Source organism: Heterodontus francisci, chromosome 13 (genome assembly GCF_036365525.1).
Source record: "Heterodontus francisci isolate sHetFra1 chromosome 13, sHetFra1.hap1, whole genome shotgun sequence".
Classification (NCBI taxonomy): Eukaryota; Metazoa; Chordata; class Chondrichthyes; order Heterodontiformes; family Heterodontidae; genus Heterodontus; species Heterodontus francisci.
This window is the reverse complement of record NC_090383.1, coordinates 84,287,943-84,432,121: the sequence shown is the minus strand read 5'-3', so window position 1 is coordinate 84,432,121 and position 144,179 is coordinate 84,287,943. Positions and strand designations below refer to the sequence as shown.

Genomic DNA, 144,179 nt, shown 5'->3' with positions numbered 1-144,179 from the left:
TTCATCAATGACCTTCCCTCCAACATAAGGTCAGAAGTGGGAATGTTCGCTGATGATTGCACAGAGTTCAGTTTCATTTGCAAATCCTCAGATACTGAAGCAGCCCATGTCTATTTGCAGCAAGACCTGGACAACATCCAGGCTTGGGCTGATAAGTGGCAAGTAGCATTCGCACCACACAAGTGCCAGGCAATGACCATCTCAAGCAAGAGAGAATTTAACTATCGCCCCTTGATGTTCAATGGCATTACCATCAACATCCTGACGATCACCATTGACCAGAAACTGAACTGGGCCAGCTGCAAGAACAGGTCAGAGGCTGGGAATTCTGTGGCAAGTTCTGTGGGATCCAGGGTGAGCTAGCCAATTGGATACAAAATTGGCTTGGTGATAGGAGGCAGAGGGTGGTAGTGGAGGGTTGTTTTTCAGATTGGAGGCCAGTGACCAGTGGTGTGCCGCAGGGATCGGGTGCTGGGCCCTCTGTTGTTTGTCATATATATTAATGACTTGGACGTGAATGTAGGGGGCATGATTAGTAAGTTTGCAGATGACACCAAAATTGGTGGTATAGTGGACAGTGAAGAAGGTTGTCTAAGGTTACAACAGGATATCGATCAACTGGGAAAGTGGGCAAGAGATTGGCAAATAGAATTTAATGCAGACAAATGTGAAGTGATGCATTTTGGGAAGTTAAACCAGGGCAGGACATATACAGTGAATGGCAGGGCCCTGGGGAGGGTTGTTGAGCAGAGAGACCTTGGGGTGCAAGTACATAGTTCCCTGAAAGTGGCAACACAGGTAGACAGGGTGGTGAAGAAGGTGTATGGCATGCTTGCCTTCATTGGCCAAGGCATTGAGTACAAGAGTTGGGACATCATGTTAAAGTTGTACATAACATTGGTTAGGCCGCACTTGGAGTACTGTGTGCAGTTCTGGTCGCCGCACTACAGGAAAGATGTGATTAAGCTAGAGAAGGTGCAGAAAAGATTCACAAGGATGTTGCCTGGTTTGGAGGGCTTGAGTTATAAAGAGAGATTGGATAGGCTGGGTCTGTTTTCCCTGGAGCAAAGGAGGCTGAGAGGGGACATGATAGAGGTATATAAAATTATGAGAGGCATAGATAGGGTAGATAACCAGAGTCTGTTTCCCTTGGTAGGGGTGACTAAAACTAGAGGGCATAGATTTAAGGTGAGAGGGAGGAAGTTTAAAGGGGATCAAAGGGGTAAATTTTTCACACAAAGAATAGTGGGTATCTGGAATGAGCTGCCAGAGGAGGTGGTGGAGGCAGGAACAGGAGCAACATTTAAGAGGCATCTGGACAGGTACTTGAATGAGAAAGGCATAGAGGGATATGGAATTAATGTAGGCAGGTGGGATTAGTATAGGCAGGGATTATGGTCAGCATGGACGCGGTAGGCCAAAGGGCCTGTTTCAATGCTGTACGACTCTATGACTCGATGAGTTACTCACCTCCTGCCTCCCCAATGTCTGTCCACCATCTACGAGGCACAAGTCAGGAGTGTTATGGAATACTCTCCACTTGCCTGGATGACTGCAGCTCCAAGAAGCTCAAAAAACGCAAGAAGCTAACAGCATCCAGGACAAAGCAGCCTGCTTGATTGTGACCCCCTCCACCACCTTAAACATTCACTCCCTCCACCACCAACACACAGTGGCAGCAGTGTGTACCATCTACAAGATGCGCTACAGCAACTCACCAAGGTTCCTTAGACAGCACCTTCCAAACCCGTGACCTCTACCAACTAGAAGGATAAGGGCAGCAGATACATTGGAACACCACCACCTGCAAATTCCCCTCCAAGTCATACACCACCCTGATTTGGAACTATATTGCCATTCTTTCACTGTCACTAGGTCAAAATCCTGGAACTCCCTTCCTAACAGCACTGTTGGTGTACCTACACCCCAAGGAATGCAGCAGTTCAAGAATGCAGCTCACCACCACCTTCTCAAGGGTAATTAGGGATGGGCAATAAATGCTGGCCTAGCCAGTGCCGCTCACATCCTCCGAACGAATAAACAAAAAAAAAAATCGGTCCCGACTAGAATACTTTGAATAAGCTGCTAGCACTCAAACGAACACTGACAACTTGCTAATTGGGGCAGGACAGGAACTCCTGCAAGTAAACAGAAAATGCTAGAAATACTCAGCAGGTCAGGCAGCATCAATGGAGCGAGAAACAGTGTTAATGGCTGAATTTTACTGGAATTGTGAAAGTCCCGACGTCACAGTCTAAATCAGGTCCCATGGCTTCACGGGCAGGTGATGGGACAGGAAACCAGATTTTGCCGTCAGTGTAAAATTAATGGCTGGCAGTCACGGGAGCCAGCCAATAACAGATGGCAAGTGAGAGGAAATCCCAGCAGCTGAAACACAGACACCAGCACTAGGATCAAAGGCATCACAGAGGCAGCTGGAAGGGAGGCTAAACAAAGGAATAAGGAATCGCTGCATTTAGAGGAAGGGTGGTTCCCAGATTTTGTGATGCCTCCCAGGCTGCAAGGGCAAGTAGAGAGGTGATCTTCCCAGTCGATGGGAAGAGGAGGCCAGCAAGTCTCACCAAGAAGGCAAGGCTGAAGGTCGCAGAGGAAGTCAGCATTCTGGGGGTGGTTGCACAAGTTTGGGTGCAGTGCCGCAAGCCATTCAATGATCTGTTGTGGTCTGGCAAGGTGAGTAGCATTCATAATACCAAGTTTGCAGGTGCTGGAGCAGCAGCGTGAAGAGTGTGGACATCTGTCAGAGTTTCCAGAGGCTGCTCGCATCCATGGGCGGACAATGAAGGAGTCCATCCATGCTATGAGTGGTGCCATGGCTCTGGTCTATAAGCACTTGTCCTTCTCCATTGAGAGGGTAGTGATCCTCATGGAGAGCCATATGCAGTATACCACCCAGTGGATGTAGGAGGTTCGCGCTGACTTGCATACCATCACCTCATCCATGAGCTCAGTGGAGCGAAGGACAGGCGGGATAGGCCTGAGACGCCTGGACCACTTGCCAGATGCTCAAGCACTTCAGGTGAACAGGGAAGGATAGGTGAGCCTTGAAATTGTGGAGGAACAGCTGCTTGAAGCCCCTGGGGGCTCTTCTCAGGGAGCTCCTGGCCTGGACAGTGGTCCCTCAGCCCCTTTGAAGGTGACACAAACGTTTCAAGAGGCCATGATGACACAGGCGGCTCCCACCCTGAACCCCCACCCGTGCAGGGAATCTCTGAGCCTCCGGCACCCAGACATCGTCTAATGCACCAGAGCAGAATGGCAAACAGCCTACCTCCACTTCAACTGGATGCACCGGGACAGCACAACATAAGAGCATGCACAAGTGTTTGCGTAAATCCTCCGAGTTGCACTTGGGACTCACTGGGTGAGAATGTCTAAGGATTGTGTTACAACCAGCTGAGAAAAGTGGCTAGGGGTTCCTTTCAGCCTTCACCTGGTCTTACTGTAACAGGGTTTAATTTTTAAACACACCATGTTTTGAGCTCCCCCTTGGTGAATCCTTATTCACCACTTTCCAATTATAAGGTAAAGAAATGAGCACAAACAGGCTTTCTTAGGTTTAAAGAAGAAAAGAGAAATTTATTAAAACTTAAACTCTAATTCAGTTAATGCCTATGGATACACGACGCATCCATATGCGATACACACATGCAGATAGGGACAGAAAAGAGCAGAAGAAAAATAAAGAGGTTTGAGGCAATATCTGAAGAGTTTCTTGTTAATGTGCTTTGAGCTCACTGTAGTGTCCTTTTATAGGTAGTTCTTGCTTGTAGGTAATTCTTGTTTTTCATTGGGGCCCAGTATTCTTCTAAAACCTTGTTCACTGTAGGAAACTTTTCTCTCTTGGGGTTCATGTCTCTTCAATGGACTTCAAAGCTGGTGAGAAAGAGAGGAGAGCAGACAGGAGAGAGATGTTCTCAACCCAGGAGCCAGGAGTTTTCTGAGTTTAAACTCTCAGTTCAAAAATCTGCAACAGCCAGTTAGTCATGTGACTAAACTGCTCTGACCACGTCTCTTCTGTGTATTGTATGGAAGCAGGGACTGGTTCCTTTGTTCCAACACTGTCTGCTAGTATGCAAAAATGTCTCTCCAGCTAGGAGCCTGGCAATTCCTTGTAATAGGCCCTCTTTTCTGCCCAGCAACAATTTGAAGTTTAATGTCCATGTGGCAAAATTAATGTGCCTCATTCTTGGCAGATGGTGGCCTGCATGACAATTGGCTCAATGTGTCAAAAGAAAGGTCAATGTTTGCTTCCGATAACATTTCAAATGCTCATTTATGCAGTATTCAACTATCATCAGCTGGTGAGCTCTTGAGAGGGAGGTCATGGAAAGATCTGCAATGCATGAGGGCAATGTCATGACGGGACAACTGAGATAGCAACAGCATTCAAGGAGTGGCCACCAAGACTATATGAGGGAGAACACTGAATCGTTTACATGGAGTTTAAGGGACCCTCAGGAGAAACATGTCCATATGAGTGATTTACATGTCTCCCCGGCACGCGTGTCAATGCCCGTTGACAGTGGCCCCTTGGGTGCATTGCCATTGCCTGCCTGGTTGCAAACCCCCTCCAGATCTACCCTGGAGGAGGAGTCAGCGTGCTGAAGGAAGTCCTAATTCTCCAAAGTTACTCACCTCTGGAGCTCCACTTTGTGCAGAGTACAGCATACCACAATGATACATGAGACCCTTGATGAGGTGTACTGCAGGACTCCATCAAATCTATCCAGGCATCAGAACGTCATTTTCAGAAGGCCTATGGCCTATTAAATGTTTGCCCTTGTAGTCGCGTGGCAGCTGTTGTAAGTGTCCTCTGCCTCTCGGGATTCTGCAGAGGTGTAAGGAGCCATGTTTTCAGCACATAGCCCTAGTCACCCAGTATCCATCCAGGAAGGCATTCGGGAGGGCTGAAAAGTTTAAGCACCTGGGATTGTCTCAGGATGAATAAGTCATGACAGCTATTTGGAACCTTGCACTTACCAGCAGGATCCTTTTGTGGTGGTCACATATTAGTTGTATAGTTAGCAAGTGGAAACCCTTCCTGTTGATAAAGGCTCCTGACTGCTCTGGCGGAGCCTTGATAGCTACTTGTGTGCAGTTGATTATCCACTGCACCTGGGGGAATCCAACGATGGCCCCTAATCTAACTACCCTCTCTGTCTGACTGGCCTGATCTTTGCAAAAGCATATGTATTGGTTTGCTTTCCTGCACAAGGCATTCGTGACCAGATTGTTGTCACGATGGGCAGCTGACTGGGAAAACACACAGATGTCTCCAAGTACCCCTCGAATGATTCGCTATAGAAAAGTCAAATAAGAATAAAACTGGACGAACCACCCAGCATCAATCTAGGCACGGGGAACGACAAAGGCCCGTACCCTGACTAGTTAATCCTTCAAAGTTCTAACATTTGGAAACTTTTGCCAAAATTGGGAGAGCTGTCCTACAGAATAGTCAAGCAACAGCCTGACATATCATACTCACCAAATCACACCTTACAACCAATGTCCCAGTCTCCTGCATTACCATTCCTGGGTATGTTCTGTCTCACCAGCAGGACAGACCCAACAGATGTGGCAGCACAATGGTATACGGTTGGGAGGGAGTGGCCCTAGGAACCCTCAACATTGACTCTGGATCCAATGAAGTTTGATGACATCACATCAAATATGGACAAACAAATCTCCTACTGATTATCACCTACTGCCCTCCCTCAGCTGATGAATTCGTGTTTCTCCATGTTAAACACCATTGGAACAAGCACTGAGGGTAGCAAGGGCACAGAATGGGGGACTTCAATGTCCATCAATGTGCTACCGAGCCATCTGAGTCCTGAAAGATATATGTGCCAGGCTGGGCCTGTGGCAGGTGTTGAGAGAACCAACAAGAGGGAAAAACCTACTTAATCTTGCCCTCACAAATGTAGCTGTCGCAGATGCATCTGTCCATGGCAGTAATGATAGGAATGACCACTGCACCGTCCTCATGTAGAAAAAGTCTTGACCTCACACTGAGGACACACTCCATCGTGTTGTGTGGCATTACCACCGTGCTAAATAGGATAGAATCAGAACAGTTCTAGCAGCTCAAAGCTGGGCATCCATGAGATGCTGTGGGCCATCATCAGCAGCAGAATGGTATTCAACCACAATCTGTTACCTTACGGCCCGGCATATCCCTCACTCTACCATTACCATCAAGCAAAGAGACCAACCCTGGTTCAATGTAGGAGAGCATGCAGGAGCAACACAAAGCACACCTAAAAATGAGGTATCAACCTGGCGAAGCTATAACATAGGACTATATGCATGCTAAACAACGGAAGCGGTATGCTATAGACAGAGCTAAGCAATCCTATAACCAACGGAAGCAATCTAAGCTCTGCAGCCCTGTCACATCCATTCATGAATGCTGGTGGACAATTAAACAACTAACCGGAGGAGGAGCCTCCAAAAATATCCTCATCCTCAATGATGGGACGGCCTAACATGTTAGTGCAAAAGACAAGGCTGAAACATTTGGAACCATCTTAAGACAGAAGTGTCGAGTGAATGATCCATCTTGACCTCCCCCTGAGGTCTCCACCATCACAGATGCCAGTCTTCAAACAATTTGATTTAATCCACATAATATCAAGAAATGGCTGAAAGCACTGGATACTGCAAAGGCTATAGGCACGGGTTGCCTTTGTCGGTGGGAGAGGTCATCGCATCTCACTGGACAGCTACCGCCCGCCTCAAACTGGGCAGCCCCCGGTCAGTAAGATTCTGTCCCGCCACAGTCCACCTGCTTCAATGGGTGCTTGGAGCTCAGGGTCATTGCCCGACAAGTGGACTGTAACACTGCACCAAACAGCATTACCAAAAAAGGAAAGAAGGTACCAGCCCTTCGTTTTGCAAGCTGGAAAGTCAGAACTATGTGGCCTGGCCTGTCGGAAGACTTTACACAAATCAACGATTCTCGGAAGAACCCATCATCAACAACGAGCTCAGTAGACTCAATGTGGACATTGCAGCACTTCAGGAGACATGCCTCCCTGCGAGCGGATCTCTAAGAGAGCAAGACTACACCTTCTTCTGGCAGGGCAGGGATCCTGAAGAACCAAGACAGCACGGAGTGGGCTTCGCCATCAGAAACTGTTTGCTCAGCATGAGAGAGCCACCCTCAAATGGCTCGGAACGCATACTGTCCATCCGACTGTTCACCGCCTCTGGTCCAGTACACCTACTCAGCATCTATGCTCCAACACTCTGCTCCCCACCTGAAGTTAAAGACCAGTTCTATGAGGAACTCCATAATATCATTAGTAGCATCCCCAACACCGAACACCTATTCCAGGTGGGGGACTTTAATGCCAGGGTTGCAGCCGACCATGACTCATGGCCTTCCTGCCTTGGGCGCTATGGCATTGGAAGGATGAATGAGAATGTACAGAGACTGCTTGAGTTGTGTACCTATCATAATCTCTGCATCACCAACTCATTCTTTCACACTAAATCCTGTCACCAGGTTTCTTGGAGGCACCCAAGATCACGTCGTTGGCACCAGCTGGACCTTATCGTCACAAGGCGAGCCTCTTTAAACAGTGTTCAAATTACACGCAGTGCGGACTGCGACACCGACCACTCCCTGGTATGCAGCAAGGTTAGCCTCAAACCAAAGAAGCTGCAACACTCCAAGCAGAAGGGCCACCCGCGCATCAACACTAGCAGAATTTCTCATCCGCAGCTGTAACGCAAGTTTCTAAATTCACTTGAAATAGCCCTCCAAAACACTCCCACAGGGGATGCAGGGACCAAGTGGGCCCACATCAGAGACGCCATCTATGACTCAGCAATGACCACCTATGGCAATTGTGTGAAGCGGAATGCAGACTGGTTTCAATCTCACATTGAAGAGCTGGAACCTGTCATAGCCGCTAAGCGCATTGCACTGCTGAACTACAAGAAAGCCCCCAGCGAGTTAACATCCATAGCACTTAAAGCTGCCAGAAGCGCTGCACAAAGAACAGCCAGGCGCTGCGCAAATGACTACTGGCAACACCTATGCAGTCATATTCAGCTGGCCTCTGACACAGGAAATATCAGAGGGATGTATGATGGCATTAAGAGAGCTTTTGGGCCAACCATCAAGAAGATTGCCCCCCTCAAATCTAAATCAGGGGACACAATCACTGACCAATGCAAGCAAATGGACCACTGGGTGGAACACTACCTAGAACTGTACTCCAGGGAGAATGTTGTCACTGAGACCGCCCTCAATGCAACCCTGTCTCTGCCAGTCATGGATGAGCTGGACGTACAGCCAACAAAATCGTAACTCAGTGATGCCATTGATTTTCTAGCCAGCGGAAAAGCCCCTGGGAAGGACGGCATTACCCCTGAAATCATCAAGAGTGCCACGCCTGCTATACTTTCAGCTCTGCACGAACTGCTTTGCCTGTGCTGGGATGAGGGAGCAGTACCACAGGACATGCGCCAATATCATCACCCTCTATAAGAACAAGGGTGACCGTGGTGACTGCAACAACTACTGTGGAATCTCCCTGCTCAGCATAGTGGGGAAGGTCTTCACTCAAGTCGCTTTAAACAGGCTCCAGAAGCTGGCTGAGCATGTCTACCCTGAGGCACAGTGTGGCTTTCGAGCAGAGAGATCCACCATTGACATGCTGTTCTCCCTTTGCCAGCTACAGGAGAAATGCCGTGAACAACAGATGCCCCTCTACGTTGCTTTCATTGATCTCACCAAAGCCTTTGACCTCGTCAGCAGAAGTGGTCTCCTCAGACTACTAGAAAAGATTGGATGCCCACCAAAGCTACTAAGTATCATCAAATCATTCCATGACAATATGAAAGGCACAATTCAGCATAGCGGCACCTCATCAGACCCCTTTCCAATCCTGAGTGGCGTGAAACAGGGCTGTGTTCTTGCACCTACACTGTTTGGGATCTTCTTCTCCCTGCTGCTCTCATATGCATTCAAGTTCTCAGAAGAAGGAATTTTCCTCCACACAAGATCAGGTGGCAGGTTGTTCAACCTTGCCCGTCTAAAAGCAAAGACCAAAGTACGGAAAGTCCTCATCAGGGAACTCCTCTTTGCTGACGATGCTGCATTAACATCTCACACTGAAGAGTGTCTGCAGACTCATCGACAGGTTTGGGGCTGCCTGCAATGAATTTGGCCTAACCATCAGCCTCAAGAAAACGAACATCATGGGACAGGATGTCAGAAATGCCCCATCTATCAATATCGGTGACCACACTCTGGAAGTGGTTCAAGAGTTCACCTACCTAGGCTCAACTATCACCAGTAACCTGTCTCTCGATGCAGAATTAAACAAGCACATGGGAAAGGCTTCCTCTGCTATGTCCAGACTGGCCAAGAGAGTGTGGGAAAATGGCGCACTGACACAGAACACAGAAGTCCAAGTGTATCAAGCCTGTGTCCTCAGTACCTTGCTCTATGGCAGCGAGGCCTGGACAACGTACGTCAGCCAAGAGCGACGTCCCAATTCATTCCATCTTCGCTGTCTCCGGAGAATACTTGGCATCAGGTGACAGGACCGTATCTCCAACACAGAAGTCCTCGAGGTGGCCAACATCCCCAGCATATACACCCTACTAAGCCAGCGGCGCCTGAGATGGCTTGGCCATGTGAGCCGCATGGAAGATGGCAAGATCCCCAAGGACACATTGTACAGCGAGCTCGTCACTGTTAACAGACCCACCGGCCGTCCATGGCTCCGCTTTAAAGACGTTTGCAAACGCGACATGAAGTCCTGTGACATTGATCACAAGTCATGGGAGTCAGTTGCCAGTGATCGCCAGAGCTGGTGGGCAACCATAAAGGCGGGGCTAAAGCGTGGCGAGTCGAAGAGACTTAGCAGTTGGCAGGAAAAAAGACAGAAGGGCAAGGAGAGAGCCAACTGTGTAACAGCCCCGACAACCAATTTTATCTGCAGCACCTGTGGAAGAGTCTGTCACTCTAGAATTGGCCTTTATAGCCAGTCCAGGCGCTGCTGCACAAACCACTGACCACCTCCAGGCGCTTACCCATTGTCTCTCGAGACAAGGAGGCCAAAGAAAGAAAGATAGGCCTGACAACATTCTAGTTGTAGTACTGAAAGCTTGTGATCCAGAACTAGCTGTACCCTTAGCCAAGCTGTTCCAGTACAGCTGCAACACTGGCATTTACCCGGCAATGTGGAAAATTGCCCAAGTATATCCTCTTCACAAAAAGCAGGACAAATGTAACACAGCCAATTACTGCCCCAACAGTCTACTCTAAATGATCAGCAAAGTGATGGAAGGTGTGCCAACAGTACTATCAAGCAGCATTTACTCAGCAACAACTTGCTCACCAATGCTCAGTTTGGCTTCCACCAGGGTCGCTCAGCTCCAGACCTCATTAGTCTTGGTTCAAACATGGACAAAAGAGCTGAATTCCAGAGGTGAGGTGAGAGTGACTACCCTTGACACCAAAGCATCATTTGTCTGAGTATGGCATCAAGGAGCCCGAGCAAAATTGAAGTCAACGGGAATTTGTGAGAAAACTCTCCACTGTTTGGAGTCATACCTAGCTCAAAGGAAGATGGTTGTGGTTGTTGTCAATCATCTCAAACCCAGGACATCACTGCAAGAGTTCCTCAGGGTATTGTCCTAGGTTCAAACATCTTCAGCTGCTTCATCAATGACCTTCCCTGTAACATAAGGTCAGAAATGGAGATGTTCGCTGATGATTGCACAGCATTCAGTACCATTTGCAACTCCTCAGATACTGAAGCAGTCCATGCCTGCATGCAGCAAGACCTGGACAATATTCAGGCTTGGGCTGATAAATGGCAAGTAAGATTCTTGCCGCACAAGTGCCAGACAATGACCATCTCCAACAGGACGAACCTAACCATCCCCCCTTGACAGTCAATGGCATTACTATCAACATTCTGGAGGTTACCACTGACCAGAAACTTAATTGGAACAGTCATATAAATATTGTGACCACAAGAACAGGTCCGAGGCTGGCAATTCTGTGGCAAGTAACTCACCTCCTGAATCCCCAAAGATTTTCCACGATCTACAAGGCACAAGTCAGGAGTGTGATGGAATACTTTTCATTTGCCCAGATGAGTACAGCTCCAACAACACTAAAGAAACTCGACACCATCCAAGACAAAGCAGCCCACTTGTTCAGCACTCTGACATTCACTCCCTCCACCACCAGACGACAGTAGCAGCAGTGTGTACCATATACAAGATGCACTGCAGCAACTCACCAAAGATCCTTCAACAACACCTTTCAAGCCTGCGACCTCTACCATCTAGAAGGACAAGGGCAGCTGATGCATGGGAAGACCACCACCTATAGTTCCCCTCCAAGCCGCACACCATCCTCATTTGGAACTATATTGCCATTCATTCATAGGTGCTTGATCAAACTCCCTCCCTAACAGCACTGTGGGTGTATCTACATCACATGGACTACAGAGGTTTGAGAAAGCGGCTTACCACAACCTTCTCAAGGGTAATTAGGTATGGGCAATAAATGCTGGTGCTACATCCTAAGAATGAAATTTTAAAAATCCTGAGACATAAAACATAAGAGCCACAATGAGCTTTACCACCACAGGCAATGGGTGGCCACCACATCCTATTGGCCTCAAATCCTTCTCCAGCATTGCGTACAGCTCTGACACACCTGCCTAGACAGACACAGGGCTGGATTTTGTAGTCCTGCTAGCGGGATCAGCGGTGGGCGTAAAACCTGGCGGCCGGCATGCACGGCTGTGCGCCACCACGCTGCCACGATCTTGAGCCCGGTGACTCCTTATCATACGCAGGGCGGCCACCCCTCTCCCCGCTTGCGCAATCACGTGGCGGGGGCGGCCTCGGTGACGCCATGAATGACATCAATTGTTTGTGCAGAGCCAGGGCTGCCAGCCCTGTGAAGAAACTACAGAGTTGCCCCCCCCCCCACAACTACACCAAAAGTACATATTTGCCCCGTCTAACCCCCTAAACTACCAGTGCAGAGTTGACCCCTTCTCCCCACAACTGCACTAAGTGTAGAGTTCATCCCTTCCCCCCCAACCCCCCCACTACACTACAAATGCAGAGTTGCCTCCTTCCCCACCTTAGTGGCGCCAGCTTTCCCTGAATGGGAAAGTACAGGCGCATGAGTGCTGCCTGTTGCACTGAAGAACCAGAACCGCAGGTAAGATTGCTGCAAATTAGATTTTAATTAATGCAAACAGCTCATTTAAATATGCTAATATTGGTCCCATTGCGGAGCGGCTGAGGGCCCACCATGGAACTTCCCTGCCACCGGGAAGATCAGGCCCGGCAATCCCAGTGTCGTGTTCCGTGGTGGGCCACTGTTGATCTGATCTTCCAGCATCCCCCACATTTTTGTTGAAGCTTTCTTCTTTCCTATATTATGGGCTTTGGCCATTCACCTTGGCTCATCAATCTTAAAAGTTACTTTTAATTTATCAAATTATATAATTCAGTAGCTAGGAAACAAATTGCACAGTATTTATTAACATAGAACATAGAACAGTACAGCACAGTACAGGCCCTTCGGCCCACGATGTTGTGCCGACCCTTTAACCTACTCTAAGATCAAACTACCTACATACCCTTCATTCTACTATCATCCATGTATCATCCAGTTAGCTGGAGTTGCCTGTGGGTTTCTACAGCTGAGGCATTTCGCACGGGTTTTGCGACCTCAGTACATTTTCGCAGAGCCACAGGACAGCTGGGCGGAAAGGAACGGAAGAAAGTAGTACAGTTACTCGCAACTGAACTCTGCAGGTTTTACCCAACCAGCCTGATCTTACATGTGCTGTGGGTGTGAGGCTACATTCTCCATCCTCGACCATGAACGATACGCAAAGCTCTGGTGTTCTGCAAAACCTGCGAGGAGCTTCACTGCCCTCTTTAGCCAGTCTGTGAGATACTAAGAAACATGATTATCCCCTCAGCACGGAATAGTTTATTCTGGAACATTATTCGATGGAAACCACCTCCCAGATAAATGATGCATTCAGTAAGGCTCCGGCATGTATCCGTAGTTTTACGACATACCTACACGATATATAGAAACTGCATAAGTGACTGTTCATCATTGTATCTCAATCCAAACATTCTACGTAGCAGTATTTTAACACAGTTTGAATTCTGATTGTGATTTTTCCATAGAATTTGCTGCACGTAAACAGGCCATTTGATTACATATTATATAGAAAGAAAAAATAGAACTTGCATTTATATTGTGATTTTCGTGACCTTAGGACATCCTAAATCACTTCACAGCCAATTAAGTACATTCGAGGTGCAGTTATGCGGCAGCCAATTTGCACTGACCAAGACCCCTCAAACAGCAATGAGATAAATGATGAAATAATCTGTTTTTAGTAATGTTGGTTGGGGATAAACATTTGCCGGATACTTAATGCTCATTAAATTTATCATTATGTTTTTTTACTTTTTATCTCTGTACTTATTTGTAATCATTAGTTCATTCAAACCATGAACAAAATTTTAATTGAGATATATTTATGGAAGCTATGATTCTAACTAGTCTTTTGTGCCATGTTTCTACAAGATTCTTTGTGCCAATGTGCCATCTGCTGGCTGCTGGAAATGATAGGAAAAGAGAGAAATGTCAGATGTTGACGGGTCAGGAACATTAAATAACGCCATCTAGCTCATTTCAGCTAGAATGCACTTAATGTACATTCTTCTGAAGCACAAAACACAGTTAAGTGCGTGCGCTGCTATTTTTTTATATAGTTGCCTATATACTCGGGCTCAGAGTTTTTGAGGAAAGCAAAGATATTATTTAAAGCATATTTATGGCCTATATAACTTGATATTATTCACATTTCTGCCATTGTATTGGTTTGAGCCAACTGGTTTGAATGTTTGAACTTGCACCTCTGGGAAGCCTTCAAGGAGATAGTTCTAGAGCTCCTGGATGACTAAAGAAATTGAGATTAAAATGAAACAGAAAATGGAAGCTTATGATAAATGTCAGGTTCATAATATAGAGGAGAATCAAGAAGAATACAGTAAGTCCGGGGAGAACAGAAAAAGGAAATAAGAGAGGCAAAGAGTGTATGAGAAAATATTAGCAGGTAACAGAAAAGGGAGCACTAAAGTCTTTTGTAAACTTATAAAGAGTAAACGGATAGTCAAACGAAGGGTGGGGCCAATGAAAGACCAAAAAGGAAATCTTTTTGATGCAGAGGGCATGCCTGAGATATTACATGAGTATTTGCATCTGTCTTCAAAAAAGAGAGTGCTGCTAATGACACAGTAAAGGAGAAGGGGTAGAAAAATTGGACAGGATAAAAGTAAATAAAAAAGAGGTACTCGAATGGTTGACGGAGCCCATAGTAAAAAGCCACTCAGTCTGAATGGGATGCATCCCAGGTTGCTCAGGAAAGTAAGTGTGGAAATAACAGAGGTTTTAGCCACAATTTTTCAATTCTCCTTGGATATGAGAGTGGTGCTAGTGAACTGCATGATTGCAAATATTACATCCCTGTTCAAAAAGGGGGAGAGGGATAAACTGTAGGCCAGTCAACCTAACTTTGATGGTGGGGAAACTTCTCGAGACCATAATCCAGAACAAAATTAATTGTCACTTGGAAGAACTTTGGTTAAGCGAAAGCCAATATGGATTTATTAAAGACAAATTGTGTCTGGGACTGATGAAGTAATGCTGTGGTGTTGTGCATATGGACTTTCAAAAGGTGTTTGATAAAATGCCACATAATACACTTTTTAGAAAAATTGAAGCCCATGACATTAAAGGGACAATGGCATCATGGACGGAAGAGAGAGAATAGTGGTGAACAGTTGTTTTTCAGCCTTGAAAGAACCATACTGTGGTCTCCCTCAGGAGTTAGTGTCAGGACCACTGCTCTTTTTGATATATATTAATCACCTGCGTATGGGTATAAGGGACAAAATTTCAAAGTACGCAGATGACACAAAACTGGAATTGTAGTAAGCAGAGAAGAGGATAGTAGAAGACCTCAGAAGGATAGACAGACAGTTGAAATGGGCAGACACATGGTAGATGAAATTTAACATAGAAAAGTGTGAAGTGATACATTTTGGAAAGAAGAATGAGGAAAGGCAATATAAACTGAATGGTGCAATTTTAAAGTGGATGCAGGAACAGAGTGACCTGGGGGTTTATATGCACAAATCTTTGAGGGTGGCAGAAGAAGTTGATAAGGCTGTTAAGAAAAAGCATATGACACCTTTGGCTTCATAAATAGATGCATAGGGCGGAATTTTAATATAACAGACTTGCTCACAGCAGGGGACGGCAGTGGGTTGGTAAACCATTTGTCAGAGAAGTGGGTTTTTCTGTGGCTGTTTAATTAGGCATGGCACTAGCATCCTGCTTCCAAACTTCCTGACCAATCAGAGACCGGGCGTGATGATGAACCACATCTGCCAAAGAAAGGATTTCTAGTTAAAGGGACCACAGTAGGGGTCAGAATGGTTTAATTCTACATTGCTCCCTGAAGCTTCAACAACGACAGGAAAGGAAAGGGAAGATGGGAAGACTGCCCCCACACCCCCACCCGCAACCACCCCCCCCCCCCCCCCCCCCCACTCCCACCAATGTCACTGACTCTTCCCTAGTGGTCCTGCTACAGGATCTGAGGAACTGGTGAAGTGCTGTTTCCCATGGACGGGAGGAAGAGACGAGCCTCGTCTCTCAAACCAAGCAGGCAAGGATGGGAGTGGCCGAGGAAGTGAGCAGCAGGACTATGGTCCCTCAAACTTGGAGACTGTGCCCCAAGCAGTTCAAGGATGTCAGGAACAGGAATCGTGAGTGACATCCCACTTTCAGGTGTCACAGTCTCTGACAGCTGCTCAGGTGTGTGTGTGGTGCTCTCACCAGGTTGTGACCCTGAATCTACTCGCAAATACACACCCACTGACGTGAATATGTTTATGCTGGTGGAGGGTGTGAGGTAATGATTTGACCCTGCGTCCTCTGAGGTCCCCTCCTGCTGCTCAGAGGTGGATGACTGTCCCCTGGAGATGGCAACTCCATGTTCCTGTGGTGGACCTGTGTGAGAGAACAAAAGATGAAAGGGTTTTGCCCTTCCAAACTCAAGCCTCCAGAATCAGCTGCTGTTCAGATTGATGTATGTACAGTGGAGGGCGCAGGAATGCCATCCCTCCTGCTTGCCTAAGGCTCTCTCGTGCCCAGTCATGAGGCTACTTGCTTTGAGGCCACACTCCTGCCTCACCATCCACAGTGCAGTGACTGCCATGCTGCCCTGCCAGTTCAAGAGCCTCCTGTTCCATTGGCATTAGAATGGCTAGAAATGGGATCCTGCCGTTGGTCTGGGCCCTTTCTTTGGTGTTGTGGGCGGGCCTTCATCTGGCATCCAAACCAGTGCATGTTCCAGCCCAGATAACTGTTCTCCTGCGGGAATAAGGAAAAAGAATGTCAGTTGCCCCGCATGAACAGGCACAAGCTGACTGAAGCAGGTCTTCATTGGATGGCTGAAGTAGGTCTGAAGGAGGCCATCATCCAGTGCTGGCAGCCCTTTAAAGGTGGCACCAACACATCCATCGGCATCAACTGATGACCCAGCCACCGCCTCCAACTGCTGAATGGTCAGCACCAACCACCCCCACCCACCACCTCCCCCCCCACCCCATCTGCCAACTGTTAATTGGCTGGCTGGTGCAAGATTTCAGTGATATCGGGGATCAGAGTGGGTGCGTCAACGCCACCCGCTTCTGGCTCTGCCTTCCCCTCCTTGCTGATTCACGTAAAATCCTGGCCTATATCTGTAAAAGGAGAAATTTACAGGGCTATGGAGAAAGAACTGAGGAGTGGGACTGATTGGATAGCTCTTTCAAAGAGCCATCAAGACACAATGAGTGGTGTTCTGCAGGCCCCCATTTGCCAAGTATGAGGCACATTAATTTCGCCACATGGATATTAAATTTCAAATTGTTTCTGGGAAGAAGAAAAGGCATGTGAGAAGGGGTTGCCAGGCCCCTGGCTGGAAAGACATTTTTGCAAATTAACAGGCAGTGTTTGGAACATAGGAGCTATCCCCTGCTCCAATACAATCCACAAACAGACATGGTCAAACCAGTTAGTCACATGACTAACCTGCTTGGCAGTCTGGGTTTTTTTCTGAATTGTACAGTTCTGAACTGAGAGCCTGCAGAAAGCAGAATGCTCCTGGACTGAAGCAGACCTCCTCTCCTGTCTGCCTGTTCCCATCTCTTTCTCACGGAACTCCAAAGCCCACTGAAGACACATGAACCCCAAGAGAGAAAAGTCTCCTACAGCGAACAAGGTTTAAGAAGAACCTTGGATCCCGATGAGAAGCAAGATCTACCTACAATCAAGGACTCTACAGTGAGCTCAAAGAACCATAACAACAACTCTTTAGATATTGCCTCAAACTTTTCCGCTTTATTTTTCTTCTGCTCTTTTCTGTCTCTATTTGCATGTGTGTATCATGTATGCATACTAGTGTGGGTGCATCGTATATCCATAGGCGTCAACCGAATTAGAGTTTAAGTTTAAGTTTAATGGAAAGCGGTGAACAAGGATTCACCAAGGGGGAGGTAAAAACACGGTGTGTTTAAAAATTAAACCCTGTTACAGTAAGACCAGGTGAAGGCTGAAAGGGAACCCTAGGCCTCTTTCTCACCTGGTCGCAACAGTGGCATGAACCAATGACTCAATCTGGCAAATGAGGCCTGAATTCAAATTTGGTTCAAACTTCACACCAGCAGTTGGAGTGGCCACTATGCTAACTTTGAGACCCACTTGGGCGGATAATGAATTTCTCAGCAGTGTTCCCAAAACTATGGATATTGCCAGAAAATTGAACGGGAATTAGGCCTTCAAGTTTTGTGTTTCTTGCACTTAATTTGCTACTCCACTGTTTGTCCTTGATGAAAATGTGGGATTTGTGTTGTCTACTTCGCAATCTTGCACTCCAAATGCCACTTCAATGGAAGTTAGGTAATGGATTTCTGCTCCTCAATGGCCTCCTTCTGTGCTGCATGACTATGATTTAGTGCTATGTGGAAATTCTTCCAAAACACTTTGCATTTCAATAAAGCTCTCTGGTACAGATTGGCGCGATATTAAAATTTGTTTAAGAATTCCTCCCATTTCCTAATTTCACATTGCCAGCAAGCAGCTTTGCCCCATTAGGGCACTTATCAGAAATTTGGACTTGAAAGATTTACCAGAATGATACCTGGACTCCAAGGGTTAAATTACAAGGAGAGATTACACAAACTAGGGTTGTATTCCTGTGAATTTAGAGATTAATGGGTGATTTGATCACAGTTTTCAAGATATTAAGAGAAACAGATAGAGTAGATAGAGAGAAACTATTTCCACTGCTAAAAATTAGAGCCAGACCTTTCAAGAGTGAAATTAGGAAACACTTTTATACACAAACTATGATAGAAGTTTGGAACTCTGGTCCGCAAATAGCAATTGATGCTAGATTAATTGTTAATTTTAAATCTGAGATTGATAGATTTTTGTTAACCAAAGGTATTAATGGATATGGGGCAAAGGCTCATGGAGTTAGGTTGCAGATTGGCCTTGATCTCATTGAATGATGGAACAGGCTCGAAGGGCTAAATGGCCTACTGCTGTTCCTACGTTTTTATGTTCCTATGAGAGTGCGCTACACATAATTTTATATCCAAATATTTAAAAGACAGTGAATCACACACTGAATTTTAAAGCACCACAAACTTGAAGAATTAGCCCTCAAGTATTCTGCTAAAGAGAAACCCTCTCCTTCAATTTTGGTCAGTTACTCTAGGTCTTTCTTCCTCTGCTTTTTTAAGTCTCCCCATACCACACACAATAACTGACAGAGCAAACGGATGATCTCCCTCCAGGTATCTGCCCATAATATCTATAAGAAACCACTAGGAGGTGTTTGGGAGCAATAGATGATGATTCATACTTTGATTTTCCCTTCCATCTTATTCAGAGGATGTACATCCCATTGATGACGTGGGAGATTTAAAATTCAAATCAGGAATCACCTGAGTAAAACCTTGGACAATATATACATTAGTACTCTGAACTGTTCAACGCAAATTCTAAATGCCAATTAAAACAGCAGACAATGGATTTCAGATCCATTTTAATGAGCAGAATGAGTCTCATTGACAATTTCCACCAGCCAATCAGTAACTATTACTAGAATATGGTAACCAGAACTCATATCTAAGGGTGAATTTCCAAGTGCAGAGCTTCACAAACTGGGACCACAAGGTCTAGTTTAGAGATACAGCACTGAAACAGGCCCTTCGGCCCACCGAGTCTGTGCCGACCATCAACCACCCATTTATACTAATCCTGCACTAATTCCATATTCCTACCACATCCCCACCTGTCCCTATATTTCCCTACCACCTACCTATACTAGGGGCAATTGCTAATGGCCATTTTACCTTTCAACCTGCAAGTCTTTTGGCATGTGGGAGGAAACCGGAGCACCCGGAGGAAACCCAAGCAGACACAGGGAGAACTTGCAAACTCCACACAGGCAGTACCCAGAATTGAACCCGGGTCACTGGAGCTGTGAGGCTGCGGTGCTAACCACTGTGCCGTCTCTGTGACCTTGTCCTATCAACACCTTCACTTTGGTTATCTCTTGCCCCACTTGCTTAAAACCCATTACATTTCTAATACCTGCCAGTTCTGATGAAGGGTCACTGACCTGAAATGTTAACTCTGCTTCTCTCTCCACAGATGCTGCCAGCCCTGCTGAGTATTTCCAGCATTTCTTGTTTTTATTTCAGGTTTCCAGCACCTGCAGTATTTTGCTTTTATTATACCACATATTGATAGTTCAAGCATGGAGGTCAGCAAGTCTCACAGGCATGCTATATCTGTTGGGCACTGTCCTTGTCTCGAGGTTGTCTTTATGTGATGTCTCAACATGTTGAAGCTGGCCAAGACAGCATCTTTATGGTTTATTTGTGGAATTTTGACTTATGAAAAATGACTGTCATGTTAATGTCACAGTACTTCATAGCAGTTCAATACAAAGTGCTTGAGAAACAATTGTATAAATTCAAGTCCTTTTACAATTTTTTAAAACTTAGAATAAAAATGGAACTTTACAGTGTTGTGCCATTGAGTAGCAGATGTGAGCCTGTAGCCATGATTCTCCCTTCTGCATCAACCTAATTAAAGGCCCGCCATGGAACTTGATGCCAGGAGGGCCCGGCCCGATCCTCCCGGTGGCAGTGAGGCTCCTCGGCGGCCCCCCGCCACTGGGCGACTGGACCTGCATTTCAATATGTAAGTCAATAAAATGAATACATTAAATACACTCACCTCCAATCTCCTGGGCCCACCGCGATCTTCAGTGCAGCGGCCAGCACTCCCGTGCCTTTACTTGCCATAATCTTCCAATCTTCCCTGGATGTGGGGGAGGTGCCAGAGGATTAGAGAAGGGCAAATGTGACATCCTTATTCAAGAAAAGGTGTAAGGACAGTCCGAGCAAGTACAGGCCAGTTAGTTTAACATCAGTGGGAGTGAGGTTTTAGAAACTATAATCAGGGAAATTATCAATCAACACTTAAAGAGGTGAGTTAATTAAGGATAGCCAGCATGGGTTTGTAAAAGGCGGATCATGCTCGACAAATCTAATTTAATTTTTTTGATCAAGTAACAGAGACAGTTGATGAAGGGAATGTGGTAGATGTTGTTTATATGGATTTTAAGAAAGCATTTGATAAGGTACCACATAAAAGGCTGGTTAAGAAAATTGAAGCTCATGGAACAGGAGGGTCAGTGTCCAATTGGATAAAAAAAAATTGGCTTATGGACAGAAAACAGTGAGTCATAATAAATGGTTGCTTTTCAGACTGGAAGATGGTAGACAGTGGTGTTCCCCAAGGGTCAGTGCTGGGACCACTGCTTTTTTGGTATATATAAATGACTTGGATCTTGGAATACAGAGTAGAATCTCAAAATTTGCTGATGACAATAAAACTTGGAGGTGCAGCGAACAGTGAGAATAATATGAACCACCTGCAACAGGACATATATAGGCGAGCAGAATGGGCAGAGACGTGGCTGATGGAATTTAATACTGACAAATGTGCGGTGATGCATTTTGGCAGAAGGAATAGGGAAAGGCAATGTATACTTAATGGTACAGTTCTAAAGAGTGTGCAGGAACAGAGGGACCTGAGGGTGCGTATGCATCGATCTTTGAAGGTGGCAGGACATATTGAGTGGTTAGTAAAGCATATGGAATCTTGGACTTCATAAATAGAGGCATTGAGTACAAAAGCAGGGAAGTTATGCGGAACCTTTTATAAAGCTCTGGATAGGCCCCAACTGGAGTATTACGTCCAGTTCTGGTCACCACACTTCAGGAAGGATATGAGGGCCCTTGAGAGGGTGCAGAGGAGATTTACCAGAATGGTTCCAAGCATGGATAATTTTAGTTACAAGGTTAGATTGGAAAAGCTGGGTTTGTTCCCCTTAGAACGAAGGAGATTGAGGGGAGATTTAATAGAAGTGTATAAAGGAAGAAATAATGGGTACTTGTCAGAAAGGTATGGCAATATCATGGGGGATTTTAATCTACATATAGACGGGAAAAATCAGATGGGCAAAGGTAGCCTAGATGAGGAGCTCATAGAACGTTTTCGGGATAGTTTCTTAGAACAGCACATTTTGGAGCCAACCAGAGAGCAGGCTATACTTGACTTGGCATTGTGCAACAAGGTAGGATTAATTGATGACCTCAGAGTGAAGGCGCCCCTAGGTAGCAGCAATCATAATATGATTGAATTTTGCATTCAGTTTGAGGGAGAGAAGAATGGGTCCAAGACTAGTATTTTAAACCTAAATAAGGGCAATTACGAGGGCATGAAAGCAGAGCCAGTTAAGGTGAACTGACAAATTAGGTTAAGGGATAGATCAATAGAGATGCAGTGGCAGATATTTAAGGGGATAGTTCAGAATACATACAATAGATTTATTTCAACGAGAAAGAAAAGTTCCTAGGGGAGGACCTACCATCCGTGGTTAACTAAAAAAGTTAAAGATAGGATCAAATTTAAAGAAAAAGCATATAATTGCGCAAAGATGGGTAGCAGGTCAGAAGATTGAACAGAATATAAAGAACAGCAAAGAATGACTAAAAGATTGATCAGGAGGGAAAAATTAGAGTACAAGAGAAAGCTAGCTAGAAATGTAAAAACAGATAGTAAGAGTTTCTATAGATATTTTAAAAAGAAAAGAATTAACAAAGTGAGTGTTGATCCTATAGAAAGTGAGTCTGGGGAATTAATAGGGAAAAATAAAGAGATGGCAGATGAATTGAATAGGTATTTTGCATCAGTCTTCACAAGTAATGCCCCAGAAATAGCTGTAAATCAGGAAATGGAAGGGAGGGAGGGACTCAAGAAAATTACAATCACCAGGGAAGTGGTACTGAGCAAATTGTTGGAGCTGTGGGCTGACAAGTCCTCAGGTCCTAATGAACTTCATCCTAGGGTCCTAAAACAAGTGGCTAGTGAGATAGTTGATATGTTTGTTTTAATTTTCCAAAATTCGCTAGATTCGGGGAAGGTTCCATTAGATTGGAAAATAGCGAATGCAACTCCTTTATTCAAAAAGGGAGAGAGACAGAAAGCAGGAAACTACAGGCCTGTTAGCTTAACCTCTGTCATAGGGAAAATGTTAGAAGCTATTATTAAAGATATTATAGCAGGGCATTTAGAAAAATTCAAGGTATTCAGGCAGAGACAACATGGTTTGGAGAAAGGGAAATCATGTTTAACCAATTTATTGGAGTCCTTTGAAGAAGCAATATGTGCTGTGGTTAGAGGGGAACTGGTGGATGTACTGTACTTAGATTTCCAGAAGGCATTTGATAAGGTGCGACATCAAAGTTTATTGCGGAAAATAAAAGCTTATGGTGTAGGGGGTAACAGTGGTATGGATAGAAGATTGGCTAGTTAACAGGAAACAGACAGTAGACATAAATGGGTCATTTCTGGTTGGCAAGATGTAACAAATGGTGTGCCACAGGGATCAGTGCTGCTGATCAACTTTTAACAATTTATATACATGACTTGAATGAAAGGACCGAAGGTATGGTTGCTAAATTTGCTGATGACACAAAGATAGGTTGGTAAGTAAGTTGTGGAGAGGACATAAGGAGGCAACAAAGGAATATAGATAGGTTAAGTGAGTGAGCTAAGATCTGGCAAATCGAGTATAATGTGGGAAAATGTGAAATTGTCCATTTTGGCAGGAAGAATAAAAAATAAGCATTTTATCTAAATGGTGAGAGATTGCAGAGCTCTGAGCTGCAGAGGGATCTGAGTGTCCGAGTCCATGAATCGCCAAAGGTTAGTGTGCAGGTTCAGCAAATTAGGAAAGCTAATAGAATATTATTGTTAATTGCGAGGGGAATTGAATACAAAAGTAAGGAGGTCATGCTTCAATTGTACAGGGCATTGGTGAGACCACATCTGGAATACTGTGTACAGTACTGGTCTCCTTATTTAAGGAAGAATATAAATGTGTTGGAAGCAGTTCAAAGAAGGTTTACGAGACTAATACCTGGAATGGTTGAGTTGTCTTATGAGGAAAGATTGGACAGGCTAATCTTGAATCCGCTGGAGATTAGGAGAGTAAGAGGTGACTTGATTGAAATGTATAAGATCCTGAGGGGTCTTGACAGAGTTAATATGGAAAGAATATTTTATCTTGTGGGAGAATCTAGAACTAGGGGTCACTCTTTAAAAATAAGGGGTCACTCATTTAAGACAGGCATAAGGAAAAAAAATTTCTCTTAGAGGGTTGTGAGTCTTTGGAACTCTCTTCCTCAAAAGGCAGTGGAAGCAGAGTCTTTGAACATTTTTAAGGCTGAGGTAGATAGATTCTTGATGAGCCGGGGGTGAAAGGTTATTGGGAGTAGGTGGGAATGTGGAGTTGAGGTTACAATCAGATCAGCCATGATCTTGTTGAATGGTGGAGCAGGCTCGAGAGGCCGAATGGCCTACTCTTGCTCCTAATTTGTATGTTCAATCATATTCATTGTTTAACTATATTTTTGTTCCTGATGACTAGCACTCTTACTCCATCCTCCCCTTCAAATGCAGTCATAGCAGTTTCCATGGAACATCAAACAGTTTCCATGGAATGACAAAGTGCTGCAATGGAACCTTAGGCAGCTGCCATAGTGGCTTTGGGCTCCTTGTTTGAAAGGGGTTTTCAGAGTGCCTCAGCTGCCCAGAGACCTGTCCTACAGTGGATCACTGAGCTGGTTGAACAGCTGCCCCAAGAGGGTGGTGTGGGAATCATGGAGCAGGAATCTTGTGATCTCTTTCCAGATGGCAGCGTAGTCTACTCCCTCCACCATTGCCCTTGCAGCTGCCTGTCAGCCATGGTGACCCAGACTGCTCAAGCCCATGCTGTAATGACGCATCTGAGGTGGGGCCATCATGGCCCAAAGCCTCTCAAGAGCGTTGCATGGGGGCATCTGAACTACTCTTTTCAGGTTCTCAGCAGCCATCGCATGCTACTGCTGCTCAGGTTGAACTTTGTAGGAGCACCAGAGTAAATAAGAGCACTTATAGAATAGTTGCTAAGGATAAACACTAGGGTGACTAGTTTAATATTTGTCATTTCTTTTTTGCTCTGGATGAAGACTGGTTATGCTAATTGGGTAATGTAATTGGTGCTCTTTTTTATTGTGTTCTTGATGGGGAATGGGTTTAAAGAGTGCTGAAGTCTTGACAAGGTGTCCTAGAACATTTCCTAATGTGTATCAAAAGTCCCCTTCAAACACAGCAAGTATTCTGTCGAAGCTGAGCATGGCTTTAATTAGCATTCACAATCCTTGCCAATGACTTCTTCAGTGTTAAGAGATGTCATTAATTGCAACACTCACATGCAAAATGGTTTACAGATTCTCAATGAGCATTAGAAGCCAATTTAATTAGTCATCAGAGCCTTAACAATCATTGGGGTGCCTGTTCCTAACACTCGCTTCAACTCCTTTACCAAGATGCCATACTGTGCTGAAGGCAGGTTAACCAGGCATAGCAGCTCAACATCTCATCTTGGCCACCTCAGAGACTCTTTAGTGTCTAACATATCCAGGAAAAATAGACCCCAGCACATCATAATGGAGCTTCTAGGTTTTTGTCCAACAGTTGCAAGCAGGACCTTGACTTTGTCAGAGTGATAGCAGAGAATGTTGACTCATACAATGGGATGCACCAGAACCAGAGCCACTGCTGTTCTCTGCGTAGAATGTGGACAGATGGTGCTTGTCCTTTGCTATGATGTGTTCTCTTGGAGATGCTATTTGTTGTTTCGGTTTGTTTTCTTCTGCTGGCCTGGAGTTGAGCTGACCAAAGCTCCTCTCTCAATATAATGTTTTTGGTGTTTCCTCAGTGTTGACGTTTGGTGTTTTCACTTGTGATGTAAACCATTTTAAGCAGATAACCAATACGCAATAACAAAGAAAGTAAAGTAAACAATCACAAAATGCTTACACACTCAGCATTTCATCTTACCATTTTATCAACAAAACCTACTAAAACATTAAAATACACATGCATGTACCATGCAAATATGTATATTGAGATAATACGCCCAATGATGGTGTTCTTTTCTCATTTTTTAGTGAGTAGTCACAAATGAAATACAGTACATCCAGATTCCCAATTAGCCATATGTGGCTAGTGACTAATGTACAATACTGTTTTAGCAGACCAAAGGAAACTATAAACGAATATTGACAAGATATGAAAATGGGCTAAATGGAAGCACACAGTAGATGTAAGTGTGAGCTGGTGCATTTTGGTATGAAATAAGCAACAAATATACTTTGAATTGAAGTGGCTTGGTGCTGTTGAAGAGCAGTAGAATTTGGGGGTATAGGTTCAGAGGACAATAAGGGTAGCACTTCAGGATAATTTGGCCATTAAAAAAAGCTAATAGGTTTCATCAAAAGACATATAGAATATAAAAGCTAAGAGGAATTAATGTATCTATATAAAACCTTAGTATGACCTTGGTTCGAGTACTATATGCAGTATTGGGCTCACACTATAAAAAGAATATTGAGACTATAGAGAGGGTACAACACAAATTCACTAGAATTATGCCTATTCTGGGGAAACACAAATATGAAAAAAATTGGAAAAGTTGGGTCTTTTTTTGTTAGAACGATGCAGATTACAGGATGGTCTGATAGACATGCTTAACGTTATGAAATAATGGGATCTGGGAGATAGAAGCAGATGTATTCCATTGGTTGAAGGGTCTAGATGAATGAGAAGCCATAGCTATAAGATTTAACAGAGAGCAGAAGAGATTTCTTCACAGAGATGTTTGGGAGGCTGTGGAATTCGCTTCCCAGCTTAGTGGTTGAGGCAAAAACTATGTCAATTTTCAAGATTAGATTGGATTGAAGAAAAAGAAATCTGGGAACAGGGTGGGTAACTGTGATTAGGGCTTATTTACTCACATGGAGGGTAAATGCTAACAAGAACTGGTTGGGACAAATAGCCTGTTCCTGTTTTGTAACACTATATATAATATATATAGATATAAGTTATAGAAATACATAGAAATCACAACATTGATGTATTTTTAAGTTATTTCTGACTGTGCTCAATTCTCCAACTCCATTGAGTAAGGCTCCACTACAGGATTGGAACTGTGAAGATTTTAGGAGCAGAAATTAGTTTATTTGGGTGCAAAGCATACCAATTTAACAGTGGGACAGCCTGCAAGAGGATTCTTCAGGAGCCCCTTCAGGAGTGTTCTCCCGATGCCACAGTCCTAACAAAGACCCATTCTGCCTTCCCCCGTCCCAAACCATGACCTGTTGCCTGATCTAACCCTCTCCTGAAACATACCTGAGGCTGCCAGCAGTCCTAAATTCACTTTTATCATTTGGTGAGCTGTCAGTGGAAGAATGACAGGCATCATCAGCTCACCCAGAAGACTTAGTTGAGACCAGAGGTCCAATTTCAGGATGCTCTTAGGCCTATTTGCTCATGCAGCATCACATCTAGGCCACAAAATAGGCCCAGACTAATTTTTACTCCATACTGTTTGCTCTCCAGCTTCACTGGTGAAGAATGGCTTGTTGGGCAAGGTATTGGAGGAGTGCTATACCTGTGGGATTGGTATTGCAACATGAATCTTCAGGACAGAAAGGACAAGGAAAACATAAATGCTGAAAGTAATTTATTTCTCAGCTGGCACTCTAAAGGAGGTGTCAGGTACCTAGAGTCTGGTTTATGTCTGTTTGCAGTCTATTGATAAGCATTTGTCAGTTTTTTACAGCAATCTTTTGGGAAATGTGATATTTACCTGTCTGGAGTGTCTGTTTCCAGTAAGCCCATGGAATTAAATAGGGGAAGGGGCCCGGTCTTTGATATTTTAATAGGAAAGTTTGCAACTTAAAGCTCAGGTGGTGCTGACAGGCAAATAAGACTCCTGTGTCTGCAGCAGGTCTCTAGTGATATAAAGTTTAGTCTGCATCTGTTTTCTCTAGGTATATAGTGGCAGAGAGGTGTCTATTTATTCCTAAGCGGTTTAAAGTGTCTCAATGATATCAAATCTTTTGATTTTTGTGTCTGGTTTTCCTAATACTCAAAATATCAATCACCAACTATGAATTTGAAGCAGAATTACAACTTTTCATCATCAATGGAAGCACACAGTATTTTTGGAACAAGTCATATAAAATTCTTGTTGTCATTATATAATTAATAGTATGGTTCACTAAAAATCAGTGGATAAAGTCAGGACATGCTCTGGATCTTAAAGAGGCAAAACAGGAAAATAAAATCAGAACAAGCTGACAGAATGATGAGGATAATTATGATAGCAAACTTTTGTTTAGCATTTGAGTTTTGAAAGACATAAATTTTCATTAGCAAACAATGTTACAACAGAGAATATGAAGGGATAAATTTGTTTTGGAGGGTATCACAAAATGGGTGCTAATGAATCGGCAGGCTGTTTTCACTCTGCCTGATTTTCTTTTTCCTAGAGGTCAGTGGAAAAAGAAATAGGGTAGAGTTCAAAATGGGCCACTGATTTGCTGTTACCCTTTCTGTGCCACCCCAAAACAAATTTATACCCCATGATACTCTAGAATAGAGTATTAGATTACAATTATAAAATTTTATAAAAAAGATATTCACTTAAAGATGCATTACTCCATTAGCTACATGAAGTACTAATTCTGCATTCATGAACAAATGATATCAAGATAATATTATGCAGCAGTTTTCTTGTGATGGTGAAGTGGGCAACTGTTCTTGCTTGATTCAGCGAGGTCAGCTCACTTAAATAATTTAAATGTGCTCCATGCATATTGCTGACATGTGCAGGGAGTTTCTCTTGCTAATTTATCTCATTGTTCTGTCTGAGTGCAGCAAATAAAATGGAGTGCAGTCAAAGCCCTTTTTTACGAACAGATGTTGGACGTGTTGGTGGAGGAGGTGCGGCAGGAAAAGAATTCCACTTTTGGACAGAGGGGAACCTTGCTTTCTGAATCAATATACAGCAAGCATGGCAGGAGGTTTACCACCGTGAATTCAGTCTCCATTTCTATACATCAGTGAAGTAGGAGGGGAAGTAGGAGAAGTTCTCTTGACCGTGGAAGAGTGCCATGGTAATATTGTTTATAGTTTTCCATCTCAATTGGCATTAATAACTGTTCCATGCATGTAACAAATACTGGACGTACAACATGATGCAGCATTAGCATTACAGTATTGAAAGTATTGGTCCTATCCCTCATCCTTTGATCACATTGATCACAAGTCGTGGGAGTCAGTTGCCAGCATTCGCCAGAGCTGGCGGGCAGCCATAAAGACAGGGCTAAATTGTGGCGAGTCGAAGAGACTTAGTAGTTGGCAGGAAAAAAGACAGAGGCGCAAGGGGAGAGCCAACTGTGCAACAGCCCCGACAAACAAATTTCTCTGCAGCACCTGTGGAAGAGCCTGTCACTCTAGAATTGGCCTTTATAGCCACTCCAGGCGCTGCTTCACAAACCACTGACCACCTCCAGGCGCGTATCCATTGTCTCTCGAGATAAGGAGGCCCAAAAGAAAGAAAGGTCCTATCCCTCATCCTTCACACTATGTACCCAAAGTTGTAAAGCTAAAGCTGGAAATTGGTCTCAAATAACTAATGCATCTTTCATTGCCAGTTCCCAATGGAACCTCAAACTATTTGCATGCCATGTGGTCATCCCAATACACAAAGTAGAATGTAGCGGGGTACAGGGATGCATTTCTTGTTGCAATTAAATACTGAAAAATTATGTTTGGTCAATTTTTAAAGGCAAAAGCTGGCCACAACCACTAAGAAACAACCTGGATTGGTGCAGCCCTGCCAATATGTGCATCTTCACTTAGCATGAAAAGATAGTGTAACAAATTGTTGGAGTAGAGCTCACTGAGAGAATGAGTAAGGGAAAGTCTTCTGTGCTATCCCAATGAGACGTGTTCTATTTAACTGCCTCTTGCTTATCCTTCAAATTAATTTACCTCTGCCCAGCAGCAGCCTGAAGGAAAGAAAGAAAGACTTGCATTTATAAAGTGCATTTCATGACGACAGGACATCCCATAGCGCTTTACAGTGAATGAGGTACTTTGTGAAGTGTAGTCAATGATGTAATTTGGGAAACTCGGCAGCCAATTTGTGTACAGCATCTCTCACAAAGGCCAATATGATAACGATCAGATAATCTGTTTTTTTGTGACCATAGAATCATAGAATAGAAAGAGCCAATTCAGCCCATCATGTCTGTGCCAGCTCTCTACAAGATCTACTCACCTAGTCCCACTGTCTGGCCTTTTCCCCATAGCCCTGCAAATTTCTTCTCTTCAGATAATGTCCAATTCTGTTTTGAAGGCCTCGATTGCATCTGCCTTCACCAAACTTTCAAGCAGAGCATTCCAGATCCTAACCTCTTTTGCCAATCACCTTAATCCAGTGTCCTCTGGTTCTAGATCCTTTGGCAAATGGGAACAGTATCTCCCTAACTACTCTGTTCAGACCCCTCATGATTTTGAGCACCTCCATCAAATCTCCTCCTAAACTTCTCTTCTCCAAGGAGAACAGTCCCAGCTTCTCCAACTTAACCACATAACTGAGGTTCCTTGTCCCTGGAACCATTCTCGGGTATCTTTTCTGCACCCTTTCTTATGCCTTCACGTTCTTCCTAAAGTGTGGTGCCCAGAATTGGGCACAATATTCCAGTTGAGGCCGAACCAGTGTTTTATACAGGTTTATCATAACTTCCCTGTTCTTGTGCTCTATGCTCCTATTATTAAATCCCAGGATCCCATATGTTTTATTAACAGCTTTCTCAATCTGCCCTGCAACCTTCAATGATTTGTGTATATGTACCTCCAGGTGTCTCTGCGCCAGCACCCCCTTTAGAACTGTGCCTTTTAATTTATATTGACTCTCCTCGTTCTTCCTACCAAAATAAATCACTTTACGCTTTTCTGCATTAAATTTCACAGACTAGTTGTACATTGAGGGAATGGAAGCCCTTTCTGTTGATGAAGGCCGCTGGCTGGTGTGCAGGAGCCTTGATGGCCATATGCATGCAGTTGATGACACCCTACGCCTGGGGGAATCCAGCGATGGCCCCAAACCCGATGGACCTCTCAGCTTGAGATTTGGGATCCATGCGGAAATGCACATAGTCACCGACCTCCTGAAAAGGGCATTGGTGACCTTGATGGACTACTGACTGTGAGATTCCACACATTTCCCCAGTGGATCCCTGAAAAGAGCCAGAGGCATAGAAGTTCAGTGCCATGGTGACCTTCAGTGCCACTGGCATTGGATTTTTACCAAGTCTCCTGCGGCACAGCTCATCCTGCATCATGGTGCATAGGTCAGTGACGGCCTCCCTGGAGAGGTGAAGTCTTCGTTGGCACTAACTCTCGGACATCTGCAGGTAGTTGAGCCTCGACCTGTTATACCTCTCTGGAGGGTAGCTTCTTCTGCACGGAGGAGGCTGCTGGCTTCCCCTCTGTGCCCTTCTCCACCATCTGGAGGCCGATGCTGACCCTGCATTACAGATTGTGTGGTGTTTTTAGTTTTTTAGTTTTAGAGATACAGCACTGAAACAGGCCCTTCGGCCAACCGAGTATGTGCCGACCATCAACCACCCATTTATACTAATCCTACACTAATTCCATATTCCTACCACATCCCCACCTGTCCCTATATTTCCCTACCACCTACCTATACTAGGGGCAATTTATAATGGCCAATTAACCTATCAACCAGCAAGTCTTTGGCATGTGGGAGGAAACCAGAGCACCCGGAGGAAACCCACGCAGACACAGGGAGAACTTGCAAACTCCACACAGGCAGTACCCAGAATTGAACCCGGGTCGCTGGAGCTGTGTTGCTGCTGGTGCCTGGACCTCCCTCCCACTCTGCTGCACCTCTTCTTCAATGGGGTCCCCAAATCCTAGATGAATGAGCTCCATGATAAGTGACCTCTCCCTGAGTTCCAGGCCTTCACTGCCAATGCCCCCCACCTCCTTCCCCCTATGTCACTATTGATGAGGCAGCCCTTGCCCATTGCCCCCCTGGTATGGCATCCATGCAGTGCTGGCACCTTTGGCACCACTCCTCAGATGATGCCCGTGCCCTCCCTTCTCCACTCTTCCTGGTGGTCGTTGCTGTCTTTCCCAATGGCCTCCCTTTTGCAGCCAGCAATGAGCTCCCGCCTCCATGTCGCCTCCCTTAACCAGGCGAGGCTCTGAAGCCCCTTGATTTCCAAGTGCATTAATAAAATTTAAAAATTAAAAATAACATCACTGTCAATATACCTCTTTATTACCTTAATTGCCTGCCCACTGTGTGATGTCTGCTCTCTACCCTCCATGTTTGCCGCTATCCATAAAATTGGGCAGGGACATCACGACATTGGACTTCCAGTCCGACATCTCCAGTCCCAATTTAATGCTCCCCCCCAATCTCCGTTCCTGTTACCAAGGTCAGCATAAAATCCTGTCCATAGTGTCAGACCTCAGAAATAGAATATGTAGGTGAATGTGAGATTCTTTGGCAGCTTCTCTGATGCCTTAATTTTGTGCCAATCATTGATTCACAGAACTTTACATAAAATCTGCATGTGACCCTAGATGAACAGTCTTCTTTTTTTTTTAGTAACATGCAGACCCCATGAACAAAACGGTTTGTCTAATCATCTCTTTTTCCACTATCTTTCTTGCCTGTACTGCTTGTACCATTAATATATCCTTTCTGACTATATGTCTGTACAATACATTCCAATCAAGGTGCTGCTAGTTTTGTTTCCCAATTCAATTTACTTGCCTGTGCTTCAAAGGTCACTTTACCAGTGCTTGCCCTTGGTGACATTAAAAATGTGTCATTTTTGCCTAATCTGTGCTCCTTCTAAGTGTTACCTTAGTGGGAACAGTAAGTCTGATGCTAGCCTCCTGCTCCTCAATGAGAGAGGTTCCTGACAAAGCTGTAGTGATGTACCTCTTTGTGCTGGGTCATGAACTAGCCCTGCAACTACTGTTAGCACTTTGGCCCCTGCAGTGGGAAGAGAAGAAAGTGCTATGGCAAAATGAAGTGTTCATGTCAGTTATTAAAAAATGTGAAAGAAGGGGTTTAAAAAAATCCTCAGAAGCCTATAAGCACTAAGTGAAGCTGATGTCCTGTTAAGTTTTGGTTTTGTTTTGGTCTCCTTACCTAAGGAAGGGCCTTGGAGAGGGTGCAACTAAGGTTAACTAGACTGATTCTTGGGATGAGTGACTTGTCCTAAGAGGATAGATTGGGTAGACTGGGACTGTATTCCCTCGAAATTAGAATAAAAGGTGATCTTATTGAAACATTTAAAATTCTTAAACTGTTTGACAGGTTAGATGCTGGAAGGATGTTTCTCCGGGTTGGGAAATTTAGAACTAGTGGTCACAGTCTTTGAATAAGGGGTCGGCCAATCAGAAATTTCTTCACTCAAAGGGTTGTGAATCTCTGGAATTTTCTACCCCATAGAGCTGTGAATGTTCAGTGTATGCTTGAGTATGTTTGAAACAGATGTCGGTGGATTTTTGGATTCTCAGGAAATTAAGGAATATGGGGATCATACAGGAAGGTAGAATTAAGGTAGATCAGCTATGATACTATCAAATGGTGCCACAGGCTCGAAGGACTGACTCCCATTCCTATTTCTTATGTTATGTTCAGCTCACCAACTCCTCAGTTACAGTTTTAGACTGTAATATTTTGGGTGTAACATTACACTGATTGCAGGAGCAGTGCAATTCCAAGAATCTTTCATATACTTAAACAGTGCAACTATGCAAAAGAGTCGTGAGGGGCTTTGAAGTGCATAACAGTTGCACTGTTAAAATGATTGTGGAACTTGTGTTTTGCACAATTATAGTGTAAATGTGTCAAAATGCAAATTTTCTCAATGTCCTCAGTCAATAACTGTATAACTATGGTATAAGTGCTGAAGACAATGAGGAAATTTAGGGCCTGCCTTTTCTAACTTTGATACTCAAATATATTATTTCGACCATCTACTGACCAGTCGCAGTAATACACCTTGTGGCAAGAATTCCTTTACCTAGTGACAATAACTTTGACAGGAACTTGGCAAGCAATTTTAAGAGCAAACTTTTAATTACTTGACAGAAGCCAGATTTACTTATTCATTATAAATGGAATGTCCAGCTATAAATACTTGTGGTAAGACAATCCAGAAAAGAATGAGATCACTCCCAGATCAATGCCTGGAAACTCCTTTCATGTTGTCCGGCCTTAGTTCATAGTTCAAGAGAGTACAAGGGTCACTTATCTATCAACATAGTTCTGGTCACAGTGAGAACCAGCTGTTAGCTATGAGAGAGCTTATGTCCTCACTGTGCTGTGTTGGAGGACCAATGGTTCTTAGCATTAACAATTGCAAGTTTTCAAGAGCTAATCAAGATTATTGCAAAACCATATTTAAAATGCTGCTGGGTATTTTTAGAGCATATTTTCTGCCCCAATACAAAATCAGTAGTCCACCATTAAGGTTACCTCAAGGCCAGAGGTGAGAACTGCCTGTAAACTGGAGCCCCAGGCCTATAAAGCCCCAATCACAACATTGGCAAGCAAAACAACTTACCAGTTTTGGAACTCTTTTCATGGGGACTCTCCTGCAAATGGCTTTAAAGGTTCCATTAATGCCATGGTGGATTGCAGGTTTGTGAAACCTTTTTGCAAGCTTGCACAGGTGTCAAACCTGTATTCCTGAAGAATGTCTGCTACACCATGTTGGAAACGCTAAAGTATTTCTGCTGATTAATAAGTTATGTTTTGCATACAACTGCAGTAAGATACAAATCTATGGGTCTTGCAATTGACACATGTCACTAGTTCTCCCTTTCCCTTGTTGTTGCTTCTATGCTGTCACCTCTTCCCCACTTGCAATGGGTTCTTCACCAGCCAATAGGTCCCGACCCTCTCGTTCAGAGTTTCTCGAGGTAGGCATATGGGAGTTTGTCCTTGCAGGGTCAGGAGTGCTTGACGGGTTCTTGTGTGACATGTCAGCTTCCTGCACACTTGTGTTGGCAGGAACATGTTGGGATGTCCCCTATAAGGAAAAGAGGAATATGTGTTAGTATGAGGTATGCAGCAAATGATTCTGCGTACAGAAGTGAAACAAATTTTGTGCCAGCTGTGCTTCAGTTGGTAGCACTTTTGCCTCTGAGTCAGATGGTAGTGGGTTTAAGTTCCACTTAAAAATCAAGGCCAACACTCCAGTACAGTGCTGAGGGAGTGCTGCACTGTTGAAGGAATTATCCCCAGTTTCCTGGCCAATATTTACCCTCAATCAACATCAATTGGCAGTAGGGGAGCATTAGGTTTGCATCATAAGGTTTAGGTTGGCTCTGGAAACATAGAACTATAGAAAAGTTACAGCACAGAAAGAGGCCATTCAGCCCATCCTGTCTTTGCCAGCTGAAAAAACTAGCCACCCAATCCAATCCCACCTTCCAGGACCTGGTCTGTAGCTTTGCAGGTTACAGCACTTCAGGTACAGGTCCAGATACCTTTTAAAAGAGTCAAGGGTTTCTGCCTTCACCACTGATCCGTGCAGTGAATTGCAGGTGCTCACCACCCTCTAGGTGAAAAAGATTTTCCTCATGTCCCCTATAATCCCTCTATCAATCATCTTAAATCTGTGTCCCCTGGTAATTGTCCTCTCTGCTAGGGGATACAGTTCCTTCCTGTCTACTCTATTTCGGTCCCTCATAATATTGTACACCTCAATTAAGTCACCCCTCAGTTCTAAGGAAAACAACCTAGCCTATCCAATCTTTCCTACTAGCTGCAATTTTCAAGCCCTGACAACATTTTTGTAAATCTCCTCTGTACTCTATCCAGAGCAATTATGTCCTTCCTGTAATGAGGTGACCAGAACTGTACACAATACTCCAGCTGTGGCCTAACCAGCATTTTATACCGTTCCAGCATTACTTCCCTGCTTTTGTATTCTATACCTCGGCTAATAAAGGAAAGCATTCCATATGTCTTCTTCACCACTTTATCGACCTGTCCTGCCACCTTCAGGAATCTGTGGACATACACTCCAAGGTCTCTCACTTCCTTTACCCCTTTTGATATCCTCCCATTTATTGTGTATTCTCTTGCTTTGTTTGCCCTCACCAAATGTATTACCTCTTCTCCGGATTTAATTCCATTTGCCACTTTTCCACCCACTCAACCAAACCATTGATATCCTTTTGGAGTCTACAGCTATCCTCTTCACTATCAACTACACTGCCGATTTTTGGGTCATCTGCAAATTTCCCAATCATGTCTCCCCATTGAAGTCCAAATCATTAATATATACCACAAACAGCAAGGACCCACACCGAGCCCTGTGGAATGCCATTGGAAACTGCCTTCCAGTCACAAAAACATCTGTCAACCATTACCCTTTGTTTCCACTCACTGAGCCAATTTTGGTTCCAACATGCCACATTCCCCTGTATCCCATGGGCTTTTACTTTTCTGACCAGTCTGCCATGTGGGACCTTGTCAAATGCCTTACTAAAATCCATGTAGACAACATCCACTGCACTACCATTATCAATCCTCCTTGTTACTTCCTCAAAAAATTCAATTAAGTTAGTAAGACACGACCTTCCCTTAACAAATCCATGTTGACGATCCCTGATTAATCCGTGCCTTTCTAAGTGACAGTTTATCCTATCTCACAGAATTGATTCTCATAACTTGCCCACCACTGAGGTCAGACCGACCAGCCCATAATTATTTGGTCTATCCCTCACACCTTTTTACAACAATGGCATTTATAAACCTCTAATCCTCTGGTACCTTGCCTGTATCTAGTGAGGATTTGAAGATGATCCTCAGAGCATCCGTTATTTCCTCCTTGGCTTCCTTTAACATCTGGGATACAATCCATCCGGCCCTGATGGTTTATCCTCTTTCAAGGAGGTCAGACCCTCTAGAACTTCCTTTCTATGCTTATCGTATCTAATATTTCACACTCCTCCTCTTTAACTACAATGTCTGCAACATCCCTCTCCTTTGTGAAGACAGAGGCAAAGTACTCATTAAGAACCCTGCCCACATCTTCTGGGCTCACGCATAAGTTACCTTATACATCTCTGATAGGCCCTACCCTTTCTTTATTATCCTTTTGCTTTTAATGTATACTGAACAAACATCCTTGGGTTTTCCTTGATTTTACCTGCCGATATTTTTTCATGTCCTCTCTTTGCTTTCCTGATTTCCTTTTTTTACTTCACCATTGCACTTTCTATACTCTCTAGGCTTTCTAAAGTATTAAGTTTTTCATGACTGTCATAAGTTTTCTTTTTCTGCTTTATCTTATCCTGTGTGCTTCTAGATAACCAGAGGGCTCTAGGTTTGGCAGTACCACCCTTTTTCTTTGTGGGGTCTTGCCTACACTGTGCCTGTAGTATTTTGCTTTTGAATGCCTCCCACTGATTTTCCTTCAAGTAGCTGTATCCAGTCCACTTTCGCCAGATCACCTCTCAGCTTCGTAAAACTTGCCTTCCCCCAATTTAGAACTTTTACCCCTATTCTATTCTTGTCCTTTACCATAATAATGCTAAATCTAAATGTATTATGAACACCATCTCCAAGATGGTCACCCACAGCTACGTCATCCACTTGCCCAGCTTTATTTCCTAAGACAAAATCTAGAATTGTGTCCACTCTCATTGGGCTTGTTACGTGCTGGCTAAAAAAGTTCTCTTGAATGCAGTTCAAGAATTTTGTGCCCTCTGTGCCCTTCACACTGTTTGTATCCCAGTTAATATTAGGGTAGTTGAAATCCCCAACTATTATTTCCCTATTGTTTTTGCACTCAGAAATTTGCCTACATATTTGTTCTTCTCCCTCTCACTATTTGGGGGTCTATAGTACACTCCTAGTAGTGTGGCTGCCCCTTTATTATTTCTGAGCTCAACCCATATGACCTCATTTGATGATTCATTTAGCATATAATCCCTCCTCACAGCTGTAATTAGTTCTTCAACCAATAATGCTACACCCACTCCTTTTTTATCCCCCTCTCAATCCTGCCTGAAAGCTCTATATCCAAGGATGTTGAGCTGCCATTTTTGCCCCTCTTTAAGCCAGGTTTCTGTTATAGCAATGATATCATGCTGCTATGTGTCTCTTTGTACCCTCAGCTCATCGGCTTTATTTGCTATACTCCTTGCATTTAAATAAATAACACTGCCAAATTCCTGTGCTGCACACTTTTTAACCTTTGCTTCTTCTGTCTTTCAGAGCCACTTGCTAATTTTGTGCCTCCCTTACCTTGCCCTGAATTTGTTCTATCTGAAACTGCCCTCAGATTCCCATCCCCCTGCCATTCTAGTTTAAACCAGCCCCAACAGCACTAGCAAACCTTCCTGCAAGGATATCTTTCCTGGTCCTGTTCAGGTGTAGACTTGTACTTTAGGCTTGTACTGGTCCCACCTTCCCCAGAACTGGTCCCAATGCCCCAGATATCTGAAGCCCTCCCTCCTGCACCATCTTTCTGGCCACACATTCATCTAGTGAGTATAGAAATAAGAAAATACACCAGTACGTGGCCTTGGGAGTAATCTGGAGATTACTACCTTTGAGGTCCTGCTTGCTAATCTCTTTCCTAACTTCCTAAATTCAGCCTGCAGGACCTCATCCTTTTTTCTACCTATATCATTGGTGCCAATGTGCAAGGGATAAATATTGGCTAGGACACTAGGGATAACTCCACTGGTGGTCTTCTAAATAGTGCCATGGGATCTTTTACATGCACCTAGGAAGGCAGACAGGACATCAGGTTAACATCTTATCCGAAAGACAGCACCTTCAACAGTGCAGCACTCCCTCAGTACTGCACTGGAGTGTCAGCCTTGATTTTTGAGTGGGATTTGAACCTGTAATATTCTGATATCTATTAAGGCATAGGACAGAATATATAAGTGTCTGACGATTAAAGTAACAGGAGTTTATTTACACATGTCTTGCATCTAAGGCTTCCACTACAACTCTGAGGTTCTGTACTGATTACATTACATCACTTCTTGTGATGATGCTCGTAGTCTGTTTACATATTCTACCTGTAACAACCCTATATTACATTATACTACATCGCCTCCTCCCAGTCTCTGACTTATTTTTTCAGATTGATAATCGCTGTGGCGTTTTTACGTCTGGCATAACGTGTTCTTTCTTTCGAAAGGGTTTGAGGTTTTGAGCCTTCTAATTCCTCCTTATGACTCTGCAGTGTTTGAGAAGAACTATTGAATGACTCAAGTTCTTAATTTGGGTTGTTGTCTGCTGCGTTGAAGACGGATTGCAACATTACTGGTTCATCAAACCTATGAGATGATTGGTTCTCTTGTATTTGCTGCTTCTTTGGTATCACCACCTTCTGTTTCTTCTTATCATCCCTAGATCAGTTTAGACAATGTATGATTGTGGAAATGGTGATTGTGTTATCACTTCTCCATACCGATTTTGGTCTCCAACCCAAACTGATTTCCCAGGTTGGATGTCTGATAAGTTTCTTGTTACGTAACGTCTGTCATAATTTTCTGATTGTTTCCCATTAGCAATTTTCATGGGGCTAAACCATTCTGAAGTGGTATTGATCGATAACTTAGAAATGCTAGTTGAAGATCTTCATTCTTTAACAATGCCTTCACAGTCCTTTACCTCTCTCTGCTTCACCATTAGCCTGAGGGTACCTCAGCAAACTAGTGCCATGGACAAAGCTGTATACTTCTGTAAAGTCTCTGAAGCGTTCATTCGCAAATTGCGATCCATTGTCAGATATTACAATATCTGGAATTCCATGCATAGCAAAAGTTTCTCGCAAAGATGTGATTACAGCTTCTGATCTTTGATCTTGTAGTTCATCAAGAAAATCTGCGATGCCAAAGGAGGGTTTTTTTTTTAATTCATTGATTGGAAACCTACATTAAACTTTTAATGAAACAAAAAGAGCTGGAATCCTACAGTTAACTTCTAAAAAAAGCTGGCAGCCAAGATGACCACTACAATTTACATTTGAACATCTTGCACATTCCAAGGCAAAGAGGAGACACATGTCTGATCAGCCTGTATCCAAAACAATGGCTTGCTCTATTGATCGAACTACTGGAGATTGCTTTCATTAGCAAGACATTCAAAGCCAGCCTGGACCATTAACATTGAAAAGGCCAACCCTTCCAGCTGTAACCATTAACATCCTGAGGCCTGAGAGATTGAAATCCCTAAACTTGAACTTCATTAGAAGGTTCCAGAGAATACACTGAGGCTATCATGTGACTGTCCATCGCTGTGAAAGCTGGGAGTTTCCCTTGGAAAAGACAGTCAAGCCAGTGACTCAAAACTGGGCAGAAGCCAGAAGGGCTGTCTCTCTTTCTCTCTCTCGAGAATGCCTGGTGGGGCGTGCAAAGCCTAGCTGTCGGTTGCGAGATCCAAGACAAAGACATCAGAAGAAGAAAGCTACCTACAATTCTGCCTCAAAGAAAACCCTAAACCAGGTGGACCAGCCACAAAGCGCACTTCTACCAGCCAAAGACTTCAAAAACACAACTTAAGCCAGAAGAAACGGAATCACCCAACCCCACAGTTGTTAATTTCTATTTGTTCTGGTCTCTAATCCAACCACAAATCTACTCCTTATCACTCTGAAATCTATTTTTGTGTGTGTGATCCTCATGTGAGTGTGTGCGTGAATGCGTAGTGTAATATTATCTTATTTAGATCGGGTTTAGATTATTAAGTATAATAAACTCACCTTTTCCTGCTTTAAACTCAAGAAAACCTGTCCGATTGGTTCTTTGCTGATCACAACAAAGGCAAAAAAGTAAAACACTCACTGAAGTGGTAAGCACATCCACTGTTTAAAAAGGAATAACCCTGTTGTGGTCAAATAAGAAGAAGGACAAGAGGGGAGCCTTGTGACCCCCTCCTCACCTGTTCATAACAAGTTGTTAAACTTCAATCCACCTTGAATAATCATCAACTACTATTAGAAACATTTTACTTCTATGTACAAAAAGATTCATTCCTAGATGCTCCCATGGTCTAGACAGAAAAGACGACATGTCTGTTGATAGCACACATGATACATTTTGATATCAACGCTTCAATTTCTTTCGATATGCCAGGCCACCATACTGAATGTCTTGCCCTGGCTCTACACCTTATAATTCCCAAATGTCCTTGGTATAATCTCTCCAAGATCTCTAATCTCAGTACTCTAGGGAAAACTAATATCTCATTGTAGATCATTAAATCATAACAATGCTTAGATGACCCATCTGTTCATAGTACTGCCTTAGAACAGGGTTATGTGGCATGTACACTGGCCATCCATTCAAGCAATATTCCCTAATTTCTGCACATACTTTGTCTGTTTTCTGTGCATTCCTGATCTCACTCAGTTTCTGAGCTGTAGCAGGTAAAGTTGTTGTCATCGTCAATGCAAAAACTTTTACTTCTTCAATAAGCAAAGTATCTCTTTTTTCTGGTCTTGCTGCTGGACTACATGGTAAAGCGTCTGCTGTGATCTGCTGTGTTCCTGGAACGTATTCAGTTTTTTGCGTCAAATCTCATCAATCTTAATCTAATCCTCTGTATTCTTGGAGGTAATTTTGCAAGCTCCTTTGAGTTTAATAGAGCAACTAACAGTTTATAAAAGCAAAATACTGCGGATGCTGGAAATCTGAAATAAAAACAAGAAATGCTGGAACCACTCAGCAGGTCTGGCAGCATCTGTGGAAAGAGAAGCAGAGTTAACGTTTCGGGTCAGTTTCGATTCCGAAGACGGGTCACTGACCCGAAACGTTAGCATCTGTGGAAAGAGAAGCAGAGTTAACGTTTCGGGTCAGTTTCGGGTTCCGAAGACAGGTCACTGACCCGAAACGTTAGCATCTGTGGAAAGAGAAGCAGAGTTAACAGTTTATGATCTGTTCCGATTTTGAATTGAAGTCCTAGGACATAATATGGAATTTTTTTACATGCCCAAGTTGCTGCCAATGCTTCCTTTTCTATTACTTCGTATTTCTGCTCAGTTTCTGTTAACGAACAAGGAACAAATTATACAGGTCTGTGTCTCCCATCTCTCTGGACTTGAAATGGGACAGCTCCTAATCCCATAGATGATGCATCCGCAGCTATTACGATGAATAGCTCTGGGTCGTAATGTGCTAACACCTCCGATGATACTAGAATTTTCTTGATTTTCTCAAAGGATTCTTGTTGGGCTCCTTTCCAACACACAATATTATCTCTTTTCAACAACTGTTGTAATGGCTCATTGATCATGGCTAAATTCAATAGAAATTTCCCTACTTGAGGCACCATTCCCATAAACCTCTGAAGCTCTGACATTTTTCAGCTCTGGGATGTCCTTTATCATTTTTGTCTTTCGTGGATCTGCTCTAATACTGGACCCATCAATTATATGTCCAAAAGCCTTGCCATTGGCTGTGAAAAAACACATTTCACGTTCAATATGAGACCTTTGTCTTCCAATCTCTGTAGTACTGCTCTCACACTTTATCGTGTTCCTTGATTGGCTCCATGAATTAAGACTTGGTCATATGGGAAATGATCCCATCTAATCCTTCCAAGATCCTCAACTTCATCCTTTGAAAGATCTCTGGTGCTGACGTAATTCCAAATGGCAACCTGTTAAAACAGAGTCTTCCAAATGGAGTTTTTTTTTAGAGATACAGCACTGAAACAGGCCCTTCGGCCCACCGAGTCTGTGCCGACCATAAACCACCCACTTTATACTAATCCTACACTAATTCCACATTACTACCACATCCTCACCTATCCCTATATTTCCCTACCACCTACCTATACTAGGGGCAATTTCTAATGGCCAATTAACCTATCAACCAGCAAGTCTTTTGGCATGTGGGAAGAAACCGGAGCACCCGGAGGAAACCCACGCAGACACAGGGAGAACTTGCAAACTCCACACAGGCAGTCCCCAGAATTGAACCCGGGTCGCTGGAGCTGTGAGGCTGCGGTGCTAACCACTGCACCACTGTGCCGCCCTATAGAGTTATGAATGCTGTTAAGAGCTTAGATTCCTCATCAAATTGTAATTGCCAAAATCCATTGTTCGCGTCCAATTTGGTGATAATTGTTCTCTTCCCTAGCTTAGCCAAACTCTCATCTACTGATGACATTTGATGTATTTCTCTTTTCACTACCTTATTCAGTGTGTGAGGCCAACCCAAATTTGAATGGGCCCATTAGGTTTCTTCACTGGAACCTTACCTGAGCACCTTCCTGTAGGTTTTGTTACAGATGAAATGACTCCGATTTTCCTTATTAATTTTCTCTAGGAGTGGATGTGGAACTTGACAAACACACTGGCTCTGCTTCCTTTATCCGAGTGATGTGGTATGCTGTTTTTAACTTCCCCAATCCTCTGAATAAATTTTGGAAATTCAGCTTACCTTCGAGCTCTTCCACTCTATAAAAGAGTTGTACGTTTATGCAAGCCTTCCTACTTAGGATTGAAGAACTTTGATTTTTAATTACATACAAGGTCTCAGGAATTTCCTTTCCCCAGTAACTCAATGTTATTTTTAACTCTCCTATTGCTTTCAACTAGATGCCTCCAGGCTCATACAAATTTTTGCTTGTTGGTTTGAGAGTTTTCATTTTCAGCTATGGTTCTGTGTCTGATAGTACTGAAACTGCAACTCTTGTGTCCAGTTTAAAATTAGTCTTGTTGCCTTCCACAAGATTTTCTACCATCCAGCAACTCTCACTTCCCCTAGAAAAGGTATTTCCACACTTTTTACATTATGTACTTCATGAACTTTTTTGTTCTCTCTGGATTCCCTTTAATTATATGCAGCACTGTTTTTTTCCTGTGACACTCTGACTGAAAGTGGTCCTTCTTTTTGCATGAAAAACACTCCACTTCTCTGGCTGAGCAATTTTCCCACTTGTGTCTCACTTGGCCACACCTATCGCAATTGGTTGCTGCTATCTCTAGATGCTCTTCCCGCCGTTCTTGTCTTTTACCACCATTTTCCCCTTTCATTTTCTTAACGAATTCTGCTACTCCTCGAGATTGGACTCTCACTGTCCCCTTGAACAACAAATCAGTTAAACTTTCTAACCTCCGCTTGCCTGCTCAGCTGAATCATTTTTGTTAATGTGAGATCATCCCTCCACCTGTAGATGATCCGAGAAAGCATCATCGACTACACCGACCACAATCCTGCAATCCTGCCTCTAATCATAAAAGCAAAATACTGCAGATGCTGGAAATCTGAAATAAAAACAGAATGTGCTGGATATACTCAGCAGGTCTGGCAGCATCTGTGGAGAAAGAAACAGAGTTAACGTTTCAGATCTGTGAAGTTTCAGTCCAGAATATGTAAGAGTCTGACGGTTAAAGTAACAAGTTTACTTACACATGTCTTGCATCTAAGGATAACTAAGGAAAGGGTAGGGCCTATCAGAGATGTATAAGGTAACTTATGCATGGATGCAGAAGAAATGGGCAAGGTTCTTAATGAGTTCATGTCTCTGTCTTCACAAAAGACAGGGATGATGCAGACATTGTAGTTAAAGAGGAGGAGTGTGAAATATTAGATACGATAAGCATAATGAGAAAGGACGTACTAGAGGGTCTGACATCCTTGAAAGTGGATAAGTCACCAGGGCCGGATGGATTGTATCCCAGGCTAATAAAGGAAGCCAAGGGTGAAATAATGGTTTCTCTGAGGATCATCTTAAAATCGTCTCTAGATACAGGCAAGGTACCAGAGGTTTGGAGGTCTGCAAATGTTGTACCATTGTTTAAAAAAAGGTGTGAGGAACAGACCAAATAATTATAGGTCGATCAGTCTGACCTCGGTGGTGGGCAAATTATGAGAATCAATTCTGAGAGATATGATAAACTGTCACTTAGAAAGGCACGGATTAATCGGAGATAGTCAGTATGAATTTGTTAAGCGAAGGTCATGTCTTACTAACGTAATTGAATTTTTTGAGGAAGTAACAAGGAGGATTGATGAGGGTAGTACAGTGGATATTGCCTACATGGATTTTAGTAAGGCATTTGACAAGGTCCCACATGGCAGACTGGTCAGAAAAGTAAAAGCCCATGGGATACAGGGGAATGTGGCGTGTTGGATCCAAACTTGGCTCAGTGAGTGGAAACAAAGGGTAATGGTTGACGGATGTTTTTGTGAATGGAAGGCAGTTTCCATTGGCGTGCCACAGGGCTCAGTGTTGGTTCATTGCTGTTTGCTGTATATATTAAGTCCAAATCATTAAATGTGGGAGACATGATTGGGAAATATGCAGATGACCCAAAAATTGGCTGTTTAGTTAATAGTGAAGAGGATTGATGTAGACTCCAAAAGGATATCAATGGTTTTGTTGAGTGGGCAGAAAAGTGGCAAATGGAATTAAATCCAGAGAAGTGTGAGGTAATGCATTTGGGGGAGGGCAAACAAAGCAAGGGAATACACAATAAGCAGGAGGATATTCAGAGGGGTAGAGGAAGTGAGAGATCTTGGAGTGCAGGTCCACAGATTCCTGAAGGTGGCAGGACAGGTAGATAAAGTGGTGAAACATAAAAAATAGGAGCAGCAGTAGGCCATTCGGCCCTTCGGGCCTGCTCTGCCTTTCAAAAAAGATCATGGCTGACTGTGTAATTCACGCTTTTTCCCCCATATCCCTTAATCCCTTGGGCATTAATATATCTATCTCCTTCTTGAATATACCTAATGATTTGGCCTCCACTGCCTTCTGCAGTAGAGAATTCCACAGGTTCACCACCCTTTGAGTGAAGAAATTTCTCATTTCGGTTCTAAATGGCACACCCTGTATCCTGAGACTGTGACCCCTGGTTCTGGACTCCCTAGCCATTGGGTACATCTTCCCTGCATCTAGCCTGTCTGGTCCTGTTAGAATTTTATAGGTTTCTATGAGATCCCCTCTCACTCTTATAAACTCTAGTGAATATAGGCCTAGTTGACCCACTCTCTCCTCATACGTCAATTCTGTCATCCCATGAATCAGCCTAGTAAATCTTCTTTGCACTCCCTCCAAGGTAAGAACATCTTTCCTCAGATAAGGAGACCAAAACTGCACACAATACTCCAGATGTGGTCTCATCAAGGCCCTGTATAACTGCAGTAAGACATCCTTGCTCCTGTACTCAAATCCTCTTGCAATGAAGGCCAACATACCATTTGCCTTCCTAATTGCTTACTGTACCTGAATGCTTGCTTTCAGCGACTGCTGTACAAGGACACCCAGGTCGCATTGCAACTCCCCCTTTCCCAATCTATCACCCTTCAGATAATAATCTGCCTTTCTGTTTTTACAACCAAAGTGGATAACCTCACATTTATCCACATTATACTGCATCTGTCATGCTTTTGCCCAATCACCCAACTTGTCCAAATCACATTGGAGCCTCTTTGCATCCTCCTCACAGCTCACTTTCCCCCCCGCACCACCCCCCCCCAGCTTTGTGTTGTCTGCAAACTTGGAAAGGTTACATGTTAGTTCCCTCACCCAGGTTATTAATATATATTGTGAATAGCTGGGGCCCAAGCACTGATCCCTGCAGTACCCCACTAGTGACTGCTTGCCACCCAGAAAAAGACCCGTTTATTCCTACTCTCTGTTTCCTGTCTGTCAACCAATTCGTAATCCATGCCAGTATATTACCCCCAATCCCATGTGCTTTAATTTTGCACACTAACCTCTTATGTGGGACCTTATTAAAAGCTTTCTGAAAATCCAAATACACCACATCCTCTGGTTCTCCCTTATCTATTCTACTAGTTACATCCTCAAAAAACTCCAGTAGATTTGTTAAGCATGAAGGCGGCAGATGGAATGCTTTCCTATATTGGCCAAGGTATAGAATACAAAGGAGGGATGTAATGCTGGAACTGTATAAAACACTGGTTAGGCCACAGCTATACAGTTCCAGTCACCACATTACAGGAAGGACATAATTGCTCTGGAGAGAGTACAGAGGAGATTTACAAGAATGTTACCAGGGCTTGAAAATTGCAGCTATGAGGAAAGATTGGATAGGCTAGGGTTGTTTTCCTTAGAACAGAGGAGCGGAGGGGTGACTTAATTGAGGTGCACAAAATTATGAGGGGCCTAGATAGAGTAGACAGGAAGGACCTGTTTCCCCTAGTGGAGTGGTCAAGTACCAGGGGGCAGAGATTTAAGATGATTGAAAGAAGGATTGGAGGGGACATGAGGAAAAACGTTTTCACCCAGAGGGTGGTGGTCGGCTGGAATTCACTGCTCAGATCAGTGGTGGAGGCAGAAACCCTCAACTCATTTAAATGGTACCCAGACCTGCACCTGAAGTGCTGTAACCTGCAAGGCTACGGACCATTTGTTGGAAGGTGGGCTAGTTTTTTAGCCGCGCAGACACGATGGGCTGAATGGCCTCTTTCTATGCCATGCCTTTTCTATGGGTCGAAGGATTCCACTAGAACTCTCCATGAGGTTCTGTACAGATTACATTGCATCACTTCCTTTGATGATGCTCACAGCGAGAGCGCTGCCAACTGAATTAATTAAATAATTAACAGGGGAAGGGCCAACTTCAATGGAATGAGAATGGATCTGGCCCAAATAAAGTGGAATCAAAGATTGGCAGGTAAAATTGTAACTGAACAATGGGCTACCTTTAAAGAGCAGATAGTTTGGGTACAGTCAAGGGACATTCTCACGAGGGGGAATGGTAGGGCAAACAGATCCAGAGCTCCCTGGATGACTAAAGAGATAGAGAGTAAGATGAAACAGAAAAAACACACATACGACAGATGTCAGGTGGATAATACAATTCAGAACCACGTATAAAAGTTAGAGATTCAAGTGAAAAAGCAAGTAAGAGAAGCAAAGAGCCAGTATGATACGAGACTAGCGGCTAACATAACATAGGCATATGAATAGCAAACATGTTGTAACAGGAGGAGTGGGGCCGATTAGGGACCTAAAAGAGGATTTACACATAGTATCAGGGGACATGGCTGAGGTTACAAGGGAAAAGATGCTGCCCAGGTCATGGTGAACGAGGTGGTAGTTGAAATACTGGATGGGCTAAAAATTGATAGAGGTAGTAGATAGGTTTGCTGTACTTAAAGTTGATATGTCACCAGGAATGGCTGAGATGTATCCAAGGATACTGAGAGAAGCTGATGCAACCTTGTGCCCTATGACAACCTTACTCACCGTCTTGGGAAGGTGCCCCGTTTCTCTGTCCTCAAAGCGCCATCTATCTTGTGGTCATGCCAGCTCCATGTCCTCCTCCTCCACCATCGGGCTCAGGACATGGAGATTTGGTAGTCCACCACCGGTCTTGGCCTGCTCTCTGCGATTGTGTGCTATCCTCTCCTACAGATGTAAAGATGAACATTGTTGTTCTCCCAGTGCGTAGAAGCCCAAGCCATGTGCTGGTGGTAGTCCAGCTGTTACTGGTGGGGGCACACATGCCTCCTGAATGCAGTCCCTTTCCAGGTACTTTGTGAAAGTCACCAATGACAAATGGTTGCTTTTCAGCACTATTTAACTATGCCTCAGGCAGCTTTGCCTTTGTCTGGGTGGGCACTCCCTCTCAACCAAACGCATCCTCCTCCTTTGACAAATGCAAGGCCCAAGAGCTGAAGGCTTTAAGACGTACTCGCTTTCACTGCCTGGATGAGGTCATTGAGCCGCTTGTGGCACTGGATCCAGGTCCTGAGGTGGCCCCATGGCTGCTGACCTCTTCCACTATCTGCAGCCAGGCTTGCTTGATCAGGCTGCCAGCCCTCCTCCTCCTGTACCTCGGGAAGACTATCTCCCTCCTTTTCCTGGCAGCCTGTAAGAGAACCTAGAAGGAGGCATCACTAAAGTGTAGGGCCACCCCGGGTCTTTCTTCTGCATCGTTCTGCAGCCTTTCTCCCTCAAAGAAATCCTTATACTTGGCAATGAAATATTGAATGCAGGGCTGGTAGCCATTTAAATATGGTGTCCACTGATGCTGGCATTTCCGCCTCTGCCACCGCCAACTGAATTGGATGGTCCCCATGCCTCGTTTGCCTAATTGGCCAGCTGCCACTTGATTGCGTGCGGCTGGCTGCCCTTGGTCCCAATGAAAGCTGCACCTGCTTCCAGGCCCGATATCGGGACCTGCAGCTTCTGAATAAAATCTGGCCCTTTGTGTGATGATGGGATGAAAATGTTTACTATTCACATATGCAGGCAGTATTGTTAGAGCCCTGTGTCTATATGTGGCATCAATGAGACCCTGCATTTTAGAGAAGCCGGCCATTGTTAAAACCGCTGCATTGTCTTATGGTGTTGCTCCATTTCCATGGGAAATGGACTAAGATGTTTACCCTGCTTGATGTATTGGTGGACCAAAGTCTGACAATTGTGATCAATGTCACCAGTTGTGGCTTAAAAGGATCTGGTCATGTGAAAAGTTAAAGTTATGATGACTTTTAGGGCTTTCTCTGTTCTCAATCTTGACTTTAGATCAGGCTCCAATAGACAGCATGTGACTACCATCCTCGTGAAGAATATCCCAGTAAAAATAGGTCTCCTTAGGCATAGCCAAGAAGATTTGCCTAGATTTGAATGTGGGTTCCGGGCCAAACCTGGTGGTCACCAGATATCTGAGGTGCCTCTGATATGCTTTCTGCCCTCTGCAGGCACTTATTTTCTTCCTCTAAATCCATGATAGCCATTGGAAAGCCCAATGGAATACCCAACTGAGCAGCGTGGTTGTAACTAAGGGTTAAATCTGTTGGCAGTGATAGTGCTGTGGTCATAAGTGTTATGACTGAAGCGGGAGGAGTGCACTGTTAATTCTGTCCCGCTTCTCCACAGGTCACAACATATATTTAAATTTTCCCCACTTACCAAAATAAAGCACACTTACCAAGTTTCTTTAATAAAACAAGAAAATTATCCGTTTATTATAAACCAAGTCTTAACCAATAATGAAGTAAACATACACACAAATTGAAATATTAATGCCCCTTATTTTTATCCTAGCCCTCACGCACACACACATACATACAAAACCAATTAACCAGAAAAAAGGGATTTTTGTTTACAGCTGTCACAAAGAATTAGAAGGAATAAAAAAAAACTTAGACTGAAGAGAAGGTATGGACATCCTTTGTTTTGGCGAGGTGTCCCAAAAGGTGAATAGGTGGCTGCACTAGAAATCTTCCTAGAACAGTTCCTGTCAGGCAGTGTTAATGAACAGTCTGGGTAGGCTTTCAAGAGATGTAGCTACAGAAGGCATCATCACACATAGGTCTTACATCAGGAGTGCAGCAACAAAGGTTTCAATTCTCACACATTCGATGCAAAGTTCTTTAAAAGATGCAAGGATTCTGCAAACATTCAGGATTGCTTCAAATGCAGGAGTACAATTTGATGCAGGAATTCTTCAAAGAGAGAGAGAGAGATATCAGCTTTCTTCTTCTGGCGGCAAACTTCTTTCTGTTTGTGTGGCCAAACACCCACTGGCCTTTTTTAATAGTTCAAAATGGAAGTTTTAACAAAAAATGGAAACCCTCATAACAATAAGTCTATACAAAAAGAATCATGTCATGCAAAAATATAGCAGCAAAAAGTAGAGGAAAAGTCAAACAATGAACCAGATGAATGTGAGATACCCTGGCAGCTGCCAATATGCCTTCATTTTGTGACATTATTGATAGATATTCTGCCAAAGTTCCAGAGCAAGCAATGTGGAAGCCTGAAACATCTATTTGTTATGGGTGAACAGCACTGAGAGTGAAAAGACAGAGTACATCAGGGACTTATGTAAAAATTAGGGGGTTTAATGAGGCACATGCTCCACAATACCTCCAAAAGCTGTAACATTTTGTGATCACCAAATTCAGAGTGCAGTGATTCTGGTGCTTAGGGGTATTTGCCTCGTTCTGCAAAGTTTGTGTACATTGGTGTTCTTCCTGAATGTACCATTGTGGAATCATGCTTATATGGCATTAGTAAAAACTCTTCTTTAGTAATGATGAAAAAAGCATATTAACCCCAAAAAGAGGGCTTTTTTGTTGTTCATATTGCACATGTAAAATCAAAGCATCTGAGCCAGAAGATTGCTTTGTCATTGGATTGGTAAATTTCCTCTTGCATCACAAACAATTTTCCAATTTATTATATGTAAATCTCAATGATTAATGCACATATTCAGGCACAAACAGCTTTAAGGATGTAGTCAATTGCTCCTGCTAAATTGTGTATTGGAGTCAGTCTGAGCCCCTGCAATGATGCCATAAACGGAGACGTTTCTAGCAACGTCAGTAATGAACAGCTACATTTCACTATGCTGCCAATATGGGCATCCATTTGCAAAAAGTCCATTATTCTACAAGTTTTGACAATCAGTACCACAGTGAAGTGTAAGCCTATGTGCTCAAGGCTCACTTCTGAGGCTTCAGAGCCTTAAACTTCAGGATTAAAGGTGAGAGTCCAACACTCAGCCAAGACTGGCACCCAGTTCATAGCTTTATTTGTTGAACAGACTGATTTGGGGATGGGGAATGAGTTAGTTAGAATGAATAATGATAATGAAAATTGTAAAAAAAAAAAGGGTGTATTTTTCTCCATTTGACAATTTTAGCAAAATAGTTGTTAAGAGTTAAAGTTAGCACACTTCCGTTTTTTTGTTAACATTGTCGAATGCAAGAAAATTCATTCAACTATTTTAATTTTCACAGTGGGCAGAACATAAGTGTTGGGAAGTGATTTTTTAAATTCTTTCATGGGATGTGGGTATTGCTGGCAAGGCTAATATTTGTTGCCCATCCCTAATTGCCCTTGAGAAGGTGGTGGTGAGCTGCCTTCTTAAACTGCTTCAGTCCATCTAGTGCAGGTACAGCCACAGTGCAGGTAGAGAGGGAGTTCCAGGCTTTTGACTCAGTGACAATGAAGGAACGGTGATCCATTTCCAAGTCAGGATGGTGTGTGACTTGAAGGGAAACTTGCAGGTTCCCATGCATCTACTGCCCTTGACCTTCTAGGTGGTAGAAGTCGCGGGTTTGGAGGGGGCTGTCGAAGGAGCCTTGACGAGTTGCTGCAGTGCACTGCCACTGTGCGTCGGTGGTGGAAGGAGTGAATGTTTAAGGCGGTGGATGGGGTGCTAATCAAACAGGCTGTTTTGTCCTGGAAGGTGTCGAGCTTCCTGAGTGTTGTTGGAGCTGCACTCATTCAGCCAAGTGGAGAGTATTCCATCACGTTCCTGACTTGTGCCTTGTAGATGGTAGACAGGCTTTGGGGAGTCAGGAGGTGGGTTACTTGCCACAGAATTCCCAGTCTCTGACCTGTTCTTGTAGCCAGTATTTATATGGCTACTCCAGTTCAGCTTCTGGTCAATGGTAGCCCCCAGGATGTTGACAGTGGAGGATTCGGCAATGGTAATGCTGTTGAATGTGAAGGGAGAAAGTTAGATGCTCTGTTGTTGGAGATGGTCATTGCCTGATACTTGTGCGGCGAAAAACACTGGTATGTGAATTTGACAACAAATTCCTGTAAAGAGCACTGTCTTTCTGTGGTGTCCCAATTGATCTCCTGCAACTGAGAAAGTAGTCACATTTTCAGTATTTCAATGCAGGCTTACTTTTTTTTATTCTTTGCCTTTCATAGTTTTACATCTCTAATTTATTTTAGATTTAATTTTCCATTTCCTTCCTACACATGTAGAGAATTTACACTGCACGTCAGTACTGTTCTGTTAAAGCGGTATATATAGTTAATATACTGCTCCACAAACCACTGACCACCTCCAGGCGCTTACCCCGTTGTCTCTCGAGACAAGGAGGCCAAAGAAGATAGTTAAAATATATAGGCTCGGACAGCTGTATTTTCTATCCAGCTGAATTAGTAACCATGTACATAACATTGGTTGATCAAGTGGGGGAGAAAAAGAACTCATGAAGCTTACTCTTTTGTGTTTGTGTGTGTGTGTTTTTTTTTAAAGGGCCGTTTCACCGCTGACGAGCACAGTGACAGCTCCGTCCTCCGCGGTAAGGGAGCGAGCGAGAGAAAAAAAAGAGTGCGAGAGTCGATTGTGGGAAAGGGCCATCGCCGTACCCAGCGAATGCTTGGCGGCAATTTGCTGGGACGGGTCCGAGTTGTGCGCAGCGGGCGCCCGGGGACGGGGTTTAAGCGGGGGCAGCGGTGAGAGAGGGGGTGGGGGACAAGGGGGAGGGGAGTGAGGTGCGGTGTGACCTCCGTCGCGGTGCTCAGGCTGCCTGCCAGTTGTTGTGAGCTGTGAGCCGGCGCTCTGCTTGTTCATCCACATCCGCGCTAAACAAGTTTCGCTGCCATCCTCTTTCCCCCCCTCCCCTGTGGGCCTTTTATTGTTTTCGTTTCCAACAGCCCCCGAGTTGCAATTTTCTCCTTTAAAATTTGCAATGCCCGGGATGATGGAGAAAGGGTCGGAATACCTGGGGAAAGGCCGATCAAACGGCACCAAGAGCCCTGCAGGAGCCTCTTCTAATGGACATTACTCCGAGGAGAGTGGCAGCGACGACGAGCACGGTGGTAGCCTCGAACGCTATTCAAAAAAAAAAACTTCATTTGTAGACGTTGGATTCTTTAAATCTCAAGTTAATCGGCGTCAGTAGTTGGACGCTGTTGGTTTTTATTTTTATTTTGCATCATCTTAATGTGTTTTTATCGTTTTTTTTCCCTTGTTATTGTTACAGATGTCGGAATGCGAGTGGGCTCTGACTATCAGGCATCCATTCCAGATTTTAACCCCGGTAAAGAATCATCCGTAATCGATGATATTTGTTTATTGATGTGACCCTAGATTGTTCTAGAACTGAAGGTGAGGGTAGTTAGCCTCGACTCTGGGTGTATGTGACCCCTCGCGCTTCCTCCGAGTGCCGGATTGGAAGGGGGGGGGGGGGGGGGTGGAGGGCGGAGAGACACTCTCCGTTTAAATGCTCGAGCTGGTCAGGTCAGTCCGAGGAGTAAACCAAGCGACTTTCTTGGTGCCTCTGCCATGAGTTTTGAGGGGGGGCGATGGGATGAGGGCTCTGAATGGCGGCGATACTGAGGCAGGAAATGAGCTCTTTAAATAGGCTGGGAGGCTGAGCGTGCGCACTCGGGCCCGGAGGCCTGAGCATGCGCACTCAGGTCCAGCTTGGAACGAGGCTGCTGAAACTCGAACTTCTGCTACTGCCGCCGCCTGTGTGGTGATTACTCTCCATTGCCATTGAGCCCTAGCTGACGATCAGCTATTTTTTTTAAATTGCTAACTATTTTTGTTCCTTTTGCATTTTTTGCTGAAGTTTTTTTTGCATTGGTACTCTGCATCATAGAATTATTACAATACAGAAATAGGTCATTTGTGTCTGCACTGGCATTTCAAAGGGGAATTTACCTAGTGGCACTGCTCTGCCTTCTCCCCGTAGCCCTGCACATTCTTCCTTTTCAGATAATGTTTCAATTCGCTCTTGCGTGTCCCGATTGAACCTGGCTCCACTATGCTCGCAGGCAGTACATTCCAGATCCTAACCACTCACTGTGGGAAAGAGGTTTTTCCACAAGGCGCCATTGCTTCTTTTGCCAGTTATCCTAAATCTGTGCCCTCTTGTTCTCGCTCCTTCCACCAGTGGAACAGTTTTTCTCTATCTACTTTATCCAGACCCCTCATGCTTTTGAATACATTCATCAAATCTCCTCTCAACTGTCTCCCATGATAACAGTTCCAACTTCTCCAATAAAAGCAAAATACTGCAGATGCTGGAAATCTGAAATTAAAAAAAATTGCTGGTACTATTCAGCAGGTCTGGCAGCAGAGTTAATGTTTCAGGTCAGTGACCTTTCATCAGAACTGGCAAAAGTTCACACAAGTATTTTGCTTTTAATTTAGTGTTTAATTCACTACCTTTGCCAGTCCCGAATTGTTGTTTCTAGAATCATCCCCCAAGGTTAAACTGACTGGCATGTAGTTGCTGGACTTGCACCCTTGCTCAAAAATAGAGTGCAAAAGATAACGTTTGCAATTCGGCAGTCCTCTGGCATCACCCCTGCATCTAACGAAGACTGGAAAATTATGGCCAGCGTCTTCACAATTTCCACTCACTTCCTCAGTATCCTTGGATGCATCTCATTTGGTCTTGGTGTTTGATCAACTTTTAAGTCTTCTTCTTTGGCACCTATTGTCTCTCGAGAGACAATAGGTAAGCGCCTAGAGGTGGGCAGTGGTTTGGTGAAGCAGTGCCTGGAGTGGCTATAAAGGCCAATTCTAGAGTGACAGACTTTTCCACAAGTGCTGCAGATAAAATTAGTTGTAGGGGCTGTTACACAGTTGGCTCTCCCCTTGCCCTTCTGTCTTTTTTTCCTGCCAACTGCTAAGTCTCTTTGATGCGCCACACTTAAGCCCTGCCAGAGCTGGCGGGCAGCCATAAAGGCAATCATTGGCAACTGACGCCCACGACTTGTGATCAGTGTCACAGAACTTCATGTCGCGTTTGCAGACAACTTTAAAGTGGAGACATGGCCGGTGGGTCTGATACCAGTGATGAGCTCGCTGTACAATGTGTCCTTGGGGATCCTGCCATCTTCCATGCGGCTCACATGGCCAAGTCATCTCCAGCGCCGCTAGCTCAGTAGGGTGTATATGCTGGGGATGTCGGCCACCTCGAGGACTTCTGTGTTGGAGATACGGTCCTGCTACCTGATGCCAAGGATTCTCCGGAGGCAGCGGAGATGGAATGAATTGAGACATCGCTCTTGGCTGACATATGTTGTCCAGGCCTCGCTGCCATAGAGCAAGGTACGGAGGACACAGGCTTGAAACACTCGGACTTGTGTTCCATGACAGTGCGCCATTTTCCCCACACTCTTGGCCAGTCTGGACATAGCAGTGGAAGCCTTTCCCATGCACTTGTTGATTTCTGCATCAAGAGACAGGTTACTGGTGATAGTTGAGCCTAGGTAGGTGAACTTGAACCACTTCGAGTGTGGTCGCCGATATTGATGGATGGAGCATTTGACGTCCTGTCCCATGATGTTCGTTTTCTTGAGGCTGATGTAAGATCAAATTTGTTGCAGGCAGCCGCAATCCTGTTGATGAGACTCTGCAGACACTGCGATGTTAATGCAGCATCGTCAGCAAAGAGGAGTTCCCTGATGAGGACTTTCCGTACTTTGGTCTTTGCTCTGAGACGGGCAAGGTTGAACAACCTGCCACCTGATTGTGTGGAGGAAAACTCCTTCTTCTGAAGACATGAATGCATGTGAAAGCATCAGGGAGATGATCCCAAACTGTGGGTGCGAGAACACAGCCCTGTTTCATGCCACTCAGAATTGGAAAGGGGTCTGATGAGGTGTCGCTATGCTGAATTGTGCCTTTCATATCGTCATGGAATGAGGTGATGATACTTAGTAGCTTTGGTGGGCATCCAATCTTTTCTAGTAGTCTGAAGAGACCACGTCTGCTGATGAGGTCAAAGGCTTTGGTGAGATCAATGAAAGCAACGTAGAAGGGCATCTGTTGTTCACAGCATTTCTCCTGTAGCTGGCGAAGGGAGAACAGCAGGTCAATGGTGGATCTCTCTGCTTGAAAGCCACAATGTGCCTCAGGGTAGACACACTCAGCCAGCTTCTGGAGCCTGTTTAAAGCGACTTGAGCGAAGACCTTCCCCACTATGCTGAGCAGGGAGATTCCACGGTAGTTGTTGCAGTCACCCTTGTTCTTAGAGGGTGATGATATTGGCATCGCGCATGTCCTGTGGTACTGCTCCCTGTCCCAGCACAGGCAAAGCAGTTCGTAGAGTGCTGCAAAAGTGTAGCAGGCTTGGCACTCTTGATTATTTCAGGGGTAGTGCTGTCCTTCCCAGGGGCTTTTCCGCTGGCTAGAGAATCAATGGCATCATGGAGTTCCGATTTTGTTGGCTGCATGTTCAGCTCCGTCTCAGTGACAACATTTTCCCTGGAGTACAACTTTAAGTACCGACAGTGTGTCCAATACTTTGAGTCATAGTCGGAGTCAATTTTAAATCCCCCCCCCCCCAATCCCTTGGATACAATTGCCAAAAACAATCTGAATAGACATGCCGCACGAACATGTATTTTGTCAAAGCATTAAAATACAAACTATTAAACAGCTTTTTAAATGTGTAAATATAATAGATTTCAGAATTAGAACATAAATACAGAAGATTCCATGTAATGTGAACTTGCACATAGTGTGTTGCATTAGTCTGTATTGGGGATGTGGCCTACATGCAAATTCATTAGGTCAGAGTCTAAGTAGTGGCAACCTGTACATATAATTGTAAATCAATTTCTTCCATTGCTACCTATCATGGCTAAATGCATTGCCTGATTTAGCATATATAAATGGTATATATTGGATTATCTTGTGACTTTTAAAAAACTACTCATTATAAATACAATCTCCACCACAAATCAAAGAGAGAGAAGACTAAATGGTAAATATTTCTTAAGTGTTTAATTCCTTACATATATTTTTGTGGACTGTAAACATCTTTATTCACTATTGACCTTTTATTATTCCCTATATTAGTTTTGCTCCATTGCTCAGCCTAAATTTTTAAAATCACATTTTCTGGGAGGTTATATACACAGGCTAAGACTGAACACTTGCTTATCATATGGATAGATAATTGCCAGATGATTCACACAATTACGTTTCATCACTCGAGCCCAATGTTTATTTTCTGGTTGCAGATTGACAATGTTTTTTCATTCTATTTTGATTTGTGGATGGCAGTGTAGTATCTGGTAATGTAACGTGGTGGTTCTTATGGTTGCCTCAGTTGTAGTGGAAGGCAAATGAAGCGGGGCAGATACCTTGATGAAAGGAAGCTTCTACTACTGAAATAAGAGGGGGAACTTGAAGTTGGAAGTCCCAAGCTGAAGGAAAAGGCCAACTTCATTGACAGGGAGAAGAGAAATTGCCTCAAGTATATAGGAGGTCAGGAAGAAAGCCATTGTTAGATAGGCAGATGTCCAGTCACCAAAATGAGGAAGCCTATGACAGTCTCTGATCCACAACTGTTTTATTGGCAATTCATAATTCAGTCCAATCAGTTCCCACTCTTTCCTTCTGGACTAACTGTCCAGAGGCAACTCCCCAACTGGCCAAAAACCCAGCCCTTAATGTAAAACTATAAAATGAGCATCACCTGTCTAACATTGAAATGAGTCTTTTTAATTAAAGGGACCAACATTTTCAATATCGTCAGATTCCCTTTAAAGAAAAAACTGTACAGATAAGTGTATACATATAAAAAAGATTTAGATTATCAAAATGTTACATAGAGATATCCTCCTTCTCGAACAGTCAACAACTTTTCAGGAGAGGCATTCCTCTTAGTGAAACAGTCTGATAGTTGATGACTAGAATTTACCCATCTTAGCTTAGAGATCTTTCCTTTCCAACATTTGCTTTAAACTGGCTATGTCTATCCTCAGCCTTTTTTCATTTATGCTCTGTCAAATGTATGTTATCCCACAGGGTTCGATTATCTATGGAACATTCAATTTGTATTGTCTTTTCAGTTTTTTTTTAATAAATATAAAGTTTCTTCCAAGATCTTGGACAAATAATGCCATATCAACAGCATCCACAAGTGCAAGAGTTTCAGCAACTAGTGTGCTGTTCACCACTCTTATTTTCTGGGCCTCCCGTGCCAATGGGCAACTTTTCCCATTCTCTCCCACAAACCCTCCTGCACTGGAAAATCCATCACCAAGGTTTGCATGTGAGGCATCACTAAAAATGATTAATTTCATACTTTTGGGATCATCCAAAGCAGGGAACTTCAGCATACACTTCTATTTTTAATTTTTTTAAAGTTTTGTTTTCCTTCAGGATGTCTTCAGCTTTAGGATGTTTCATCACAAGACTTAGGTTCTAGCACATCAAAACTTGCATCTGGTCTTGGCTGTGATGCTAGCCACTGGAACTGTTGACAGGACTCCTCAACTGTTCCATTTTATCCTTGGATGCAGCTGCGGCTTTGTTCCGATCTGGTGCGGCCAATTGTGATGGGTGTAACATTTTCCAAGAAAGAATGTTGATGTAAAACTACATCTGACTCATGTCGATCTCCAAACCCACATATTTAAAAACCCCAGAAGCTTGAATGCCAATTTTAAATTGCCATAATTCGATGAATAACATTCTTTTCAAACTCATAAGTACCACCCCACAAAAAAATCATCCACATGCATCATAAAGATATCTGAAAGTTTTCCATTATAGTGCCAATAAAACATTGTAGGGTCTGCCTGAAGTTGAACACCTTAACTAATAGAATTGCCCTCACCAAAAAATACCATTCCTGGGAAGCATCATTCAACTTCCAGAACTTACCTTTTATGGCTGATGCTTCGTTTGGAGGCTGGAGAAACACTTCCCTCTGAAGCAGGTCACCCTGAAGGAAAGCCGCTTTATATTAAATGGTCTTGCACCTCCAAGAATAGGTTGCTAAAATAGCCAAAAAGACCCTCCAAAAAAAAAAAAAAAAAAAAAATCTTCTTACTGTGGGAGAGTCTACCCTGATATCTGTAGCCCCCAGCACTCCTCAAAACCTCTGGCCACCAACTGAGCCTTGGCCTTACAGGACCCAATCGGGTAGAACTTTTTCTGTACAGATCACGGAGAGAGAAAAAAAAAAAAAGTGAGGCCCCTATTCACAACCCTTGAATATATCCCATATTAGTGGCTACAGACACTCCCTGATCATGGGGACTTCTGCTTCTGACCTTATCCAAAGAAGGTTCTACACCATCTTGGCGACACCATTGCCTCATGTTGAGCTCTCTGGACTACCCCTGTCAAAATGTTTGATGTCTTCTCTACTGTACACTATCTTTTTCTCCTCCCAGACACATCTCCTGAATCATTATCTGAACTTCAGCTACATTTTCTCGTTCTCCATTCTTGAACTCTTGTTTGCCAATCCATGGCTTTCACTTCTTGTCCCTCTTCTTGGACATTTAACTAATTTTTGTATTTGCCTGTAGACTTCCCTGCTTGTCCAACTATTGTAGCCTCCCTCCAGTTAGTTATCGGACCCCGCTGGCCAGTACACCACCCAGGAAACTACTTTGGGCAACTGATCCCTGGATGAGATGGCTTCTTTTTGCTCTTCCTGAACAGTATGTGCATCAGTATCTATTTTTTGATCTCTCAGATCCCGTCCCTCTGGCTCATAATCGCAAAATGCATGGGTATGCGATGTAAATGGTGCCTCATGATCACTTTCTCCCATGTTCTGTGTTGGAAAATTCATAATGCATCCCTAGTACCTGCAAACAATGTTTTTTATTCATTCATGGGATGTGGGCGTCACTGGCTATGCCAGCATTTATTGCCCATCCCTAATTGCCCTGGATAAGGTGGTGGTGAGCTGTCTTCTTGAACCACTGCAGTCCGTGAGGTAGGTACACCCACAGTGCTGTTAGGAAGGGATTTTGACCCAGCGACAGTGAAGGAATGGCAATATAGTTCCAAGTCAGGATGCTGTGTGACATGGAGGGGAACTTGCAGGTAGTGATGCTCCCATGCAGCTGCTGCTCTTGTCCTTCAAGGTGGTAGAGGTTATGGGTTTGGAAGGTGCTGTCTAAGGAGCCTTGGTGCATTGCATCTTGTAGATCGTACACACTGCTGCCACTGCGTCAGTGGTGGAGGGAGTGAATGTTTGTGGATGGTGTGCCAATCAAGCAGGCTGCTTTGTTCTGGATGGTGTCGAGCTTCGAGTGTTGTTGGAGCTGCACCCATCCAGGCAAGTTGAGAGTATTCCATCGCACTCCTGACTTGTGCCTTGTAGATGGTGGACAGGCTTTGGGGAGTCAGGAGGTGAGTTACCCGCCACAGGATTCCTAGCCTCTGACCTGCTCTTGTAGCCATGGTATATATATGGCTACTCCAGTTCAGTTTCTGGTCAATGGTAGCCCCTAGGATGTTGATAGTGGGGGATTCAGCGATGGTAATGCCATTGAATGTCAAGGGGAGATGGTTAGATTCTCTCTTGCTGGAGGTGGTCATTGCCTGGCACTTGTGTGGTGCAAATGTTACTTGCCACTGATCAGCCCAAGCCTGGATATTGTCCAGGTCTTGCTGCATTTCTATACGGATTGCTTCAGTATCTGAGGAGTCACGAATGGTGAACATGGTGCAATCAGCGAACATCCCCACTTCTGACCTTATGATTGAAGGAAGGTCATTGATGAAGAAGCTGAAGATGGTTGGGCCTAGGGCACTACCTTGAGGAACTCCTGCAGTTCAGATGATTGAACTGCAACAACCACAGCCATCTTCCTTTGTGCTAGGTATGACTCCAACCAGCAGAGAGTTTCCCCCCCGATTCCCATTGACTCCAGTTTTGATAGGGCTCCTTGATGCCATACTCAGTCCAATGCTGCCTTGATGTCAAGGGTAGTCAGTCACTCACCTCACCTCTGGAGTTCAGCTCTTTTGTCCATGTTTGAACCAAGGCTGTAATGAGGTCAGGAGCTGAGTGGCCCTGGTGGAACCCAAACGGAGCAGGTTATTGCTAAGCAAGTGCTGCTTGATGGCACTGTTGATGACACCTTCCATCACTTTACTGATGATTGAAAGTAGATTGATGGGGCGGTAATTGGCCGGGTTAGACTTGTCCTGCTTTGTGTACAGGACATACCTGGGCTTCGTACTTTTATGGTTTGATTCTCATGCATTACTAAAATTTTCCCATCACATCCGATAACTTTTCCCAGACCTTTTCACTCCCTATGCCCTTCTCGCTTATAAAAGATGATATGCAGAACTAAAAAGTCTTCCCAAGACAGTGTTATGCGATGTCTTAATGCTCTGAATTTCTTCAGATACTTCAGCTTGGATAAAATGCTCTCCTGCCAGCATGTAGCGCATTTAGGAAAGCTGAGAAAGTAGAGCTAAATAGTCGTTCCAATTTTGGATTACAGCTGTATACCAATTGGAATGAGCTATACCCCACCGCCATTAGTAAACAATTTTTTTGCACGTACTGCCCACACCTGAGCAGTTTGTAGCTTACAGTTCGGTTGATCTGCCAGTATTTTGTGTAACATGTCATCGACTATCCCAGGATTTCTTACACAATCCATTGCTGAATGGACTTTCTGCAGCAGTGTTCATAACTACACTATTTAAGTTCTCACACATATCCCTAAACTCAAATCATTTTCAAATTCCCCTCAGTTAAAAAAAAGTCAGAAATTTTGCTGGCATTCCAAGACCTGTACCAATTCAATTTTTCACAACTTTATCCACTATTGTCTTTGTTGTTTATTACTGTAGATATATTGAACCTAGTTACGTTAAATCAGCAAATGCAACATATAAATACCATGATCTCTGTCCCACACTTTCAGATCCACGGCCACCCTTTCATCAAATTCCTAAGCTAATGGGACACTCACAAGTGGGCATGGCGGTGTCTTCTGATATTTAATACACATGTCACAATGGGATGTGATTTGTTCAACAAGGGAGTAGCTTTCTTTATCCACAACTCCAGCATTCTTTAGTAATAGCTTTAACTTCTGCTATGAAAGATGGGCAAATTGTCTGTGCAACTTCTAGATAATTCTCCTAGTTAGCCAGACTCTTATCTCCAGACATCATTAGTACTTCTTGGCGAGAAACTCTTGGTTTCCTCAATGGAATACAATAATGTCCTGATCCAGTGAACTGTAAATTTACCACTTTACCAAAGACAAATGCTTTGTCATTCTCCATGTTCAATCTCATCTTCGCTTTTTCATCGAAGATTTACTCAACAGCCGTATGTCACTCTGAACCATATCAGTGCTGAAGAAGTGATGCATTCCTGCTATTTCACACAGGAGGACCACTCTCTTTAAAGATGTTAACATATTATCGTCTCCAAACCTAAAGAAAGTAGCACTTTCATATTCTCTAACCGTACTTCTATCTGCCTTGTCAAGGGATTCCAGGTAACAGTTCAGCCAATCAACTGTACACTCTGTTGAGGTACATCCACTGTCTAATATCACAAAATTGAATAAGTCAGCAACCAAAATGCTCATGACCCGACTCAAATTTTCAGTCACCAATATGATATTGTTATGTCATTCATCATGATCATATTCATCAGAACCGTCCAGATGAGTCACTTGAAATACTCGATTCCTGGTTCTAGGACAATTCCTTGAAAACACTTATTAACCACTCCCTGCACATCTCTGGAATTCTATCAAAAGTGCAACCCACTTCAAAAAGGTCTTCAGCAACTGTCCCTCTGTACAAGTGCCCGCAATTAGGCTGCCATCAATTTTGAGCGCCAGTAATCATGGAGTCCTCTATATCACTGCAGAATTTCCAATTTGTGACATGAAGGTAGCTGAAAACAATGGTTTTCCCAAAAATTTCTTTAGGGCTGCAGTCATTTGCTCAAAAAGATTCTTTACCATGGAATTGAACCCCTGTCAGAACCAAAAGTCTATGAGATCTGTGCACAGTCTAACAATTTGAACACAAGCACAGACTCAGGAATTTCTAGACTGAATTTTTTTAGTCTATTATATATCCCATCAAATTCCATGACACATTCTTCCATGGACTGATTGTCCATCTTCTTAAATTTATCAAAAATCAACATGCCTCATAGGTTTCCAACAAATCATCTTTTTCTGTAAAACTTGTCCATAAATTGTTTTAGAATTGGCAATCGCTCTTCAGTATCCAAGTCAGTAACGTTCAGTTCCAAAAATATTTTATTTCTAATCTTGCTTTTTCCTGGTAAAGACAAAGCCATACCTTGCTTCCTCTTGGTTAGGGAAAAGACCAGAGTCCACATTTCCACCTCATTCTTCCATTGTTCATATGGTTCCAATTCCAAAAAGACCAGCGGGTAATCATAGTTCAAGAGCCTGCAGCATAATTCAGCTATTTCACCCCAAAAGCCACCAGGAGCCTTGCTTTGGTTAGAGAAAGAAACTATGTTTTTTCTTTATATTCCCATCTGAAGAGATTAAAGTTAATCCTCTGCTACCATATTAAATAGGCAAATGTCCAGTCACCAAAATGAGGAAGCCAATGATAGTCTCTGATCCACAACTCTTCTATTGGCAATTCATAGTTCAATCCAAACATCAATTCCCATTTTCCTTCTGGACTAACTCTCTGTCCAGAGCCAACTCCCCCAGCTGACCAAAAACCCAGCCCTTAAATGCAAAACTATAATGAGCATCACCTGCTCTCTATTAACACTGAAATGAGTCCTGTTTTATTAAAGGGACCAGCATTTTCAATATTGTCAGCCACCACCATGGATGCATGAGGCTGTTGGAGAATATTGTGAAGGACTTAACAATAGAGATGTTTGGGTGGCTTTGTAGAGGGCCTAGAGCAGCTTCTAGGGTCTTGCAGTGGATTGTTTGCCTTTTTGGTCCTCTTCCCAAATTTCTTTGGGGTAGGGATGATCTTTTAATGAGAATGTTAGTTAGGACTTTATTTAAATGAATGGTGATATGATATAATTGTAAGTATTTTGAGTGTAAGGGACTGGGCAGTAGGTTGCTGGTATATATACATTTTTAACCTATTCATTCACAAGATGTGAGTGTTTGCTAGCAAGGCTAGTATTTATTGCATATCCCTACTTGCCCTTGAGAAGGTGGTGGTGAACTGCTGCCTTGAACCGCTGCTGTCCATATGGTGAAGGTACTCTCACAGTGGTGTTGTGTGGGGAGTTCCAGGAATTTGACCCAGTAACGATGAAGCAATGGCAATATAGTTCCAAGTCAAGATGGTGTGTGACTTAGTGGTGAACCTGGAGGTGGGGGTGGTGTTCCCATGCACTTGCTGTGCTTATGCTTTTAGGTGGTAGAGGTCGCGGGTTTGGGAAGTGCTGGTGAACAAAACTTAATAAAAACAACTAGGATACAAAAAAATTCTTTATTGGAGGGAAACTTATGTTTCAGAATACAGTTTTCCCATGTTTCACTAATGGGTGGTATTAGTTAAAAAGACTTGTTTCTGTTTTTTTCTTTTGAGAGATAGTGCATGTTGTGGGACAATTCAGTAGTATCTTTACAGTAACTTACTAAAGTGACAGGTGTCAACCAGAATGAGTGAGTGTGTGGGGGAGGAGGTGGGACAAGGAGAACCAGGAAGCTATAAACCATCTAACTCATCACAGCACAGTGCAGTTCACTTGTCAGCTGGCATGCATGGGGATTACTGGAAAGCAATCAGGAACAGGAGTGCTAGTTCCCTCTTTTTTTCTCTGTTTCCACTAGGCTGGGGATGGAGTCTGGGCTAAGTTAGCTGGGATTGTAGATTAACCTGAACCAAGGAGGGAGCAGCTTATTTTGATAGTTATAACTGAAACTTTCAATATGGGTTGTAATAAGAAATAGGAACAAGATTAGGCCATTTGGCCCTTCAAGTCTGCTCTGCCACGACTGATCTACGTCATCTTCACTTCCTGCACTATCCTTATATAAATATTGGCTAGGACTCTGCTACTTTGCAGGTCAACCTCAAGGGGCAGACCGGGCCTCCGTTTAGCATCTCACTTGAAATATAGTGACAGTTAGATTATGTGCCCCAGTCTCTGGAGTGGGTCTTGAACCCACAACCACCTGGCTCAGAAACAACAGTGTTACTGAACAACGGCTGACAGTAATAAATGAGAATTGTTTAAAAATCAATATGGCCCTTTTTTGCCATTTCTGGAACTTTGCATATGTGTTTGGGTGGTTCGGTCTGTCTCTGAAAACAGCTTTGTCAATACAGCCTGGCTATCCTGACTTCTGTATTTAATCCAACATGTTCATGTTCTGGTGATAGTAGTTTGAGTAGATGGACTAATTTCACCATTACCTTTGTTATGGCACAACTGCTCAAAACAATGCCCCCAATCAAAATATATGATTCGGATTGCGGTGGGAGCAACACAGTGTCAATTCAGTCCCCGTCACTGCACAGATCACATAACATATCTCTTTAAGCTTTCCCAAATTAAAAAAAGCCACAGCCGAATTGAATAATCTATTAACCCCTGAATGAGGCGAACCAAACCAGGTATCTTTAGATATCAACAAACTAACTGTTCATTAGAAAAAATACTAAAATCTTAAACACTACAAAGATAAAATAACATTTAAAAAACAGGAATAACAATAAAGTACTTTCAGATTTACGCTTCCTGACAAAACAGTCCTCTGATTCAAAGTCCACTCGCAATCTTCCAGGGTCTGATGAGGAAAGGAAAACAGTTCATCAGTAGACAGTTCGGGAATAATCGTTCAGTAGTTGAAGCATCAAACTGTTGTTCTTTCCAGCAATGAACACAGCAATTACAGTTCAGTAGTCAAAGTAATTTTTTTTTTCATGAAACTAATCTGGATGAAGCTTCTTTAAAATTTTCAGAGAGTATAATAAATAGGATTTAAATAGAATGAGAGGGAGCGCTCTCCTATTTCCTTCAGTACAGGCCGGCACAGCTGTCTGTCTGTGTCTGTCTCTCAACTGTCTCTGCAAAAACCAGTTTTTTCAGCTAGTTTCAAAGTTAAACGGTAACATTATATCTCCTGTTCTCTGTCTCTGACTGGTTGTATCCAGGGCAACCAAGATGCTCTTTCCTTGGTAACATTTGTGGCTGGCTTGTTCTCCCTCTCTATGGTTGTATCCAGGGCAACCAAGATGCACTTTCCTTGGTAATATCTGCGGCTGGCTTGTTCTCTCTCTCTGTATGATTGTATCCAGGGCAACCAAGATGCAATTTCTTTGGTAACTTTTGATCTTGCTGTCTTAAAGCAGTACTGATCCTTCACTGTCTTAAAGACACACCGCATATTTCCCGAAAAAAAACCAACAGGATCATGACACCTTGTAGAGGAAGCAAGTACCAGTTGGTAAATACAGAAAGGGTATTATGCCAATTAATTGTTTTGGTGGTTGAATGTTCAGCCCAGCTGGAAGTTACACCTGTAGAAGACAGATATTTAAATAGTACCATCTTTGTGAAACTGATTGATAAACCTTACAAACATAATAAAAATTGGCTCAAAGTTAACAGCAATTTGCATTTAAATAGCACTTTTAATATTTGTAACTTGCATGTAATGTCACAAAGATGCACGTTTCTTCTGACACTTTCACCGTAATACGCCCTTTAAGTTGCATGACAAATCATACATGATCTGTTGCAAAGACAGGGCTCAATGAACCAAATGGCCTTTTCTAGTTTCAAATTTTTGGCAATATGTTTTATGTGAAACATTTTCCATTTAATTGACTGGATAATTACTATGACCTTATCAATTGATAAGTTGAAGAAGGTTGATAATTTACTGAGAGTGTGATCATATACTAGTGATGTGCCCATGAGCTATTTTTGTGACAGTGGCTGGCTGGAAAAGGTGGTGGTGAGCTGCCTTCTTGAACGGCTGCAGTCCGTGTAATGTAGGTACTCCACAGTGCTGTTAGGTAGAGAATTTGACTCAATGACTATGAAGGAATGGCAATATGTATTTAAGTCAGGATAGTGTGAGACTTCGAGGTGATGGTGTTCCCATGTGTCTGAAATTTAGGGTTCAGATGGCTTGCTAACTGCAAATTACATCATCTAATCCTTTGAAACTATTTACTGTTTTGAAATTGAAGTATTCATTGTTTGAAATATTTCAGTACTTCATTTAGTTCTAACAGTCCAAGGCTTAGTTAGGTCTGCCATTTTACAATCTTTTGGACAACGTTTCACAGTATATTTTGAATGGGAATTTGATTTAAGCAGAAAAATAGATTTTAACCTATTTTAAAGAAAATCTAATGACCAAATGTTACTGGTTGGTGAGTGCAGTTAAATATTGCATCATTTAAAATAAGATAATATTTGCTTGATCTTTTCCATTTAAATCAAATTTGAAGATTTTGATATTATTTTTAGGAACTGTTAGCTCTTGAATGACTCATATTTGACTTGCATCAGATTATACATTAGTTAGAACAACTGAGTTGGGATTGCTGTTCCCTTTTTAGCTGTTGGTCCTGGACAGACAACAGATGGCACTTCTACTCCGGTACAAGCTCAAATGGAGCATAAACGTTGTCATGGACTGGTTGGGCCAAATGACCAATTTCTGTGTTGTATGTCCTATGTAATTCTACGTAAAGCATGTAACATTGCAGTAGTAATGTTCAAGTGAATGAGTTTAAAATTTTTTAATATATTTTTCCTCCCATTTTCTTCTTGCTACTCTTAAAAGTGCTGACTGTTGCTGCATTATAGTTCCGTTAGCACTGCACACACTTCATTACTTTGTCCAATTGGTCATTCTTCATAAATAAGCTTAGATGGTGGGTATCAGCAGGTTATTCCTTATCAAACACTCCCAGATGCACACTTTCCAGCAGAACATAAATGGGAACCCTGGCTGAACTGTCGTCTTCTTCCCTGCCTCAGGGTACTGAACACTCTCATTGTTGTGCTGTCTAAGATCGTACTTAACTTGGCATAGATGGGGCACGCAATGGGTCTGTATGTATTAGTTTTATTCTTTTACCAATTGAGTAATGAGAATTCTTAAGTTAAAATTTCCAGCAGTTAACAGAAAAATGAAATAGTGTATTTACAATTAGGTTTTGTAACAAGCGCAAATACAGAATTGCATTTGTACCTCTGCAGATAAAAAGTCCATCTTGGTAGGAGGGAGAAATTACTCCATGAATGTGGTAGTCATGCATGGATTGTAGAAGGCTCAGTCTTGATGTCTGAAAGCTGTTTCTCATAAGCTTAATCTCAAAATTGTTTACTCAATTTTCTTTCAGGTGCTGCAAAGTACAGTGACAAGGAAATTGGTGGTATGCTGGTTTGGTCTCCATATCATGTCATTCCAGATGTAAAGTGTAAGTAATTTAATAATCATTTATTCTGCTTTCTTATAGACTATGGTAATTGTCTTGTATACTATCTCAGCAAATATTTTCTCGATATATGAAATTATTCTTCAAACTTTAAAATTTTTACTTCCTGAAAATAATTACTTGATCTAAAATCCAGGACCTTTGGAAACTGTAGGCCAGATTCTCAAGGCCGATGACCAATCAGAGGGTTTAGTAAACATTGCAATATACGGTTTCGACCATACTACTAGAACGTTTAACTAGAAACCTATAGAGTAGTAGGGAACCTTACAGGGACTCATGAGTATAATGTACATTTTATGGACTGCTGTGGGCACTTTGAACTTACAATACCAGAGTGGTAGATGCACAAATAAAAAGTACTTTTATTTACCTATAATTATACTTGCATAAATTAGGTTTATATTTACAAATACATCTATTTTCTGCTGCAAAGTACCTAAAAATTAAATCTTCTTGTCCTTTTAAGGCGCAAGATATTGAATTAATTAATTATGTATGATTTAATATATTTGCCAACGTATTGTTCAAAGTAGCAAGATGGGTGTGTTGTAATCCACAATGTCGATTGCTGTAGCAGGAGAATTGTGCCTCTTTTAAGGCAACAAAGTTTAATTGTTAAGTAAACATAGGGTCAGGTCATTCAGACTAATTGTTTAGTTAGGAATCTTGACAGGTTTGATTGCGCTTGTCAGTTTTAGGCTGCAACTCAGAAGAATCTAACATTTCAAGATGTTTTTTGCATTGGTAACCAAGCATGAATCTGTGTGTGTTGGATGTACAGCTTTTCGTACATTGCAACACAGTTCCTAAAACTTGCAATGACACCAGTGAATTACATAGGCGCCGTTTATAACACATGAAGTGGGTCAGCTGTTTTGGTCAATTCAGTAAACTTTTCACACCTCATTAAAGTGCGATGTTAACTATTTACGTGAGGAGCTGAGTACCTCTGAGCACTGTCTACCCCTTTTCATCTGTTATTATGCCTCAGGGAATAGCCAATTGAAGCTTCTTGAAGTCTCTACTTTCCAACTGCCCTATTTGTTAACAGTGCTGATGAAGACTTCAGGCAGCTTTAATCACTCGTTAGCTAAAAAAATCATCTGATTTTGGATCGATTTACTATCACGCAATACAGTCTGCACCATTTTTAACTAGATTAGGGATCCTAGTTCCTTACCTTTACAAAAATTATAGGCATTGCCGTGTGCGTTGGATTTAGTGTCCATCGTGAATAGCAGGCGAATTGAGTTCGCATGAACGCACTGCTGGATGTGGTGGGGACTGCAACGGATTTCATTGGCAGTCTGATGTCCATTTCCTGTCCTTCACAGTTTGCAGCTGCACTGAAATGTCTGTTGCCCACTATGTTCAAAAAAAAGTTTGAAGAAATGATTGTAGAGAGATGCTAAAGCAGTGTTTTAACCACTGGCCACTTGTAGCTAATTAGAAATCCAGATGTGACCAATTGCAATTTTGATTACTAAAAAGAAAGTAAGTCATAGACACCATCACTGGACATGTGACCTCAGTACTCATTTGTGTGGCATATGCACATGTGTTTTATTTTTGTGCGTTTATGATGAAGATGAAAAGCAGCATGTGCAAGTGTTTTTTGATCATTATATGTACTTCTTTGGTTACTGAACAGCGGTAGATGTTAGAATACACCTTTTATTTTTGTTTTATTTAGAGATACAGCATTGAAACAGGCCCTTCGGCCCACCGAGCCTGTGCCAACCAACAACCACCCATTTATACTAATCCTACATTAACCCCATTTTCTCTACTACATCCCCACCATTCTTCTACCTACACTAGGGGCAATTTATAATGGCCAATTTACCTATCAACCTGCAAGTCTTTTGGCTGTGGGAGGAAACCGGAGCACCCAGAGAAAACCCACGCAGACACAGGGAGAACTTGCAAACTCCACACAGGCAGTACCCAGAACTGAACCCGGGTCGCTGGAGCTGTGAGGCTGCGGTGCTAACCACTGCGCCACTGTGCCGCCCCTTGTGTGAGTGCATGTGAGGCTTATTATACTAAAACTGATGCATGTGACTAAAATGGTTCAGCAGTGTCTATTGGAAAATATAGCTCTAAAATACCAACTTGGAATACCTATATCCTCTCAATTGACCGTATCAGTTTTTTTTAAAAAAGACCTGCAGTTGTATGCTGAGCTTTTCTTTTACTTAATCTGTGGTGGAAGAGACACACCGTCACCTTAGTAGCAAAATGATACAGTGTGTATTGTATGACACAACACTCCTGTCCTTATAAACTTGCCTTGTGCAAAACAAAGTTGGTCAGTCGATCACATTCTTATAAATATAAAATAATCTTAAAATGCTGGGTACTTCTCTGCACACTCCAATCTCAAGGATTTCTTACCAAACAACAATTAAAATTAAGGAACTTCACTTTACTTCTTTTGCAATTATACTTCCTGTCTTAAAAAGACATGTTAACTTAAAAGTAATAAAAATAGAAAGTGCTGGAAATACTCAACAGGTCAGGCAGCATCATTGGAGAGAGAAGCAGAGTTAACGTTTCAGATCTCTGATCTCCTAAAGGTCACAGACCTGAAACATTAACTCTGCTTCTCTCTTGGATGTTGCGTATTTCCAGAACTTTCTGTTTTTATTTCAGATTTCCAGCATCTGCAGTAACTTGCTCCTAACTTAAATGTAACTTCATCTAAGCAGAATGCTACATTGTGCATTACATGGTACACTATTTTGGCTGAAGTATTATGTCATCTGATAATTCTGAGCAGTGTAACAGAAAATCCACTTAAATGTATTACAAGATAGTGCACATTTGCTGTTATGTGGTGCACTTTATTGGTGGTTCAAACTGAAACAGCAGCCAAACTGAACTTGTGATGTAGGAAATGTCCAAATCAAAAATGCAGGAAGTAGCAAGAATACTTAAGAACTTACAAAAACTTCATCTTGGATATTAATAGGAGTGGGTGATGTAGGTGGGGGGAGGTGGAAGGTTTCCCCGCATGCTGTGGAATTATACATTTTTTGACAGTTTCCCCCATCTGGAAGTCAGCCTGATTGATGGCTGTGGCTTCCAGCGGGGTGAGGAGCTCTCAGGAGCAGACCGCAGACCCAGTAGGTCTGATCCATGACTCTGGGAGGTGTCCGATCCCTAACCTGTGGGGGGTTTGAGGAGGGGGCGTACAATCCACAACCAAGGGGCCTTTGTATGGAAGGGGAGTGCTGTTGCAGGAAAGCTTGGTAGAAGCTCTTAAGGCTCCTGGCTCTTAAGGACTGCTGCAAAGGCAAATATCTTCTCCCCCAAGCTGCCCTCGCCTTGCTTCAGCTACCAAGGCCTGGAAAACCTGGCTGCCCACTAGAACCTGCAAAGAGGTTAAATCAGAGGCTGCCAGACTCATTAATCTATTTAATTTACCAACCTGCCTCCTGGGAGGAGGTTGGCTGCTCAACATTTGTCCTGCTTCTGTAAAATCCAGAAGTGAGCGAGTTAGGGGTCAGGCTCAGAATTTTAAATTTTCTCCCACACTAGCTCCCAATCCACTTGTTTTTGTGTGCCCACATTTATACATCCAATCTTCAATGGCCAGTCATGTAGACCCACAAATAATAGTGAACCAATCAATCAAAACATTAATTTTTCACATTCACTTTATTCACGCCTGTTGCATATGGGCTTAAGTAACAATAATATTCGAATGGTAGTGGAAATTTAATTTCCCTGCCTGGCGGAAACCAGTTGGAGAGGAAGTTAAAATTGAGCGGGTCAATTTGCTATGCCTTGATTTCACTGCTGCTCTTTTTTTGGGCAAAGTGTCCAGCCGAATGAGGCAGGAGCCTCATCTGTTTATGCAAATTGGGATCCTGTGATCTTCATAGGGCACCCATTTTGTCACCCCACTTGGTGAAACCTGGTCTGCAGCAAGAAGGAGCCTTCTAAGGTAAGTGTTGGATTTTCCCTTGTGGGACCAGGAGGAGCTGGAGTCCTGGGCTTCTGCCTGGTCTCAAAAGTATTTTTGAGTGACTTGATTAGTTCATCATCAAACTATGACATCAAAAGTGTAAAATTGAATGGAGAGAGCAAAGAAATATAAACTTAGAATGGGAAAAGCTGACCCAAAAGTGAGACAAAAATGCTACAACAGGAGTTAAATATTTGTAGACAGGAAATCCCTGAAGGCGTAAGATGTTTACATTATGGTGTTGCCCTTCATAACTTGGATGACATACTGTTTTATTAGAACAGGAGCATTGTACCATGTAATGCACAATGTTTTATTCTGCCGTTAAAGGGGTAGCTGCATCCAACTTCTTGTGTCCATTTTAGGGCCAACAGCTGAAGTTGCTGTGTTTTGCTCAGATCAGTTGGAGGCTGATTGGTCTTAGCAAATCATCAGGTCAGTTGTATTGTTGGTCAAACTGGCATTTATTTTGTGTGACATGCAAATTTTAATCCTTGAAGTGTAACATATGCATTCAATAGATGCAATATTATTATGTAGATAAGTAAAATATTAATGGATCTTCGGCATTGCTCATGGGTAGATCAGAATAACCCAGGTTGAAATTCCTGGCTTTTTTTCACCTTTTAAGATTATTTTATAGCGGTAACAGTATATGATGTTTGGAATGTTATGGATGTATGCTCGATTTCACGTGACATGGCTTATGATGAGTAGATGTTATGCTGTTTTGTAATCTGGCAAAATCTATTTTGACGGTTGATATTAGAATTAACAAAGCCATAAATACCTTTTAAATAATTGTTAGAAGATAAGGTTGCACTCAAGCTGAATTAAATGGCATCTCTGAACTGATGTTTGGTCTCTAATGCATGATTCTGCTTAATGAGGGGGAAAAGGAGTTGAGTATTTTCGAGGCAGTAAGTATTGAGAGATCCATAACTTGAAGGGGTGCTTCAGGGACACTTTATTTACGCAAGTAAAATTGATGAATTTTCATTTTGCGTTTTCTTAGTGTGCGTTGGATGAATTAAGCAACAGAGATCTATATACTGGGATCTGAAATAAAAATAGAAAATAGTACCAATTGACATCGGGCGGAAGTTTATGCTCTCCGTCGGCAAGGGGAGGCGATGATGCGCGGTTCTCACCGGCACTTTTGCCAGTGGTCAAGACCTCTTCGCCAAGACAAAATCTTGGCTGTCAGCTCTGTTAGCATCTGAGAATCATTTTGAGCAGGACCTTTCATCAGAACTGATAATATTGAGGATCGATCTTTTCTCTCTTCAAATGCTGCTGGATCTGCTGTACAATTACAGCATTTCTGTTTTATTTAAAAGTTCTTCATTATATTTTATGAAAGGGGTAATGATTATGGATGACATTATAAAAAAAATTGTATTCATTAAAGTGAGGGACAATCAGTGGACTGTTTTTCCAGATTTAATATCCATTAGAAGTGTTGGATACACCCAGGTCAGATGCAACATCAGACAGATGCAGAGTAAAGCTTCTTCTATTCTTTCCAACAAGGTGCCTTAACTTTAACAGCTGCTTGTTGCTAATCTCTGATAGGAGGATTCTCCTTGTCTGTTGGAAGCCAATTCCTGTTGCATAGATAGTACATTCAACTGTATTAAACCTTTTCCTTTTTGAAAGTAGTCCATGCCCAGTATAGCTTATGCTGCTAGTTAAATGGTAACAAACCTTAATAGAGGCTGAAATAAAAACAGAAAAAGCTGGAAATACTCAGTAGATCTGGCAGCATGTGAAGAGAGAGAAACAGAGTTAACGGGTGGAATTTTGTGCTGGCAGTTGGGGCCTCGATGTCTTGAGAAACCGATGACGAGAACCCCGCGTCGGCTCTTGTACGGAATTTAGTGCCAATCAGGCACTTAACTGAACAGCGGTGGGCCTTCCATACGATTTAGGACCCCGCCGCCGGAAGTCCCAGCCTTGCAGAGCTGCCAGCCAATCAGGGGCCGCTGCTGCTGTAGCTGCAGCCAGCAGACATCGAGGAGCAACGCTGAAGCCAGACTCAAGGTAGGTCAGGGCGGGAGGAGTCTCGTGGGGTGGGGGTCATGGGGAGGGGGGTGGCAGCAAGGCAGGGGTGGCCCCCTCCCCCCGCCCCCTCCTTCCCTTGTTCAAGCTCTGTGTCTTTGAACGAGGGACCCCTCCCCCACCCTGCAGCTGGGCAGCAGCCCGCACAGTTTTTTTGTGCTGTGCTTCTGTACAGTGACAGGGCTGCCCGCCACACAGATATTTGTGGCTGCGGCGGGAAGGGGCCCTTAATTAGGGACTAATTAGCCAGTTAAGGGCCTGAATTGGCGGCGGAACAGGAAGGCCTTTCACAGGCCTTCTCGCCCCGGATCAAATTTCGGCAGAGGCGGGACGGCGGTAGGGTTCCCTCCCGCCACCACCATCCCAGCCGATTTTATGCTTTCCCCACCTCCAAACCCGCTGCGGGGGAGAGCATAAAATTCCATTCAATATTTCAGGTCCGTGTAGCGGCTGTATTTAAAAGCAAACCATAACCATTAGTCACACTCTGAATGTATTAGATTTGGCTTAATCAGTGACTCCTGGCAAGTATATCAAATGGATGTCAGCAGAGCTTTATTAAAATGTTGGTCTGGTGTATTCCACAGAAAAGTTTTCTTTTTAAATAATTACCCATATCTAGTGCAAATTTAACAAAAACAAACTTAAAGGGCATGGAAAATAAACGTTTAGATTGAAAGTTACTTCCCCTATGATAATATTCTCCATTTAAAAAGCAAATCACACCAATTTGAAAAGGACAGATTATTTAGCATTTTAAAAAAAGTTACTGCTGTGCCTTGCAAATTAAGCATCATTAAGGCATGTAAATGTATGTTTTCTATTCAATTAGGCAATAGAGTCTTGCAAATTTCACAGGGTTATCTTCACATGAGATTTATAAATCTATTAATTTATGCTTTTATTGTCTTCAAGCACATTAAGAACATTGCTGGCAGATTCTTGTTCCATTAGTGTTTTATAACAGCAGATATGTTTCCTATTCTCGTTTCTGATGTCATCAGAACCTCTTGCAGCTGGAACTGGTGTCATGCTGCATTGTGGATGGAGGTTAATTGTCCTTTTAAGAGTACTTGATGGTGACATTGGAGAATGATGATGAGTACCAACAAGTGTCTGCATTCTGTAATAATGTATTAAGAGTTTGCACTTATGTTTTTTTATAGTGGATGAGTATATTGCAGTAGCAAAGGAAAAGCATGGCTATAACGTGGAACAGGTTTGTAAAGAAACTACTTTGGTTGTTGATTTGGAGGGTAGATTTCAGTCCTTCTTTGGATTTAGGGCTCATGACTTTATTTTTTGTTGTTTTTATCTTTCATTGTAATGCATAACCATATAAAGAACAAAGCATTCATTTCATTTTGATGTTTAGATCACCTTAATAAATACCCTATTTTTTGCTGTTGGACCTTATTGGACTGCCTGAATCCCATCAATGAGATTATTGCAGTTTCATACACTTTTATACTACAAATTTAACATTGGTGCAAAGTGGTTCCATTTTATGCCAGCAATAAACTTGTGTACTGTAAATTCAGAGTTAGGGCCTTATCTGAGTTCAATGCAAAGTAGGGAGCCTCATTCTACTTTGTGGGCGAATTTCACTGTTCAAGATTGAGGCTAGACATGAAAGAAACCACTTTGCACTGACAACAGTTGTACAATGTGTAAATGTACCCATCGTCACTTCACTGTATCTTTTGTTCATTGCACAAATTTAATTGATGAGTTGCTCTGATGTTATGCCATCAGACTGAAAGGCCACAGCTTCCATTCCTGATTTGTGTAGTTAGGTAATCTTAGCCAGGGCATCTGTTGGGACATTAACATTGCCCTCAAGCCACTTGGGTTACAGGGAAAACAATCTCTCAAAGTTTCCACTCCTGATTGCTGCCCAGTGATCCCTGTGTACTTACAAACATTGAGTGAGGACAGGATTGAAGTCAGCTGTACTATGTCCAGTTGAGTAGGCTGCTGACATTCTGGCCTCAATATTTGCAGGGCTTACTTGTAGCAACTAGGAAATGTGGCGATTGAGGAGGTCCTGACAAATTTAATAGCAGTATCACATTTAAATTTTTTTTTCTCCATTTCCCAAAAATTGGAGACAAAAATCAGCCAAATCGAGAGGCTGATTGGCTGTTGGGCAGGAAGGCCAATGCTAGTAGGCCGCAGCTGTGGACAGGAGAGGAGAAAGGAAGAAATTGCAGGGAGGCTGAAGTGCCAATCATGGGGAGGGGTGTTGGTTGTGGCATATTAGCTTGGGGTGCTGGTGGGAAGCCCTTCTGCTTCTCCTTTCCAACATGCAATACTAGAAAAGCAGTTATCTGCTGGATCTGACAGTTCTTGCCTCCCTTTAGCTAGTGGGTTTCCCGAGCCGTTGTAAACCTGGCCCACAGCCATTCAATCCATATGGCTGCTGAATTCTGGGGTGCTCAGCCTTATTAGCATTTTAAATTACTTTGCTGCCTCTTGAGAGACGGGTACTCACCTGCCCCCCCCAACCTACTCCAGTTAAACTGGAAGTAGGTGCATTCATGGTGGATTGAAGTTGTTAACCCTCTCTTGCCGGGATGTGGGGTGGGGGGGAGGTGTCAGGTGATTTAAAATCCCTCCCTCTTTTATGGGCTAGTGCTTGTACATTCCCCAACCTGATATTCTTCAACAGGGCTGCCCATGGCATAGAGCTATTATCGCAGTGAGAGTTGGCACCTTCAGGAGAGGAGAAAAGTAAAAGGGACATGGGAGGAGAAGAGAGGAAAGAATGATTGGCTGTGCAAAGACAAATTCTACATGATATTCAAAGTTACACTGGATCAGGGACAGACTTGCCATATGGGAAAATGTGAAATTTCCCCAGAATCCCCTTGAGTCTCTTTATTGCAGTGTATTATCAGTGTCCCCCTTTTGTCCAGGAGAATGTGGAAAAATCTTGTACCCTTTTGTGAGAACCAGTCCACCCCTGAATGGAATTTGATACTTGCATGGATGATAAATATTGCAAAAATTTGCAGTCAGTTTTCTAATGTTTGTTACTTTGCATGCACCTCACATAGGCTTTGGGAATGTTATTCTGGCACAAGCACAACATTGAGAAGTCATTGGCCGACTTGCCTAACTTCACACCTTTTCCAGATGAATGGACTGTCGAAGATAAGGTTCTCTTTGAACAGGCCTTCAGTTTTCATGGAAAGAGCTTTCACAGGATTCAACAAATGGTAACTACTTTTGCAAATCATTTCTTAAATTTTAACATAATCTACTTTGATACTGAATTCATGTTGAATTTTGCTGGAAAAAGGTCATAGAACACTTAAAATTATGGTTGTTGATTATACTAATACAAAAGCAAAATACTGCGAATGCTGGAAATTCCCAGCAGGTCCAGTAGTATCTGTGGAGAGAGAAACAAAATTTACATTTCAGGTTGATGACCTTTCATCATTATGTATCAGCAGTTCACAGGATAAAGTTGTTCTTAGGGTAGCTGCAAAATTCTTGCTTTAAATAAGGCCAATCCCTTTGATTTTGAGAGATATTCAAATAGATTTTAACTCTTTCCCCCCCCCACCCTCGCCCCCAACCTGTCAGAAACTTAGGTGGATAAGGGATTATTACAGTGTGGGAGGAAGTGCAGCATTCCCATCTTCCACCATCTTAGCTGGATGGCCGCCTGAACCCTGGCAAGTGGGGACCTACTTTACATGGGAATGTTGCTGCCTGATGATGTAGTTGGAGCCACAATGGCTTTATAACTTCAGGGTTTGTAAGGCCCGCACTGGGTCAACCCCAAGCTGAGCCATGGTGTTGAGTCACATAGCTAGAAGAGTTTAAAAATGTAACTTTTCTGTGGTCCTTGTGAGCCAGGAGAATCAGGAACTCTCCTTGGATCTCAAAAGGAGTCCTTGATCCTCCCAGCCCAACCTTGCCTCTTTTTTCCAGTGCTGATGTTGACTGTCGACCTTCTCAGCACTAACCATATGCCATGGACTGATCCCTTGGGCCCCCGTTATCCTCAGCGGTCTCTCAGCCATCCCTGCATCAGTTCTGCTGGATTTGGGTTGGAAACTCTACCACTTTATTCCAGTTAGGCCAGAGCTAAAATGGCCCAGGCCTCACACTGAGCTCTCCACATTGGTTTCCCTGCTAGTCCACACCCCTACCTATCCTGAACGTGCCCCACCACCCTCCCCAATAAACCCCGATGTTTGTCACAGATTCAGCTGTACAATCTTAAGATGAATGAGCATAAGATATAGAAGCAGGAGTAGGGCATTCAGCCCTTCGAGTCTGTTCCGCCATTCAATAAGGTCATGGCTGAATTACCTGAACTCCACCTTCCCGCAAAATCCTCATATCCTTTGGGTTCCTTAGTATCCAAAAATCTACTGATTGGTGTCTTGAATGTACTGAACGACTAAGCATCCACGGCTCTGGGGTAGCGAATTCCAAAGATTCACTACCCTTTTGAGTGAAGAAGTTTCTCCTCATCTCAGTCCTAAATGGCCCACCCCTTATGCTGAGACTGTGGCCTCTAGTCAGGGGAAATATCCTCCTACCATCTACCCTGTCAAGCCCCTTAAGAATTTTATACATTTCAATTAGATCACTTTTCATTTTTCTAAACTCTAGGTAGTATAGGCCTAGTCAACCAAATCTCTCCTCCCAGCAATCATTCTACTGAACCTTTGCTGCACACCCTCCTAGGCTGATATATTTTCCTTGGGTAAGGAGACCAATACTGTATGCAATACTCTAGGAGTGGTTCCACCAAGACCCTATATAATTGAAGTAAGATTTATTTACTCTTCTACTCCCAATTCCTTTGTAATAAAGGCTAATGCACCATTTGTTTTCTTAGTTGCTTGCTGTACCAGCATGTTAACTGTGTGGTTTATGTAGAAGGACACCCAGGTCCCTCTGAATACCAACATTTCCCAGTCTCTCACCATTTAAAAATGTTCTATTTTTCTATTTTTTGTACCAAAGTGAATTACTTCACACTTCTCCATATTATATTCCATCTGCCACATTCCTGCTCACATGCTTAACCTATCTATATCCCTTTGCAGTCTCTTTGAATCATCCTCACAGCTTACTTTGTATAAGCAGCAAACTTGGATACATTACACTTCGTCCCCTCATCTAAGTTATTGGTATTGATTGTAAATAACTGGCCCAAGCACTGATCCTTGCAGTGCCCCGCTAGTTAGCCTGCCAACCTGAAAATGACCCGTCTGTTGCTATTCTTTGTTTTCTGTCCATTAACCAATACTAATGTATTAACCCCCAACCCTGTGAGCTCTAATTGTGTGTAATAATCCCTTGTGTGACACCTTATTTAATGCTTTATGAAAATCCAAATGCATGACATCTCGATAGTTACATCCTCAAAAAACTCAACAGATTTGTCAAACACTGGGTTGGATTTTATAGATTGGTGGCAAGCTTCAAAAATGGCAGCCCCACCACCCCACATCACATGGAGGGAGTGGGCTGTCTGTCCCCGGCAATGGCGTCAGCTGCCTGTGCGCAGGTGCTGACGCCTTTGTTAAAGGGCAGTCAGCCCGAGCGGTTTATTTTAATAGTTAAAGAAAATTACATAAATACATTTGTTTTGCCCCTCTTCCACCCTCCCAACAATTAAATTAACTATGTGCCCTTCCCCCCCCCCAGAACAAGTACCTTTACCACCTGATCTTCCCCCCCCCTCCCAAAACTGCGCAAAGTTTAAAGTACAACCCTTCCCACCATCCCCGACACCCAACCAAGTGTTGCGCCTTGTTTCCCCGGATGGGGATTGGAAGGTGCAGGAGTGTTGGCCACCGGGCTGAAGATCGCGGCGGGCCATCATGATTAAGGGTAAGTACATGTAAATATAATAATGTTATTCATTTGCATATGCTGATTGTGGTCCCGTTGCCCAGTGGCAGGGAGACCACCACGGTGCCTCACTGCCGCCAGGAGGATCGGGCCAGGTCCAGCCAGCATCAAGGTCCGTGGCAGGCCTCATCCGGGACCATCTTCAAGCCCTGCCTGCCACCTATCCCAACGTCGAGAGCTCCTTAAAATCCAGCCCACTATTTCCCTTTCTGTTGGCTGCACAGTCATATTATGATTTTCTAAGTGCCCTGTTTTCATGTACCTAGTAATAGATACTAACCTTTTCCCTACTACTGATGTCAGGCTAACTGGCCTATAGTCCCTGTATTCTCTCTCCCTCATTTCTTGTATAGTGGGGGTACATTTGCTATCTTCCAATCCACGGGGACTATTCTAGAATCTCTCTGATGCCTTGTTATAAGTAAAGGACACAGTTGAAGTAATTCTGTGAGAGACTTAAATACAGTGGATTAGAGTACTAAGCATGAAACAAAATCATAAGTAACAATATCATAAAACTTCTTAGAAGGCTCTAAATAGATCTTTAATTTGTTTACAAGTCAGAGAATCATTCTAATAATCATGTTTCCCTATAGGTGAAGCTATCCTAAATTTCCTTGACTTCCGTTCCTTACCCTAGGGTAGTGGTAACTTATTAGTGGTTTGGATTAAAATTCTTACCTCTGAGCAGTAGTTATTTTTTTTTCTTTTCCACTTATTTTTATCCTGTTCCCCCTCTTGATTTACCTAGTTTTTATCAGTTCTTAGTTTGCAAAGTCGTAGCTCAATTGAACATACTCACTGAATATTGAAAATGTTACCTGACTCTGAAAATTATGTCAGCTGGTCATTGATATACTCCCCTTGATGTCCTGTCCCTAGTTTTTCATTTTTGAGATATTTTAACATTTGAAAACCATAGCCAGCGATGAAAAGGATAACAATTTTTCACAAACACCTAATATTTGCTGAATGAACATGTGCTGGGTACATCAGTCCTCTTAACTGTCCTGAAGTGCCTGCTGCCATTAAGGATGCAGTGCTATAAATCAATTTTTTAATAAACTAGTTGTGAAAGACCTAAAAGAATGAAGCATATTATTATGTGAAGTATCCTTTTTAATGGGGATTTTTGAAGAATTTATCAGTTTAGGGGATTGACTGTATTTATCTCCCCCATCCTGTCTGCTTCCACTTCCGAATTCCATTATAGTGCCTGTGTCTGTGCAATAATCAGTATCATGTAGGGTTTTGATTGGTTTTCTCTTGTATCATGTCTCAGCTACCAGATAAGTCAATTGCAAGTCTAGTGAAGTACTACTACTCCTGGAAAAAAACCCGTTCACGAACAAGTTTAATGGATCGGCAAGCACGAAAATTAGCAAGTAGAAACAATCAGGATGAAAGGTGAGTCAAGTCAGATGGTTATTCCCATGGCACCCATGTTTACTACTTGCAGAAGTAACTGATGCTTATTTAAAGCTTGTGCTGTGTCGCACTAAATTATAGTGTTTCAGATGAGGAAAGTCAATCTGGTCTAGATATATCAAATTCCACAATACATTTCATACTCTTCGTACATTTTTCATTAGCTATTTATCCAACTCTTTCTTGAATTTGCTCATCCAATCAGCCACTACTGCCTCCTTAGGATACATTCACTACTATGTATGTAGTTATATCATAATGTACTTTTCATCCTTCCTCTTCCAAGTTTGAGACTATACCCTCTTGTAGAATCCAAGTTAAATGTATTGATGGTTATCTTGCGTAGCTTTAGAATCCTGAATGCACTACAGTAAGATCGTTCCTGAGCTATCTCTTCTCCATTGTCAACATTCTCAGCTATTGCAGTTTCTACAAATTCCAGATCTCAATTTATACAAGCACCAACTTGCATATATATAGCGCATTTAACATAGCAAAATGTCCCAAGGTGCTGCGCAGGAGCAATTATCAAACAAAATTTGACACTGAGTCATATAAGAAGATATTAGAACAGGTGACCAATAGCTTGTTGAAAGAAGTAGGTTTGAAACAGAGAGAAGTGGAGAGGCAGAGATTAGAGTTCTGATGAAAGGTCATTGATCTGATATGTTGGGGGGAATTTTATGCTCTCCCTGAGGCGGGTTTGGAGGTGGGGAGAGCATATAATCGGGTGGGGCGGAGGGGATCCCACCTCCATCAAAATTAATTCCGGGCGGGAAGGCCTGTGAATGGCTTTCTTGCCCCGCCGCCAATTGAGGCCCTTAACTGGGCAGTTAATGCCCAATTAAGGGCCTCTTCCCGATGCTGCCGCAATTAGCTGTGTGGTGGGCAGCCCTGTCGCCACATGGGAAGCACACCACGAAAAACTCGTTAAAAGGTTGAGAGTCAACCCCTGCCCTTGCTACTGGCCCCCACCCCACAAGACCTCTCCCGCCCTGACCCACCTGTGACCTGGGTCCAATGTTGTTCCTGGGCCTCGGGTAGGTGCTCCACTGGCAGCAGCCACCGCTTCTGCGGTGGCGATGCTCAGTGAAAGCTGCCGGCCTCTGATTGCCAGCAGCTCTCAGAGGGTGGGACTTCCGTCGCCACGGTCCTTGATCCCATGGAAGTCCTGATGCTGTCCTTTTAGGGCATAATTGGCATTAGATTCGGCAGGCCTCCCACAAAAGAGGCGGCATGGGGTTCTTGGCGTTGCTTTATCCAGATGCTGGGACCCCTTTTGCCTGGATAAAATCCCGGCTGTTAACTCTTGGCTGAATTTTATTGGCCCTTTCGGAATAGGAACAGAGGCGGGGGGTGGGAGATGGGGGGCAGCCCATAAAATTGCATCGGAAGGTGGGGGACAAAGTACCCATCACTTTCCTGATGCCTTCCGGTTTAGTCCAGGGTGGGGAAGGCTGAGGACAGCCTTCCTGCCCCAGGCCAATTGAGACCCTTAAGTCACCAGAAATTCAGCCTGTTTGTCTCTCCACAGATGCTGCCAGACTTGCTGAGTATTTCTAGCATTTTTTGTTTTTGTTCCAGAGCTTGGGGCCTAGGCAGCTGATGGCACAGCTGTCATTGGTGAAGCGAGGAAAGTTGGGGATGAGCAAGAGGCCAGAATTAGAGGAGTGCAGTGATGTTGGAAGTATGTAGAGCTGGAGAGGCTACAGAGATAGGGCGGGTTGAGGCCATGCAGAGACTTAAAAATCAGGGTGAGAATTTTAAGATTGAGGTCTTGCCTCAAACTGAGAGCCAGTGTAGTTCAGCAAGCACAGGGGTGATGAGTGAACGGGATTTGGTGTGAGTTAGGATTCAGATTTAGAATGTGTTAAAATTGACAGAGGGTGCAAGTTGGGAGGGTGATCATAGCTCTCCATTGTATCCTTTTTAACACCTGGATGTTTATTTTGTAATACAGTGATCAAAATTGTGCACAGTACTCCACATGGGACTAGAACAGCAGCAATCTGTATAAATAGATATGTGCTTAACTCATCTCTAGTCAACATTGGCCACACCAAATCTTTTAAAATATTGGTGATCTTATTGCTAAGGCCTGATGCTTTAAAGTAATATAAAGTATATTTATCTTTAAAAAAATTGCACTTACCATTTAAAATTACCTAGATGTGGTGCACTATTCTGATCTAACTGAATCAAAATACACCTTAGCTCTATATTTAATATTGAGAGGTGACGAGAACCTTCTAAAAGTCAGAATAGATCCAGTCAAATTGCTCAAAATGGTATTTCCAAAACTTCCGTGTAATAATTCCATTTTCCCACAAATTCAAACATCTTCAGTTCAAAGTAACATTTCTAATTTAAAATTGCATATTTCACAGTTGCATGATTAATCCTACTTAAAAAAATGAACATGTAAATATCTTCCTTATCATGTTTACTTGGAGATCTCATCCTCTGTCAAACCTCTTCACATGCAGTTGATGTTTTCCCTAAAGTTGTCACCCACCTGAAGTAAAGGAGTTACCAATTAGATACATGACTACAATCCCCAAGAGGCCACAGTCTGAGCTAGTGCACTGTAAAGAATTATCCAGCATTCATCAGAATCATTCTTTGTTCAAATTGAAATGCCTTCTCACGCTGTAATAAGATTTCAAACAAAGCGGGAAATTAATTTTAATAGCTTTTTTCAGCTCAAATTTTACATTGTAACTTCAGTGAGTCTAGCTGAGAGAGAGGGAGAGATAAAAGGAGTGATCATTCCTCAAATTTGAAAACAATGGTTCTATTTGGTGTAAATTTCAAAGTGTGCGCCGCGACTCAGGTTGTAACACTGCTTTGGGTAATTATTCAAAATAATTTGTAAAGGGGCTGGAAGGTAAATTTTTGGGGCTTTTTTTTAAATGAGTGAAACTCCGAGAGGAACTACAACATCTATCTTTTTATACTGAGAATTCAAAAACAATTTTTTTTCATAGATTAATTAAGCAGCTGTGTTATCTATTTGTTCAATGGTAGTGGGTATGGTATGCACTTACCAGGAGCCAATTAATAAAGAAATGCTTCACTGTCTTTGACTGGAAGCCTTAGAAGATACCAAATTATTTTGCAATGAAAAAGTGCCCTCTTCTCCCTTCTCTTGCCCTCACTTTCAACAGCATGCAGATAATCACAGGAGATATATGTCTAGTATGTCAATTATGCTTCAGACATCAACACTTCATATAAAGTATGAGTGGGTCATAACTGAACAATTTTTTTTGAAACAGAGGCAAGTTGGTCCTTTGTTTTTCTGACTTTCAGATAACCCTAGCCCCTCTCCATGTAGAGCTTCCAATAGCAGCTCACCTGTATTTGACCTCCTCCAAATGTCCCTCTTTAGACAACCTTTCCTCATGGAATAAGTGAACAGTGCCTTTTAAAAGAGCAGACCTGGTTAACTGCTAAACATCACAACTTCTCCTTGCCCATGTTACTGCAATGCCATGGGTGATCAGTTAGTATTCTTTTAATAAGGTTAAACTCCAGTTTAATTGTTGGTGATAATTGTGTTGTATCTTTTTTTAATTTTCTAACTTTTCTGTCACTTGATACAAAGTCCATATGTATGTGTGTCTCTTGTGGTATTTATACTAGATTCTTGATTTTAGTGATGATGGGATGGAGGAAGGAGCTGCAAATGACGTTACTGACAGTGATTATAATCCTACCAAAGAAACTAAGAAAGAGGTGAGAATTTTTAGAAGTTTAACAAAGCCAGGCTTTCAGCTGAAGTTTCATTGACTTTGGAGTATGAACCTTCAAGGTCCCTAGATGTGGCGATAGGTTAAAAGTTAAGGCTGTGGAAGCTGAAGATTGCTAGAGTCCACCTTCACAGTCAGATTTTCAACACTGAAACCTTTAAGCCTTTGCACAGTGGCTTTTTAGATTACTTATTTTTTTACACTATAAATATGTACGTACAAACCTTCAAAGTGTTGCAAACCTTCAGAGTTAGTTTCGTGCAAGCTAGCAGTAATGCTGTTATTAATTTTAACTAGTGACTTGATTTGCTGCAAATGACTAAAGTAATCAAACTGTTCATAAAAGTGGTAGAAGCTGAACATCAACCACCCATTTATACTAATCCTACACTAATCCCATATTCCTACCAAACATCCCCACCTGTCCCTATATTTCCCTACCACCTACTAGTGACAATTTATAATGGCCAATTTACCTATCAACCTGCAAGTCTTTTGGCTTGTGGGAGGAAACCGGAGCACCCGGAGAAAACCCACGCAGACACAGGGAGAACTTGCAAACTCCACACAGGCAGTACCCGGAATCGAACCCGGGTCCCTGGAGCTGTGAGGCTGCAGTGCTAACCACTGCGCCACTGTGCCGCCCTCCATTAGCAAATGGAAACTCTGCTTATGTGAATTCCTTGGAGACTCTTAAATATGGTGATGAGTTTCTACTTGTACCAGGTATCTAGCTGACAAAGGAAAAGGAAAGAAATGTTTTTTTGTTTAGAAACATAAGTTAAAGTACCTGAAAATAGAAGGTAATTAATAATAATACAGTGGAGATCTGTAAGAGGAGAAAAAGATAAATACGTCCCTCATTCGTACTTCTGATTGCTGTCTATTGATCTCAGCTGGAAATGTGCTTGCAGAGGTTGTCTGAGGATAGGGTTACATAGCTGTGATGTCCTTCACCTTTCAGTAGCTTGCAGACACTCATTGCCCAAGTTCACATGAGGATTAACCACTTGCACAAGGTACTGCAGGACTGTCAACCCAGCATGAGTCATTGCCTGAAGTCGTTATGAAGTTAAAGCATTTTACCACATGCACCCCTGTTCCCACCAACCTCTATTCCTGGATCACAGTGGGGGGAATTTTGTCCTGGCAGCAGGAGTCTTGGCATCCAGAAAAAGCCACACCGAGATCCCCGCATTGCCTCTTCACCCTAGGCCGCTAAATCTAGTGTCTATCAGGCACTTAAATGGACAGCGGCAGGCCTTCCACAAAATCAAGGATCCTGTTGCCAGAAGTTCCACCCTTGGAGAGCTGCCGGCCAATCAGAGACCAGCAGCTGTAGAGCCACCACAGAGGCAGTGGCTGCTGCCGGAGGAGTACCTACCGGAGGTCGAGGAGCGTCGCTGGAACCAGGATTTGGGTAGGTCAGGTGGGAGGGGTTCACAGGGTGGGGTTTTGGGCGGGGGGGGGGGGGGGGAGAGTTGTTCGGCGGCAAGGGCAGGGAGGGTGGCTCTTAGCGGGCCCTGCCCCCTTCCCAATGCCGGGTCCCTCGTTCAGGCACTGTGTCTTTAAACGAAGGATCCCTGCCCCCATCCCCACACCACCTTGGTTTTACGTGGCGTGCTTCCCATACGGCGTCAGAGCTGCCTGCTGCACGGCTAATTGCAGCTGCGGTGGAAAGAGGCTCTTAATTGGGGGTTAATTTCCCAGTTAAGGGCCTCAATTGTCAGTGAACGGCCTTCCCGCCCTGGACTAAGTTTTGGCAGAGTTGAGATGGTGGCGGGAACCACCCCCCACCACCACCACCAAACCACCCGATTTTATGCCTTCCCCACCTCCAAACCTGCCCCCGGAGGAAGAGCATAAAATTTCCCCCCAATGTTTTTGTGTTTATGCAGAAGGACTGTGCAGCAAAGGAGAGCTCTTCCATAGCTACTGGATATGTTATGTAATCCATGTATTCTGAATCTTGATCGTAAAAGAAAACTACCTAACTCAGAGCAAAACCAACTTGCTCCAATGCCTTGTGGGCTGCCTCCCCAGTTGAGTAAATCACTTATTTTAAGAATCTTTGCAACGTTCATCCAACTTAATGGATGTCTACTCTCTACCTCCCCCTCCAGAATAGAAACAAGCTGAGTTCCCATTCTTTAGGACACGATTAAACAATTAGGAAAATTGCTTAAGCATAGAATATTGTAAAACAAAAGAAGATGATGGGCAAATGCTACTACACACAAAATCAACTGCTGGAGATTCAGCAAAGACAAGAGGATGCCTTGACTTGGGAAATGAAGAAAGTAAAATATTAGCTGAAATGTTGGAGAAAGAAATGCTGAATATTTATTGATAAACCTGGAGAAGCATTAAAATGAATGAGTTGCAGTGCCAAGGGATATGATGACATAGCAGTTTGAATCTCACTCAGTTTATTGTGACTCACTTGTTATAGCACTGTTTCATATGACAAAGAAAGGGAGTCTGCTGCATGTGGCAACCCAAGAGTCTCCAAATGAATCTACTAAGAAATCGAGATATCTAGGGATGAATTTTACTAGCTCCTCGATGCCGTGGGTTGTGGCTGGGGGGGCGGTGGCAGATAAATACTGCGGGGAGAGACCCGCCTCAACCTGTGTCATCGAGAAGGGCCCGCCGCGATAGTACGTGCGGGGGCTGATTTAAATAGAGGGAACGGAGCAACCACGCCCAGTGACATAGAGGGGGTGGCCGCAGTGTCCCTGGCAACGGCATCCAGTGCCACTGCGCAGGTGCAGCATCATTTTTAAAGGGGGGGACCCTTGGTGCAGCGCCCCCCCCTCCGCCGCCTGACAGTGGCCCCTTCATCTTAATATTCAAATGAACAGTAATGATATGTAAGTGCACTTACCTGCTGACAGCGGCCGCCCATGTCAATTTTACATCTGCCGTTCGTACCTCCTGCGCCTTCAGACTTCCGTATGGAATTCCGAGGTGAGAAACTGGTGGGGAGGGGGGAGGAATAAAATTTTCAAGGCGGGAGGGGTGGAGGAGCAGGGAAAACAATTTTTATTGGCTGTGCGTATGGTGGGAAGGGGTTGAGGGTCAAAGGGAACAAATTTCGGGGGGCGGGTTGATGTTTGGGATTATTAAAAGTTTATAATGGGGTAAGAGGGCAATTAATGTATAAATTATCCATTGGGGGTTTGAAGAAGTGATTTATATTTGAAACATAATTTTATTGTTATTTCCCAGAGATCTGGACCTTTAAATTTTAAAATGTAACAGAAGGGCTTGAAGCCCTTTAAAAATGGTGCTGCACCTGCACGGTGGCTCCGGACGCCATTGCTGGAGATGCTGCGGCCACCCCCTCTATATCATTGGGGGTGGCTGCACCGTTCTCTCTATTTAAATCAGCCCCCGCATGTAATTTCGCGAGGGCTGTCTGGCGGCACTTACATGTCAGAAGGCCACCGAGTTCAAAGCACGACGAATAAAATCCAGCCTCTAAGGATTTTGTTTGCCTAGTATAAATTGCACGCACTCACTAGGGTGTACTCCAGTTACCTAACCTAGAGAACTTGGCATTGTTTAGGAAGACCCAAGACTTGAGGACCTTTTACTCAAATATGCAGAGAAGTACTGCTGGAGATCAAACTGCTAGAGATCAAACAGCTCAGATTATGCAAGTTACCAACATGTGCCATGATGGGATTTTTGCTGTTGCCCTACCAGCACCACCTTAGCAGTTAGTGCATTGGCTTCCAGAAATATTTGGAGCTAGTAGAAAGAATCACAATCCCAGTGATAGTAACTGAAGTCAGATCTTTTAATGAACCAGGCTGGCTAGTCAGTCAACACCCTGGAGTAATGCGAGCCTGCTTGTCTGCAGAATCGAATGATTGAATCTACTACAGAGATTCCATTTGTTTTCTGCCTCCCATTGCTAGATGTCATCTTTGAGCCAACTTGGTTCCAAAGGAAAAATGCTTGTCTCCTCCCCCATCCACAAAGTGGGTGGTCACTACTACTTCATGAAAATAAAATAACTAGTGTTCTGCATGATCCAGTTCAAAATCTAAAATATGTTGTGTTAGTGATCATTAATTTGCCAATAATGAAACAAAAACCATACCTGAAAACATGAATTTAATTATTTGCTTGCTGCAAGAAAGCATGAGTAGCCTTGAGTTCAATCCTGTGTCTCAGCACCATAATTATTGTAAGAAAGTTTAAAGAGCAAACTATTTTGTTTGTTTCCTACCCACTACTATTCATCTGAATGGAAGTTGGAATAATTCTTCTTTGTGATTCACTGACCAGAGTTGTGTGTTTTCAGGGTTTTTTTAAAACTACTGATCATGTGCTGAGTACTATTTAATAACTGACTTACAGTGGGTGTAGGGAAATCATTAAAATGAGATTCAACCGTGTGATCTCTGGATTTCTGGAAGTCCCGTAGTGAATGTGATGAATGAATGTGTTGTCCCAGAAATCCAGAATTTCTGTTGATTGGCTTTGCCCAACCTTTAGCTACTCCAGATTATAAATGCCTCCTTATTGAAACTTGGAGAAAGCTGGGATTCACAGAGGGTTTCATTTTTTGGCCCTTCTGAGTTTGGCATTAAAGAAGGAATCTCACTATTAAGACCTTGTTTAAAGTTTGAAGTGATTATCATTTACACTTTTATTTATATTGTTGCTTTTGGAAACAAGTACATACATGGTTAAAACAATGAAATTGAATTGTTTTGAGTTAAATACCATATCATCTTTGATCAATGCACATTGTTGTAATTCCTGTAACTCAGCTTTACCTCAGCTTGCCTTGCATTTATATAGTGCTTTAGCACATCAGTGTCTCAAAGCACTTCACACAATTAATTAATTTTGAAGTGCTGTGACTGTTACCTTGGCAATTTCTTCTGGTGATGTTATCAGAATTCAGTGTTGGTGACATCACCAGGGGCTGTATTCAGCAGCTAGATTGTTTTAAAAAAAGTTTGCTAAATATAACCCTGTTTAAGTAGAATGTTTATCGTCTCTTAAAATACATGTAACATTTGCCTGCTTTCTGATACTTTTTCTGTTAGGGTAATCCTGATCCCCCCGTACAGATCAGCAGAGTTGGTTCAGTCAGACGAGAGCTTCCTAGTTTGCAGCATCGTCACCACCCTCTTAGATCCAAGTGTCGACCACCAAAAGGAATGTATCTTAGCCAAGACGACGTTGGAGCCATGTCCTGCAACCCAAATGCAGCAAGTACCATTCTTAGACAGCTTGATATGGAACTAATCTCATTGAAGCGCCAGGTATTTGGATACCTGTAGTGTAGCTATAAAACTCCCAAGAAGTAAATTTTGTTTCTTGTATACCATGTATAAGGTAACCTGAACTGCAGAATAATTTTCATAACAAAAGCTATAATCCTATCACTGCTAAATAAAGATGGACTTTATACAATTAACCCAGCAAGTGTTAATTCATACTTGAACAAGTGTTTAAATTAAAGCTTCAGCACCAGGCTTTTATTTACTTTGCATTTTAAGTATTTTTGCTTTCTAATCCAATAGTGTCAAGTATCAGCTTGGCCAATTTTTGTCACTCGTGAAGATCATGAGTTCAAGCCCCACTCCAGGGACCTGTGCACATAATCTAGGCTGACTCTTCGGTGCAGTACAGAAGGGAGACTGCATTGGTGGGGGGCACCGTATTTCAGCTGAGACGTTAAACCGAGGCCACATCGCCTGTCTAGGTGGATGTAAAAGTTCCCATGACAATACTCAAAGAAGAGCAGAGTTCTCCCAGTGTCTTAGCCACAATTTATCCCTCAAACAGCACCACCAAACCAGACTACTTGGACATTTATCTGTGTCCTTGCTGTTTGTGAGATCTTGTTGTGTACAGATTGACTGCCATGTTTGCCTATGTAGCAACAGTAACTGCCTTCAAAAGTAGTTCATTGGTTATGAAGCACTTTGGATTTCATGAGGTTATGAAAGCTTTTTTCTTTCAACCAGAATACCTCCTTTAATGAGTGTAAATGCGAAAGAAATTGCATTTACATAGTGCCTTTCACATTCACAGGACTCCTTTCTCAAGCAGTATGTTAGTATACCAAAAGGGTGGAGGAGTTGTTAGATCGGGGAGACAGTGTCACTGAACTGGCAATCCAGAGGCCCAGGTTAATGCCCCGGGGACATGGGTTCAAATCCCACCACAGCAGCTAGTGGAATTTAAAATTCAATTAATTAATAAAAATTTGGAATTGAAAGCTCGACTCAGTAATGGTGCCATGAAACTATTATCGATTGTCATAAAAACCCATCTGGTTCACGAATGTTCTATAGGGAAGGAAATCTGCCACCCTTACCTGGTCTGGCCTACATGTGGCTCCAGACCCACAGCAATGTGGTTGACTCTTAACTGCCCTTTGAAATGACCTAGCAAGCTACTCAGTTGTCAAGGGCAATTAGGGACGAGCAACAAATGCTGGCTTTGCCAGCGACGCCCACATCCCATGAAAGACGGGAAAAAAATCTGGTTAAGAGTAATGAAATAGATCAAGTGGGGTGAGCACATTATGGCTAATGATCACAATATAAGGTTTAAGATCCAACTGGAAAGGGAAAAAGAACAGTAAAAAAGCTAGTACTCCATCTTGGATTGGGGAACATTTTAGAAAGATGAGCAAACAAGCTGAGGTAAGGTGGCAGAAGAAATTGTCACACAAGACTGTATAACAGCAGTGGAATTTTTTAAAAAGAGATTGCAACAGTACAGAATAAATATATTCCATTAAAATAGAAAATTACTAGTAGTTTTAGGATGCCGTGGATAAATAGTGCGATTAGAAACCAATTAAAATTGAAGAAGGCTGATGAGTACAATAGAATAATAAGTAAAGAACTAAAAAAAAAGAAATTAAGAATGGGATAAGGAAAGTTAAGAAGGAGTGATAGGAACAATTTCAAAGAAAGTCAAATGGTATAGTATTTTACAAATATATCCATGCAAAGGGCTATCACTGAGCGAAGACTGACACCTGAGAGATTGAGGATGCAAGGAAAATCACAGAAGAACTTGATTTAATTTTGATAGGTTACATTTTACAAAAGGAGATAGACTGGAGGAAGTGGCAACTTTATACTGCATATATTTGCAACTTTCAGTATTGTAGGAGTGATATCAAAACAATTTAAAAGGCATTTTTGAATCAAAGTTTTGGAGTGAAGTTTATGGAACTGATCTATATCCATTTTTGATTAAATTTGGTTGGAGGTTATATATAACTTCAGTCAAACAATCGCCTTTCATGTGATGTATGAGGAGCAGGCTATTTAAACTCAGTTGTTGCAGCCCTATAGTGTAAGGAGCCCTGCTTTCATTGACTGCTTATAGTTTCTTATACATAATGAAAGGATGTAATAATTGCAAGGTGCATTCTTTAGCCTAAATTAGGACTTTGATTTTACTTGGGTTGATGTGATTAAACTAAAATGACCATCTGTACGTCATAGCTTTATTCCATTCTCTGCAATATCTTGATGTATGCATTACATTATGGAAGCAATGAAGCTGAAAGGAGTGATACAGTCTGTCAAGTTGGCTCTGATGTTGGACTTGCAAAGTTTGATTAAATTTAAGAAAATATTAAATTTTTACTTCAGACATTCTGGTTAAAATGTTTATCCTTTATTTCTTCAGTCTTGCTCCACCTGGCCCCACAAGAAAAATCCACTTGGCCCCACAAGAAAAATCCATTTGTGTTTCTGACCCCGGCTCCTCCTCCTGTCAGGTTGTCCTGGTGGGAACACCATAGTGGCTTCCCATGCAGACAGTTGAGACCCCCAATAATGTCATCATAGCCTGATTTGCATACTTAAAGAAAGATCTGGCAGCCATCTGGCAGGACTGCTCCTTGTGTGCTCAGACGAGCAGGTTACGATTGCAATCCATGGGAAGGCAGCAGGATTGGTTATATATAACTTGCATTGTTCATTTTGTTCAATATGCCTGGCTGGTTTTTGCCAGGCAGGCAAGGTTAAAATCGGTGCTTTAGTTCTTTATTGTACATATTTTACTGCAGAATGAAGTCCTTGGGTTCATCATACCTGTGACATTACTAGCTCCACTTGGAGCTATTTTCCTCTTCCTCTTCAAGCTATCCAAAAGTGGGGAGGAAATTAAGCAAGTTTTCCTTCAAGTTGAAGTAGCTTCAAGATGGTATGCTCAACGATAGAAATTCAGAATGTCAAACTACTGTGGCACACTCAGTAACCTTAAACATGCAGATCTGCAGTTCCCCAGGCACATGTTGATGATTGACAAGCCAGTCTGGCTCATAGGCCTACCTTTCCAGGTTCTGTTTATCACTGGAAGCTGTGATTCTTCCCACTTGCCTCCAGGTAACTCTGCAAGTCAATGCCCTCTGGATAAACAACAGGTAACTTACCAGTGGTCTGTGCTGGTAAGTTGCACGGTTTTACACCAACTTGCATTTATATAGCACCTTTAACATAAAAACGTCCCAATGACATGAGGAAAATGGATGCTGAAACAAATACGAGAAATTAGGGTGACCAAGACTTGGTCAAAGAAGTAGATTTTAAGAAGCGGAAAGGATGACAGAGAAGCAAGAGTTCTAGAGTGAGACAGCTGAAAGTACAGCAACCAGATTAAAGGGAAAGGGGACATGTACAAGTGCTTGCTGTCAAAGAAACCAAGTTTCAGGGTGGGGAAGGGTGGGAAATGGTGGTGATATTGTAGGGCTGGATGAGGTTACAGAGAGAGCGGAGACCATGGGACATTTTCAAGAATACTACAATAATTTGAACATTGTGGTATTAGGGGACTGACAGCAGGGTAGGTTGGCAAGGGCAGGGGCCTAATGGATGAGAGGAACTTGATGTGGAATAGGATACAACAAAATGGTTTTGAGCTGAGGTGCAGAGGGTGGGGGGGGTGGGCGGTGTCAGCACGGAGAGGATTGAAGTAATCGAGTCTGGAGGCAACAAATATACGTAAGAGTTTTAATGGCAGATAGACTGAGGTGGGGCAGAGGCAGACAATGCTTTGGAGGTCTTTGTGATGGAGATAGTATAGATTCAGAAACCTTGAACACTTCTATTTGATTCCCTCCCACCTCCTCTGCTCTAGTGATTATAGTCATGAGCTCTGAAATGACATGGGATAATACCGGATGGACACCAATGCTTTTGTCTGAAATTCCTATTTCTACTATTGATTTTTGCTGATGCATTAACTCCTTTATTTTAGATGAGTTAATTCTTGCACTAAACTAGTAGAACAATTTCAGAAGAGCACATTAAGCATTCATGCATATCAAATAGTGTAGTTTCAGGGTTGTTGCTTTTCAAGTGTCTCATCATAACTATAATTCTCTGATCCCTCATATCCTCATAAGTCAACATTGCACCTCTTTCCATGGCTTCAATACAATTGCTATAATAGCATGCTTTAAAACTAAACAGAATAATCCAGATTCTTGTCTCTTTTTGTATTCAGTGATCTAATAATAAAATACAGAACCTTGACCTTTTTATGACTCTCCCGCCACCCCCACTTTAAAGATCTGCATATCTGTACCTCTTAAGTTTCTCTGTTCTTCAACTCCATTCTTTGCAACAGTCTTAATTTTTAAAGGGAGTGCTAATGATCAAGATTCTCTTAAAGATAACCCAGTGGTTTCGAGGAATGAGGTTTAGATTATGTTTAGAGGATGCAGTCTGTACTGCCATTTGAACTCCTCTCCAACAGACAATTGTATTTTTCATAGCTCTTGACCATGCTGTGCCTTATTCTGAGGTGAGAAGAGGGGGAAGGTAAACTGGCAGGGAGCTTCTGGTCCTCCAATCCTCAGATATGGACCTGACTGGTTTTCTACCCTGCCAAAGGATTTCTATTGCCAGCACACCACTAAACTAAGATTCCCACGTTAGTGGCAATTTCAGTTAACTGCATACCTAAGGTTAGTATTGTGTACAGTCAAAGTTTTCAATTAGTATGTTTGCCAGCCTTCAGTTTTCATCTCCATGAAAATGAATATGGTGAAATCACAGGTTGGTGAGCACACAGTGGAAAGTGTCAGCCATCTACTTAGTTATTAGTTATGTTTTTATTCTCACAGCAGTAGAGGGATGGGGGAAGCATGAAAGCAGCAACAATTTAATCAGAGGATTGAGGATACGTGGTATATTTTTGGAATTTTGTTGATAGGATTCTAAATTTTTTTTATATCCAAGAAAGTTTAAGGCACAGAAAGAGGCCACTTGGCCCATCATGTCTGTGCCAAAAAACAAAATTTTGCAAATTGAAAGAGCCATTGTAAAGATATTTTTTGGATATGCTATCATAGTAAGCCACTAGGCCCATTATAGCTTAATTTGGCTAGATATCCAGGTTTATGTGATTCCTACTTCTGTTGACTCGATGGGCAGGGTTTTACGTTTTGGGTCAGGACCCCGATGTGGGGTTAAATGCAGGACCTGACCCCACACTGTCAGGAGCAGTCATCCAAAAGTGTTTTTGCCTTGATTGGCCAATTACTGACCAGAGAGTGTGCTCGCCATCCAATTAAGGATAGCGGGTGGGCTCCCGAACCTGGAGGGCCAATAGGAAGACCTCCAGCACTGAAAGAGCTGGAGCCTGCCATTGCAGGTAAGGGAGAGAGACGGCATCTTCTTCTTGAGGCGCCCTCTTCGCAACTTTAAAAAAAATTGGCCACAGCTGCCAGGCCATCATTGTGAAGGGGAAACCCATCCACAGGGCGGACTGTGGCTGGGGTGTTGGGGGCCTCAGAGTCAGCCTGAAGCGCTGGTTGCCCGATCTGCCGCCGGGAGGCCACCTCCAGGCAGCTGCTGTGCTCCTGACCCCGGAGGCTGGCCGGAAAATTCCAGTCGGCCTCTGATCCATGGCCTTAGTTGGCCTTTAAATGATCTCAGTCGGTTACCCACTGCTTGTGGGTGGCTAGCCATTCAGCCCTGATCCTGCCTTCCCCAAAATGACTCAGGGTGGACTGGTGCCATTAAACTGGCCCACAAGCAAGTGGTGCAAAATTACACACCCACCCACCTCCATTCCCAACCCCATATTGGGTGAAAATGCTGCCCCTTGGTGGTGATTTAATGAGCAATTTTGGGAGAGACTTGATGTCTTGGTTTTAATTCATGTTGCCATCCTTATATGAATAAATTTGCTTGCGATTTGCAAAAAGGCATATCTCTGAGCATAAATGAAACCAAAACTTGTCACCCCACTCCCATGTCAGTTCTTAGTATGGATTTCCTCAGAAGCGAAAGCTTCTATTTCTCCCCTTCCCACAGCTATTTTTGATCCGATGTCTCAGCTTTGAAAAATTAAAATTTGGTTGTAGCTGCATTTTATAAATTGCTTAAATTAATTTTACTAATCTATAGAGAAAAATTATGCTGCCTAAAGGAGCAATGTTAATTTCAAAATTGATTATAATAGATAGGTAAAAGTCTAATTTTGAAATGGTTTCCCAGGTACAAAATGCCAAGCAAGTTAACAGTGCACTGAAGCTGAAATTAGAAGGAGGCATAGAAGAATTCAGACCATCTGAGGTAAATAACATGGTGCTTATAATTTCACAACCAATGTAATTCTCTGTCTTGTTATGTATGCAGTTTTAGGTCTGTAGTTTTATACATTACATGAAAATATTCCTCTGTTCATTGACTACCTGTAAAACTAGACAGATCTGGAGATCTGTGGCAAAATGGAATTCTGCATCAAGAAATTACTCCTTCACTTGGCATAAATAAGTACATGAATGCATCCACTGTGAATACTGTGGTGTTCCCACTATTCACTGACCTTTTTGCAAGATTTAAAAAAAAACACTTTTGTACATGTGTTGGTGCAATTTACATCTGTGTTCACATCTGAGGTATGTCTGCATTTGCAGCAATACAAATTTGTAAAACAACCCTCCATTCAAATCTCCTGTTATCATTTCAGGGAATTAAGTGTGTGCAGTTTAGACCTGGGGAAACCAGAACAAATGTTTCAAAAATTAGACAGGAAATAAATAGTTTTGTCCTTTGCAGATGGGATTAATAAACAGCCTATTAGCTAGTTAAATCTCATAAACTTTAAACTATAAATTGAGTATGGGTTCTTTCAGTATGGGGGCATCTTCTATTTACACACAGCTACTAATTGACAAACTCTGCGTGGATATCATTTGAATGTTGGAATTTTTATCTTGGAGTTTAACAAGCATGAAGTGGACGATTTTTTTGGTACAAATGTTGGTCTCAAATGAGCCTGAGACTACAGAGGGGAATATTTTTAACTTTGAAAAAGGTATTTGGCAATTTTACAGAAGTTTAGAATAACTTTTTATAGGGAGCATGTAAAATAAACATTTTGGCAGAAACAGATACAATAAGTTGAAAGAGCAAACATGCTCTTAACTTTGGTCATTGTTGTGAAGCATTGGTAGCAGTGCACCTTTAATGTACCTCTACGTTTCCTGACTTAAGATGAAAATGTTTGACTAAACAAGTCAATAAGAAGATTATCACATAATCAATGATATGATTTCATCATTTTGCAAATAACTAGGGTCATGAATACCAAATACTGTTAAGTAGAATTATGCAACATAATTTTTTATGGGGAGTGTTCAGAGTATAGCAGATTAAGTTGAAGCTGTTGAATTTTTTTCAGCAAAATACTCGTCCACAGAATCTGCAAATTGAGAGATGGCCAGGGGAAGAGTTAAAAGTCTATAAGAAAATGTAAGGATTTACACTTTTGTGCTGGTGTAAGTCAAATCTAAATGGCTGAGATTTGATGCAAATTTTGCCTAATTGGTAATGTCAATAGTGTTCAATTTTGTAGGGTTGGGCCATTTGAAAAATTATTCATAGGATCATGATAATTAAAGGGCAGGCAGCCATTAATCCCATCTCACAGCATCTATCCATAAAGACTCAAATCCCCTCATTGCAGCATCCAGTTATTCCTTATAATCCCAACATTTTTGCATTGATTACTGTATCTAGAAATCCATTCTGGGTATTGATCACTCTTTGTGTGAAGAAGTACTTAAAGGTATTAGTTCTAAATTTGTATTACAGTGGTTTAAACCTGCGATTCCTCGAGTTAATTTAAATTAATTTTCCAAATCTACCTTTATCCATACTGTTTATAATCTTATATATTGCTACAAGAGCACCTCTCAGACATATCCTGTCAGGGCTAAAAAGCCCAAGTTTCCTCAGTCTAGTAACAAACCTCTAAGGATGGGGATCAGCCTTAAGGCTCTTCTCTATGCAGCTCTAGTGGTTGACTGTCTCCCTTACATCTCATTGACCAGAAGGAGGCACAATACTCAAGGTTTAGTCTGACCAGAGTACTGTATATTTACATCATGATGCCTCTTTTTTCTTTAGAATTAGAATTAGAACATTACAGCGCAGTACAGGCCCTTCGGCCCTCGATGTTGCGCCGACCTGTGAAACCATCTGATCTACACTATTCCATTTTCATCCATATGTCTATCCAATGACCACTTAAATGCCCTTAAAGTTGGCGAGTCTACTACTGTTGCAGGCAGGGCGTTCCACGCCCCTACTACTCTCTGAGTAAAGAAACTACCTCTGACATCTGTCCTATATCTATCACCCCTCAACTTAAAGCTATGTCCCCTCGTGTTTGCCATCACCATCCGAGGAAAAAGACTCTCACTATCCACCCTATGATTATCTTATATGTCTCTATTAAGTCACCTCTCCTCCTCCTCCTCTCCAACGAAAACAACCTCAAGTCCCTCAGCCTTTCCTCGTAAGACCTTCCCTCCATACCAGGCAACATCCTAGTAAATCTCCTCTGCACCCTTTCCATAGCTTCCACATCCTTCCTATAATGCGGTGACCAGAACTGCACGCAATACTCCAGGTGCGGTCTCACCAGAGTTTTGTACAGCTGCAGCATGACCTCGTGGCTCCGAAACTCGATCCCCCTACTAATAAAAGCTAACACACCATATGCCTTCTTAACAGCCCTATTAACCTGGGTAGCAACCTTCAGGGATTTATGCACCTGGACACCAAGATCTCTCTGTTCATCTACACTACCAAGAATCTTCCCATTAGCCCAGTACTCTGCATTCCTGTTACTCCTTCCAAAGTGAATCATCTCGCACTTTTCCACATTAAACTCCATTTGCCATCTCTCAGCCCAGCTCTGCAGCCTATCTATGTCCCTCTGTACCCTACAACATCCTTCGGCACTACCCACAACTCCACCGACCTTAGTGTCATCCGCAAATTTACTAACCCACCCTTCTACACCCTCTTCCAGGTCATTTATAAAAATGACAAACAGCAGTGGCCCCAAAACAGATCCTTGCGGTACACCACTAGTAATTTATATTCTACTGTTTTGGCTATACTATTAACTTGCTGATTGCTATTCATAAGACATTTTGAGTGCCAAGTCTATTAAGATTCCTAGGTCTTTTTCAATTTCAATACCATTCATGGAGGACATGTGTTGCCCAATGTCTTGTCAATGTGTAGTACTTTACGTTTGTCCCTGTTTTAGCATCATCTGCCATTGTTTTGTTCACATACATATTTTATCAAGCTAATTGTACAATTTTTGAACTGCTTCATAAGATTCCATTAACCTTGTCAACTTGGTATCATGTACAAATTTAGAGTCATATAGTCATACAGCGCAGAAACAGGCCCTTCGGCCCATCGTGTCTGTGCCAGCCATCAAGCACCCACCTATTCTAATCCCATTTTCCAGCACTTGGCCCGTAGCCTTGTATGCTATAGCGTTTCAAGTGCTCATCTAAATACTTCTTAAATGTTGTGATGGTTTCTGCCTCTACCACCTCGTCAGGCAGTGCGTTCCAGATTCCAACCACCCTCTGGGTGAAAACATTTTTCCTCAAATCCCCTCTAAACTTCCTGCCCCTTACCTTAAATCTATGCCCCCTGGTTATTGACCACCCCCCCCCCCCCCAAAGGGAAAAGGTTTCTTCCAATCTATCAATGCCTCTCAGAATTTTCTATACCTCAATCAGGTCCCCCCTCAGCCTTCTCTGCTCTAAGCCTTTTCAGTCTCTCTTCATAGCTGAAACGCTCCAGCCCAGGCAACATCCTGGTGAATCTCTTCTGCACCCTCTCCAGTGCAATAACATCCTTTCTATAGTGTGGTGACCAGAACTGTACAGTTCTCCAGTATCCAGCTGTGGCCTAACTAGCATTTTATACAGCTCCATCATAACCTCCCTGCTCTTATATTCTATGCCTCAGCTGATAAAGGCAAGTATCCCATATGCCTTTCTAACCACCTTAGCTACCTGTGCTGCTGCCTTCAGTGATCTATGAACAAGTACACCAAGGTCCCTCTGACCTTCTGTACTTCCTAGTGTCCTACCATCCATTGCCTATTCCCTTGCCTTGCTAGTCCTCCCAAAATGCATCACCTCACACTTCTCAGGATTAAATTCCATTTGCCACTGCTCCACCCATTTTACCAGCCCATCTATATCGTCCTGTAATCTAAGGCTTTCCTCCTCACTATTTATGACACCACCAATTTTCATGTCATCTGTGAACTTACTGATCATACCTCCTATATTCACGTCTAAATCATTAATGTGCACTACAAACAGCAAGGGTCCCAGCACCGATCCATTGAGTTTTTGAGTCCAAGTTATTGATGTAAATTAGAAATCATATTAGTCCCAGCACTGATCCTTGGGGCATCCCACTCAGTGCTCACCCACACCGTCCCAATTCATCTAACAAGTACTTAATAATTTCTACCCTAAAGTTAATTTCTTATCCACACACAATGTTTACCCTGAGTTTGCTTTGAGGTTGACGATTAACTTAATTTTGTCAAATGCCATCTAGATATATCCCATTTTAGGGATTCCCAGAGTCTATTAGGAATGTTACTTCCTCAAAGATGTCACGGACACTGGTCAAGTAGTGTCTTCCCCTTCTGAATCCATGTTGACTGCTGTTAATAAAGTTATTATTGTACAGATGATCAAGTTTGGGGGCATAATCCATTCCATTATTTTACAGAATTGAAGTAAGACTAATGTGGCTGTGGTTGCCTGAGACTAATTTGCTGCCCCTTTTGAATATGGGAACTATGTTGACCTGTTCCTAATCTACTGGCATCTCACCAGTGTCTAGTGACTCCTTCACAGTGATTACCAATACCTCAGAAATCTCCTCCCTACAACAGCAACAACTTGAATTTAGAAAGCACCTTTAACGTAGTAAGACATCCCAAGACACTTCACGGGAATGATTATCAAATATAAAATTTGACGCCGAGCCACAGAAGGAGATATCGAACAGGTTACCAAAAACTTGGTCAAAGAGCCAGGATTTAAGGAACATCTTAAGGGAGGATAGAGAAGTGGAGAGTCCAGGGAGGGAATTCCAGAGCTTGGGCCCTAGGCAACTGAAGGCATGGCCGCCAGTGGTGGAGCAAAAAAAAACTTAGGGCTGCGCCAGAGGCAAAAACTGGAGGAGCACTGAGATATAGGACACATGTAAGAGTTTAGAAATGGGGAATGAGGAGAAATTTGAAAACCAGGGTGAGTTTTAAAATCAAGGCATTGCTGGTCATCAAGCACAAGGATGATGGATGAATGGCATGGTGTGAGTTGAGATATGGGCATTTTGGATGAACTCAAATTTACAGAGGGTGCAGGGTGGACGGCCTGGAGAGCATTGGAATAGTTGAGCAGTCACCTTTTGCACTCTGGGATAAATACCATCTATCTCTCAGGAATTATTGTTTTTCCCTTTTAGCCTGTGTAAGACTTAACAGCTCCAAATGCAGATTGATGACTTGAAGGAGGTAGTATAGTAGTAGGACCAGAAGACTGTGTGCAGATGAAATTTGAAGAGATGCGGACAATTAAAAAGTGCCAGAATAAGAAGACAGAAATCATTTGCTCCTAGAAAGGCTCAAGAAGGATTCCACCCTGTTCGAAGCTTTTGCTAAAATTAAGGGGGAAAAGTGCTAAGAAATGGTGGGCAAAAACGAAGGGACAGGAAACCCAGTATGCAGGCATTAGTTGGCAAGCAGATAATAGAGCAGTCCAACATCTAAACTCTTGTTTTATGGCTGCAAGACTAGAGATGGTGCTGCATGAGGTGGTTGTGTGGAGAATGGCCCTATTTTGTCATTTTTCCCATAGGTCAGCATTGCAGCAACCCTGGAAGGAGTAAGAGGCAAACTGGAGGCCATTACTGACTGTTACTGTCACTGGATATGCTAGACAGATGCAGCATGTCCATTGCACATTCTTGACAGCAAATGACACCGCTGTACATCTCTGTCCCTGAGCCTGTGAAGACATTCTCAATAGATGTGTCAATGCTTGTAGATTTGGAAGGTGGCACCTTGGGTTTGGATATGCAAGCTATTTTGGCTTTCGTTGCCTTTGGATGCTTGCCTATATGTAGTACCACTGAGGTGTTAATGATATTTCTCCATGTCATTGAATATTTTAATGAATACCTGTTTCTGGCAGGTGTTTCCTGTATCCACTAATGCCTACTGGAAATGTACATCAACTACAAATGAGTGGAGACCCAACATTCATCCCCATTTCTGGTCCATTACACCCTGTGCATAAATGCAAGTCTTTTTGAATTGCTTATGCAGCAAGAAACAAACACAGAAATCATCTCCATTATATCAAAACTGTTAACCCTGACATTCAAGTCAAATGCTATTTTTCTAAAGCAACTAAAGTTATACTTATGGGATTTGAAATTGGCTGTGAAGGTATAGTTGGTACACCAAAGAGCGTGTGTTAATTTATTGTTTTATCTTAATTGCTATGACTTAACCAGAGTGGAAGGTGCAAGAATTTATTGTAGCTTGAATTGTATTAGTTAACACAACTTTGTACAAGGATATTAAGAGATTTATCCTTTTCACAGCAAGTCAGCTTTTGAGCAAATTGATAAGTACAATTCCCTCTTGTGGTACTCTACAAGCTTCTGTGTTTAAAACCCTAGGCTGTACTGAGATAACTGATCTGAGTAGAGATTCAATAATTGGTTTTAGTGGTCCTGGACTTGGCAAGAAGAGGAGATGAGACAGAATTCCTGGTTCTGATTGCAAAATGGTGATCTTAGCTGGATAGACCGGCTGGGTTTTGTTCTCAGCCCAGGTTTCGTGGGTAGGGGATGCGGGTGCAGAGAATCGGAGTGGCAGTGGCCTCCATGGAACCCAACACCGGGATGGCCGGGAAGCTCTATGGCAGCAGCCACTCTGCCACGGGACCTTGGTTTAAATATTTAAAATACCTATCTGCCTACATTATCATAAGATCATAAGAACTAGGAGCAGGAGTAGGCCATCCGGCCCCTCGAGCCTGCTCCGCCATTCAATAAGATCATGGCTGATCTTTTCGTGGACTCAGATCCACTTACCCGCGCTCCCACCGTATCCCTTAATTCCTTTATTGTTCAAAAAGATATCTACCTTAGCTTTAAAGACGTTTACTGAAGAAGCGTCAACTACTTCACTGGGCAAGGAATTCCATAGATTAACAACCCTCTGGGTGAAGAAGTTCCTTCTTAATTCAGTCCTAAATCTGCTCCCTCTAATCTTGAGGCTATGCCCTCTTGTCCTAGCTTCACCTGCCAGTGGAAACATCCTCTCTAATTGTATCTTATCTATTCCCTTCATGATTTTATATGTTTCTATAAGAACCCCCCTCATTCTTCTGAACTCCAATGAATATAATCCCAATCTACTCAGTTTCTCCTCATAAGCCAACCTCCTCAACTCCGGAATCAACCTAGTGAACCTCCTCTGCACCCTCTCCAGTGCCAGTATATCCTTTCTCAAGTAAGGAGACCAAAACTGCACACAGTACTCCAGGTGCGGTCTCACCAGTACCTTATACAGCTGCAACATAACCTCTCTGCTTTTAACTCAATCCCTTTAGCAATGAAGGACAAAATTCCATTTGCCTTCCTAATTACTTGCTGTACCTGCAGACCAACCTTCTGCGATACATGCACAAGGACACCTAGGTCCCTCTGCATAGCAGCATGCTGCAACTTTTTACCATTCAAGTAATAATCCTTTTTACTGTTAATCCTACCGAAATGAATGACTTCACATTTATTAACATTGTATTCCATCTGCCAGACCTTTGCTCACTCACTCAATGTATCTATGTTCCTCTGCAAGGTTTCACAGTCATCTGCACACTTTGCTCTGCCACTCATCTTAGTGTCATCTGCAAACTTTGACACCCTACACGTGGTCCCCAACTCCAAATCATCTATATAAATTGTAAATAATTGCATTCCCAACACCGATCCCTGAGGCACACCACTAGTGACTGATTGCCAACCAGAATAGCACTCATTTATCCCCACTCTCTGCTTCCTGTTAGTCAACCAATCCTCTATCCATGCTAATACTTTACCCCTGACGCCATGCATCCTTATCTTATGCAGCAGCCTCTTGTGCTGCACCTTGTCGAAGGCCTTTTGGAAATCTAGGTACACCACATCCACTGGGTCCCCATTGTCCACCTTGCTCGTAATGTCATCATGGAATTCCAAAAGATTTGTCAAGCATAACCTGCCCTTCATGAACCCATGCTGCGTCTGCCCAACGGGACAATTTCTATCGAGATGCCCTGCTATTTCTTCCTTGATAATAGACTCAAGCATCTTCCCCACTACAGAGGTTAAGCTAATCGGTCTATAATTCCCCATCTTTTGTCTACCTCCCTTTTTAAACAGTGGCGTCACATCTGCTGTTTTCCAATCAACTGGGACTACCCCAGAGTCCAGCAATTACCATGTCATCAACGCTTTCGCTTTCCTGTCCAGAAGACGCCGGTGCCACCGAGGAGGGGAAGGGACCTCCGCTGCATTCTGAGTATGGATCGGCGGGGTGGAAGGGGTCAACTCTGCATTCTGAGTATAGATGGTGGGGTGGGGGGGCTGCGGGGGAAGGGTCAACTCTGGATTTTGAGTAAAGCTGTGGGGGAAGGGGTCAACTCTGCGTTCTGATTATAGATGTGGTGGAGGGGTCAACTTTGCATTGTGTGTAAGGATAAGAGGGAAGGGGCAACTCCAATATTTTGTGGATATGGGGGTGGGGAAACGGGGTCAACTCTGCATTATTTTGAACTGTTTGCAGAGCTGGCAGCCTTTAAAAAATGGTGGCAGCACCTGCTCTGGCATCAGGTGACGCCGTGAATGGCTTCGCCAATGCCGTCCCTGCCACATGATTGGGGGCGCGGGGGTTGCAGCCGCCATCAATATGTTAAGTGGCCGCCCGCCGTGTAATGATGGCACCGTGGCTCCCATGCGGGCAGCCGCCATTTTTTGCACCCATCACTGCTCCCGTCGGCTTTTGTGAACTGGTTACAATATAATCTGAGTGTATGGGGTATATAACTGTTCTTAATGGCTGATGGGGAACACCACTAGACACAAGCTTGCAAGTGCATGTTTAGGGACCAAAAAAGGAGGCGAATGGCATGGCTGAGGAACTAAATGAGTGCTTTGCATCTCTTTACCAAGGAAGAAGATGCTGCCCAGTTCATATTGAAAGAGAAGGTATTTGAGGTTCTGGATGGCCTAAAAATTGATGAAGAGGAGTTATTAGAAAGGTTGGCTGTACTTAAAAGTTGACAAGTCTCCAGGATTGGATGGGGTGCATCCGAGGATGCTGAGGGAAGTAAGGGAGCAAATTGTGGAGGTACTGGCTATAACCTTCCAATCCTCCTTAGATACAGCGGGTGATGCCAGCGAACTGGAAAATTGCCAGTGTTACACCCTTATTCAAAAAGGGTGTAAGGATAAACCCAGCAACTACGTTTAACCTTGGTGGTTTGGAAGTTTTAAGAGACAATAATCCAGGACAAAATTAACAGTCACTTGGACAAATGTGGATTAATTAGTGAAAGGCAGCACAGGCAAATCGTGTTTAACTAGCTTTATTGAATCACAGAATCCTTCACAGTGCAGAAGGAGGCCATTCGGCCCATCATGACCACACTGGCTCTCTGAAAGAGCAACTCCCTCAGTTCCATTCCCCTGCCTTCTCCCCATAACCCTGCACATTCTTCCTTTTCAATTGAACCTTCCTCCACCACGTTCTCATGCAGCTCATTTCAGACCTTAACCACTCGCTGCGTGAAAAAGTTTTTCCTCATGCCACTTTTGTTTCTCTTACCAAATACTTTAAGTCTGTGCCCTCTCGTTCTCAATCCTTTCATGAGTAGGAACAGTGTCTCTCTACCTACTCTGTCCAGACCCCTTGTGATTTTGAATACCTCTATCAAATCACCTCTCAGTCTTCTCCAAAGAAAACAGTTCTAACTTCTCCAATCTATCTTCATAACTGAAATTCTTCATCCCTGGAACCATTCTTGTGAATCTCTTCTGTACTCTCTCCAGTGCCCTCACATCTTTCCTCAAGTGCGGCGCCCGGAATTAGACGCAGCACTCCAGCTGAGGACGAACAAATGTCTTATACAAGTTCAACATAACTTCCTTGCTCTTGTACTGTATGCCCCTATTGATAAAGCCTAGGATACTGTATGCTTTATTAACTGCTCTTTCAACCTGTCCTGCCACCTTCAATGACTTAGGCACATATACACCTAGGTCCCTCTGCTCCTGCACCCCCTTTAGAATTTTTCCCTTTATTTTATATTGTCTCTGCATGTTCTTCCTACCAAAATGAATCACCCCTCACATTTCTCTGCAGTGAACTTCATCTACCACCTGTCTGCCCATTCCATCAACTTGTCTATGTCCTTTTGAAGTTCTACACTATCCTCACAGTTCACAATGCTTCCAAGTTTCGTATCATCTGCAAACTTTGAAATTGTGCCCTGTACACCAAGGTCTAGGTCATTAATATATATCAGGAACAGCAAGGGTCCCAACACTGATCCGTGGGAAACTCCACAACAAACCTTCCTCCAGCCCTAAAAGCATCCATTAACCACAACTCTTTGTTTCCTGTCACTCATCCAATTTCGTATCCATGTTGCTACTGTCCCTTTTATTCCATGACCAAAAGTTTGCACACGAGTCTGTTGTGTGGCACTGTATCAAATGCCTTTTGAAAGTCCATGTACACCACATCAACAGCATTGCCCTCATCAACCCTCACTGTTACCTCATCAAAAAACTCCAGCAAGTTAGTTCAACATGATTTTCCCTTAAAAAATCCACTCTGGCTTTCCTTAATTAACTGGCATTTGTCCATGTGACTATTGATTTTGTCCCGAATTATCTTTTCCAGAAGTTTTCCCACCACCAAAGTTAAACTGACTGGCCTGTAGTTGCTGGGCTTATTTTTACACCCTTTTTTGAACAACGGTGTAATATTTGCAATTCTCCAGTCCAGTGCCTCTGCGATTTCCACCCTCACTTCCCTCAGTATCCTTGGATGCATCTCATCCAGCCCTGGTGTTTTATCCACTTTAAGTTCAGACAGCCTTTTTCAATTTTAAACCCTAGTGTCTGACTTACCTCCTCTTTCAACATTGCCTGGATTGCATCTTCTTCCTTGATAAAGACAGATGCAAAGTATTCATTTAATACCTCAGCTTTGACCTCTGCCTCCATGTGTAAATCCCCTTTCTGGTCTCTAATCGGCCCCACTCCTCCTTTTACCACCCTTTTACTATTTATATGCCTATAGAAAACTGGGATTTCCTTTAATGCTAGCTGCCAGTCTCCTCTCATGCTCTCTCTTTGCTTCTCTTATTTGCTTTTTCACTTCACCTCTGGACCTTCTATATTCTGCCTGGTTCTCAATAGTATTTTCTACCTGGCATCTATCATAAGCACACTTTTGCTTCTTTATCTAGACCTCTACTTCTTTTGTCATTCGGGGAGCTCTGGCTTTGTTTGCTCTACTTTTCCCCTTCGAGGGAACATACCTTGACTGTGCCCGAAGTATCTCTTCTTTGAAGGTAGCCCATTGTTCATCTACTAGTTTTCCTGCCAGCTTTTGACTCCAGTTTATTCGCCCCAGCTCCATTCTTGCCCCATTGAAGTTGGCGTTTGCCCAGTTAATTATTCTCACCCTGAATTGCTCTTCGTCCTTTTCCATAGTCAGCCTAAACCTTATGATACAATGATCAGTATCTCCTAAATGCTCTCCTACTGATACTTGATCCACTTGGCCCACCTCATTCTCAAGAACCAGGTCTAGCAGTGCCTCCTTTCTTGTTGAACTAGCAACATACTGTTGCAGAAAAATTTCCTGAGCACTCTCTAGGAACTCTTGCCCTTCACTTCCCTTTACAGTACTGTTATCCCAGTCTGTATTTGGTTAAAGTCCCCCATTAAAACTACCCTATAATTTTTGCACCTCTCTGTAATTTCCCTGCAAATTTCTTCCTTCACATCCTTCCCACTAGCTGGTGGCCTATAGACAACACCGAGCAATGTAACTGCACCTTTTTTATTCCTCAGCTGTAGCCAAATTAATTCTGTCCTCGACCTCTCTGGGATGTCCTTTTTCTCCAGCACTGCAATGCTCTCCTGAATCAATACTGCCACTCCTCCCCTTTTGTTCCCTTTCCTATCTTTCCTGAACACCTTGTAACCAGGAATATTTAACACCCAGTCCTGCCCTTCTTTGAGCCAGGTCTCTGTTATAGCCACAAAATCATATTTCCACAGGGCAATCTGCGCCTTTACTTCACCAGTCCTATTAACAACACTCCGTGCATTCACATACATGCACATTAACCCTGATTGAGACTTTATTACTTTCTCCCTTACTCTGACCCCACCTAATAACATACTATTCCCTACTCTCATGCTATCCATTTCCCCCAATATTTTGTACTGCTTGGTATTCCTTTCTAATACTTGCTCCTGGTTCCCACACCTCTGGCTAGTTACCAGTTTTGCATCTCTCCAATCTGAGCTCCCTCTCAGGTTCCCATCCCCCTGACAATTTAGTTTAAACCCTCCCCAACAGCACTAGCAAATCTCCCTGAGAGGATATTCGTCCCAGTCCTGCTAAGATGCAACCCGTTCATCTTGTACAGGTCCCACCTGCCCCAGAACTGGTCCCAATGTCTTTGAAATCTGATGCCCTCCCTCCTACACCAGTTCTCCAGCCACGTGTTCAATCACTCAATTCTCCTATTCCTTTGCTCACTTACTGCTTTTGAGGTCCTGTTTTTTGATCTCCTTCCTAGCTTCCTAAAATCTGTTTTTAGGACCACATCCCCTCCTTACCTATGTCATTGGTACCAATGTGGACCACGATCTCTGGCTGTTCACCCTCCCCCAGAAGAATGTCCTGCAGCCTCTCCGTGACATCCTTGAGCATGGCACCAAGGAGCCAACACACCATCCTGGAGTCACGTTTGGTGCCACATAAACGCCTGTCTGTTCCCCTAACTAATGAATCCCCTATCACTACTGTTCTTCCACTCCTCTTTCTCCCCTCCTGTGCAGCTGAGCCACCTGTGGTGCTACAAACTTGGCTCTGACTGCACTCCTCTGAGGAACCATCACCCTCACCAGTATCCAAAATGGAAAACCGATTAGCGAGTGAGATCATATCATGGGACTCCTCCGCTACCTGCCTGGTTCCCTTCGACTGCCTGGTGGTCACCCATTCCCTATTTGCCTGCACGCCCCTAACCTGTGGTGTGACCACCTCCCTAAATGTGCTATCCACGTAGTCCTCCACCTTGCAGATGCACAACAGTGACTCCAGCCGCCGCTCGAGTTCTGAAACCCGGAGCTCAAGCTTCTGCAGCCGGTGACACTTCCTGCAGATGTGTTCGTCTAGGACACATGGTGCGTCCATGACTTCCCACATGCCACAGGCTGTATGTTCCACTCGGCCGAGCTGATCTGCCATACCTTAACTTTACAGACTATTATAAGTACAATAGCTTACCGGTACTCACCAAACAGCTCCTTCCACTCCACCAAAGCAGGAACCAAATACTGGAGGGTTAAAAAGTATAAAAAAAGAAAAATGGACGTAACAGAGATGTTTGGTGAGGGTAATGCGATTGATGTTGTGTATATGGATCTCCAAAAGGCATTTGATAAAGTACAACATAATAGACTTGCCAGTAAAATTGAAGCCCACAGAATAAAAGGGAAAGTGGCAGTATGGATATGAATAAAAGCAAAATACTGCAGATGCTAGAAATCTGAAATAAAAACAAGAAACGCTGGAAATACTCAGCAGGTCTGGCAGCATCTGTGGAGAGAGAAGCAGAGTTAATGTTTCAGGTCAGTGACCCTTCTTCAGAACTGATGAAAAGTCACTGACCTGAAACGTTAACTCTGCTTCTCTCTCCACAGATGCTGCCAGACCTGCTGAGTATTTCCAGCGTTTCTTGTTTTTATTTTAGTATGGATATGAAGTTGGTTGACTGACAGGAAACAGAGAGTAACAGTGAGTGGTTGTTTTTCAAGGAAGATATACAGTGGAGTTCCCCAAGGGTCGGTGCTAGAACCACTGCTTTTCTTGATATATATTAATGATCTAGATTTGGGTGCGCAGGGCACAATTTCAAAACTTGAAGATGACACAAAACTTGGAAATATTGTGAACTAGAAGGGCAATAGTGATATACTTCAAGATGACATAAACAGGCTAGTGAAATTGGCAGACACGTGGCAGATGGAAATTAATGCAGGGAACATTGAAGTGGTACTTATTTGGTAGGAAGAGCATGTAGAAGCAATATAAAAATAAAGTACACTATTCTAAACTGGGTGCAGGAACAGAGAGATCCTGGGGTAGGTGTGCAAAATTGTTGAAGGTGGTAGGGCAGGTTGAGAAAGTGGTTAAAAAGGCAGCAAGGGTGCTGGGCTTTATAAGTAGAGGCATAGAGTACAAAAGCAAGGAAGTTACGATGAACCTTTATGGAACTCTGGGTTGGCCTCAACTGAACTATTGTGTCCAATCCAGGGTGCCGCACTTCAGGAAGGATGTGAAGGCTTGAGAGAAGGTGCAGAAAATATTTGAGAATGGTTCCAGGGATGAAGTACTTCAGTTATCTGGATAGTTTGATGAATCTGGGGTTGTTCTTAAAGAGGAGATTTGATAGAGGTGTTCAAATCATGAGGCGAGTAGATAGAGAGAAACCGTTCCCATTGCTGGGAGGGTCGAGAACCAGAGGTCACTGGTTTAAGGTGATTGGCAAGAAAACCAATGGTGACATGAGGAAAAACATTTTTACGCAGCGAGTGATTAGGATCTGGAATGCACCACCTGAGAGAGTGGTGGAGGCAGATGCAGTCGGACTTTCCAGACGGAATTGGATAAGCACTCGAAGAGAAAATTTGCAGGGCTATAGGGAATGGGCAGGGGGGTGGGACTAGCTGAGTTGTTCGTGCAGAGTTGGCATGGACGCGATGAGTCGAATGACCTCCTTTTGTGCTATAACCATTCTATGATTCTCAGACACTGGATTCCTGGTGGTGCACAGCAGATAACAAGTGGATCAGCTTGCAGTACATTTTCCAGTTGCCACTGTTCTAGGACAAATATTTAATGTGTTTATGCTAAATTCTTTTGCATGCTGTTATAATACAGCTATGAAGCTATATTCAGGGAATCTATTATGTGTGTGTTAAGTGTTTTGTATGAGAACTGTACTAATTAAAAAATGCATCCTGTTCCAAAAGAAATTTGATGGCAGGAATAAATAAAATTCCTGTATTGATTAGACGTTATTTTAAAAGTGAGCAGTTTATAGCCTGGGTTATGATGTAATTAAAATATAAGATACCAGATTGTGTGACTTTCTGAATTATTGCAAGTAGGTTTCCGCAGCATATTTTGTTGAGGATTGTGCATTAATTATTTGCTGTATAGAATGAGTGGCAGTATTGTGTTAAGGTGTAGTGCATTTGGGGTCAGTAAACTGAGAAAGAGATAGGAAGTACTTTGAACATGCTTTTGCTCCAGAAGCTTGTATGTGATCTATATTAATATTTGTTCCAGGTGTTGCAATCTTGAGAAGGTTTATTTTCATTTAAGCCCTTTAAAAAAACAACCTTTTGGATCTCCCTTTTGAATTCTGTCTCTTCGCTGTTTGCTGTTGAGCTGAAGGGAGGGGAATAAAAGAGGAGGACATCAACTTCTGTCTGAAATGATAATTTTATTTACTCGGATTATTGTGCCAGAATTGGGATCTGTCATCCAAAAACGTATTTTCTGTTCAAGAAGCAAAAATTGCAGGCTCCAGTAGGAGCTTTTAACTGATGGGACTATCTCTTTTAATGAATTATTCTTCAAAGATACTGTTACTGGGCAAGCACTCAAAAGTATTCCCATACTCTCCAATTAACATTCATCTTCAAGGACATCAGTGTCTCCAAAATGTGCTAGACCCTATAACGAGGCCCTTGGATACAGCTACTGAATATATATCTGAACAGTAATGTTTTGGGTATAGATTTTGATGATATTTGCTCACTAATACTATTTATTTGTTTTTGCTCATTAGTTCTGCATGTTAAATTGGAAAGAGACAGCGGGCCAATCAGCTTCTGAAAATTAATATTTTTGCTGAGACCCTTTTAGTTCTGATGAATTTTATCTAAAATATTAACCCTTCTTTTCCAGATAGTGGCTTAGCTACTTGTGCATTTCCAGCATTTTCTATTACAGATTTCCAACGCTTATCCTGTTTTTATTTCAGATTTCAGCATTCATCATTACACATGGATGGGGAACGTGTTTTGACACTATGCAATAAACCTCAACAGATCTTGTCATTTACTACACTTGCTATGTGTAATGCAATTTTCTACCCAAGTATTGCCATTTTATATAACACAATTCTGGCGGTGGTGAAAATCATGGTATTGCACAACACCATTCACACTCGCTGCATATTTGCAGTGTACAAATGCACCCTCTGTTAATTTATAACAGAATGGATTTCACTTTAATTATTATTAAATAGTCCAATTTTTATATATGTAATGACCAGAAAAAAAATTGCCTGCACTTTCTACATCAGTTAGCATATCTATAAAAGAATTATATACAGTAGAATGAAACTTAACAGAAGAATTGAAGCCATTGCCTACAACGAACTAAGGTACAACAAAGCATTCCATTGGCATTCCTGCAATGATGATACCAGTTTTTGATTATCCTACAATACATTTGTCAAGTCTCATGAAGTGTAAGGCTTACATACTTTCAACTAAATGTGCAAACAAAGGTACAATTGACACCCATCTACAGATGCTGACAAGTTTTTTAAAAATTGTAAAAAATGCAGCAAGTACAAGAGATCAAGAAAAATCTGGGATGTAACTATAATATGCAAAAATAAAAACTTTTCATATTGAAATTACTTAGAATTTTCAACACAGAAACAGGCCGTTTGGTCCAGCTGGTTTATGCTGGTGTTTATGCTCCACACCAGCCTCCTCCATCCTACTTCATCTACACATATCAGTATATCCTTCTATTTCTTTCTCCCTTGTACCTACTTGGCTTTCCCTTAAATGTATCTATGCTATTCGTCTGAATTATTCAATGTAGAAGCAAGTCCCACATTCTAATCACTCTGGGTAATGAAGTATCTTTTGAATTCCTTATTGGATTCATTCGTTACTATCTTATATTATTGCCTCCAATTTTTTATATCAGTGTATATATACACAAAATAATATGAAATGATTGTTTTCAAAGCATATCAAGAGTAAATGCCATTGGCTACAGGGTTATTGTCTGCAGGATGATAAAGATTTTGTTGCAGAGTTTTCTGCATTCTGTTTTTTGTACTGAATGAATGCATGTCCTGTGTGTTTTGTTTCGAATGGTGCTAGGATGCCACCTTCACAGTGTCTATTGGTGTATCTGTGCCTTCTTCCATCTCTGAAGAAATGACCTATGGTTGGAGTGCACTGCCTTTAGGCCACTTGTATTGCACGCAACTGCTCATCCTTCTACGTAATCCAGGACACTGAAGGCCACGTTTTACCCTGCCCAGCTGGTGTAAACTGGGCCATTAAAAGCACCTGGGAAAGTTGTTTGACAATGTCCCGCACTTTTCCATTTATAGCCTGCTCTTTTGAGCAGGTGGGAAAACACCTGCTGAAAACCAATGAGGTCCTGCTTTAAATATGCAGATCGGGCTGCGATGATGTCATCGGACCCGACAGCTTTTTCAGTTGGTGACCTGAGTGGGGAAGCAATTGTGGCTTTCCCGCCAGGTGAATATGGCAGGGGTAAGAGATAGGGTCAGAAGAAGGTCAAGCAGGTAAGTTTTTTTTTAAACTTTATTTTGGTTTGCTTTGGGGACAGGGAGTGTCCCATGTGTAATATTTAGGCTTCTATTATCCCAGTTTCCCCCACCCCTCGATCACAAGGCCCTGCCAAAACTCCATCCTGGTGACATACTTGGGTGCTAGGGACTGTTCTATCCATCTGGTGTCTCGGTCAATTTCAGGTGGACAACTGGAAAAGCACCTTGGCTCCACACTGTCGAGATCAGGATAATTTGCTGTCCACCTTGACCCCATCCTATCTGAGTGTCAATGGGGCATTTGAGTGTAGGTGCCATCTCAGTTTAGCCCAGTCTTTCCATCTGATAGCCACACATGCATGCATACCAGCAGGAGTTATTGGGTAGTAATCAGGAACTGTGGCCCTGCCTAACTACTTTTCCTCACCTTTTTTCGTGCATTTCCTCCCAACCCAGCCCCTGTTTCCCTAACTGGGGAATATTGTCACCCTACTGAGATCAGTTATCTTGGCAAAAAATGAAGGTCAAATGTGTGACTTTTCTGTAGATTACTACAGCATGCTGGGTGGGCATTAACCTAGTGAGCTATCAGAAGAGCTTAATTTATTTTTTCTTGAGAGAAATAATTGATTTGAGAGTTGTGTGATGGTGCTAAAATTTTCCATCCAGTTATATTAGTAAACAAAAAGACCATTGCCATAGGGAAATTTGTGCTGTCTTTAAAAATAGTTTTCTTCAAACAGAATGTTGGGGTAAATTTGACTATGCCCCAATATGGGGTTGAATGTATTTCAGATGTCCTGGACGTATGGAGAAAGCACCATGCCATTGATGCTTTTGACCCATTTTCTGCACCTGAAGAAAGGATGTAGTAGTATTCAATTCCTCCCCCATTTTGTTCAGTTTCCCTGCTAATTACATATTTTTTAAACCTTGTACAAAGGAAAATGTATTGCAGGTTTTCTGAAGTTCTCATATGATCAACAGACTAGCTTAAAAAAAGTCCAGACGTAAATAGTTGTTTGTAGATGGTGGAGATTTATGATGTACAACTGATTTTTATTTCCCCATTTTTATTTGCAGTCCATTCAGAAGATCAATGCACGTTGGACAACAGAGGAGCAACTGCTTGCAGTGCAAGGTGGGTTTTATCCAAAGGCCTGAATCTGAAGCTGGGATTTAATGCTCTTACTGTTTTGTCATGTAATAGATATTGAAAACAATCAAAAAAAATTCCGAAGGCTTCTCAGGAGTGTTGGAGTTTTCATAAAAATCAGACACATACCTTCTACTTGGCCACTTAAGGCAAAAAGGGATTTTTTTCTAGAATTCAGATTTTTTTTTGTTCTATTATTAGTAATAATTTTATATGCCTTTTATATCAACCTTGGCCATTAATAGGATTGATCTATGCAAAAATATAAGCTTAAAGATACGGCAAATATTAGTTACACTAGTGAATGCTAGTTCAGATGAGCTTCTGTGAGATTTTAAATCGTAACAAGGAGTGGTTCATTAAAACATGTTTTTTATATGTGTTCTTGAGAGCAAGACGTATACAGAGTGATCATACAAACATACGAATTGTGAGCAGGAGTATGCCATTCCACCTCTCGAGCCTGCTCCACCATTTGATAAGATCATGGCTGATCTGATTGTGGTCTCAACTCTACTTTCCTGTCTACCCCCATACCCTTTGACTCCCTTGTCAATCAAGAATCTATCTAACTCAGCCTTAAAATATTCGATTACCCTGCCTCCACTGCTCTCTGGGCAAGAGAATTGCACAGACTAATGATCCCCTGAGAGAAAAAAATTTCTTCTCATCTCCGTCTTAATTGGGAGACCCCTTATTTTTAAACTGTGTCCCCTGGTTCTAGTCTCTCTCATAAGGGGAAACATCCTCTGAGCACATAATTGTTTTTGACTGGAATTCAAAGCTTTTTTTCCTTAACCTACTCTTCTTAGGAAAATTATGAACCTTTTGTGTTCACACAATGTTCTTGGAGCGTTAGTGTGTAAAAGCAGTATAGTGCTCAATTATACAGACCATAAGGCCCCAGATGAAAATGCAGTCTGTGGACTTTATTAATCTCACCCAGAGCAGTAGTTTGGACACTAAAATTGGCCTCAGATTTTAGCTAGTGAGGGGCAAGTATCAGTTAGGTTACTGCTTTTTGCTATCCTCTGACAGTGCTATGCAGATATCGAGTGAGAACAGAATCAGGCTCAGTTGTGATGCATTTCAAGTTCACCATGTAAGCAAACACATGAAGGATGATCAATTTTGCCTCAGCCCTGACATCAGTAGGTCACCTCCTACTTTACTGCTATGATATTTTTCTGTTTCCCAGCCGTCCTGTGGTCTCCAGAATAAGATTTCCAACTGCTGAATTGTGGGCACTTTTGAGCTTGGCAGTGCCTCTTCCCACTTGGAACTGGGCGGAGACTGCACAAACTATTTTTTTGCTGCAGTCCTGAGCCATCAGAAACCTTTTCCAGTTAACTGTGAACTGCTTCTTCCAGCTAGTGTGAACTGGATTTGAACCTAGAGGTAAAGGCCAGTATCCAATCCACTGTTCTACACCGCTCCCTCATTTTTTTCCTAATAGTAAAACCCATTTGTAATTTTACATTAGAGTGTGTTACTGTCACTCAAAAGTAAAACTTCCAAAAAATAACATTAAATTTCTTAAATTGTGTTATCTCTCTCATCTACTATTTTTGCATTCAGCCTCATAATGGGGAGATTCGGAGATGTATTAATCTTGAGTTTAAGAAGTTGAGTTAGCATTGATAGACATAATCACTTCGTCCAGCTTTAGCTTCAAGTGGATGTCCTAATTCAGCTGTCTCATGCTTTAGGACTCCGTGTCTCCACCAATCCAGTTTACCCGATGATGTTGGGACTTCAGTATGTCCTCAAAAATTTGAAACTTAAAGTTACAAGTAAAATATTAGAATTAATTTCTTTGTACCCAGTTCCTATATATTGTACACACACTGCACAGGTAGTGATATTCCTTTTCTTGTTAAATAGTTCTAAATATCTGAACTATGTTAGCATGTAAAAATACGTCACCCTTAAAACTATGGATTCTTGTTCCATTGAGCAGTACTTTTTAATTTCGAGTGCAAATTATGTTGTTCTTGTATTCCTTCACATCAGTATTGAAATAACAATTCATATAGGTGATTATTCACCTGAATTCACTTTGAATATTGTACACACAGCCTGTGTAAAAATGTGCCTACTTCTCTTTATGCCCACTCTTCCATATGTCACTTACATTGGCTGTTTTCCTAGTTTTCTATTTGAATGTTTACAGCCATTTCCTCTCTTACTGCTTCATTATTGGGAGAAGAAATCACAAGCTAAAAATGTCTTATGTGACTGCAGGTGTCCGCAAATATGGGAAGGACTTTCAAGCCATCGCAGACGTAATTGGAAACAAAACTGTTGGCCAAGTGAAGAACTTTTTTGTTAACTACAGACGTCGTTTCAATCTTGAAGAGGTCCTACAGGAATGGGAAGCAGAGCAGGGAACACAAGAATCAAATGGAGTTTCTCCTACATCAAGGGAGGAAGGAAAGCCTAATTTGATTTCTGTCCCAGCAAAAAGTCCAGATGTAGAAGAGGAGGTAGTAATTGTTTCCATCCTTATCTTTGTTTGTGTCATTAGTGTATTTGCAGTGTTTAGAAACAAATACTAAGTATTTCACTACATCAGGATTCTTTCTGACACAATCGCAATATGGTTTTTGAAAACTAAAATGAACATATTCATATATACAGTGCTAATCTGATAATTTGAGAGATAATATATGTTTCAGTAATGTTTAAAAAGTTGAGTAGCCCAAAATTAACTGATTAAAAACAGTGAATAAAAATTTTAAGCTTGGTGCACGTAATTTTGTAGGGATTTTCTGCTTCTACACTTGCCAACCCCAATTTTCTGCCCATTGAGATGAATAGATGGAAGCTTACAGACTGATGAGCACAGAAGCAGAAAACCCCAGACAATAAATTTGCTTCACTGCCATATCATTACAACATGTGCCTGTGCAAGCTCTGATGTTTCATATAATCAGATACTGAAAGTAAGTGAGATTTTTAATAGAATGCATATAAAATAAAATGGATCTTGCCAGCACTGTTTTATTTTGGAGACAATGGCCATGATTTAAACAACCTCCCCACCCCCTGTTCCCCCAATCCCCCAACCCTGCACCCCTGTCAGGAACGATCAGGTCAGGAAAGGGTTGGGTGAGGAGTTAAACGCATAAAATTTGAAATCTCACTGCATTCCTGCCACATAATACTTATGGTGGTCATCCAGGCCCTAGACAAGGCCCGGTAAAAGGAGGTGGGGGCCTGCTTAAAAAGTCACAGCCTTATAATGTCATCACCACTGCAGAGTAACTTTAAGGTCCATGCGGGGGTGGGGGTGTCCTGCACCATCTGCTGTCCAGCAGCAGCAACATGACAGGAGGAGCCGATTGGCCAGAGGATGCCCAGGTGAATTATTAAGCTGTTCCTCTCCTTGAACTCCTTGTGAGCCAGGAGGAGTAGGAGACCTCTTGCCATGCCCAGGCTGCTGGGTTTTCCATTTGGATAATGAAACATCTGTGGGAACAAGCACTTGGCCACACTAAGGAAGATGAATCCCATCTTCAATGATCTCTAAAGCCAATCCCTAGTTTCTGCAAGCCAGAAGACCAGGCCTTCTGTAAATTGGAATCTCAGATCTCAGGACAATGTTTGTAAGGGAAGCTAGGCCTGTGCTTTTGTATCTCTTGTCTCACAAGCTACCCTGTAAGTGTCTGTGAAATTGCCATTGATGGCCTGGCAGGTTTCCCAATCACCTAGCATTAACACACAAATGCCAAGTTCCATAGGTCTTTGACATATCATGCAGGGAGGTCTGAGATTCTCAAAAAGGATTATATGAAGCGATTCTACTCATTAATGCGCTTCCCTCTGAAGGTAGCACATGTAAGATAAGAATCCATGGACCCCACAGCAGAGGAACATTTTACCCTGGCCCTCTATTCTGGTCGTAACTGCTGCTCTGCAGCCACTTTGACTTGCTCCTTTTCAAATATCCTGTGCGCCTCACCCAGTACCTTCTCCTGACTGTAGCTGCATGTGTGTGGGAGTGTATGATGTATGTTGCTGACCTGGTCCTGCTTGCAGGAACTTCATATTGGGAAGACTCTACACTAAGACAGATAGGTTACCAAGGGACTTGCATGAAATATTTGAGCGCACACTACCAGTGACAGTACCTTGAGTGCCTTCCTGTTGTTGACTTTAATGCGGGAAGGGGAGAAGTTGCATGAGAGAGTGCTTCGTGTGGTCAATAAGCTGCCAAGCCCACCCTGGCCCACACCTACCCTTAGTGCATCTTAGATAAATAGGAACCATGTCCTCAAGGTGGCCAATTTATAGTTTGATAGATCTTATACTTGCCTGGTTTGTCACCATGTATTTTTGTGCAGTATTCTTTAGAAATTCACACAATGTACACTTCTAGCATTTGGAAGAGCATAGAGTGGCACAACAAGCTATCTTTATATTTTAAAGGCCAGTTACACTTCAAACCTCAACATTATGGACATGGAATTGCAAGTGTGATGCTATGTGAGAAGTTGTGCCACTGCTTCTTATGTTCTTTTGCTAATGCTGCACAATGTTGAGGGCACTGTGCATGATGGATACATACTATGGGCAGAAACTTTTTGAATTGTCCAGGAATATAGAAAGTGTAGGGGAGTGCTTAAAAAAGTAATTCGGAGAGTGAAGAGGTGCCATGAAAAACACTGGCAGGCAAGATAAAGGAAAATCCCAAGGCGTTTTATAAGTATATTAAGGGCAAGAGGATAACCAGGGAAAGAGTAGGGCCCATTAGGGACCAAAGTGGCAATCTGTGTGTGGAGCCGGAGGACGGAGGTGAGGTTTTAAATGATTACTTTTCATCTGTGTTCACTATGGAGAAGGACGATGTATATGTAGAGATCAGGGAGGGGGATTGTGATATACTTGAACAAATTAGCATTGAAAGGGAGGAGGTTTTAGCGGGCTTAAAAGTGGATAAATCCCCAGGCTCAGATGAGATGTATCCGAGGCTGCTATGTGAGGCAAGGGAGGAGATTGCAGGGGCTCTGACACAAAGTTTCAGATCCTCTCTGGCCACAGGAGAGGTGCCAGCGGACTGGAGGACAGCGAATGTTGTACCATTATTCAAGAAGGATAGTAGGGATAAACCAGGTACAGGCCAGTGAGTCGAACATCAGTGGTAGGAAATTATTGGAAAAAATTCTAAGGAACAGGATTAATCTCCACTTGGAGAGGCAGGGATTAATCAAGGATAGTCAGCATCACTTTGTCAGGGGGAGCTCATGTCTAACAAATTTCATTGAATTTTTCGAGGAGGTGACTAGGTGTGTAGATGAGGGTAAAGCGGTTGATGTAGTTTACATGGACTTCAGTAAGGCTTTTGATAAGGTCCCACATGGGAGATTGGTCAAGAAAGTGAGAGCCCATGGGATCCAGGGCAATTTGGCAAATTGGATCCAAAATTGGCTTAGTTGCAGGAGGCAGAGGGTGATGGTCGAGGGTTGTTTTTGCGATTGGAAGCCTGTGACCAGTGGTGTACCGCAGGGATCAGTGCTGGGACCCTTATTGTTTGTAGTGTACATTAATGATTTAGACGTGAATATCGGAGGTATGATCAGTAAGTTCGCAGGTGACGCGAAAATTGGTGGTGTCATAAATAGTGAGGAGGAAGGCCTTAGATTACAGGACGATATAGATGGGCTGCTAAGATGGGCAGAGCAGTGGTAAATGGAATTTAATCCTGAGAAGTGTGAGGTGATGCATTTTGGGAGGACTAACAAGGCAAGGGAATATACAATGGATGGTAGGACCCTAGGAAGTACAGAGGGTCAGAGGGACCTTGGTGTAATTGTCCATAGGTCACTAGAGGCTGCAGCACAGGTAGATAAGTTGGTTAGGAAGGCATATGGGATACTTGCCTTTATTAGCCGAGGCATAGAATATAAGAGCAGGGAGGTTATGATGGAGCATCATAAAACACTAGTTAGGCCACAGCTGGAGTACTGTGTACAGTTCTGGTCGGCACACTATAGGAATGTGATTGCACTGGAGAGGGTGCAGAGGAGATTCACCAGGATGTTGCCTGGGCTGGAACACTTCAACTATTAAGAGAGACTGGATAGGCTAGGATTATTTTCCTTAGAACAGAGAAGGCTGAGGGGGGACCTAATTGAGGTATACAAAATTATGAGGGGTAAAGATAGGGTAGATAGGAAGAAACCTTTTCTCTTCGTGGAGGTGTCAATAACCAGGGGGCATAGATTTAAGGTAAGGGGCAGGAGGTTTAGAGGGGATTTGAGGAAAAGATTTTCACCCAGAGGGTGGTTGGAATCTGGAACACACTGCCTGACGGGATGGTAGAGGCAGGAACCCTCACAACATTTAAGAAGTATTTAGATGAGCACTTGAAACGCTATAGCATACAAGGCTACGGGCCAAGTGCTGGAAAATGGGATTAGACTAGATAGGTGCTTGATAGCTGGCCTGTTTCGGTGCTGTATAACTCTATGACTCCAAGAGCTGGGCAATTGGTTCAGTCACGACTCACACTACAAAGATAGTTTTGGAAACTGTTGTTTCTTGTTTTCTGGATTGTGATTGGCTGAAGAAGCAGTGGCCTCTGAATATGCAAGCTGTACAATATTTGACAAAAATATTCTTGCATTTGTCAAATTGAGAAAATGCAGACATAGTTAGTAATCTGATGAACAAACACATGTTACCATTTGAATAGCAATCTATCCTACACAAAGCTTTCATAAATAATGTACTGCAGATAGCATGCATTCATAAAATAAGTAGCAGACTACAAAATATAAAAATACATTAAAAGCAGAAAAATTGGAAATACTCAGGTCAGGCAGCAGCATCTGTGGAGAGAGAAGTTTCAGGTCAATGACCTTTTGTCAGAACTGGAGTATAAACGTACATAATAATTTATCTTACAGTAAAATTACAATAGAAAACAAGTATTAATTCTTATTTGAGCTAAATCATATACCAATGAGCGCACGTAGCCACCAGGATTCCAACTAAAAAGGAAGTGACTCAGCTGCATGAATAGTAAATACTGCACTTACTTCCCGTGTGTGGCTTCATGATGTATTGCCATTGTTCTGATTCCTGTTGGTAGTGAAATATCTTGCATATTATTCAAGTCATGAAGGCAGCAGTGCTCGCCCATGTTCTTTAAGTGATATCTATAATGGCAAGGTGAGTAATAATTTGTGCCATACTGAATGGAGCACTAGGATTTGACCCATTTCTTTGCCTCCTTTCTTTGTGCCTAGGACTGAGTGAATACATTTCACTGTCTCTTCACTTGACTCTTTATCTGCAGCTACATCACACTTTGTTTCTTCATTAGGCCTTGCAAAAGTATATTAGGTTACCGGAGGGAAAACTGAATAGACACATGATCAAAGAAAGAAAGATTAAATTTATATAGCGCCTTTCAAGGCCACAGGACGTCCAAAGTGCTTTACAGCCAATGAAGTACTTTTGAAATGTAGTTATTGTTGTAATGTAGGAAACGTGGCAGCAAATTTGTGCACAGCAAGCTCCCAAAAAACATAATGTGTTAATGACCAGATAACCTGTTTTTTGATGTTGATTGAGGGACAAACATTGGTTAGGACAACAGGATTGAGGGATAAACATTGGCCAAGACACCAGGATAACTCCCCCACTCTTTGAAATAGTGCCCTCGGATCTTTTACATCCACCTGAAAGGGCAAATGGGGCTTTGGTTTTAACATCTTATCCGAGAAACACCACTTACAACAGTGCAGTACTCCCTCAGTACTGCACCGAGGTGTTAGCCTTAATTTTTGTGCTCAAGTTCTGGATTAGGACTTCAGCCCACAACCTTCTGAGTCAGAGGCAAGAGTGCTACTAACTGAGCCACAGCTGACACCCTTCTGATATCAGAAGGTAAACAGAAACTCTGTAGTGATTACATGTCAGTACAGAAAAAGTAAAATGCTGCACAAAGTCCCATCAGATTTCTAATTTAAAACTGAACAGGTGCATGTGTCTCCAGAGAAGGATGGGAAAGAAAATTGTGGATTTTGAGAATTGTTAATTTAAAGGTTGGTTATAGATTTTACTGGTTAATATATGGAGTATGAGTTTCTTAATGTAGTTACATTTGATGAAGATCCAGAAGCACCTGTGCTATATACTAATGACACGTTTCAAAATTTTAGATATCAAGCTGTATTAATTTAAATATTTCTGTAAAGGGTGCTTGTTTTTCTGTGAGCTATGGCTAGTTTTTCTCCTTATTTCTCTTGCAGGTTCAGCCTCCTCCAGCTTCTGGTGCAGCACCTCCAGCTCCAGTTACTGTAGCCGTTACATGTGTTGCTACTTTAAACCAGCCTCCACCACTGCTTCGACCAGTGCTTCCCGCAGCTCCTGCTCTTCATCGTCAACCACCTCCACTCCAGCAACAGACCCGTTTTCTACAACCGAGACCTACCCTTAACCAACCTCCACCCCCACTAATTCGCCCGAGTAATCCCATTCCACCCCGCTTGAATCCTAGGCCAGTACTACAGCAACCTCCATCGCTGATTGGAATTCAATCTGAATCACAGTCTTCATCTTTACATTGATTTACTTGTTGTTTATTTTATGACATACCTAAAACAAAAAGTTTGTTTGTGTGGCTTGGTTTAACTGAAGAACTTTCACGTAGCCCAAAATTCACCAACTAAGGAGATTGTTTAACGCTATCTAATTGTATCTTGATATCCTCCATCTCTCTAAGTTCTACATTTTGGTGAATTGAACTCCTGACAACACAGCAATTTAAATTAGATGGTTTATTGTATAATGTACATATCTTTTTGTACAGAAAATAAAAGCCAGTAAGATTGACACCTGAGGAACTTAAGAAAAAATGTTTTTAGCACAGTTATTTATGGAATCTGGTGCACCACAACTTTAGCTTTATTGCCATGTATTAATTTATTATATTTGAAAATACATTATTCAAATAAAGGCTAAAATATCAGAACACATTTAAGATTGTATTGTATGTAATACAGTCTTTTGAAATGGTATTTTTTATGGTTAAAACTTTTTCGACTTGAGAGCATTAACTCTAGGTTTTACGAATCAAAATCTTGGTCCCAAGGAAGTGCACTTAATTCAACTTAGTTCCTTTTATTTTGAAACACCAGCCAGTAAGATTAAAATTTAATCTTAATTTATTAAATGTTAAAATTTGAATATTATTTCAACTTTGAATTTTGTAAAATGATTAACACTGCTGAAAGTGAGATAGTTACAGCATTTAATTGGTTTTGATACCAAAGAGGTGCACTTATTTAGGACAACTCCAGATAACTTTATTAGAATTTCAATAAAGTTAAATATTTGATCTCAGCTTATCAAAATCTGTCATTACTCGTTTTTAAACATCTATTTATAAAATGATTAATAGTTACTGAAATGTGGTAATTGCTGCATTTTTGTAACATACAGATATTTTAAATTCATGATAAATATTATTAAATACATTTCTTTTAAATGAAAGTGATTATCTTATCAGGTACAAGTAGTGAGTCCTGTTCGCATTGAGATGAGCATCACTAACGGTACGTTCATCATGTCATCAAATCAATATCATTAACGTTGTTGAGAATGGTGGCCAACGATAGGTCCTGGAACAGTTATTACCAGGCCAATAGGTTGTGGGTCTGAGTTGTAAGGATGACTTTCACTGAATACTGCTGTACACCTTTGAGTGTGAACTTCGTCAGTTTCTTGTCTAGCCAGTAGAATACAATAGGATACTTACTCTGAGGCGAATTAGCCAGGCTAGCACAGGCACAATTGCCGTACCCGAATAAAATGTGCCACTATTTGGCTGCTGACAGAAGACCATGATCATGGGTTAGAAGACAGTCCACAGAATCATGCTTTCCCAGCAGAAGGAGACTCAAATGCAGATTGTGTCCTGCGGGGAAATAGGGGGAGTGAGAATTTTTCAAATGGTTACTTTTTATTAAAAATGGCTTGAGACTGTATTGATATGCATTAATTTTTTTTTCAGTGCAAGATGTTTGAAAATACTAAAATGAAATTATACTGTAATTTGATGTAGAAGATAGCACAAAGAAGAACCTATAAAACCTCAAAGTACTTTAGTTTACTGTACATATTGACATGAATTTTGTCTTATTTTCATTTTAGTTTTCAGTTTATAGGATGTGTTAACAATTGTGCATGTACAGTCAGAGCTTCCTTATTTATCAGTTTAGTCAGCACATTCTGCATGTATTTTAAGCAGTATTTTTAGTGTAAGAAATTGTGTGCTTGCTCCTTTGCTGTATTAAACTTCTGTCTGGAAATGCTTTTCTTTTTGTATTTTATCAACTTTTGTTTCAAAGATATGAAAGTTAATGCATTATTATAATCGGACTTTACTATATGTTAAGACCTATTGTACTCCACAAAGCGGCAATTCTATTGATGGAAATTTGTTGACAAATATTGCAGAGTGAAATGTTTTCTGACTTCTATAGTTTTGTTTGAGGTTGGCTGGTAATGTATTTGGATTGGCAAACATTTATGCAAGATGAACATTTAAGCAAGGCAGAGATTGGGACCTGGAGTTTCTATTGCAGAAACTTGCCATTCAGCCCAACAGGTCTGTGCCAGTGTTTTTGCTCTACAGTCCCCACCTTATTTCATCTCAGCCTATCAACATAATTTCATTAGGGAGAAAGCAATAGAAGGATATGTAGTTTCCCCTTAATGTCATCTATGCTTTTAGTCTCAACCACTCCATGTGATAGCAAGTTGCACATTGTAACCATTCTCTTGAGTAAAGAAGTTTCTCCTGAATTCCTTATTCAATTTTGTAATGATTATTTTAAGTTTGTGGCCTATAGTTTTGGAGTGTTCCCCCCCACCCCCCCAAACAAGTGAAAACATCTCTATCGAAGCACTTAGGAATTTTAAAGACCTCTATCAGGTCACCTCTCAGCATTCTCTTTTCTAGAGAAAATTGCCTAGCCTGTTCAGTCTTTATAGTTATAACATTTCATTTCTAGTATCATCCTTGTAATTCTTTTGCACTTTCTCCAGTGCCTATCCTTTTTGTAATTTCCTCCCCATTCACCGCAGATACACAAGTAAACTGGATGCAAATCAATTAAATGGCTTAAAAGATCACAAAATTTTGGGTGTGAGTTATGTATGTAATTGTAAGGAGTCCAAGTACCCTTGATTTATTTTTACATCCGTCATTAAACATGTCAAAACAGCACTGGTTCAATCCCCGTACCGGCTGTGGTAATTCATGGAGGCCTACTTTCTCGCTTTGCCCCATGCTTGAGGAGTGGTGCCTCTCAAGCTATACATTACCAACTGTCTCTAATAGAGAGAGATGCCTATGCGCCTTTAGGACTACGGCTAGAACTTAAATAACATTAAAAATCGAAAAGTTTCCCCATTTGTAGTAGGTTCTTAAACATGCTTTGCCTTATTTGCATAAAAAATAGTTAATTGAGTTGAACCTTTAAATTATAAGACCCCATGAAAAGATACTGATGTGGGTTTGGCATTTCCTTGTGATCCGATTGTTTAGGCTGATTTACGCCCACTTAAAATTCAGGCATATTCTAATAAGTTGGAAGGATATTTGGCACAGTGCAATTTTGCAGATAACCAGGGTTAGAACCAAGGAGGAATCTCCAGGCCTAGATTGATTTCTTTTTTGCTTGTACAAAATTGAGTTCCATAAATATTAGGTAACATATAAAGTTTTAGAAGCATTGTAATAAAATTAATAGCAATGCAGAAAAAAACATATACGAACATACAAATTAGGAGCAGGAGTAGGCCTAGCCTGGCCAACCTTTCTTCATGAGACAACCTGCCCATTCCAGGTATAAATCTCGTAAACTTCTGAACTGCTTCCAACACATTTACATCCTTCCTTAAATAAGGAGACCAATACTGTATACAGTATTCCAGATGTGGTCTAACCAATGCCCTTTATAACTGAAGCATAATCTCCTTTTGTATTCAATTCCCCTTGCAATAAACGATAACATTCGATTAGCTTTCCTAATTACTTAGAACAAAAGAAAATTACAGCACAGGAACAGGCCCTTCGGCCCTCCAAGCCTGCGCCGGTCCAGATCCTCTATCTAAACATGTCGCCTATTTTCTAAGGGTCTGTATCTCTCTGCTTCCTGCCCATTCATGTATCTGTCTAGATACATCTTAAAAGACGCTATCGTGTTCGCATCTACCACCTCCGCTGGCAACGCGTTCCAGGCACCCACGACCCTCTGCGTAAAGAACTTTCCACGCATATCCCCCCTAAACCTTTCCCCTCTCACTTTGAACTCGTGACCCCTAGTATTTGAAACCCCCACTCTGGGAAAAAGCTTCTTGCTATCCACCCTGTCTATACCTCTCATGATTTTGTACACCTCAATCAGGTCCCCCCTCAACCTCTGCCTTTCTAATGAAAATAATCCTAATCTACTCAACCTCTCTTCATAGCTAGCGCCCTCCATACCAGGCAACATCCTGGTGAACCCCCTCTGCACCCTTTCCAAAGCATCCACATCCTTTTGGTAATGTGGCGACCAGAACTGCACGCAGTATTCCAAATGTGGCCGAACCAAAGTCCTATACAACTGTAACATGACCTGCCAACTCTTGTACTCAATACCCCGTCCGATGAAGGAAAGCATGCCGTATGCCTTCTTGACCACTCTATTTACCTGCGTTGCCACCTTCAGGGAACAGTGGACCTGAACACCCAAATCTCTCTGTACATCAATTTTCCCCAGGACTTTTTCATTTACTGTATAGTTCACTCTTGAATTGGATCTTCCAAAATGCATCACCTCGCATTTACCCTGATTGAACTCCATCTGCCATTTCTCTGCCCAACTCTCCTATCTATCTATATTCTGCTGTATTCTCTGACAGTCCCCTTCACTGTCTGCTACTCCATGCTGTATCTGCATACTAAACTTTTGCGATTCATGCATTAGGATACCCAGATCCCTCTGCAAGTCAGAGCTCTGCAATCTCTCACCATTTAGATAATATGCTTTTTTATTCTTCCTGCCAAAGTGGATGATTTCACATTTTCCCACATTATACTCCCATTTGCCTGATCTTTGCCCATTCACTTAACCTATCTATATCCCTTTGTAGCCTCCTTATGTCCTCTTCACAACTTGCGTTCTTACCTATCTTTGGGTCATCAGCAAATATAGCAACCATATGTGAGCAATAGCAGTCCATGAAGTGAAAAGGGAGATTGCGAGAGCTGAAATAATATGAAGTACTATAACTTGCAATCAACTGAAAGTGAAATAACAAAGGGTGGAATTTTGTGCTGGCAGTGGGGTCTCAACGTTGGGGGAAATCGACACCAGGATCCCTGCGCGGCTCTTGTATGGAAGGCCTGCCGAATTTAGTGCCAATCAGGCACTAAACTGGACAGCGGCAGCCACCAGACACAGGAACGGTGCTGGAACCAGGCTCAAGGTAGTTCAGGGCCGGAGGGGTCTCGCAGGGGAGCGGGTTGGCAGCAAGGGCAGGGGTTTGGCCCTTAGTGCCACTTCCCCCTTTCCCGATGCTGAGTCCCTTTATCAGGCACTAAGTGCCTTTGAACGAGTGACCCCACCTCACTTGCAGCCAGGAAGCAGCCTGCATGGTTTTTCGTGCTGTGCTTCCCGTGCGATGACAGGGCTACCTGCCTGCCCACCGCATGGGTAATTGCAGCTGCAGTGGGAAGAGGCCCTTAATTAGGGGTTAATTACCCAGTTAAGGGCCTCAATTGGCAGCAAAGTGGGAAGGCAGTTCACAGGCCTTCCCACTGCGGACTAAATTTCATCAGAAGCAGGGTGGTGGTGGGGGTAACCCTTGCCAGCGACGCTCACATCCTATGAAAGAATAAAAAGTTTGGTTGGGCAGGGTGGGGGGCAATGGGGGGAAAAGAGGAAAGAAATAATAAGTAGTCCGATCAGAGTGAAGAAGTTGATGGGCTTAATGACTTCAAGCTGTTTAATAGCAAACTGATATAAAAGAGCAGCTTTGTGAGGTCCTGGAAAGACATCAAAAGATTAAGAGCAAGTGAGAAGCTAAGACAATGAAAAGAAGCCCGCAAAAAGAAAAAGGCACCAAAATGGGAGGAATTGAAATAAGGAAGGAGATCCAAGATGAAAATAGAAAATTGAAACATACATTACATCTACCTGCCTGGAAAAGGCAAACAACAGCCCAAAAAACTAGCTGTGGATCCCACAGCCGGAACTGTACAGACAAATATATTTCACCTCCCCCTTCTGCCAACAGATCTAACATATCTTCAGCAACCAGTGCTGTGAAGAAAATGGAGGAGATAGCTGGAGTCTGGTATTGCCAAAGTCATTGCTTAAACAAGAAGGCTGCAGAGTGTTGAGAAAAAACCTTTGAGATACTGGGGGAAATTTTAACCTCCAAGAACAGGTGGATAGTTAAATGATTTCAGGATCGAGAACACAACCTTATTACAAAGTGCTTACTCCGGGTTTAATGCAGACAGACACATTTGGATGTCGGCAAGTAACTTACTTACTGAAGCCCGGGCTTTAATTAGTGCAAGCGGGCAAGTACTTATTGCCTAAGGGACATTAATGACACATTTTTAAGCTGAAATTTACTTAAGTTTAATGTATCTAACTCAGGGTTTCTTGAGGCTCTGGAAGCTAACCAATTAAATGGTCATGAGATTGAGCAGCACGTCAGGTGGGCATTTAAACTTGTGATTTCCCCAACATTTATTACCACTGGTGTCTCCATTGCCTCTGGCAAAATTTTGGTAGGGAGTTCTTGTGTGGATACAGATTTATTGAAAATTTGGAGGCTTTCAAACTGACAAGATCAGGATGGGATAAAAGCAAAATACTGCGGATGCTGGAAATCTGAAACAAAAACAAGAAATGCTGGAATCACTCAGCAGGTCTGGCAGCATCTGTGGAAAGAGAAGCAGAGTTAACGTTTCGGGTCAGTGACCCTTCTTCGGAACCGAAGTGACCCTTCTTCTTGGTTCCGAAGAAGGGTCACTGACCCGAAACGTTAACTCTGCTTCTCTTTCCACAGATGCTGCCAGACCTGCTGAGTGATTCCAGCATTTTAAGATCAGAATGGGAGGTGTGTTGGATGTGTTTGGCAGTACATCAGAAGAGGAAGACCATCATTGTCCACCGAAGTGACAGCATGCTGTGATGGGAATAGCAGAAGCACAGGAGAGGTACACAAGAGGGAGGTGCACAGGAGAGGAGTTGAGATCACCGAGACATTACCCACGTCATAAGGTTTACAGACAGCGGGTTAGCTTCTTTGACCCTTCAGAAGAGTAGTTTTTCCACAGACTGAGGGTCTTACATCAAGTGGTGGCAGACATCTGCAGCTTCTTAGAAGACCTGGTGGATATGCATTACTGGTAGCTGTGAAAATCAACTCCGACCTCAATTGTTCTGCCTCTGGTTCCTTCCAGGGTACTACCAGAGACATCTTCAAGGTTTCGCAGTCCACTGCACATAAATGCATATTTTGCCAGGGCTGGTAGTTATGTAAACTTCTCTTATGATGACAATAGCCAGAATGAGTGAGCACTGAGATTTGCCTATCTATCTGGATTTCCACAGCTACAGGGTGTCATCGATTGCGCGCACACGACAATTCTGAGCACTGCTATAGCAACCAGAAGTTTTTATAAACTCCAAGATATATTCATCCATCAATGTGCAGCTGGCGTTCATTCACAAGAAATGATTCATGCAAGTCTGCCAGATTCCCTGGGAGTTGTCATGATGCATTCATACTGCTGCAGTTCAACATTCCACTCTTTTTTGTTCTAGGAAGCATACTTAAGGACTGGCTCTTAGAAGACAAAGGAAGTGGTGCTAATCAATAAATTTTATGTGGCATTATAGAGAAAGACAACTTAACAACATAGCATTTTGTCAAACCCCCATGTGCATACCCTTGGTGAATTATAATTTCTTGAGTTTACACTTCCTACTGCTTCAATGTGGTGCACCCCGTGTGGTTCAGAGGTAGAGGCTGGCTGCTCAGACCCTTGCCCTAACTGCCAATGACCTCTGTGTTTTGGAGCCCTGAGGTTCCCGCCAAAGACTACTTCAGCTCGGTCATTGGGTGATGAGGCAGTATGTAGGGTACTGGCTGAGGGGGGCAATGGTTGAGAAATGGGAGCACTTTGAGTGGAGTTCCCACTTCCAGGTCCTCTGTCGCCATCATCCTTCTCGTGCACCAGCACCACATCACTTGTAACACTTACTGGAGAACAAATTGGTGAAGATCAGTGATGCATTGTACCGTCATGGAAACGATATCTGTAATTCTGTTTATGGTGGCAGACAGGCCCTGCACAACTGTGATTATGGCCTGCATGGACTCATTTGACAGCCTTACTTGAAGCTTCATGGTGGCGCCACTGTCTCCATGATAGACATTCTCACAATTCCCTGCACCATCAATCCACTAACAATTGAGTTGGACTCCTCCATCCTCTCCACCATTGTGGAGAGTGTCCGTGGCAAATCTGTCAGTACTTGGCTAACTTGATGATGCACCTCTAGCATTCTTCTTCTCAATGATAGCTCCCGGGTTTTATCCTCTGTGTCCAGCTAAGCAAAGCTTAGAGTGGATTGTAGCCCCAGTGTGGACTCTCCACAGCTGTCCCTGCCACCAGTGTCTACTTGTGCTGACTTATGAATCATCAGAGGAAAACCCAACTAATTGTATATGTGTATGTATCTGCACTGGTACATCCTATGACAGTGGACCATCATAATGAAGACGTCCTCTGATGAATCATCCTCATCCATGTGCTGCGATGACAATCATCATCTTCGGTCTGTTTATAGTTCAGTCATAGGATCACAGGAAATAGGAGCAGGAGTAGGCCATTCGGCCCATCGAGCCTGATCTGCCATTCAAACAGATCATGGCTGATCATCTACCTCTATGCCATTTTTCCCTACTATCCCCATTTCCCTTGATGTCATTAGTATCCAGAAATCTGTCGATTTCTGTCTTGAACATGCTAAATGATTGAGCTTCCACAGATTCAACACCGTCTGTGTAAAGAAATTCCTCCTCATCTCAGTCTTAAATGGCCTGCCCCTTATTCTGAGGCTATGTCCCCTGGTTCTAGACTCATCAGCCAGAGGAAACATCCTATCCACATCTACCCTGTCACGCCCTGTAAGAATTTTGTAAGTTTCAATGAGATCACCTCTCATTCTTCAAAATTCTTGAGAATACAAGCCCAGTTTCTGCAATATCTCCTCATAAGACAATCCCACCATCCCAGAGATTAGTCTGGTGAAACTCCGTTGCACTCCCTCTATGGCAAGTATATCTTTCCTTAGATAAGCAGACCAAAACTGTGCACAATACTGCAGCTGCTGTCTCACTAAGGCTTTATACAATTGCAGCAAGACATCTTTACTCCTGTATTCAAATCCCCTTGCAATGAAGGCCAGCATAGCATTTGCCTTCTTAATTGCTTGCTGCACCTGCATATTAGCTTTTAGTGACTCATGAACAAGAACACTCAGGTCAATGATGAAATAAAGTCAGTATGTGTGTGTCCGGGATATTTGTAATTCAATCACCAGCCATCTGCGAGGTTCCCTGTCTCTCCATCTCTGAGAGGAATGTAGATATGCTACTTATCTCCATGCCCTCCTCCTCTGCATCTGTTAGCTAGACTATTTGTGGTGGCTACCTCTAGTCCTCTCACTTTCCCTTGGCTCTGCTCAGCTGGACACAGATGATAAAACCTGGAAGCTACCGGAGACAGAGAGAGAGATACAGGAGCATGGCAGCAGCGGAGGTTTAAAAAGCGCGCCAAAAGCCGATAGTCGGAGACCGGAGACAAAGCAAGAGAGATAGGAGCATGGCGGGAGCAGAGGTTTAAGAAGCACGCCAAAAGCCCAGAGTCGGAGACCGGAGGCAGAGCGAGAGAGAGAGAGAGGAGCACGACGGAACGGCAAGAGCAGAGAAGGGAAAAATCGAAAAGTAACATCAGAGTGACGTCACAATCAACAGAGAGAGCAGTGAAACAGAAAACCACCGGGGTGAGTATACAGGTAATCTTTTAATTTAAATTAATTTACATCAAACATAGCATCAAACATCACAGGCAAGCAGGTAGGTGACTGGTTTGGGAAGAAGCTACCTATTTGGTGAGTATCTGGTAAGTGATTAAGGTCCATTCTAATCCTAAAGCTAAAAATAGCAAAGGAACTAGTAGTAAGCTTAATATAATATATAAAAAAAGGAAAATAAAATAAATAATTGAATAAAATAATTCAGTAGTTAATTAAAACACATTAAGGATGGCAGGACAGGTGAGATGTCATGGCTGCAGCATGTGGGAGCTCCTGGATGCCAGTGTGATCCAGGGCAAACACATCTGCAGTAAATGTTTGCTGCTCGAAGAGCTTCAGCTCAGAGTCATTGAACTGGAGTCCAAGCTAAAGACACTGTGACACATCAGGGAGGGGGAAACTTATCTGGACATTTTGTACCAGGAGGCGGTCACATCCCTTAGGATAGGGTCTTCTGATTTGGTCAGTGGTCAGGGACAGAAGAGTATGGCTGCAGCTGAGGCAGGTAAGGGGACCCACAGGGCAGGAGTGCAGGAGCCTCAGCCTTTGCGATTGTCCAACAGGTTTCAGGTTATTTCAGCTTGTTTGGATGAGAGTGGGGGCTGCAGGCTGGATGACCAACCTGACCATGGCACCATGGTACAGGAAGCCATTCAAGTGGAGGGAGAAAAAGTAATAGGGGACAGTATAGTAAGGGGAATTGTCACAGTTCTCTGCAGCAAAGAGCGAGAGTCCAGACGGCTGTGTTGCCTGCCCAGTGCCAGGGTTCAGGACATCTGCTCAGGGCTGGAGAAGAATTTACAGTGGGAGGGGGAGGATCCAGTCATCGTGGTCCATGTAGGTACCAACAACATAGGCAGGAGAAGGAAAGAGGTTCTGCATAGTCAGTACGAGGAAGTAGGCACCAAATTAAGAAGCAGAACCTCAAAGGTAATACCTGGATTATTACCTGAGCCACGTGCAAATTGGCATAGGGCAAATAAGATTAGAGAAATTAATGCGTGGCTCAAAGACTGGTGTGGTAGAAGTGGGTTCCGGTTCGTGGGGCACTGGCACCAGTACTAGGGAAAGTGGTGGCTGTACCGTTGGAATGGTCTACACCTGAACCGTGCTGGGGTCAGTGTTCTAGTGAACTAGGGAAGTAGATAGGGTTATAAAATTAATAGTGGGGGCAGGGGATCAAATTTGGGAGATATGGTAAATCAAGGAGTAGAGACAAGGCAAGAAAAGTATTAATATGGGAAATGATAAACAGACTGTGACAGGAAGGGACAGAGCATACAAATCTAAGAGTAAGTCAACAGATAAACCTAGAGGTTACAAAAATAATAAAAGGACAAAACTAAAGGCTCTGTATCTGAATGCACGTAGCATTCGAAACAAAACAGATGAACTGAAAGCACAAATAGAAATAAGTAAGTATGATCTGATAGCCATTACAGAGACATGGCTGCAGGATGACATAGATTGGGACCTGAATATTGAAGGGTACATGGCATTTAGGAAGGACAAGCGGCTAGGAAAAGATGGAGGTGTAGCTCTGTCAATTAATGATGGTATTAGTGCAATAGAGAGGAATGAGCTATGTTCAGGAGACCAGGATGTAGATGCAGTTTGGGTAGAGATGAGAAATCATATAGGCAAGAAGTCACTTGTGGGAGTGGTGTACAGGCCACCTAACATTAGCCATGCTGTAGGACGGGATATAAAGGAATAAACAATGGCAGCTTGTCAGAAAGGTACAGTGATAATTATGCGGGATTTTAACCTACATATCGGACGACACAAAGGTTGGTGGAGCTGCGGACAGTGATGAGGATTGTCAGAGGATACAGCAGGATATAGATCGGTTGGAGACTTGGGCGGAGAAATGGCAGATGGAGTTTAATTCAGACAAATGTGAGGTAATGCATTTTGTAAGGTCTAATGCAGGTGGGACGTATACAGTAAATGGCAGAACCCTTAGGAGTATTGACAGGCAGAGAGATCTGGGCGTACAGGTCCACAGGTCACTGAAAGTGGCAACGCAGGTGGATAAGGTAGTCAAGAAGGCATACGGCATGCTTGCCTTCATCGGTCGGGGCATAGAGTATAAAAATAGGCAAGTTATGCTGCAGCTGTACAGAACTTTAGTTATGCCACACTTAGAATATTGCGTGCAATTCTGGTCGCCACACTACCAGAAGGACGTGGAGGCTTTGGAGAGGGTACAGAAGAGGCTTACCAGGATGTTGCCTGGTCTGGAGGGCATTAGCTATGAGGAGAGGTCGGATAAACTCGGATTGTTTTCACTGGAACGACGGAGGTGGAGGGGCGACATGATAGAGGTTTACAAAGTTATAAGCGGCATGGACAGAGTGGATAGTCAGAAGCTTTTTCCCAGGGTAGAAGAGTCATTTACTAGGGGACATAGGTTTAAGGTGAGAGGGGCAAAGTTTAGAGGGGATGTGCGAGGCAAGTTCTTTACACAGAGGGTGGTGAGTGCCTGGAACTTGTTGCCAGGGGAGGTGGTGGAAGCAGGTACCATAGAGACGTTCAAGAGGCATCTTGACAAATACATGAATAGGATGGGAATAGAGGGATACGGACCCCGGAAGTGCAGAAGGTTTTAGTTTAGGCAGGCATCAAGATCGGTGCAGGCTTGGAGGGCCGAATGGCCTGTTCCTGTGCTGTACTGTTCTTTGTTCTTTGTATATCGACTGGAAAAAATCAGATGGGCAGAGGTAGCCTAGATAAGGAGTACATAGAATGTTTTCGGGATAATTTCCTGGAACAATACATTCTGGAGTCAACCAGAGAGCAGGCTATAATAAACCTGGTTTTGTGCAACGAGATAGGATTAATTAATATCCTCATAGTTAAGGCGCCCCGAGGAAGCAGCGATCATAATGTGATTAAATTTTACATTCAGTTTGAGGGAGAGAAGAGTGGCTCCAATACTAGTATTTTAAACTTAAATAAGGGCACTTATGAAGGCATGAAAGCAGAGCTAGCTAAAGTGAACTGGAAAATCAGGTTAAGGGATAGGTCAATAGACATGCAGTGGCAGACATTTAAGGTGATATTTCAGAAAACACAGAATAGATACATTTCACAAGAAAGAAAAATTCCATGGGTGGGTCCCGCCATCCGTGGTTAATTAAAACAGTTAAGGATAGTATCAAACTTAAAGAAAAAGCATATAACTGTGCAAAGATGGGAAGCAGATCAGAAGATTGGACAGAATATACAAAACAGCAAAGCATGACTAAAAGATTGATAAGGAAAGTAAAATTAGTGTACAAACGAAAGCTAGCTAGAAATATAAAGACAGATAGTAAGAGTTTCTATAGATATTTAAAAAAGAAAAGGGTTAACAAAGTGAGCGTTGGTCCTATAAAAAGTGAGTCTGGTGAATTAATAATGGATAATAAGGAGATGGCAGATGAATTGAACAGATATTTTGCATCGGTCTTCACTATTGAGGATACAAGTAACATCCCTGTATTAACTGTAAATCGGGAAATGGAGGGGAAGGAGGAACTCAAGAAAATTACAATCACCAGGGAAGTGGTACTGAACAAATTTTTCGACCTGCGGGCTGACAAGTCCCCAGGTCTTGGTGGACTTCATCCTAGGGTGTTAAAAAACTGAGATAGTTGATGTGTTCATTTTAATTTTCCAAAATCCCCTAGATTCGGGAAGGTTCCATTAGATTGGAAAATAGCGAATGTAATTCCTTTATTCAAAAAGGGAGGGAGACAGAAAGCAGGAAACTACAAGCCAGTTAGTTTAACATTTGTCTTAGGTAAAATGTTAGAAGCTATTATTAAAGATATTATAGCAGGGCATTTAGAAAAATTCAAGATAATCAGGCAGAGTCAACATTGTTTTGTGAAAGGGAAATCAGGTTTAACCAATTTATTGAAGTTCTTTGAGGGGATTACATGTGCTGTGGATAAAGGGGAATCAGTGTATGTATCGTACTTAGATTTCCAGAAGCCATTTGATAAGGTGCCACATCAAAAGTTATTGCAGAAAATAAAAGCTCATAGTGTAGGGGGTAACATATTGGCATGGATAGAAGATTGGTTAGCTAACAGGAAACAGAGAGTACGCATAAATGGGTCATTTTCTGGTTGGCAAGATGTAATGAGTGGTGTGCCACAGGGCCTGAACTTTTTACAATTTATATAAATGACATAGATGAAGGGACCGAAGGTATAGTTGCTAAATTTGCTGATGACAAAAAGATAGGTAGGAAAGTAACTTGTGAAGAGGACATAAGGGGGCTACAAATGGATATAGATAGGTTAAGTGAGCGGGCAAAGACCTGTAAAATGGAGTATAATGTGAGAAAGTGTGAAATTGTCCACTTTGGCAGGAATGATAACAAAGAAGCATATTATCTAAATGGTGAGAGATTGCAGAGCTCTGAGATGCAAAGGGATCTGGGTGTCCTACTGCATGAATCACAAAAGGCTAGTATGCCGGTACAGCACGTAATTAGGAAATCTAATAGAATGTTATTGTTTATTGTGAGGGGAATTGAATACAAAAGTAGGGAGGTTAGGCTTCAGCTATACAGGGTATTGGTGAGACCACCATACTGTGTACAGTACTGGTCTCCTTATTTAAGGAACAATGTAAATGCTTTGGAGGCAGATCAGAGAAGGTTTACCAGACTAATACTTGGAATGGGCAGGCTGTCTTATGAGGAAATATTGGACAGGCTAGGCTTGTATCTGCTGGAATTTAGAAGAGTAAGAGGCGACTTGATTGAAACATATAAGATCCTGAGGGGTCTTGACAGGGTGGATGTGGAAAGGATGTTTCCTCTTTGGGAGAATCTAGAACTAGGGGGTCTGTTTAAAAATAAGGGGTCGCCCATTTAAGACAGAGATGAGGAGAAATGTTTTCTCTCAGAGGGCCGTGAGTTTTTGGAATTCTCTTCCTCAAAAGGCAGTGGAAGCAGAGTCTTTGAATATTTTTAAGGCAGAGGTAGATAGATTCTTGATAAGCAAGGGGGTGGAAGGTTATTGGGGTAGGTGGAAATGTGGAGTACTCAGTTCAGCCATGATCCTACTGAATGGTGGAACAGGCTCGAAGGCTTGAGTGGCCTACTCCTGCTCCTAATTCGTATGTTTGTATGTTCGTATGTACGTATTGAGAAGAAGAATGCTAGAGGTGCATCATCAAGTCAGCCAAATACTAGGGGCGAGAAAGTAGACCTATGGGTGAGTGATGGTCCGGTATTCACCCGATGGATGCAGTGCATTTGGTGAGGGTGGCTATGAGACCGATGTATCACATTGCATAAGGATTGGGATGAGTGATAATGGTGGATGGATAAATGGGGAGGTGAGGAAATGCATAGAAAATGAAAGCTGGGTGCTGCTGAAAGTTGAGTGAGTGTGGGGAATGATGTGATGGAGTGCACTTGGCAAAACAGAGTGAAAGGGTGCAAAGCCTTAGGATGTAGGTGAGTCAGCAAATGTACTCACATTTCCTGATCTGGTTAGTGTCACTGAACCTGTGTGCTGCCCTTGCTCTATGTGCACCATCCATCATGAACACCTCCCCAATCTCCATTGGTCCATTGCCCCTTTAGATATAGTTGAGATCGTGTCATGTGGGGCGCACATCACGCCCACTTGGAGGTGCAAAACCTGGAAGTCAAAATTAATTGCTTCAATTTAGTTGTGATCGCCTATTGAAACCCATTGAATTGACCCTCTTGGTTTTGTCCACATAATTCCACACCTCCCACTAAGAATATACCTTTAGATTAACACTGATCCTGGAGCTTAGAGTTTAATTGGAACATATTGGAGGCCAAAGACTAACCATCCAGATTGGGAATGGAAGGGAAAGTTAAAGTGATGTGCCACAGAAAACCCGTCTCTTTTTAGAAAGTCACTCCTGAATATTCCGCTTATAGCAGTTTTTGAAAAGGATTTTTCCCATGTTGAGAGGGATGGAAGTAGGCTATGTCAATGAACTAGCCCTGGATGATCTGTTTTGGTGAGATTGTGTAACACTGAATGTTGTAACCCTTGTGCACATTTGTAATACTTTATCTGGAACATTAAATTATTGGGAGAATTTCATCAATGATACAGTTAAGTATCTTGACATCAATAAAATGATAGAAATGGTCTCAGCTAAGACTAAAGCACTGAAAGTTGATTGTACGGCTGAATCTGACTCCATTTACCTCAGAAGGCTGAAGGAAATGAGGATGAATAGACCAATGGGATCCTCTTTTCTGTATTCACATTTGCCAGATAATCTCAGCCTTGGTCCTCGCCCCAAACTAGACACCATCCTGGAACACTTTTCAGTCAGGCTTGCTGCCCAGCCATAACCCTCACACCCAGCTCTTCCCTTCTGCCAGTTTCCAACATTAGCAAGGCGTTTGATAAGGTTCCCCATGGTAGGCTCATTCAGAAAGTAAGGAGGCATGGGATACAGGGTAAGTTGGCTGTCTGGATACAGAATTGGCTGGCCCATAGAAGACAGTGGGTGATAGTAGATGGAAAGTATTCAGCATGGAGCTCGCTGACCAGTGGTGTTCCGCAGGGATCTGTTCTGGGACCTCTGCTCTTTGTGATTTTTATAAATGACTTGGATGAGGAAGTGGAAGGCTGGGTTAGCAAGTTTGCCGATGACACGAAGGTCGCTGGAGTTGTGGATAGTGTGGAAGGCTGTTGTAGGTTACAACGGGATATTGACAGGGTGCAGAGCTGGGCTGAGAAGTGGCAGATGGAATTCAACCTGGAAAAGTGTGAAGTGATTCATTTTGGAAGGTCGAATTTGAATGCAGAATACAGGCTTAAAGACAGGATTCTTGGTAGTGTGGAGGAACAGAAGGATCTTGGGGTCCATGTCCATAGTTCGCTCAATGTTGCCACCCAAGTTGATAGGGTTGTTAAGAAAGCGTATGGTGTGTTGGCTTTCATTAACAGGGGGATTGAGTTTAAGAGCCGCGAGGTTATGCTGCAGCTCTATAAAGCCCTGGTTAGACCACACTTGGAATATTGTGTTCAGTTCTGGTCGCCTCATTATAGGAAGGATGTGGAAGCTTTAGAGAGGGTGCAGAGGAGATTTACCAGAATGCTGCCTGGACTGGAGGGCATGTTTTACGAAGAAAGGTTGAGGGAGCTAGGGCTTTTCTCATTGGAGTGAAGAAGGATGAGAGGTGACTTGATAGAGGGGTACAAGATGATGAGAGGCATAGTTAGAGTGGATAGCCAGAGACTTTTTCCCAGGGTGGAAAGGGCTATCACCAGGGGGCATAATTTTAAGGTGATTGGAGGAAGGTTTCGGGGAGATGTCAGAGGTAGGTTCTTTACACAGAGAGTTGTGGGTGCGTGGAATGCACTGCCAGCGGTGGTAGTAGAAGCAAATACATTAGGGACATTTAAGCGACTCTTGGATAGGTACATGGATGATAGTAGTATGAAGGGTATGTAGGTAGTTTTATCCTAGAGTAGGTTAAAGGTTTGGCACAACATCATGGGCCGAAGGGCCTGTACTGCGCTGTACTGTTCTATGTTCTATGTTCTATTAGGCTGGAAAGCACCAATTTGTATTTACAGAGTTCATAGTACAATCATTTATTTATTGCTCTGAGTGCTTTAACAAAAAAGACTAATTCCCAATTATAGTACTGGGAAACACGTTTAAAGATAGTAAGAGCTGTTATGAGGATATAAAAAGGAGCAGAGTAGCTAAAGTAAATGTTGCTCCTTTAAAGGCAGAGGCAGGAAAAACTATCATGGGGAATGACAAAATGACAGAGACATTGAACAAATATTTTGTGTCTGGCTTCACTGTAGAAGACACAAATTACATACCAGAAGTAGGGAGTAACCAAGATACAAGTAAGAGTGAGGAACTTAAGGTAATTAATATCAGCTGAGAAAAAGTGTTAGTTTTTTAAGGATGTAACTAGTAGGGTAGATAAAGGGGAGCCAGTAAATGCAATATACATAGATTTTCAAAACATATAGATAAGGTGCCACATAAAAGGTTTATATGCAAGCTAAGATCTCATGGAATTGGAGGATATATATTGGCATGAACAGAGGATTGGTTAACAGACAGGAAGCAGAGAGAAGAGATAAGTGTGGCTTTTTCAAGCTAGAAGGGTATAAATAGTGGAGTGCCGCAAGGATCAGTGCTGGAGACTTGGCTATTTACAATCTATAGGAATGCCTTAGATGAAGAGACTGAGAGTAATGTATCCAAGTTTGCTGATGATGTAAATCTAGGTGGGAATGTAAGCTGTGAGGACACAAGGAGGTTGCAAAAAGATATAGACAGGTTAGGTAGGCAACAAGGTGACAGATGGAGCATAATGTGGGAAAGTGTGAGGTTATTCATTTTGGTAGCAAGATTGGAAAACAGAATATTTTTTAAAAGGCATGAAACTTCTTAATGTTGATGTTCAGAGAGACTTGGATGTACTCGTACAAGGAACACAAAACTTTATCATGCAAATACAGCAAACAATTAGGAAGGCAAATGGCATGTTGGCCTTAATTGTAAGGGGATTGGAGTCCAAGAATAAGGAATACTTGCTGCAATTTTGATGAGACCACACCTGGAGTACTGTGCACAGTTTTGGTCTCCATAATTAAGAAAGGATATACCTGCCTCAGAGGCAGTACAGTTAAAGTTCACTAGATTGGTTCCTGGGATGAGAGGGCTGTTCTGTGATGAGAGGCTGAGCAAATTGGACATATACTCTCTGGGGTTTAGAAGAATGAGAGATGATCTCATTGAAACACACAAGATTCTGAAGGGACTGGACAGGTAGACACAGAGGTTGTTTCCTCTGGCTGGGGAATTGAGAACATGGGGGCACAGTCTCAGGATAAAGGGTCAACCATTTGGAATGAGACGAGGAGAAATTTCTTCATTCAAATGATGGTGAATCTTTGGAATTATCCACTCCAGAGGATTGTGGATGCTCCATCATTGAGTACAGGCTGATATAGGAAGCTTTTTATCTCTCAGGGAATCAAGGGTAGCTGGCTGGAAAGTGGAGTTGAGGCAGAAGATCTGCCATGATCGTACTGAGTGGAGGAGCAGGCTTAAGGTGCCGTATAGTCTGCTCCTGCTATTTCTTATATTCTTATAAAAAAGTATGTGAGAGGTGAATATGAGTGCCATGGGAATGGAGCTAACATGTCTCATAGAAGTCACTGCTGCCCTTGCTCAGACTCAGGCCATGTGCTCTTCCAGCTTCATTTCCTTCTGCATCTGATCCTGGAAATAACTTTCCCCGAAGTCATTTACAACAGTATTTTCAAACTCCCAATTGTCTAGTCTTCAGCTCGCCACAATACTTCTGCAGCAATCGATCTGATGAACTATCAACATCAATTCTGCCTTTGATGCCTTTGTTCCCAGCAAGCACTTACTCTCTCAAAGGAACTAGTGGTAAACTGAATAAAATACATTAAAAAAAGGAAAATAAAATAAATAATTGAATAAAATAATTAAATAGTTAATTAAAACACATTAAGGATGGCAGGACAGGGGATGAGGTGATATGTCACGGCTGCAGCATATGGGAGCTCCTGGATGCCAGTGTGATCCAGGGCAAACACGCCTGCAGTAAATGTTTGCGGCTTGAAGGGCTTCGGCTCAGAGTCATTGAACTGGAGTCCGAGCTGCAGACATTGCGACACATCAGGGAGGGGAAAAGTTACCTGGACATTTTGTACCTGGAGGCGGCCACACCCGTTAGGATAGGGTCTTCTGATCTGGTCAGTGGTCGGGGACAGGAGAGCTTGGCTGCGGCTGAGGTAGGTAAGGGGGCCCATAGGGCAGGATTGCAGGAGTCTCAGCCTTTGCGATTGTCCAACAGGTTTCAGGTTATTTCAGCTTGTTTGGATGAGAGTGGGGGCTGCAGGCTGGATGACCAACCTGACCATGGCACCAT

At 42.7% G+C, this 144,179-nt stretch overlaps 1 protein-coding gene across 4 annotated transcripts; it reads left to right on the top strand.

Moving 5' to 3' along the window:
- Window positions 1-52,904: 52,904 nt before the first annotated feature.
- Window positions 52,905-127,241, top strand: rcor3 (REST corepressor 3). Of its 4 annotated transcripts, none has more exons than XM_068045090.1 (12): window positions 52,905-53,219; window positions 53,387-53,443; window positions 68,488-68,565; window positions 75,787-75,839; window positions 77,680-77,841; window positions 81,789-81,913; window positions 85,594-85,672; window positions 90,756-90,974; window positions 97,191-97,268; window positions 116,045-116,102; window positions 118,362-118,603; window positions 124,379-127,237. In XM_068045090.1, exons 1-12 carry the CDS (start codon window positions 53,093-53,095, stop codon window positions 124,694-124,696), a joined length of 1,596 nt encoding a protein of 531 aa, XP_067901191.1. In that variant the 5' UTR covers window positions 52,905-53,092; the 3' UTR covers window positions 124,697-127,237. The 4 variants fall into 4 exon arrangements, with proteins under 4 accessions (XP_067901191.1, XP_067901192.1, XP_067901194.1 ...); XM_068045093.1 differs by having other exon boundaries at window positions 52,924-53,222; window positions 124,379-127,241; XM_068045091.1 differs by lacking the exon at window positions 97,191-97,268 and having other exon boundaries at window positions 52,905-53,222; window positions 124,379-127,240.
- The last annotated feature ends 16,938 nt before the right edge of the window (window positions 127,242-144,179 follow it).

Bases quoted from the DNA above. Each gene is read 5' to 3' on its own strand.
- rcor3 (XM_068045093.1), top strand. From the start codon at position 53,093: ATGCCCGGGATGATGGAGAAAGGGTCGGAATACCTGGGGAAAGGCCGA. The intron at 53,444-68,487 runs GTAAAGAATCAT...ATTTTCTTTCAG, and splicing joins CATTCCAGATTTTAACCCCG to GTGCTGCAAAGTACAGTGAC. The intron at 97,269-116,044 runs GTAAATAACATG...TTTTATTTGCAG, and splicing joins AAGAATTCAGACCATCTGAG to TCCATTCAGAAGATCAATGC.